The 144,179-nt window shown below is 33.6% G+C and overlaps 10 protein-coding genes and 1 non-coding gene across 13 annotated transcripts; 7 read left to right on the forward strand and 4 right to left on the reverse strand.

Annotated features, from left to right (window-relative positions):
* The first annotated feature begins 5,712 nt into the window (after positions 1-5,712).
* On the forward strand, positions 5,713-11,924 carry LOC132030610 (BTB/POZ domain-containing protein POB1-like). The gene is made up of 6 exons (XM_059420312.1): positions 5,713-6,218; positions 8,419-8,572; positions 8,799-8,940; positions 9,027-9,090; positions 10,007-10,286; positions 10,815-11,924. The coding sequence occupies exons 1-6, from the start codon at positions 6,011-6,013 to the stop codon at positions 11,629-11,631; spliced, it is 1,665 nt and encodes a 554-aa protein (XP_059276295.1). The 5' UTR covers positions 5,713-6,010; the 3' UTR covers positions 11,632-11,924.
* Positions 11,925-13,804: 1,880 nt separating this feature from the next.
* LOC132069485 (uncharacterized) lies at positions 13,805-16,290 on the forward strand. The gene is made up of 2 exons (XM_059462828.1): positions 13,805-15,118; positions 15,662-16,290. Exon 1 carries the CDS (start codon positions 14,162-14,164, stop codon positions 15,074-15,076), a length of 915 nt encoding a protein of 304 aa, XP_059318811.1. The 5' UTR covers positions 13,805-14,161; the 3' UTR covers positions 15,077-15,118; positions 15,662-16,290.
* A 7,484-nt stretch (positions 16,291-23,774) lies between these two features.
* Positions 23,775-32,644, reverse strand: LOC132030612 (ABC transporter C family member 10-like). 3 transcript variants are annotated; one of them, XM_059420314.1, is made up of 12 exons: positions 32,184-32,643; positions 29,159-31,173; positions 28,554-28,874; positions 28,394-28,480; positions 27,419-27,985; positions 27,150-27,314; positions 26,623-26,917; positions 26,228-26,442; positions 25,842-26,147; positions 25,264-25,327; positions 24,849-25,088; positions 23,775-24,141 (listed from the first exon to the last, which is right to left on the reverse strand). In XM_059420314.1, the coding sequence occupies exons 2-12, from the start codon at positions 31,163-31,165 to the stop codon at positions 24,017-24,019; spliced, it is 4,392 nt and encodes a 1,463-aa protein (XP_059276297.1). In that variant the 5' UTR covers positions 31,166-31,173; positions 32,184-32,643; the 3' UTR covers positions 23,775-24,016. The 3 variants fall into 3 exon arrangements, with proteins under 3 accessions (XP_059276297.1, XP_059276296.1, XP_059276298.1); XM_059420313.1 differs by having other exon boundaries at positions 29,159-31,182; positions 32,184-32,642; XM_059420315.1 differs by lacking the exons at positions 27,150-27,314; positions 27,419-27,985 and having other exon boundaries at positions 29,159-31,182; positions 32,184-32,644.
* Positions 32,645-37,484: 4,840 nt separating this feature from the next.
* On the reverse strand, positions 37,485-45,608 carry LOC132030613 (uncharacterized). Its single transcript, XM_059420316.1, has 8 exons — positions 45,432-45,608; positions 43,149-43,200; positions 42,726-42,849; positions 42,336-42,405; positions 40,581-40,911; positions 39,018-40,085; positions 38,734-38,883; positions 37,485-38,203 (listed from the first exon to the last, which is right to left on the reverse strand). Exons 2-8 carry the CDS (start codon positions 43,173-43,175, stop codon positions 37,769-37,771), a joined length of 2,205 nt encoding a protein of 734 aa, XP_059276299.1. The 5' UTR covers positions 43,176-43,200; positions 45,432-45,608; the 3' UTR covers positions 37,485-37,768.
* Positions 45,609-47,048: 1,440 nt separating this feature from the next.
* Positions 47,049-53,048, reverse strand: LOC132030614 (V-type proton ATPase subunit E3-like). Its single transcript, XM_059420318.1, has 6 exons — positions 52,801-53,048; positions 51,673-51,773; positions 50,639-50,801; positions 49,954-50,147; positions 49,628-49,727; positions 47,049-47,388 (listed from the first exon to the last, which is right to left on the reverse strand). Exons 1-6 carry the CDS (start codon positions 52,903-52,905, stop codon positions 47,353-47,355), a joined length of 699 nt encoding a protein of 232 aa, XP_059276301.1. The 5' UTR covers positions 52,906-53,048; the 3' UTR covers positions 47,049-47,352.
* Positions 53,049-58,472: 5,424 nt separating this feature from the next.
* On the forward strand, positions 58,473-65,735 carry LOC132030615 (hydroxyproline O-galactosyltransferase HPGT1-like). Its single transcript, XM_059420319.1, has 12 exons — positions 58,473-58,606; positions 59,368-59,431; positions 60,105-60,154; positions 60,254-60,447; positions 60,719-60,782; positions 60,900-60,972; positions 61,390-61,513; positions 62,447-62,534; positions 62,636-62,686; positions 63,687-63,758; positions 64,084-64,196; positions 65,361-65,735. Exons 1-12 carry the CDS (start codon positions 58,488-58,490, stop codon positions 65,381-65,383), a joined length of 1,035 nt encoding a protein of 344 aa, XP_059276302.1. The 5' UTR covers positions 58,473-58,487; the 3' UTR covers positions 65,384-65,735.
* Positions 65,736-71,845: 6,110 nt separating this feature from the next.
* Positions 71,846-76,981, forward strand: LOC132030616 (putative glucose-6-phosphate 1-epimerase). Its single transcript, XM_059420320.1, has 8 exons — positions 71,846-72,437; positions 73,141-73,215; positions 74,001-74,057; positions 74,156-74,319; positions 74,488-74,622; positions 75,410-75,512; positions 75,696-75,795; positions 76,548-76,981. The coding sequence occupies exons 1-8, from the start codon at positions 72,330-72,332 to the stop codon at positions 76,715-76,717; spliced, it is 912 nt and encodes a 303-aa protein (XP_059276303.1). The 5' UTR covers positions 71,846-72,329; the 3' UTR covers positions 76,718-76,981.
* Positions 76,982-77,063: 82 nt separating this feature from the next.
* TRNAM-CAU (transfer RNA methionine (anticodon CAU)) lies at positions 77,064-77,135 on the reverse strand. The gene has a single exon. It is a non-coding gene; the product is annotated as a tRNA-Met (tRNA).
* A 14,313-nt stretch (positions 77,136-91,448) lies between these two features.
* LOC132030617 (probable inactive receptor kinase At4g23740) lies at positions 91,449-96,226 on the forward strand. Its single transcript, XM_059420321.1, has 2 exons — positions 91,449-93,309; positions 95,363-96,226. Exons 1-2 carry the CDS (start codon positions 92,046-92,048, stop codon positions 96,031-96,033), a joined length of 1,935 nt encoding a protein of 644 aa, XP_059276304.1. The 5' UTR covers positions 91,449-92,045; the 3' UTR covers positions 96,034-96,226.
* Positions 96,227-104,763: 8,537 nt separating this feature from the next.
* LOC132030618 (SUMO-conjugating enzyme UBC9-like) lies at positions 104,764-110,197 on the forward strand. Its single transcript, XM_059420322.1, has 4 exons — positions 104,764-104,901; positions 107,419-107,546; positions 108,998-109,102; positions 109,815-110,197. The coding sequence occupies exons 1-4, from the start codon at positions 104,832-104,834 to the stop codon at positions 109,956-109,958; spliced, it is 447 nt and encodes a 148-aa protein (XP_059276305.1). The 5' UTR covers positions 104,764-104,831; the 3' UTR covers positions 109,959-110,197.
* A 25,368-nt stretch (positions 110,198-135,565) lies between these two features.
* LOC132030619 (ethylene-responsive transcription factor CRF1-like) lies at positions 135,566-137,346 on the forward strand. Its single transcript, XM_059420323.1, has one exon. The coding sequence runs from the start codon at positions 136,081-136,083 to the stop codon at positions 137,092-137,094; it is 1,014 nt and encodes a 337-aa protein (XP_059276306.1). The 5' UTR covers positions 135,566-136,080; the 3' UTR covers positions 137,095-137,346.
* Positions 137,347-144,179: the final 6,833 nt, after the last annotated feature.

The raw sequence follows: 144,179 nt of genomic DNA on the forward strand, positions 1-144,179 counted from the left end.
GCGGCCTCTTCTTCTTTAGTTGACTTAGTAATATTCCGAGCTATGTCTCATACTTTTGTATTCAGATTAGTAGTTCCGTGACTTAGACATTTTATGGGTTTATGGGCAGACTCAGTATTGGTAGTTCGCTTCCATACTTTTCTTTATATTAAGTGACATGTAGTATTATTCATTTTATTCGTTAATTTTCACATGATTAGCCTAGAGGGTTCGCCTTATGGGTAGAAGCTCGTCAGGTGCCCTGTTACGGCCTGAGTGTCAGATTTGGGTCGTGACATGTTTAATTTTTGTCCTCGAATTTGCTGTCTTTAATTCTAGCCCTTCAGCACTTTCAGCGCAGCATAAGTTTAGATTTCGCTGGGCAAAGCTACATTTAGCTTCAACATATGTATCACAACATCCCACAAGTTATGCCGAAAAAGGCAAAACCTTCAACACTCAATATAATCTGAAAAATACTACATAACTTATGCCGCATATTTTAATTCCTACAGAACTTGTGCCGAGCGAGATAAAAGTTCAATTTCTGAGGATAAAATGTTATGGTTATGTTGAGCGAAACAAGTCTAGATATTTTCTTTAAATGAGCAGCAGAGACAAAAATGAAAGAACACAAATATAAGGTGAAATATTAAAGACCACTGCGTTTGAAGGACAATCCGTGCAAAAACTTCTAAATAATTCGGGTCATTCGCACAAATGCCCCTTTTTCGGGGTAGTCTTTAATTTTTGTCCCTCAAATTGGTGTTCTTTAATTTTTGCCCTTCAACACTTTCAGCGCGGCATAAATTTAGATTTCACTCGACAAAGTTTACAATTAGCTTCAGCAAATATATCATAACATCCCACAAGTTATGCCGGACAAGCCAAAACTTTCAACAGTCAATATCATCTGAAAAATACTATACAACTTATGCCATATAACTTAATCCCTACAAAACTTATACCGAACGAGGCAAAAAATTAATTTTTGAAGATAAAAATATTACAGAACTTCAAGTTTGAATATTTTCATGGGAAAAGGGTCAAAAATGCCCCTCTACTTTGGGAAAAAGGCTACAAATATCCTCCATTACAAATTTGGGTCAAAAATACCCCTCCCTTCAATAAAGTTTTCAAATATACCCCTGTCTTAACGGAAATCTCCAACATAACCAGATTTTATTTTTAAACCCGACCCAACTAAATAAAAAACGCATATGGGTTACCCCTTCCTTTGCCTAGTGACTCCAGATGTAGGACTCGAGAACAAGTTGGTTGCATATGGGTTTGGGTCGGTTTAAATGGAGCGGGTTTAAAAAATGAAATCGGGTTATGTTGGAGATTTCTGTTAAGACAGGGGTATGTTTGAAAACTTTAATGACGGAAGGGATATTTTTGACCCAAATTTGCAATGGAGGATATTTTTAACCCTTTTTCCAAAATAGAGGGATATTTTTTTACCCTTTTTCCTATTTTCACTAAATGAGTAGCAGAAGCCAAAATGAAGGACCATAAATACAAATGACAAAACGTTAAAGACTAGTACGTTTGAAGGGCAATAGGTGCAAAAAATTCAAAAATAAACACATAGATATCCCCGTCCTTAGAATATCCTTACTTATCCCACTCGCCATACCAACCGACCTCATAGACATGTTAAAAAGCACACTCCATCGACACAAACAAGAAAAATGCGAAAAAAGGGAGGTGTCAATGGAAAGAACAGTCCTCTTATTTTTTGTCCTCGTACACGACAAACATTTTTCACGTAAAATTGAACTGATGAACACGCACTCACAAAAAAAAAAAAAAAAAAAAAGTAGGTTAGTAATTGAATTCACATAACAACAAACCAAGCAATTCAAACTATTCAAGAAACCACATTTCAAAAAATTGTGGTTTCACTTACTACCTGTACAAATTTTATTGCATCAATAGTAATTTTTTTTTTGTATATAAACCCATTGTTATTCCTTCATTTCTCAATTGGGTTTCTCTTAAAATTCAATTTTGTATCAATTTTGTGTGATAAATCTTTGAATTCTTTAATTTTATAACTCCATTTATGGATTCTGATTCATCAGATGGGTCAAGCGGGTCGGGTAATTCAGATTTCGAGTTTGCATTCAACGATAGCAATTTTTCGGATTGGGTTTTGAATATTCAGATTTTACATTAGTGTTTAATATCTTTTTGCCTTGGATTTTTGGTTTTCTGCTAATTTTCACAAATGAAAAAAAGCCCTATTTTTACCATGGAATTTTCTTTTTGTAGGAGAGAAGAAGAAACCAAAAATAAACCCATAGATATCCCCTCCCTTAGAATATCCTTACTTATCGCATCTCGCCATACCAACCGACCTCATAGACATGTTAAAAAGCACATTCCATCGACACAAACAAGAAAAATACGAAAAAAGGGAGGTGTCAATGGAAAGAACAGTCCTCTTATTTTTTGTCCTCGTACAAGACAAACATTTATCACGTAAAATTGAACTGATGAATACACACTCACAAAAAAAAAAAAAAAAAAAAAAAAAAAGTAATTTGTAACTGAATTCACCTAACAACAAACCAGGCAATTCAATCTATTCTAGAAACCACATTTCAAAAAATTGTGGTTTCACTTGCTACTTGTATAAAATTTATTGCATCAATTGTAAAAAAAAAAATTGTATATAAACCCATTGTTATTACTTCATTTCTCAATTGGGTTTCTCTTAAAATTCAATTTTGTATCAATGATAAATTTTTGAATTCTTTAATTTTACAACTCCATGTATGGATTCTGATTCATCAGATGGGTCAAGCGGGTCGGGTAATTCAGATTTCGGGTTTGCATTCAATGATAGCAATTTTACGGATAGGGTTTTGAATATTCAGATTCTGCATTAGTGTTTAATATCTTTTTAACTTGTATTTTTGGTTTTCTGCTAATTTTCATGAATGAAAAAAAAGCCCTATTTTTACCATAGAATTTTCTTTTTGTATCAATTTTGTGTGATAAATCTTTGAATTCTTTAATCTTATAACTCCATTTATGGATTTTGATTCATCAGATGGGTCAAGCGGGTCGGGTAATTCAGATTTCGAGTTTGCATTCAACGATAGCAATTTTTCGGATTGGGTTATGAATATTCAGATTTTGCATTAGTTTTTAATATCTTTTTGCCTTGTATTTTTGGTTTTCTTCTAATTTTCACAAATGAAAAAAAGCCCTATTTTTACCATAGAATTTTCTTTTTGTAGGAGAGAAGAAGAAACCAAAAATAAACACATAGATATCCATGCCCTTAGAATATCCTTACTTATCGCATCTCGCCATACCAACCGATCTCATAGACATGTTAAAAAACACACTCCATCGACACAAACAAGAAAAATGCAAAAAAAGGGAGGTGTCAATGGAAAGAACAGTCCTCTTATTTTTTGTCCTCGTGCAAGACAAACATTTGTCACGTAAAATTGAACTGATGAACTCACACTCACAAAAAAAAAAAAAAGTAGATTTGTAACTGAATTCACATAACAACAAACCAAGCAATTCAAACTATTCAAGAAACCACATTTCAAAAAATTGTGGTTTCACTTGCTACCTGTACAAAATTTATTGCATCAATTGTAATTTTTTTTTTTTTTGTATATAAACCCATTGTTATTCCTTCATTTCTCAATTGGGTTTTCTCTTAAAATTCAATTTTGTATCAATTTTGTGTGATAGATCTTTGAATTCTTTAATTTTACAACTCCATGTATGGATTCTGATTCATCAGATGGGTCAAGCGGGTCGGGTAATTCAGATTTCAGGTTTGCATTCAAAGATAGCAATTTTTCGGATAGGGTTTTGAATATTCAGATTCTGCATTAGTGTTTGATATCTTTTTCCCTTGGATTTTTGGTTTTCTGCTAATTTTCATGAATGAAAAAAAAAAGCCCTATTTTTACCATAGAATTTTCTTTTTGTAGGAGAGAAGAAGAAATCAAAAATAAACACATAGATATCACACACTCACACAAAAAAAAAAAAAACAAGTTAGAATATCAACAAAGCTTATCGAAACATCTCGCCATACCAACCTTCATTTCTCATCTCATAATTTTGACATGTTAAAAAACACACTCCATCGACACAAACAAGAAAAATGCAAAAAAGGTTTAATATCTTTTTGACTTGGATTTTTGTCTGCTAATGGAAAGAACCATAGAATTTTCTCTTATTTTTGTCCTCCATTTATGGATTCCGCAAGACAAACATTTGTCACGGTTTTGAAATTTTAATATCTTTTTGCCTGATTTTTGCTAATTTTCATGAACTCACACTCACAAAAAAAAAAAAAAGTAGATTTGTACAAAAAGAAAAATGCAAAAAGGGAGGTCACATAACAACAAACCAAGCAATTCAATCTATTCAAGAAATCACATTTCAAAAAATTGTGATTTCACTTGCTACCTGTACAAAATTTATTGCATCAATTGTAATTTTTTTTTGTATATAAACCCATTGTTATACCTTCATTTCTCAATTGGGTTTCTCTTAAAATTCAATTTTGTATCAATTTTGTGTGATAAATCTTTGAATTCTTTAATTTTATAACTCCATTTATGGATTCTGATTCATCAGATGGGTCAAACAGGTAGGGTAATTCTGATTTCGGGTTTGCATTCAACTATAGCAATTTTTCGGATAGGGTTTTGAATATTCAGATTCTGGTCATTCGCACAAATGCTACTATTTCGTGGTGGTCTTTAATTTTGTCCCTCAAATTTGTGTTCTTTAATTTTTTTTCCCTTCAACACTTTCAGCGCGACATAAATTTAGATTTCACTCGACAAAGCTTAGATTTAACTTCAGCAAATGTATCGTAACATCCCACAAGTTATGCTGGACAAGCCAAAACTTTCAACACTCAATATCATCTGAAAAATATTACACAACTTATGCCATATAACTTAATTCCTACAAAACTTATATTGAACGAGGCAAAAAATTAATTTTCGAATATAAAATATTACAGAACTTCAAGTCTGGTATTTTCATGGGAAAAGGGTCAAAATTACCCCTACTTTCATTAAAGTTTTCAAATATATCCCTGTCTTAACGGAAATCTCCAACATAATCTGATTTCATTTTTAAACCCACAACATTTAAACCCTGACCCAACTAAATAAAAAACGCATATAGGTTACCCACTCCTATACCTAGTGGCTCAAGATGTAGGATTCGGGAACAAGTTGGTCACATATGGGATTCGGTCAGATTTAAATAGAGCGGGTTTAAAAATGAAATCGAGTTATGTTGGAGATTTTCATTAAGACAGGAGTATATTTAAAACTTTAACAACGGAAGGAGTATTTTTGACCCAAATTTATAATGAAGGATATTTTTAATCCTTTTTTCAAAATAAAGGGGCATTTTTGACCCTTTTCTCTATTTTCATTAAATGAGCAGCAGGAGCCAAAATTAAGGACCACAAATACAAATGACAAAACATTAAAGACTAGTACGTTTGAAGGGCAATCGGTGCAAAAACTTCAAAAATAAAATCATAGATATCCCCGCCCTCAGAATATCCTTACTTATCCCATCTTGTCATTCCAACCGACCTACCGACCTCATAGACATGTTCAAAAGCACAATCCATCGACGCAAACAAAAAAAATACGAAAAAAGGGAGGTGCTAATGGAAAAAACAGCAGTCCTCTTGTTTTTTTTTTGTCCTCGTACGAGACAAATATTTGTCACGAAAAACTTAAGTACATAGAACCGATGAACACACTCACAAAAAAAAAAACAAGTAGTAATTTGTAACTGAATTCACATAACAACAAACTAAGCAATTCAATCTATTCAAGTAACCACATTTCAAAAAATTGTTGTTTCACTTGCTACCTGTACAAAATTTATTGCATCAATTTTTTTTTTTTTGTATATAAACCCATTGTTTTCCCTTCATTTCTCAATTGGGTTCCTCTTAAAATTCAATTTTGTGTGATAAATCTTTGAATTCCTTAATTTTATAACTCCATTTATGGATTCTGATTCATTAGATGGGTCAAGCAGGTCGGGTAGTTCAGATTTCGGGTTTGCATTCAACGATAGCAATTTTTCGGATAGGGTTTTGACTATTGAGATAATACCCGACCCGAAATTGAAAATTGAAATTGAAGATGTTGAAGACATTGTTTATTGGGCTAGGAAACGCAAAAGAAGAAGAGAAGAAATGAAAGAAAATAATGGTTTGTTTTTTTTGTTGTTGATTTTTTTTGTTTTTTTTGTGTGTGTGTGTGTGTGTGTGTTATGAGAAAGAAATCACGTTTTTATGAATGCTTGAATAATTTAAACCCATGGAATTTTGTTTGTCTACTATCATGTTACGTAAAAAGTTCATCTTTATTGTATTGTTTTTTTTTTTTTTTTAATGTTATGAGAAAGAAATCATGTTTTTATGAGTGCTTGATTAGGGTTTAATAATTTAAAACTATGGAATTTTGGTTTTCTGCTATCATGTTACATACAAAGATCATTTTTATTGTTTTTTTTTTTTTTTTTAATGTTATGAGTAAGAAATCATGTTTTTATGAATGCTTGATTAGGGTTTAATATTTTAAACCCATGGAATTTTGGTTTTTTGCTATCATGTTACATAAAAAGAACAGATTTTGAGTTTTAGAAATCATGAAATGGTTGTTTGTATGATGCTTGCTTAGGGTTTAATGTTTTAAAATCTTTAGAGTATTGGTTTAATGTAGATAAAAAGATCAGTTTTTTTTTTTTTAATGGTTTTTTTTCTGAATTTTAAATTAAGGTTTTGTTTACATCTTTTTAGTTTTTGGTTATTTTTTTCGTTTGTGTTGTGATAGAAGAAATCATGAAATTGTTGCTTTTTTGAATGCTTGATTAGGGTTTAATAATTTGAACTCATAGAATTTTGGTTTTTTGCTGTCATGTTACATAAAAAGATCATTTTTCCACCATAGATTTTTGCTTTTAGCTGAAGAGATATCAAGAAAGGAAAATGATTAGCTTTCTGATTCTGCATTAGTGTTTAATAAAAGCCTTGGATTTTTGGTTTTCTGCTAATTTTCATGAATGAAAAAAAAGCCCTATTTTTACCATAGAATTTTCTTTTTGTAGGAGAGAAGAAGAAACCAAGTAATAAAATGGATTGTTTTTCGACTACTATGTTAGGTTTTAACATCTTTTTGCCTTGGATTTTTGGTTTTCTGCAAATTTTCATGAATGAAAAAAAAAAACCCTATTTTTTACCATAGATTTTTGTTGTTTTAGGATATCAGAAGAAACTGAGAATTAAAATGGATTGTTTTTCGACTTATCTGTTAGGGTTTAACGTCTTTTTGCGATGGATTTTGGTTTTCTGCTAATTTTCCTCACTGGAAAAAAACTTATTTTTACCATAGATTTTGTTGCAGGAGAGAAGAATCAAAGATGTAAAATGGATTCTTTTTCGATTTCGCTTTTAGGGTTTTACTCCACTTGTTTTCCCCTTGGATTTTTGGTTTTCTGTTAATTTTCATGACTACAAAAATAAACCTACTTTTGACCATAGATTTTTTGTTGCTGGAGAGAAGAATCCAAGATTCTTTTTCGATTTCTCTCTTAGGGTTTAACACCTATTTTATTAGTAAATAGGGTTTTACATCTTTTAGTTTGGTTTCTGTTATACATATATCTGGAATTGGATTATCCCATTTGCCATTTTAACATAAAGGCGGTTTTTTCTCATGGGAATTTCTTTTCTATTAATGCATACAAAAGGTAGTTTACTAATCCAAAAGGAGTGGAAGCGATTTAAAGGATTCATATAGCTAAACTCAACTAGTTTAGAGTTGAATTATAGTTGTTGTTATGTGAAAGACAGTTTATTGATATAAGGTTTTTTCCCCCCTTGTGTCAATTGTGGTTGCATTTTCTTTACAGATATAACTGCTGCAATTTTCTTCTCCAATTTAGAATTCTCTTTTTTTTTGGTTAAAATAAAGGTAGGATTAGATTAGCATTCAAATTTGTTGTTATATGGCTGTGTTTGACGTTTAATCTAATGAGATGTAACTTGCAATGAAAAGCTTTGAATTTGGTATTGTTTGTTGGCTGTTTGAAATCGCACTTCAAGTGTACTTAAGTTTGTGGGTGATGGAAAAAAATTTCATTCTCGAACGTTTGTGGCCTATCGAAGAACAAAATGTACTTAGTCACGTAACCTCTCCCTGTTAGTCGCGTATTTGGGATTCTGCACTATTAATGACTCTACTTTTCCTATTTTTGCCTTCCGTATGCTCATCTCGTTCACTTGTCGGATGCAAAAGTGGACCCTTTCCCTGTTAGTCGCGTATTTGGGAGTTCTGCACTATTAATGACTCTACTTTTCCTATTTTTGCCTTCCGTATGCTCATCTCATTCACTTGTCAGATGCAAAAGCGGACATGGTCATGCAACGTGAGGAGCAGGCAGTAAATTGTAATGTGCTGGAAATGGAAGATGGTCTTGCTGATGATGAACAAGAAGAAGAAGAAGTTGTAGGAATGCTTGAGGAATCACCTTCCGCCATAGAGATGACCACTAACTCCCCCTGGTACGTATTCACTTCCTTATAATGGACTATTTTTTCCTGCTATTTCAAGGTTATCAGTCATTAGTGATTCTAACTCTTTCCATAAACTCCTGATTATCAAAGTATCTGGGACTAGATTCCGATATTAGCCACTCCTCTGAGTATATTATGTTCGTTGATGATAATTGCACTCTTACTTTGTAGTCTACATGATCATTGGCTATTTGTCAAGATTTTCTTAGACAAGTTTGATGCATTTTATAGGCGATGATGAAGCTTTTGAAAAACATGATTCATCTACGAACATGGACTCATCAAAATCCCTTCATGTGAGAACTTTATATATCAGTTCTCCCATTTTGGCAGTTAAGAGTCGATTCTTTTATAAGGTGAGTAGTGTCTTTAATATAATACTTTTTGCCTTAATTAGGCATTCCCTGTTGTTTTCTTTTATAACTATTTGTTTTCTTCTTAGTTGTTCTCAAATGGCATGAAAGAGTCGGAGCAAAGGCACGTAACTATACAAATTCATGCATCTGGTAAGTTCTAATTTTGACTGGTACTTTCTTGTGTGAAAGATTCAATTCATTCCTCTACATTTCTTTCCTGATTGAAAAGTGTAGTTGTACTGTTGAGTTTCAAGTTTTTCAACTACATTTCTTTCCCGATTGAGCATTGTCACACAGAATCACCACGCCCTTGTTCATACAATCTTTCCCCCCACTGTTAATACAATTGACACCTTTGGAAAAGTTTAGGTACATGCACAGAGAAGGAATAAGATGGTTAAGCAAGAATAGAGGTCTGATATCATCTTCATGAACGACTTATACATTCACGAATCACTTTTTTTTTTTGGTCAAGTTAACATTCACAAATCTCTTTGAGTGGTAATGGCTCACTTAAATTAGATAAAGATTGCGGTAATGACAATTCATAATTCCTCTCAAGGCAGGGTTGGAAAATGCAATGTTTTTCTGAGAAAAGGAGCAATGCATATTGTTAGGGTAAAAAACTTAGAATAACTAGCTTTTCCCTAGGAGATGATTTGGGTTTGTGCGAATCAGATGCATTTTAATTTACATCAAATAGAAATCATATGACCTACTACTAATGAATGAAAATTGAGATCTTCCTAAGGCTGCCAAACAACTAGATAAGTAAATATTACACAAGGAATTTCAGTAGTTATTAGCCTTAGCCCGGTACATAAATCCTATATTTTCTTTTTGATTATGAGATCTTTGACATGAAATATATTAGATACTCCCAGAGAGTCAATTTGACAAAGATTATCACGCATAGTGTTTGCAAGTTTATCAACATTCTTCATTCACTTGATGATTTAAATATTTGCAAAATCTATCGCGAAAAATCATCTGCAAATATTTTCTTCTGTTGTTGGTTGACAGTTTTCCTTTTTTAACTTTTGCCTTTCTCAACTTTATTGAGCAGAAGAAGCTGCCCTCATGGACCTGTTGAATTTTGTCTATACCAATACTTTAACAACTACAAGACCTACTTTTGTCCTTGATGTGCTGAAGACTGCTTACAAATTTGAGGTTGCATCATGCATGAGATACTGCAGCCGCTTACTGCAGAATTATCGCATGACATGTGAATCAGCATTGCTCTATTTGGATCTTCCTTTCAATATATCAATGGCTGATGAAGTTCTTCCATTAACAAATGCTGCAAAACAGTTTCTTGCTTTACGTTTCAAGGATATAACCAAGTGAGTAGCTCTATGTAGAAATATTAACTTTTACATTGTTCACTGATTTTTTATTTTTTTTTAAAAATAAATAAAATTAACTTTTACATTGTGAAGCTGGTTAAGCTTTTGATTTTCCTCAGTGTATTTCTTCATTTCATTGTCTTGATTACCACATAAGTGAATATCTAGCTGATGAAGTTATTCATTTTGTTTCATTAGTTCCAGGTTAAGAATTGACCTATAATAAAAACCTCAGCTTTAAATGCTCTAGACACTTTTCATGAGCCTCTTAACTATCTATAATACTAATAGAAGTATGAATGATTTGCATTTACATATCAGTCTTTAATTTAGTCAATTGTTACATATTGGAAAATTTTCACATTATTTTTTCTTTTAATTTGAAAGTGATCTTTTGTTTATTTGACTCACAGATAATGAATAACTTTTTCACTAACTGCTATTGGTGAGTGCAATGCACATGCATGCAAACTATTTGAGAAAAAAATTATCTTCATTTGCATTCTTTTTCCTTAAATCCTTCAGGTTCCAAAAAGAGGTATTGAATTTGCCTCTTGCGGGAATTGAGGCCGTTCTGTCCAGTGATGATCTTCAGATTGCTTCAGAGAATGCTGTCTGTGACTTTGCGTTGAAGTGGGCCCGGATGCATTACCCAAAGCCTGAGAAACGACGGGAAATATGGAAATCACATCTTTGTCACCTCATTCGATTTCCATGCATGACAAGCAGGAAGCTGAAGAAAGTCCTAATAACGTGCAATGATTTTGATTCTGGGCTTGCTTCAAAGCTTGTCTTTGAGGCTCTTTCTTATAAGGCTGAAGCACTGCATCGTCAGCGGTCAATTGCTTCAGAGGCGGGGAAGGAACTGGAATATCGTTATGTGGAGAGGGCATACAAATATAGACCTGTTAAAGCTTTCGTGTGCAAAATGCCTCGTCAGCAGTATCTTATTTACCTTATTTTGGAAAGAGATGTGTGCGCTAGCCTCTTTCCTTCTGGTAGAGTTTATTCAGAGGCTTTCCATTTGGGTGGACAGGGTTTTTTCCTGTCAGCTCATTGCAACATGGATCAACAAAGTGCATTCCATTGCTTCGGGTTGTTTCTGGGCATGCAAGAGAAAGGGTCAGTATCACTTGCAGTTGATTACAAGTTTGCAGCTCGTATCAGTCCAGGCGGCAAACACATTAGCAAATACAAGGGAAACTACACTTTCACAGGTGGCAAGATTGTTGGCTGCAGAAACCTGTTTGGTGTAGCTTGGACTACGTTTCTGGCTGAAGATAGCATATACTTCATTGACGGAACTCTCCGTCTTTGCGCCGAGCTATCTGTCAGGCAATAGAGTGTTTAGCAGCCTGTACCACAGTTCTGAAAGGTTTACATTGTAATGGTATCTTTGTGTTTTTACTTGAAGTGCACCACATATGAGCGAGAGTTTTGTGGGTTATAATGCTTTTTGTTACTTGTTGGCGTATACGCACTGTTTTAAATTAGTAAGAGTCAGGCTTGTTGAGTAGTTTCATATTTTGATCTTATAGTGACTTTGATCATGCTGATTCCAGTGGCTTTGGGATGTGTATTTAAGTACTTTCTATAAAGTTTCATCAAAGCTTTCTATTTTGGCCTGTGGATACAGATTCTGCTAGATTTTCAATGCACCACAAGCTTTAACTGCCTACTGTGTATGTACTTTGAGAATGCAAAGTAAATGTTGGTTTCCAGGTGAGCCTAGTGCAGGTACTCATTGTTCCTTGGGGTGGCAGAAGACAGCCAATGCCACCCATTCCATCAAACTGTTGGGCACTACTAACCTGTTTTACTAACCTGTTTGGCCAAGCTTTTGGTTTCCAAAAGTGTTTATTTTTTCAAACAAGTACTTATTTTAGAAAGTTGAGGCGTTTGGTCAAGCTTTTAGGAGAAAAATAAGTGTTTTTGAATAGTAACATAAGTTGTTTTTCAAAAGTTTTGAAAGTAGTTTTTTTCTAAAAGCACTTTTGGAATCTTTACCAAGCATAAGTTTATTGCTATAATATTTACAAAAATGTTTTTCAAATTGATTAGATAAACACGCTTAGTCTCCAAAAGTACTTTTCATAAAACACTTCTAAAGAACAACACTTTTTAAAATAAAGAGATCGAGGAAGCTTGGCCAAACACATTCTACAACGAGAATCATAAGGCCAGTCAACAGGGAACCAAGACATCACTGACAATATCTAGCGACGATAGTGGTGACATACGAGGATCTAACCTCCACCAACTAGAGTGTAGCTGCTCGAGGTGGTAATTTGGAAGGAACAGTGTCAAAGGAGCTTAAAATACTACTCCCTCCGTTCCATTATAAGTCACTTTAATCAAATTTTTTTGCCTTATAATAAGTGTCACCTTAGGAAATCAAGACATAAATTGATTAGTTTTTTCCAATTCTACCCTTAGACAATAAAGTAATTTCTAAGTGATGACTGAAAAAGCCACATAGTAATTTGGTATTGTTGGATTCTCAATGTCAAAAGGTTTACTTCTTGTGCATGCTCTAATCAAAGGTAAAAGTAATTTATTTTTATTATATAGGGGTAATTTGGTAAACTTCACATTGCATTATTGGTTTCTTAATATGCGTATTTTTGGGTAAGATGACACTTATTATGGGACGGAGGGAGTAATATTTTTTAGCCCGAAGCTTATATTGGTGGTTGGGAACGGGAATGGAACTCTATGAGATCGAATCTATTGTCGTCCTTCATTAGCTCGGTGGTAGAGCCCTCGGCTGTTAACTGATTGGTCGTATGTTCGAACCTATTTGGAGAGATCTGATTGATTCTGAATTCTTTAATTCAGGATAGAGGCTCGCTTTGCCCGTTAAGAGTAGGTAACCCGTTCTCTGTCTTTGTTTCTATTGCATTCTATCTCATCGTATGATTTGTTATGTTTGTTGTAGCGTGCCTTCTTTGACCCATAATATTCAAGAATGAGATACTCCGAAGCAAATGAAGAGACCATTTGGTTTAGTTGAATTGAAGTAGCTTTTTAAGCACCGAAGGCTGAAAAAATACTTTTTAAGGGTTGAAGCTGAATATTTGAATAATGGCAGGCTTTAGGTTGTGCAATGGAAGTCACAACCTAGATCATGGCCTTCTTGATCACTCATCAAACTTGTGTCCATATAAATCGTAGTTGTTCCATCTTTTTACAAAAGATTTTGTCTGCAAAAAGACAAAAGAACATGCACTAAAGTCAATGTGATAATTCCCGCATTCTATGGAAAATCTATGGTCTCTCTCTATCAAAAGACAAAGTCATCATTGCTTCACCCTAAGGTGGAATCCCTATTATTAAGCTAATGGGACCAACTTAAGCATGACTTTGAGCATCTAACCCTACTCCTTTTTTCCTCTCCTCTATTTTCAATTGATGACGTTGGAGTCTGGATCAACTTGGGAGGATCTCGACTATTTCATTAAGTATTTTTTTTGGTTTTCCATTCGATGTCTATAATTTCTATTTGGCTCCCGATTAATTTTGTTTTTTGTTTTGCACCCGATATGTAACACCTCTACTGCCCCCGACTAATCCGGTACATGTTACCTTCCAACCAGAACAAATACTTGGTGACTATGCCGACCAACACGCAATATAAAGAAATTACCTATCTTTTTTTTTTTTTTTTCCTACTAGAGTTTGAACTCTCAACGGTTTTCACCCACTTAATTGTCACACCCTTGATTATAAGTTATAACCCTACTTCTTAGTCCAACAGAGAAAAAGACTTTCCATCTCCAACCCTTCTTTCTTCCTCAGTTTAAGCCATTTTTCAAGCTCACCATCCTTCATACCGTTGGAAAGTAAAGCAAACCAAATAGTTACCGTATTCAATGAACTCCAAGAATGGATCACAATGGCCAAGGAGATCAAATTTTGTGCACAACTTGTACATACTTCTCTTATTCCTCTTCTTGAAACTCTTTCTTCTTGTTCAATGTTCTAACAACAGCCTTACAGAATCACTAGAAGTTATTCTTCATGAACATGCTTTCAAGACTTTAGTTCACCAACATACTGGATCTTTATACAATGCTAGTGTTCCTTCAAGTCTAGCAGGTATGAAACTCTCACTAGTGAGGTTAAGAAGCAAGACATTATGGGAAAAAGGTGCAAATTTTAGTGGATTTTCAATTCCTCCAAGAACTATTCCAGTACCTTATGTTAAAAGAATCCACATTGTGTACAATGATTTAGGCAACTTGTCTTCTCATTACTTCAATATATCAGGTTACAGTCTCTTAACTTCTGTTATTGGTTTCATGGTTTATGATGCACCATCACATATTAGCAACATTACAAGTCTCGCAAAGATTGATCTTAGACCAATGGGACAACCTATATCGATCGAGTTCAAGAATTTAACATTGATGAAAGGAAGAACAATAAAGTGTGCCATGTTTGATGAAAATGGAAAATTTGCACTTAATGAAATGAGGTTTCCTAACTTATGTTACACAAGAAATCATGGTCATTTCACTGTAGTGTTACCTTTAGAGAACAGGAAGAAGAGGAGAATATGGGGATTTTTGGTCATCGGATTTGTTATCGGGCTATTTGGGGTGGCATTGGTGGTTGTTGTGGGAAGGATGGTGATGGGAATTTTTAAAGCTAAGAAAACAAGTAAAATGGAAAGAGAAGCAGAGGAAGGTGTGTTTTTGGGAAATATTATGGTTGGTAGAAGTAAAATGCCTGTTGCTAATGTCACAAGAACTCATCCAGTACTTGAAGGACCATGTTTTCCATAGTTGTGTCATTTTATTGAGATTAGCTGGTTCTGTGTTTTAAAGGTTAAATCTTTACTTGTATAGTCGCATTCCCATAGGTGTTAGCACAGAATTTTCATGACCACTTTGAGAAAGTCTTTTGACTTCTAAAATACATTTCTAAAACTTAATTTGGATAGTTGTAAGATAAACCTTAGTGATTTCTACAGTAGTATATATTACACCATCTAGTGTGGTCACTTTGTTTTTAATTTGATAATTTATACAGTTATGATAGATGCTAGGCTTTCTGCAATTTCTTTTTGGTAAACTGTAAAAATTACCATAACTAACAAAACAACAAATACACCTAAAGAGCACTCAAATCCACATGCCACCTTCTAGAAAGGGTTCTTGAGAATGAGTTTTCCTATTCAACCAAAGAAGGTCAAGTCTTTCTATGGTGTCCTTTTTGATCTGTGCTATGACTATATCTGTATGTACAACTCTATTCTAAAACACTCTTAAGTTCCTAGCTCCCCAAGTATGATATATTGCACCCCCCAAAATAGCTGCAACTATCTCCTTTTTGAATTGCTCGCAATTCTTATGCTTGATCCTCTCCAGCACCAGTTTAGCTTCTCCAGGTCAGATTTGAACTTCAGCCCACTTCATCAATTCAGAACTGACTTGCCTGAACCAGCTACACTCAGTAAACAAATGTAAGGTGGTCTCTACTGTCTGTGCATCACAAAGACAGCAAGTGGCATCATCAACTGGAATATTCAAATGCAGTAACCTCTCCTTTGTAAGATACCTTCTCTGCACAGCTAACCACATAATAAACCTGTGTTTTGGCTGTGCAACTGCACTCCATATCAATTCAGCCGACCTCCATCTCCGCTGATGTCCCACAAGCTATTTATAACCTCTAGTGATGGAATATTGTCCATCTGGAGTGAGGTGATAGCTATCATGAGAGTACCATATTCTCATATCTTCCTTTAAAGAGTTCAACTTTCTCCAGTACTAACTACTGTTAAGTGCAGCCTTGTGCATCCATGCTTTTTGCAACTTCTATTCTATTCTATAAAAATTCAGTCATATTTGCTCCAATTTTAAACACTATGTGATTTCTTTTCATTTGCTTAAACCTTAATGGACATAGTTGTCCGATACGATACTTATGTTGATGAGAGAGAACATGTATCCTCTTCCTTTTTGCCTAAGCCGTGTTGGACAAAGTTATATGTCCTGTAGAATAATCAAATTGCACCCAAGTTTGGGTACCATCTTTATCGAAAAGTGTATATACATTCAATATATATTAATCCGTCGTTTGAAAGGAACATTAATCAAAAACTTCGTTCGATCAAGATAAATGATACATGGTTAAAGCGCCATCGAGACATCAAAAATTGAGAGCCCCACTTTCCTTTTCTTCGTGTCTTTCTTTTTTCCTGTGACAAATTAAAGACCAATGATGAAATCTAGAAGAACTTCAGATAATACATGAAACCATTTTTTTTTCTGATATATTAATACATGAAACCATTAGGATTATATGATTGATAATCTACAGAAGTCAATACTTGAAAATATTAGGATTAGATGATTGATAATCTACACAAGTATGAATTTCAATACTAGTGCCTGCAACATTTCGATAAATACATATCATGGTGGATAGTAAATCTAACGAACCACTTCCGGTTATATTTAACAATCACAGTTCATTTGTTCAAAGACAGAGTCGATAAAAATCTAAATGATTTAAAGTTGTTGGTAGTCCTACTCCTAGTTCTCATATGAATAATCCTAAGTCAAGAGTCCAAACAATAGTATGAGTGAACAATAATAAAATAACTAAACAATAATTATAATTTATTTCAGACAAAAAGGATCAGGTACAACAACTCTCTTTTGCGTAAAAAGAAAAGTCAATGAGTTAATGACTATTAAATGAAATTTTGGATTTTAAATATGGGTGGTTCTTGAATCTTAAAAGATCAAATTGCAAGTAGCATCATATTATTGAACCTTCGTTATGCAAAAGAGTCCGGAGCCAAAATGCCCCCAAAAAATGGATTTTGAACCAAAATACCCAACAAAAAAAATGTTACAAAAATACCTTTAGGAAAATATCGCGCTTAAAGCCAAGCCACGGCCGGAGCCGTTAACTGCTTTAGCGCAGTATTTTACTGCGCTAAAGATTTTTTTTTTTTTTTTTTGCATAGCGCAATATTTTACTGCGCTATAGCTAGCACTAAAAAAAAAAATTGGTAAACCTTTTTTTTTTGCAACACTTAGTGTGTTTTTTCATACTTTGACCAATGATTAGTCGTGTATCAAGACTCCGAAACGTCAATATTTTATATAGAACCTGATATTTTTTTCTGTGTACAATAATGTAGGCCCAATACATCAAGGATATGTAGACGTTCGGATAGTCATTTTAGGGGTTGAAAAGGTGCCCGAAGTAAGTTTTGTTTGAAAAAACTTAGTGTTTTTTCCATACTTCTACCAACGATTAGTCGTGTGTCAAGACTCCGAAACGTCAATATTTTATATAGAACCGATATTTTTTTTAAATACAATAATGTAGACCCAATACATCAAGGATACGTAGACGTTCGGATAGTCATTTTAGGGGTTGAAAAGGTGCCCGAAGTAAGTTTTGTTTGCAACACTTAGTGTGTTTTTTCATACTTTGACCAACGATTAGTCATGTGTCAAGAATCCGAAACGTCAATATTTTATATAGAACCTGATATTTTTTCTGCGTACAATAATGTAGGCTCAATACATCAAGGATACGTAGACGTTCGGATAGTCATTTTAGGGGTTGAATAGGTACCCGAAGTAAGTTTTGTTTGGAAACTTTAGGGTGTTTTATTTTTTAAGATTTTGATTTAAGCGTATTATTTTTTAATCAAGAGATAACTTTATTTTGAATATAAATCTAATTCAATTTGATAAAAAAGTATTTAAAAAATATAGGGAGAAAAGCTAGTTGTAAAGTGGTCAAACTTTAGATGGTCATAACTTTGCGCTCGGACATCCGATTTACGCGTTTTTTTTTTAACTTGCGTATTTTTTCGAGATCTATGCGGACAAACAGCCACAAGGTGGTTTGGCAGAGCCGATTTTAAAAAAGACACCTTTTATCCTATTCAATTTCAATTTTTCCCCAAATTGGCGTGAAATTTTCAGTTTTATTTACTTATAATATGATGATACGCAATAGATTTCAACGTAAAAATTCCGGAATAATGTAGCTGTGAATGTCAATTTCACTTCTGTGGTTTCAATTTTTGAAAATAAAGTTGACTAATTTTTTCGACATATAAAATTGACTAAAATAACTAACTGATCCAAACACTAAGTTTTTTCAAACAAAACTTACTTCGGGCATCGTTTCAACCCCTAAAATGACGATCCGAACGTCTACGTATCCTTGATGTATTGAGCTTACATTATTGTACGCAGAAAAAAAAATATCAGGTTCTATATAAAATATTGATGTTTCGGAGTCTTGACACACGACTAATCGTTGGTCAAAGTATGAAAAAACACACTAAGTGTTGCAAAAAAAAAAAAAGTTTACCAAATTTTTTTTTAGTGCTCGCTATAGCGCAGTATTTCTTGCGCTAAAGGTAGTTTTATAACTTTTTTTTTGTTGGGATACTTTGGTTCACTTGATTTTTTATTGAGTCATTTTGATTCCAGACTCTTATGCAAAAGGACGTGATAGCAAAGTGACCTCCAATAGGGTCAAAGCAGTGGGGCCAGTTTTGACTTTAACTAAATGAAATATTAACAAAAATATAATTATCACGCCTCAAATTTTAAGTGAGTTGGGAAAATTAACCTAGATGCGATATCGAAATTTTCTAGTTGAGGTTGAGGGCTAGCTCATCTGATAACCTAGATGCATTTGTCTCATCGTCATTCAATGCAGTGGCCACAAGAACTCAATTCATCTTTAAAGTGCACGTCCAAGACAGAACAAATATCGTTGTCTAATGCTCTAGTTCCATCCATCTTACAAACTACAGTTTGTTAGTTAATCCCATGTCTGGTCACTAAACGATACCAACTACTATAACAGTAAAATTACAAAATGGCTAGGTAGTCTTATATTGACATTCTACCTTTTCTCATTGTTCATAGTATTAATGTTATCTTCTAATTCGAAGAGCAGTTAAATTTTGCAAAGTGATCTTATATTGATGTAGTTTTAGCTTGTAGCAGTAATTGTTTAGAAGTATATAATACTCCCTCCTTTCACTTTTACTTTCTGTCACTCATACCATTTTGACCCCCCCTTAAAATAATAAAGTCTTCGCTTTAATTTACCTTGATAGCCATAGTAATTGGTACATATTTTTAATGAATTTGATAGATGAGTAATTAATACTGTGGGTAAACAGAAAAACAATTGTCTTCTCTGATATGCTAAAAGCGATAAGAAAATAAAAATCTATTTTTGCATAATCTGACAAGAAAAGTTCAACTATTAGAGTAGATATAATAAGAATGTGTATCACATGGTCTTTACTAGTTCATCATTGCCTATTTTATTGTGCATGAACTTAGTTAATATTGATAAGATATACGTATTACATAATTAATTTGTTTGTTCTTCTTGTTTTAATCCATCTACTTTTAGTTTTTATTTGTCTAATATTCTACATTTTTATATAAGAATCTAACATAACAAAACATTTTAAACATCAAGTTTGTTGAATTTTAAATAGAGTAAAATAATTATTTGTAAAGTCAAAAATATTTTTCTTAATTAATTTTGGTGTTATTTTGTCATTTTATTTGGCTGTATAGCTTCTTGGTGCTCCACCACTCTTTCAGGATTTGCTGCCAGTTTTTGACATGTATTATCAGCAAGAACAATCAGAATATCGGCTCTGTGGCATTGAAAATTACTTATCAATGATAATCATCAAGAATTATACTATATAAAATGTGAAGAAAACTTAGTGGATTCTAATCCGAGAGACTGCAATTACTTGAACAACCATCAAGAATTATACTATTATATAAAACGTGAAGAAAATTTACCACAATCATTTTCAAAGAGAGGAGATGCTGCATTTTGTAACGAAAAACTGAGAGACTGTACGGTAAGACGTCCAATTATAGTAGCATAAAATATGCTTTGCAGTGGCGAGATGTAGATAATCATCAAGAATTATACTATAGTGGGGGATTCAATTGAACCCGACTTTATATAAAACGCAAGAAAATTTACCACAATCATTTTTAAAGATAAACTTACGGTAAAATTTATTAAAATGGGGGCTCAATAAATATAATATGAAAGATATACGAACCCATAACTTTAAAATACAACGGCTCAAACTAACAATACAACGGGTACAAAGCCGAACCCACAAAGTTTAAATTCTGGATCCGCCTGTGGCGTTGAGTCTATCCGCATTGAAAGAATACATTTTTCTTGGTTTTTCGGTTCTTGGTTTTCTGAGTTTTTGCGGGGTTTTAAGTTTTGAATATTTTGGGAAGAAGGTAGATTATTTCCGTTAATTATATACTCCATTCTTTTGACAGATAATCATTTATCCCCCAATTTTGATTGGAAAAATCAAATTACCCCATAACTTTAAAAATAGATATTCTCCCCCCTAATTTTTTGCAACATCTATTTTGTCCTTAACCTTTTCAATCTTTTTTTTTTTTTTTTTTTTTTTATTACATAGGGTAGGGGAAGGGAAAATAGGGAGTGGGATTACAACGCGTATTCGAACCCTCACCAACAAGCGCGAAAATTTTAGTCAACCAATCGAGCCTACTAGATCCCTACTTAACCTTTTCAATCCTCTATCTATGTAGTATACCTTTTTATGTTATACATAGTATTTTGCCCTTAACCTTTACAATCCTCTATCTATGTGATATACCCAAAAGAGGAAGCTTCAAGTATCTTGAGTCCCTAATACTGAGACGATTTAAGAGATTGACGATGACACACATCAGACGAGCAAGGTGGACGAAACAAGGCTTGCCCTCCCGGGTGCTTTTGCGATAAGAAAGTGTCGCCTAGGGCCGAAAGGTAAGTTCTTACAAGATGGGTTAGGGACCAGCATTGTTGTACGTGCGCATTAATATCACAGTCAAAAACTCTCACTTAGAAGATTTACGTAGGGGCCGATATTTAGGACGTACGTTTAACGTGTGGTCATACTAGAGAGATGATTAGAAACAAAGTTATATGACAAGAACGGAGTGGTTTCCATACGATGACAACGAGGGAGCAAGGCCGAGATGGTTCTGTGTGTGGGAAGAGGGATTGCAGGTGCGGACGCGCTGCCAGAGGGGTGAAAGATTAACAGTAGCAAGAGTCGGAGACAGAGGTGAGACCAAAGAAGAACTCGGGGAGGCGATTAGACAGACATGGTCCAACTTCAGCTGACCGAGGACATGACCTTAGATAGGAAGATTTTGAGGTCGAGATTTGGAGGTCGAGAATTAAGGTAGACGGTTAGTAGGTAGTTGAGTTTCACAACACTTTGTGTGTGAGAGGTAGGGGGCTAGTCTCTTTATCTCCTTTTCTTAGTACTATTATCTAGGTATCACATAGATTCATACTTTTTTATGTGTATTACTATGTGTTGCTTTATTTGTCTTATATCTTGATTTTTGTTGTCTTATATATTTTTCTTGCAATCCTGCATCGACCACGTTTCTTTTGAGCCGAGAGTCTATCGAAAACAGCCTCTTTACCCCACAAAGATGGGATTACACTGGATATATTGTTGTTTGTATGTTATACACAGTATTTTAACCTAGATATTTTTTTATTTTCACACATTATGTACCTCCTTCATCTTAGGATTCTTTTTCTACACGAAAAAACTTTATGTTATCAATTACCCATTGTCAAATATTTAAACAAACGAGACCAAAATATTTTAGTGCATAAATTAGTAAACCTCATATAAAAATAGGGAAAAGGATCAAATATACTCCTAATGTATTCGATATAGAGCATTTTACCCTCTGTTTCAAAATAGTCTCGTTCTTAATCCTACCGTTAGCCAAATGACCCATAATTGCCATTACTCGCTAATAGACCCCATTTTTTAAATTAAAAAATAAAATTTTATGTTTTAAAATCAAAAAAATACCACCAACTAATAATTAATCCCCCCAACCCCTCGCAATCTATATCTATATATAATATAAAGCTAGGTATAAGGGAGGTGATGTGGTTGACCAAGGATGCTATTTATCTTTTTTCTCATTTTTTTTGGCAATTTCCTCTCCATTTCTATTCCTTATTATTGTACAAAAAATAAATATGTCAATTACTACTCCTCTATCCATTTCTTTAATGTTTATATTTAAATGTCTCAGAATTTACTATTCCACTCACTCCTATTCTTTATTATATATTAAAATGTTACTCATGAATTGGTCATGAATGTGTATTAACCCATAAGCCACTTCCTATTCATGTCGTTGCCCAGATTAAAACAATGACAAACCTATTGAATTGAAAAGACACACTGTTATTGACCGTAATAAGGTCAATCAATGTTATCCATTATGATGACAATTATGGTGAATTTATTCTCACGGTTATCATCTTTTTCCTCTATATAAAGCTCAAGTCCAATCTATTTGACTTGCATATTTTATCACATCGTAGATCATTTTCTTTTGGGTTTTGGAAATGCTTGAAGTTGCAATCTCAATTATTATTATTCATTTTCTTAATTTTATTTTTTCTATTTTTGTTGATCTTAATTAAAAATAGTGTACTTTTGAGTTGTGTTTGAAGCACTTTTTTTGGGGCTTGTATTGTAGAAAATAAAAATATCAGATGTGCCTAGTGTATTAATTTTTTTTTATGTTTTCTTTCCCTTTTTTCTCTCATTGATTTTGGTTTTCTGTGTGTGTGTGTGTGTGTGTGTGTTTTTTTTTTTGCAACACTTCAATTCCATTTTCAACAACACTTTCTGCAACTCAAATGGTACACATTAACATATAAAACAAGAACCTATTTCATTGCACTCACAATATGCCTTTACATTATATAAGATTGGTTAAGAAAACAAATTATCCAAAAAGCATACACGTCCATTTTACCAACGAAATGTCATTGTGAAAGGCCCTGTAAGATTACATAACATTGAATATAAAACTGATTTAGTCACCCACGTTGTGATAGCAGACAAAGCAATGCAACCCAATAATGAATCAGTGAAAAATCAGTCGAATTTTCAGACATTTTCTTCAAAGAATCTAAGAGGAAGTTGATGAAAATTATCGAAAATTAAAGACTTAACCTTGTGAGTTTGAAGAGGTAGTTGAATTTAAAGGTGGTTTAAAATGGCGAGGGGTTTTGGGGTTTAATTATTAATAGGAGGCATTTTTTAGGTTTAAAAAATAAATTATAATTTTAAATTGGGAAATTGGTGTCTGTTATCCAATAATGGCAAATATAGGCCTAATGGCTAATGATAGGGTTACAAACAAGACCATTTGAAAATGAAGGGTTAATTGTTCTATATCGAATACATTATGGGTAATTCTATCAATACATTTTTGCAAAATAGAACAGAAACATTTTATAGATCGAAAGTCTAAGCAATATTCTCATATTCATTACCTTCTTTATGTTTGGATAATAAGTCATTAGTGTAACATGAAAGATATTACTCCATGTTAATATAAGAAATAGAATGATAATATGATATGACAAGTAAAATGGCACTGGATAGTGTAAACTTTTTTACTATCAGCACATATAACTTAAATCATAATTATATTACATTCTTACTATGATTTATTAAACTACCCTATCTTAATTAAAAGCTAATTGTAGATTAATGTCTAGTAGGTATATGAATTGGTAACCTGAAAAATAAAATAACACGCTATATAAGCACTAATTAAATGTATACAACTTAAATCCTTATTCATGAGTTCCACATTGGCTACTCATATGGACTTAATTTGTATGTCAGCATTTTGAGAACGTGACCAATATTCATTAACAAGCTGCCCAAATAGTGAACTTTCCTTTTTCATAAGTTTCATTGGCTTATCATACTCTACCAGCTTCCCTGTAAAAAAAAAAAAAAAATGTACTTTAACATTTCATGTTAGTTCACTTGAAACCATACAACATTTTTAATGAATCTTAGTGTGTTCGATACGATATAAGTTATTTTTATGGAAAATATATCCCTGGAAAAATTTATTTAATATTTGGTTGGTGATTGAAAAATATTTTCAAAACAAATATGTTAAAGGTTAATAATAAATTTAGCAAATTAGAGTGTGTTTTATTCAAATGTTTGAGTATTAAATATTGATAATAATGTCAAATTGGTGGTTGAAACAACAATATGAGGTTAAGAGTTAAGATAGTTGTGATGAAAGATGACTTCCATCTGAAAGCGAGGGAAGTGATGGTGGAATTTTATTTTTTTTCCGACAATGAACACCAGAAAATGACTTAGTAGGTGTTTGGACATAAGAAATGTAATATTTGGAAAAGGGTTGAAAAAGGATATTTGGATGTTAAGATTGTGTTTGGTCATACATGTAACTCGAAATGAAGTAGAAGTTCTATGAGTGAAAAAAAAAAAAGTCAATTTATAACCAAACGTTTTTTTTAATAAATTTTTGAAGGAAAAAAAGGAGGAAAGAAACTCATGTCCAAACGGCATAGTTACTAGAAAACATTTTTTAAAAATAAGTAGAAAATATTTTCCGTCATACCAAACACACCCTTAATGAAATATGGAACTATTTCCTTGAATCTCACCATCACTTATAGCAAGAACCATAGTGCAGTCCATCACTGTTGGGATTCTGTGAGCCACTGTTATCACTGTGCAATCCTCAAATTCTGTCCTTATTGTTTTCTGTATTATTGAATCTGTTGCATTATCAATTGATGCAGTTGCTTCATCAAGCACTAATATTTTCCTTCTTTTTAATAATGCTCTTCCAAGACAAAATAATTGTCTTTGTCCCATGCTCCAATTTGATCCATCTTGTGCCACTGTAGTAATATTGATTGTTAGTTTCCCTATGTTGCTCGGACTCTCCAAAAATGTTTCTGCACAGTGTCAGATCCTCCAAAAATGCACTACTTTTTGAAGAGGCCGAGCAACATAGTAATTTTCATCTCATGGAGGATTCAATTTATCATCATGCTAGGATGTTTGTTTATTTACCTGAGGAGTCTAGTTTTCCTTCTTTCTGTTGAACAACGTCTCGAAGTTGACATTTGCCCAAAACCTTGCACCCATGATAACGGAAATAAGTGTTGAAACTGATTTTATAAATAAACAGTCATATGTTTGGACAAAAGTGTTGAAAGTGGTTATAAAAAGTTAATGTGTTTGGTAGAAAGTGCTGATAACACTTATGTTAGAGCAATAGAAAGTTAGAAACGCCCTTTACATGGGAAAAGGACAAACAACAGAAATGGAATGGAGGAGATTACAAGTGTATTAGGAATAAAATAGTAAAATCTTGGTCAAGCGAAAGTAATTATAAGCTGAAAAGACATAGATGAGGGTGACCAAACTTATGGGATTTGGTTTATAGGCACTTCTCTTATAAACACTTTTCATGTTTACCACACGCGTAGATAAGCCAAAAAGTACTTATGAGCTGGTACTCGTATCAGGTGAGAGCTTAATAAATTATAGGCTAATGCTTCTTGAATAATATCCAAATTTTGCAGCAAAATGAAAGATGCTATGCTGCAGAATGATTAATTTTTGACAATAGTTTTAAGAAATGTTACCTCCCATATCTCCTGATCAGTGTGCTCTGACAAGGGGTCAATATTGTATCGAACTGTCCCGCTAAAAAGCGTTGGATCTTGTGGAATGATCGATAAAGAAGATCGAAGATCATGAATCCCGATTGTTGAAATGTTTAGGCCATCTATGATGATCATTCCTTCCGTTGGCTCTACCAAGCGAAATAAGGCGCTAATAAGAGTTGTTTTCCCACTACCTGTCCTGCCAACAACTCCAATTTTATGTCCACCTTCAAATATGCAGCTAATGCCTTGTAGAACTAGTGGAGCTTTGGGTTGATATCTGACCTGGAATATACATTTCGTGTGATCTTTGTGCTGCATCGATGAATAAAGGAAGATGGATAACCAAGAATTAGGATACTAACCTTTAAATCAACAATCTCAACTTTACCAGTGGAAGGCCAAGAAGGATCAGGTCTGTTGCCTTGTATAATTTCAGCACGTTCACTAGGAATATGCATGTATTGCTCTAGCCTTTCTACTGAAATAATCGAATTTTCTAGCATGCATTGGTTTTGGACCGACGGAACTAGGACTACGTTTAAGGAAAGAGCGTATGACAGAGCCATGCCAATATATCCTGAAAATCAAATGCCAAAGTCTTAGTACAGTCATCTATAACAACCAACCTCTATAACAGCATTTTGCTATTGCAACAAAAAAATATCGGAATAAAAACTGTTATAGAGAGGTCTGATTGTATATGAACGGAACATCATTTTGTTCTAGTTTAGCTGCATAATGTAATGAATTTCATTACCTGAGTCAGAACCTTCGAAGGGAAGTAAAACCATGGCTAAGGCCGAGGACGAGAGAACTAAGGCACATAGTATCTCCAACCGTTGGATCAACCACTCGGTTGCTGAAAAGCTGTGGAAAAATGCAATTGCATTTTTATCAACAAGGCGCAAATATTCTGTGCAAAAACGATCCTCCTCCTCGAAAGCTCTGATGGTCATTGCCCCCGCGATGGCTTCAGCAAGATGGCTAGCAACCGATGACTTTGTTGTGCCATCAATTCTCATAAGTTCCTTTGCTGAAGCAAAATAGAATCTCTGTGCAGGACAATGAAACAGTGGACAAAAAAATTAAGCAGGCAGTCGATGTAATTCACTACTGAAAAAACAGGAATTAGCAACGGACAACAAAATCTGTCGCTAATCTTATGTAGCAGCAGATTAGCAATAGATTATCAAAAAATTCAGTTAGCAAGGAAGTTCGCAGCTAATTCCAGTTTTTTTGTAGTAGAAGGACTACTAATGAATCATGAATAGTTAACTTGCTCACCTGTAAAATCACTGTCATATAAATCGTCGGTATAATGACAATCAAGATTGGCCAGGTGAGAGCAGCCAATATTCCTAAGCTAAAATATGTGGTCAAGGTAGAGGCCAACGCTTGACTGAATCGAAACGACATGTCAAGATCTAAAACACTGAGGTCAGAAGACAACTGCAAAAAAAAAAAATATATATATAAGGAAAAGAAACCATGTTAGTTCCATATAAGCCTCCCAACATTGTTGTTATAGGCTAGCTTAGGTTGTCGTTTCTTACCCGACTAAGTATTCTTCCGAGTGGGGTTGAGTCGTAGAATGACATTGGTGCTCGGAATATAGACGTTAGTAGCTTAGTAAAAATAGATTTTGAAGACTTGAGGCCTAAATCAATCACTGCATAGGACCTAAGGAACAAGGTTAATGACATACCAAAACCTATGGATGAGTATAGTAAGATGAGATTAAATTTGCTGGTTTTTGAACTCTGTAAATCAGCAGCTAACAGAAGATTTTGTCCTAGCTGCCCAACCATATATATGAGGTGTGAAAATATCGCCAAAAGGAGGTATAAAAATCCGTTGCTTTGTCCAAGATATTGTTTATAAGGCTTAAGACCGGTGTATCCTGTTTCTCTTTCTTCTTGTTTGATCAACTGCTCACCAACAGGCTGCTCTTCTGCACACAATTGACGAATATTTTCTTCGGAGCTTTTGGTCCTTTCTTGTGGAGAACACTCACTTTTAGTTGCCTCGCCATGTGCATGAATGAGGTTTTGAAACTCTTCACAAGAAAGAAGCAACTGATCAAAGGAAGCTGATTGTATGATCTTCCCTTCAGACATTAGCTATCGACAAAATAAAACTCTATCAGATCCCACACTTAAACACAAACTCCTAGAATCGAAGTAGAAGTTAAGGGGTCGTTAATTTGCTGGTTAGGAAGTCAGTTATTCATGTATTAAAACCAAGATAACTAATACCATGTTTAGTAGCATGTTAGTCATGTATAAAATTCAGAACACCGGAGTACAATGTTCTATTACTAGTTTACAATCCCGCATAACTAATACATATATAAGTTATGAAGAATCTATGTATTATTTTATGCAGGGTAGAAGATGGAGTAACTAAACCCTGCATAACTAATCCTTCCATTATTAATACATGCATAACTCTAACCAGCAACCAAACTACCCCTAAGGGTCATCATGTATAGTAAGTGACATTAAGCTATTGAGAACAGAATTACTAACCAATATTGAATCAAATGTAGGAAGGAAATCTACTTGATGAGTCACAAGCAAGACTGTTTTTCCAGAAAGAGCTCCCATGACATATTCCTGATCATAATCCAAGTTAGCTATTTCAGAAAATGTTTTTGGGTCTTTGGTTAAATGAGATGAGCGTTCTTACATTAAACAGACAGGTTGAGGTATGTGCATCAATTGCACTGAATGGATCGTCCAACAGGTATATGTCTGCATCTTGATACAATGCACGTGCCAGCTGAACTCGCTGCTTCTGTCCGCCACTGAGGTTAACACCTCTTTCTCCAATAATCGTTTGGTCACCAAAAGGAAGCATTTCAAGGTCCTTCACAAGTGAACACCTTTCAAGTACTTCTTGGTATTTAAGTTGATCCATTGCGGAACCAAAAAGTATGTTCTCCCTTATTGTTCCTGTCTGAATCCATGCATTCTGAGAAACGTATGCCACCGATCCATGAACTTGAACCTGAAAATTCAGAAGCCAATGAAACAGGTTTAACATTTGCTGAGATCCAAGTATAGTCAAACCTCTCTATAACACCACCGTTTGTCCCGATATTTTTTGGCTGCTATAGTGAATGTTGTTATAGAGAACGTACAATATAACATAACATGAAAGGTCGTTTCCACATAAAATATGGCTGTTATAGTGAAATGTTATTAAAGAGGATGGCTGTTATAGAAAAGTCTGACTCTACTACCGAAAAATTTGACCATTAAAAGAGAACGAGAAGTCAACATAAAACTTACCAAGCCATCGATGTATGGAACCTCTCCGAGAATTGCAGCTAAAAGAGTTGATTTACCAGAACCAACTTCTCCACAGATAGCTAACTTTTGCCCCGATTTAACACGAAGGTTTACACTTTTCAATGCAGGATTTGGCGAACTCGCATCCCATGATACCCCATTTGACTTGATAATTATGGACTGCTCAAGTTCCTTTCCCCGGTACTTCTGCTCGATATGTCTGTTTTGCAACTCAGAAGCCTCAAGAAATTCCACAATTCGAGATAAAGAGACTTTTGCTTCTATGAATACTCCGAGAATATCAGGAACTGACCTAATAGGTTCCTGAACGATGCGTAAAGTGGCTAGGAATGTGAAGACATTAGTGGTATTCAAAGGGACTTTGAGTAAGTAGCAAGACCAGAAAGTAACTGCAGATACTATAATTGGCGTTGACCAAAACAAAATCAGGTAATAGCCTTTCTGAATCTGCAATGCCGTTAACCATCTGTATTCTTCGTCTCTTAGCTTTTCAATTGCATTCTTAAAATGTTTCTCCCAAGCGTACAACTTCAACACTTTCATACTAGTAAGTGCTTCCGTTATGGCCCTTAGCATTTTATCTTGTGTAACCATAAGCTCTGTCAAGCACTTGTGCTGTGATTTGGCGACTGGAGAATTTCCTAGCACACTTGCTACAACTAATACTAGAGCTGGCACGGTAGCCAGTCCCACAGCATAATACATTATGACTAATGCAATGCATATCTGAACGCCTGTTGTCCATATTTGATGAAACCAATATGGAAATTCACCAATCTTATAAGTATCAACGGTGGCATAGTTTATTATCTCACCAGGTGAATGAGTATTCTTAGCAGTGTTTGAAAGACGGAGTTGCTTGTCGTATATAGCTGCAGTTAGCAAAGATCTAACTTGAAGGCCGATTAGTCTAGTCCTGAAAAACCATTGCCTCTCTGCTAATGATTCTATGCATTTAGCAATAAGGATTCCCCCGGCTAACACATAACCTTCATATTTGAAAGATCCTTTCCCTTTGGCAACCTCAATGAAGGCGTAAAGAAACAAAGGCCCTATTGACACAGTCACTGTCTTAATCAATGCGAAGAATCCAGATACCATAATGGCTTTCCATTGACAGAATACTATTGCGGAAAATACAGAAGACCGAGCATATGAAGTATTTTCCTTTCTTTTATTCACTTGCTCTTTAAATAACGAGTACAGCGTTCCAGCTTGATCCTCCAGCCTCAACTCTGGAATATCCTCATCGTTAAGAGTTTTCTCCTTGCCCTTCTTCAATAAATCATTCAACCAGAAAAAGGACAATCTGCTAAAAATTCCGGCTTTGGCAAATGGAGTTGTATTCTCCTTTGATTCAACTTTTTCCAAAAGAGGTTCGCATGTGCTTAATTTCTTTTGGACTTCTGACTCAGAAATGATCATTAGAATCGCCCCTAGAAGTGGTAACATGTCCAAGACTGACTTTGTGGATACTATGTTCTCTACGATTACTTGCCATATGGATGAAATGCAAATAAATGCTGCTAGTAAGCTTGCAAGAAAAAGACACAGCTTCACCAGTGAAGAAATATGTTGTTTCTTGTTGATAGAAAATAAACTTAGCAGCAACCACATGAGCCCTTGTGACAACGGAACTAGCCATTGGAGGAGTGGCGGAATAGTTTGTTCTCTGATGACTTTGTCTGAAACTTTCCATATCCCAAAACACAAGTATGATAAAGCTAAACTGACATTGAAAATGTAGGAACAACTTGACGAGACGGAATTGCCTTGGAACTCGGAGGATGCCACGCACTTTCTTGATGAAAACTTAGTAAAAGAGAGGAAAACAAGAATCATCAGAAGTAGGATATTTGCAGAAATGACCAGAATTTGATTGGTACATGAGGATGGATCAAGGATAGTTGTAAAAATTGAACTGCAAGTTTCTCCAGCCCTCTGAGAACACTCATACTTCCCACAGAAAACCAGCCAGAGATCCATGGTTGTCCCTGATAAAACTTAAGAAAATAAAAACTAATTAAAAAGGGCATGATGGGGGTATTTTATCAGATTCTTGATGCTGTATCCACTAATAAATCGGATGTTCATAACGACAACAACTTTTACTGCTATGCCCTCAATCCCGAGCAAGTGGGCTCTGCTATATGAATCCTCACTAACCATGTCCCTCCATTTAAGCTCATTTCAGTCCCATATTATACAATTTTTCATGTTCACGATTAAGGAAATTTCCAGAGACAAACATTATTAAGAAACAGTAATTTCAGAAGTAAAATCATTTTTTGAATTCAGGATGGCAACCACCTGAAAATGCAAATCAGTATTCTTTCAAAGCTGCTGCTTTTCAGAAGATAAAGAGCATTTACTTTATAAATCAACTAAATGAATAGAGAAAGCATCTTTAAATGTACAAGGCATTTAAAAATCCAATAAAATGCAAAGATAAAGAGCATCTAACTTAATCATTTAAAGTACAACTTACAGATAAAAAGATAAAAGAGAAAGCATCTCATAAACAAGCATTTCCAAACTTCTTCCAGAACTTTTGTTTCATAGTCAACACTGATTAGTTTCAACCTTTGTTCGTCGGACGCTTCAAAATTATTGCTTCACCTGTGTCGGTTCCTCCAAAAATGCACTATTTTGGAGGATCCGACGCGCGCCCGATAACATTTTTGAAGAGTCAGAGATTGAAACTTTTCCCTACCCTCACTTTTATACACTTCACTTTATGATACCACTGAACCAAAAGCACAATCATTATTTCCTTTTTCTTTCCTTTTTTTTTCAGAAACCTACAGATTGTTTTCTATAAAAGACAGCCATTTTTAAACAGAACTCCTATGTATTTCTCCTTTTGTTCACCAGGGTCTCTGCCGCTGAGGTTGTAAGGGCAACTACTATAGTGTAATGGAATTTTATAGAACTAAGAACTTAAAAGTGAATAAAACATATCAGCAGAACTAGCTAAATGGGCAAATTAGAAGTTGGAATTTACCTTCTTGTATTTGTTGATTTCAGCTCAAAAGAACACAGTCATCTGAATAATACAAATTTGTAAGAATGAAACATGCATCTTATGGTCCTCTAACAACCTTAGCTCCTCGACATTTCCACCAGAGTATAACTACTTGTTTGCCTTGAAGTGAAAATATTTCATCTTTAATTTGTACACTATATAATAGCTCCAAGATTTAAAATTTATAAAAGTAAGCTGAGTAAACAAGATTCTCATGCATCTGAGATGCAAATATGGACTTCTGACGTGAGACTTGCACGTAACAAACAATTTTTTTAAGTTACCAACTGTGCACTTCCAGGTTTTAAGATGAAACTATATATTGTTGTGTACTTGTGTTTATTCGAATAAATTTTGAGACAATACCATGTTCGTGGAAATAACAATATACTTGTATTGTAGTGTACTTGAGTATTGTTTTGTGGAAACTGGTAGAAAAGTGTACACTTGGGAAGTTTCGTTACTATGATTGTTGCTTTTTCCCCACATTTTTTAACCACCACAAATAGCATTTTATTACTCCCTGGTCCTGTGCCACACTTTGCTTTTTTAGTTTGTTCTAAAAAAAAATGTCATTTTTCTATATTAAGAAATAATTTAACTTATGAGATAATTTACAACCACACAATTATCTTATTCTGAATCACAATTTTAAAAAAAAATCTTTTTTTAGCACTTTTTTTGCTCGTGGATGGCATAAGTTTGTCTGTTTCCACAACGGCAAGAAAATATCATTGAAATGAAAGTGACAGAGAACTCAAAATCTCTTTTTGCTTTAAGGGTGTGTTTGGTACAAAGGAAATTTATTGTTTTCCACAGAGAATGTTATCCTAAAAAACAAGTGATTTTCTAATTTATTTTTTTGTGTTTGATACGTAAACATATATAATTATCTCAAAAATATTTATACATAATTTAGACAGATTGAGGAGTGAGAGCGAAGGGGAGGGGGGCCGCAAGGTGTTTTCAAAGATTTTAACTTATCAAACACCAAAAAATTAAAAAATATTTTCCTCCATACCAAACACGTGTGTAAGTTCTCCTAAAAGCAATGGTTGTTTTATGATTTGTCAGATTAGATGCCATATGAAAGAGAGCATGTTCACTCAAATTGTTATAGCTTGGAAAATGCTTACTTTCACGAGAAAATAATTTATTTGCGCCTATGGTACACACGTGTCTGCATTTAAGCTATGGTTCACTGATACGTATTCTTAGTTTAATTTGTGAGTTGTGACTATTATATGATTAAATTATTTGATTTGATATAAACACTTCGAGTAAATATATATGATTGGATTATTTGATTTGAAGTAAATACTGACGCGAGTAAATATTTTTTCGCCCACACGGTATTGCAACAAAGTTGATAGATGGATGACATATATCTTTTACATAATTCTTTATCAATTAAACATGGTGAATTTATCACTTCATTTTGTCACTCCTGGTCCTTTTGTAGTTAATCAATTAAAGCCCTGCTTTCAGATAAAAAGATAAAAGAGAACATTTGCTTCATAGTCAACGCTGATCAGTTGAAAAAATTCCCTACTACACTTCACTGTAATATACCATTGAACCAATCGTACTTTTCTTTTCTTTTCGTCTATTCCCATAAACCAACAAATGGTTCTACAAGTGACAGCCAACAAAACTCATACTCCCTTCATCCCCATTTTATGTGAAGGTGTTACTATTTGAAAAATCAAACAATTTTTTCTTCCATTACGATTTTCTCAAACTTCTTTAAAATGTCTTGAATTATTAGTTATGCTGACTTGTGGTACTTCTCATATAATCTTGTGAATATATAAATTTTATTTTAAGAAATATAAAGAATCTAACTATAAGTGATTTCAAATAAAAAATCAAGTGCTTGCCTTATTGTTTTGTTAATTGCAGCTCCAGACCATAGTCATCTGAAACGTACACACTTTCCACTAGAGAGTAGCAAGGTTTTTGCTTACAAGTGAAAAGTAATCATCTTTGTACAACATTATATAATAGTTTCAAGGTTTAGAATTTATAAAAAAAATTGAATAAAAAAGTGTCTAAACTATGACTTTATTACGTGATACTTGCACAGGGACATGGGCAAGTTCATTTTTAAAGTTACAGAATTTCTTGAGACACTCAATACCATGTTGGGTCTTGTTTATCATTTCATAGTAGTATTATTCTTGTAGGTCCTTGTCTTTTGATTCCTAATACTATTTGTTTTTTCTTGTACTTCAATAATCAAATTGTTTTATTTTCTATAGTAGTTCACCATGCCTTTTATACTGCTTTAAATTGCTTGTTCTTGTCGCTAATAATATTTGATTGCTTCTTTTTATGTTATTTATCATTTTATCTTGCTGCTATTATTGCTTATTATTACTGTTTATTATTCATGATGCTTTTTCATCTCTCTTTGAGCCGGTCTATTTTAAATTGATCTCTTACCCGTCAAAAGGTTGAGGTAAGCTCTGCGCACACTCTACCCTCCCCAGACCCCACCCGGTGGGACTATACTGGGCATGTTGTTGTTGCTCAATACCATGTTAGGATATTCCTGTAAAACAACAACTATATACTTGTGCTATTGTTAAATTAGAGTAATGTTTTTTCTGAAAAAGAGCAGTACATTAGGGAAATTTCCTTTCTATCATTGTTTTTCTGTTTTTCCCACCCCTACAACTTGATAACGCTTTATTACCAATTTGTTCTCTTGGATGTACTCCTACGACACTTTTAATTTATTTAGAAGCTTATCATTAAGAAGAAAGTGACAGACGTTAAAGTGCAAAGATTCTTTGCTTTTAAGCATTTAATTAATCTCCCCTAAAAGCAGTGGTGGTTGCTTGATTCATCAGAGAATCAGGTATCAAAACTTACTCGCATCCCGCGTTTACCTTTTATTTATGTTTTTATCATTTTAACCATCGTTAAGTGATACATATTCTCGCTTTGATTTGGAATAAGTATGATTAAATTATGGGAAAAGGTGCAAATATACCACTCAACTTTACGATTTAGAGCAGATATACCCCTCGTTAAAAAAGTGGTGCATATATACCCATGCCGTTACAAAATGGTGCAAATCTGCTCTAAATCGTACCTTGTTATATTGGCACCATTTTGTAACGGCAGGGTTATATATGCACCACTTTTTTAACGAGGGGTATATCTGCTCTAAATCGCAAAGTTGAGGGGTATATCTGCACCTTTTCACATAATTTAATCATACTAATTCCAAATCAAAGCGAGAATACTTATCACTTAACTATGATTAAGGACAAAAACATATAAACAAGATAAACGCGGGATGCGAGTAAGTTTTGATATCTGATTCTCTGATGAATCAAACAACCACCACTGCTTTTAGGGGAGATTAATTAAATACTTAAAAGCAAAGAATTGCACTTTAACATCTGTCACTTTCTTCTTAATGATAAGCTTCTAAATAAATTAAAAGTGTCGTAGGAGTACATCCAACAGAACAAATTGGTAATAAAGCGTTATCAAGCTGTGGTGCTTGGAAAAACAGAAAAACAATGATAGAAAGGAAATTTCCCTAATGTACTGCTCTTTTTCAGAAAAAACATTACTCTAAATATTTTTGTTAATTGTTTCAGTCAGGTCATCCATGTGTATTGAAATGAAATAAACCTTAATAGAGTGGTATACGTATAAAGATTTATAAAGCCGACCAGTGGGCGTACACAGAATTTTATACAAGCAGTATCAACCTATTGTCATAATTTCAGTTAAGTTTCGGGTGGTGGTGCATCACGTCTTGTCCCAAATGAATATTTGCAAATGAATACTTTAATAGTATTTACAAAAAAGCAATAAAATTTTATGAAATGGTGTCAAATGATACCTCATTCATCATTCATAAATAACATTTTCGCGTATTCATAGTACTAGTTCGACTGACTCTATACCTACTGCATGCACACATCTCCGTTAGCTTCCTTCTTATATTGTAAGCATGACTTTCTTTCTTTGAGCTCTCATACAAGGGGAAGAAAGCTACGGTTGAAAGATCTCTGGGTTTCGAAGAGGCTAGGTTAGCCGAAAGATGGTTATTAGATAAAGGCACTGTATGAATAGTATGAACTAGTAAATTTGTCCGCGCTTCGCGCGGTCGTTTAAATTAAATTAACTCTTTAATTTTATTTTTTTGTAAATGAAAAGAAGTTCCAAAATTACTACTGATTTCCTTACTTCTATGAGAATTACATCATACTTTCCTTTCAATCTTTATCTTCATGTTTGTTTTTGTTTTTTTCTGTATAAGATGTAATATTGAATAGCTTTTCTTCAGCGCAAGTGTTTATCTACAAATCAGTTTTCTTACTTAAAGTACTGCTTCTTAAACACGTAACAATCTGAATTGACAAATACTTTCTTTACATGAACGGCAAAATTATTAGTCCATAATTTTACGTAAAGGCAGCTATTAATGGAGTACAATAAATAAGACAAAAACGTTACATCCGCTTCCACCTGTTTGATTGTTTGAGTGTTTGAGTTTTTTCACTGGGTCTGCCATGGAATACAAATTGCTCAAGCAGTAGCGGATAACAACATTTTATCTTTTGGAAAAGTAATGACTTTTCATCTTTTATCTCTCAAAGTAATGCCTTCAGAAAAACGTTTTGAAAAGTAATGACTTTTCAATCTTTCATTTTACAAAGCAACTGCTTTCCGCTTTAATTGAATAATTATGTAGGTAATTTTAGGCTTTTGAAACTAAGATAAAGAGGGAAATAATGAGGAAAAAATTAAAAAAAAAAAGGAGAAAAAAGATAAATGCATTTCTTGGCCAAAGAGAGGTGCCACATCACTCTTCTTTTGCCGAGCTTTATATTATACGTAGATCACCTAAACAAGAATCCTTGAACAACAAACAACCAGTTCAGATATTCACGAACAAAAAGTTACAGGATTTACCAAATCACATTTTTATGTTTCTGGGACATATCCCTCGTCGCGAGGCCTCCGTGTCAGGTCAGATGATGGTCAACAACAGGCAATATTAAATGGTGTCTCCGTGACTAGAGAAGACTCCAAACAACATATAGTTTGGTACTGAAGCATAATTTGATATTTTAGGCTAAACCTAAAAACCACTTGTTCAAAAATCTCACCAGTAATGTATACTGCCCTGAAAGCGATGATTTCTTAGTAACCATAATGAGAAAACAAAAACTATGACTAAGCATCATCAAAATACTGAGGAAGAAGATAATGACTTTTAGCAGAAAGCAGTACACACTACACAGAGAGAAATGAGAAATGAATCATTAGTTCATAATGTCCTGTATGTAAAACCAAAATTGTTTTCTATAGCATACAACATTTATTATGCTCAGCTTTCAGAGAATGTATTGCACTCTCCAGGTAAAAATGAACATACACTGTATAATTGTTGCTGTTCAATGTAAAGAGCTCACTTTAGAGTTTTATACAGCAAAATTGTTTCACGTCTATTCAAGAATAAATAGAAGGAAAACAGAGAATAGATAACCTACCTTACCAAAAAATAAAGTTACTCATTTCAAGTGAAAAATCTATCAACATTCTATTCTGACAGCGCCACTTTGCGATGAAATAAATTTCGGTTTTCTGTTGACTTGCTCCAAGCATTGGATGACATCTCCAACCTTAAAATCAACCCAATTTTGAATCACAAGTCCACATTCATTCCCCTTTCCGACTGCATCAACATCCTGCTTCTCCCGCTTTAGCGATGCACAACATCCTTCGTAAACAACCTCACCACTTCTAAGAAGCCTCATTGTCGATGATCTAGTGAGTCGGCCATCTATCACACGACAACCAGCTATCTTAACATCGTCTCCCTTAGCTTTGCTCCTTCCTTTAAGTTCAAATATGCTCAGTATCTGTGCCTCTCCTGCAACCTGTGTCTCAAATATCCCGGGGGCTTTTTCGACTATAGAGTTGCCAATATCCTCCAGAAGATGATAGATCACACGATGGATTCTTATCTGCAACCAATACACAATTATTATGAGCATAAGTTTCATTTCCATTTCTTTTATACTTTTAGGTTATAGCCTGTTTGGCCAAGTTTCTCCAAGACCAAAAGTGCTTTTTTTTCAAAGTTGGGGTGCTTGGCCAAGCTTTTAGGGGAAGGAAAAGTGCTTTTGAGTAGAAGCAAAAGTTTCTGAGTAGCTGATAAAAGTAGTTTCTACCCAAAAGTACTTTTTTGAAAAGCACTTTTGAGAAAATATATGTAGAAGCACTTTTTAAAAGTTCACCAAACACTAATTACCAAACACTAATTGCTGCTCAAAAAGTGTTTTTCAAATTTGATTAGCCAAACACAAATTGCTTCTTACCAAAAGTACCGTTTTGGAAAGCACTTTTGAAAAGAACTTTTCAAAGTAAACTGATTTTAGAAGCTTGGCCAAACAGGCTCTAATCCCAGCATGTACTAGGAGCATTCAAATTATTCCCATATACAGCATTCAAATGAGAAATGACAACCACATTTTGTATTAACCAGAATAAGCACCTTAACGCCAGCTTGAGTTGCTGATTGATTTATTGAACTAGGTGGAGTTCGTATGTTGAATCCAACAATAAATGCCCCACAAGCTTGTGCTAAATCCACGTCAGACTCAGAAATAGGCCCAACTCCTCCATGGACAATATTCACGAAAACCTATTAAAAGGACAATTGTCACAATTTGAAACTGAAGTTTCTCTAAAAGTATGTAGAATGCGGATGAGCACTAAAACAGAGTTGATCAATTAAATAGCATGCTGTCAATACATCTGAAACACTACTTGTCTCACCTGAGGACTATCCAAACTCTTCAATGCATCTGTGACGGCTTGGACAGTTCCTTGAACATCTGCTTTTACTACTATTGTCATTTCAACCCTCTTGGGCTTCTCTTCAACTTCTCCTTCTTCATCTTCTAAATTAGATTCTAATTCTAAAGCTCCTAATTTTTCCGCTTGCATCTTCCTAAGTCTATCTTTTTCAAATTTCTTTTTCCTCCCTTCGCTTAGCATCCTTGCCCTTTCCTCAGAGTGAACGACAATAATGTCGTCACCAGCCATTGGAAGCCCCTTGAGTCCTTCGATCTCCACAGGCATAGCTGGCTTAGCCCTATCAGTTGATTTTCCTAGCATATCCCTAATAGCCCTAATTTTCCCCCACTCGGCACCTACAACAACATGCTGACCACAGACAAGGGTTCCTGCTTTCACTATTGCAGTAGCCAACGGGCCCCGTCCTCTATCAACCCTTGCCTCCACGACATAAGCTTGGGCTGGTCCATCTACACGAGACTTCAGATCCATCAACTCAGCCTGGAGAAGCAACGCCTCCTCCAGTTTATCCAACCCAGCTTTTGTTACAGCGGAGACTTCAACAACCTGAACATCTCCACCCATCTCCTCCAGACCCAACCCTTCTGTTGCAAGCTGGATTTTCACTCTTTCGGGATTTGCTGCCGGTTTATCACACTTATTGACGGCAACAACTATCGGAACATCAGCTGCTTTTGCATGGGACATGGCTTCCAATGTTTGTGGCATAACACCGTCATCAGCAGCCACTACCAATACAACAATGTCAGTGACGGCTGCACCTCTTTGTCGCATAGCACTAAATGCTGCATGACCGGGAGTGTCGAGGAACGTGATCGATGCACCAGAAGGCATTCCAACAACAAATGCACCCAAATGCTGAGTTATGCCTCCAGCTTCCTTAGCAGCCACAGAAGTCAGACGTAAAGCATCTAAAAGGGATGTTTTACCATGATCAACATGACCCATTACTGTAACCACTGGAGGGCGTGGCAGGACTTCAGCACCTTCATTAGAATGCAGCCTCCTAACATTTACTCCAATTTCCTGCAAAGGAAACACATAAACATTTATGCTAGTCCATAGCCACTGAGAGCATCCTGCTTGGAGTGTCAGACACTCAAATTGGAAAACAAGAGTTAAAGCCTGTTTGGCCAAGCTTCTCCAAGGCCAAAAGTGCTCTTTTTTTCTAGATAAAAAAGTGTTTTTTCCAAAGTTGAGGCATTTGGCCACCCTTTTAAGACTAGAAAAAGTGTTTTTGAGTGGAAAGCGAAGCAGTTTTTGAGAAACTAAAAGAAAGTAGCTTCTCCTCAAAAGTTCTTTTTTGAAAAGTACTTTTGAAAAAATACACTTAGAAACACTTTTTAAAAGCTTAGCCAAACACTAATTGCTGCTCAAAAGTGCTTTACAAATTGATTAGTCAAACACAAACTGCTTCTCACCAAAAGCACTTTTGAAGAGAACTTTCCAAAATAAGCTGATTTTAGAAGCTTGGCCAAACAGGCACTTAAACTCAACAGAGAGAGAAAAAAAAAGTTTTACCATCGCAACAAGCTCGGCAATGTCGATGCTAAGAGGATCATATTCTGAGTCAACCTTCTCCCCCACATTTATAAGGATATCCTGCAGCACAGATATTGACTCTCCACAACGTTTGGCCAGCTCAACAATTGCCATGCCTTCGAATATCTCTACAGTTCTATCTGATAAGGAGCTAGCAGCTCTTTTTATCTTGGGAGGGACATAAGGGGCTTCAACGGGTGGTGAGGAATCCTTTGTCCTTTTCTTGAACTTCCCTTTCTTCTGTACCTTCAAACCCAAAGCATCTGGTTCTTTTTTCCAAGCCAGTGCTTCTCGACTGGCATGAAAACACCTAAAGAAAAAGAAAAAACCATATTGTCTCTGTTATGTCAACCAAAAGATTGTTAACTTATCTCTATCACGCTGCCTATGATCTTAAATTTCGTCTTGCAATGTTAAGATTTACTCTCAATGAAGAAACCGCGGAGCAGATTTGTCCTTCCTGTCTTTGGAGGGTTATAAAAGAAGTGCAATTAACTCCAAGGAAAAAGATAACAGCTCACTATTGATAACCAACTTAACCATTTTAGAAATATCATTATTCAATTCAGCCAAACTTATTACTTAGCCATGGCAAACCACTAATCTGAACAAATACACATCTCTGCACAATGTCATGTCGAACATTTATTAAACTTTAACCAAATACCCTTATTGTGTTAAGATATAATTGTACTCAAGATTTAATGTATTGTTGATCTTTACCACAAATGAGACCTCCAACTGAAAAAAAGTAGGTCAAAGATGTCGTGAATTCTCTCTCTTTTTTACTAGCTGTTGCCCGTTGTTTAAAATTATTGATAAAATCTGGCTAAACCCGTTATTCTTGCACAAAAAATTTCCACTCAATTTGATGCGTAACAGTTAACCTCCTTTGTTGCCTAAATCTTAATTTCTGCTCCTGAGTGTCATTATTCAGCAAGCTATTTCAAGACTTAACCTCTTTACTACCTTATCAAAAAAAAAAAAAAAAAAAAAAAAAAAAAAAAATGGAAAAAAAAATTAACCTCTTTACTAAAATTCTTATAATTGAACAATGCAGGTAGTTTCCACCATTTTCTTGGTAAGTCTTTGGGTACAAGAGTGCGAAAATTTTATAATCCAAGCATTTTGCTTAAAGGAAACCATAAAAGCAATATGTTTCTCAATAATGATTCCCTTCACTGAACCACATAACTGGAAACTCTATCTAGAAGTATTTGACAATTGTGTTTCACTAATGTAATTTTCCCTTGATTAGCATGTTTTGACAGTTCTTACAAGATTATATGGTGGAATAGTTATGGGTGAGTTTTCTATCTTAATCTACGAGGTTTAGGGTTCTTGGTACCCTGAAAAGCTTTTTTAGTCAAACCCCTGTGTCCTAGGAGCAAGAAGTGATTTTTCTTACTAATGTCATCAACAATCTTTTGAAAATTGTCAGCTGTAATTTGAACCTAAATTGAGATGACACATAGGTATCCATGTTGATTGAGCGACAAAGAATTTGACTTGTTTATCGTAAAAAGAAAGGAGGAACTAAACAGGGCCTTAAGGATAGCGCTAGATCGCACCGAGTCCACATGGAAAACTGGAAGTGTAAACTAATTAGAATTTATTAGTCTATTTCTATATTTCTTAGAGGACGACTTATCCTCAGAATGATGTCACTTGCTTTTATAAATGAACTAACCAGAAAAATCCCTTGGAAAGTTGAAAGTAAAGTTGTGACTTCACCTTATTGAAGTTCTGTATGTTAGGAGGTTGGTATAGTTTGACTTCCGTTGAGCTGCATTCAAGAAGCATCCTGCAGTATAAAGGAAAAAGATATATAGCCAAGAAAGTTTTAGAAACTCAGAAGCATTTCACCCAGATGTAGCACAAATAATTGGCCACAGTAAAACTAAAACTTTTGATTTTCAGAGGGGCGTGGAAAAAACACAACTTTTACAAGCAGCGGAACGAAAACTAGAATCCTTTGCCCCTCCTCGTCTACCAAGAAGTAAGTTCAGAACATAAGGATTATGGGCTCGCAACCCATCTGAGTTAGAAAATCACCAATAAACTATTAAAAAGGAAGTTGATTAAGCACAATTGTTAATATAAACAAATGAAACAAGTGCAGACCTTGTACTTGTCCGACCAAAATTGGTATTGTTCTCTGCGCCTCTTCAAGGTCAGATTTGGAAACTGATGCTGCAGTAAACCTGGATCTTATTGCCAGTGCCTTTGTAAGACTAGTGAAGGTACCCTGCAGAAACATTCCATATAAAAATCTGTATAGAACTACCTCGAAAACATACTAACTTGGCAAACTAAAGAGGGAGTCTCAACAATAGAATTAATACAATTCTCACAGGCAAGCTAATAAAATTTAAGAGAATTAAGCAGGTAAGTATTTAAACATAAAACCTTCCCGTTTATGCTAATGGAAATGTTCTAGAAGTCGATGTCCATGAAGTTCAAGCATGAAAGCTAATAGACTATTTGGAAGTTCAAAGATTAAGTGATTTGCAGTTGACCCCAACAGAAGAGGCCTAAAGAACACACCTTTTTCCCTGCCGCCCTCCACGCCATTCATGTGTATTACAACCTCCAAAACCTGTAGACAATAAAACAAAAACAAAGGTAAAACTGAAAGCCATGCTAGTTTAAAGAAAGAACGTACCAACCAACTGTGTTATCCTAAACATATTTGGTTTCGGCTGTATAATCAACTGAAACTACTCCGTTCTATTTGGGCCCAATTCATTCCAATACTACATTGCCTATATATGGTTTGTCTTTTAAGATAGCTAAGGGGTTCACTAAAAGAATAGAATAACATTAATTTGAAGCAAGAAGACCAAAACACTGAGCTAAAAGGGAAACTAAAAGTATACCCGAAATGTCAGGCAAACCCCACAAAATCCCCTGGCAAGGGGTGACTCCTATCATAAGTTTGCTTCATTATAAAAAGTTCAGATACATGTATAAAATTAAAAGGTTCACATTTTTATGAAAAAATTGCATTAAAAAGACAAACCCCACAAAATCCCCTCCCAAGGAGTGACTCTTTTCATAAGTTTGCTTCATTAAAAAGTTCAGATACATGTATAAAATTAAAAAGTTCACATTTTAATGAAAATAATTGATGAGAAGACTGATGTTAGCTGCTTTTCAGCTTCCAATATGTCAACAGGGAAAGATGGTATACAAATAATAGAGCTTTTGCTGGAATTGTATAGGTAACAATATGCTGAAAACAAGAGTACAATCAACCTCAATAGAAAGACAGTGCTATGGATAAGCAATAAAATACAGTCATGCAAATCAGCAACATGACCAAAACCCTGAGCTAACAATAGAAAATAAATGCATACCCTATACCCTGAGCTGAAAACAAAATCCATACCCTCAAATTTTATCCAAACCCATAACACCCCTCAATCAACTAAGTGTAAATCCCAAACTAGTGGGGTTTAGCTATATGAATACCCTATATCCATTCCGCCCCATTCGAGCCCATTTCATACAAAAGCAAGCACAGAATCATATATAAACTGAAAAAGTTCACATCTTTATGAGAATTTTGCATTGAAAAGATAAATTTCAGATACTTTTAAACCCTTTGACCCTAACTTATCCTACAAAAGAAAGTACAGATACATCATTCAAAGTATCAACCCTAAACTAGTGAGGTTTAGCTATATGAATACTCTATATCCATTCCGCCCCATTTGAGTCCATTTCATATAAAAGAAAGTACAGAAACATATATAAACTGAAAAAGTTCACATCTTTATGAGAATTTTGCATTGAAAAGATAAATTTCAGATACGCAAAACCCTTTGACCATAACTTATACTACGAAAGGAAGCAAAGATACATCATTCAAAGTTTCAATCCTAAACTGGTGGGGTTTAGATATATGAATAGTATATATCCATTCCGCCCCCATTCGAGTCCATTTTCATATAAAAGCAATTTCAGATACATATATAAACTGAAAAAGTTCACATCTTTAATCAAAACTTTACATTGAAGAGATAAATTTCAGGTACTTTTAAACCCTTTGCAGCTTCCAACATATCAACAGAGAAAGATGGTATACGAAAAATAGAACCTTTATAGAAATTATACAGGTGAAATTATAAACAGAAACATAAATAAACTGGAAAAAGTTCACATCTTTATGAAAACTTTGTATTGAAAAGATAAATTTCAGATATTTTTAAACCCTCTGCAGCTTCCAACATATCAAGAGACTAAGACGGTATGCGAAAAACAGAACCTTGATGGAAATTATAAACAGACAAATATTTAAACTGAAAATATTCACATCTTTAATGAAAACATTGCATTAAAAAGACAAATTTCAGATATCTTTAAACCCTTTGAAGCTTCCAACATATCAACAGACAAAAATGGTATGCTAAAAACAGAACCTTTATGGAAATTATACAGGTGAAATTATAAACAGACAATATTCACATCTTTAATGAAAACATTGCATTAAAAAGATAAATTTCAGTTATTTTTAAACCCTTTGAAGCTTCCAACATATCAACAGACAAAAATGGTATGCTAAAAACAGAACCTTTATGGAAATTATACAGCTAAAATTATAAACAGATACATATATAAACTGAAAAAGTTCACATCTTTAGTGAAAACATTGCATTAAAAAGATAAATTTCAGATACTTTTAAACCCTTTGCAGCTTCCAACACATCAAAGGAGAAAAAGGGTATGCGAAAAAGAGAAACTTTATGGAAATTAAACAGGTAAAATAACAATCTTAGTAAATACAATGAAGTAGAATACGAAGAACAAGCTTGGGTGTAATGATACCTGGTAATGGATCTGATAAAGAGGGCAGAAACTGATGTTTGTAATGAGGTGAAAAAGATATATATAAAGTGTGAAAACTTTAAGTTCTTGAAAGCACACACAAAATTTTAATGGCTTTTTTCTTTGTCCGTGGTTCGAAAGCCTAACCAGAGAGAGGGAGAAGAGGGCTCACTGGTAGAAAAGGATTTTCATTTTTTTTTTTTTAATTATTATTTTCTTTTTCTATTTTTTAGTAGGGTAGAAAATAAAGTTTTTCACACCGTCCCAAAAAAAATTAAAGAAGAATCTTTGGAAAGTTTACTAACCAAAATAAATACCCGTGTCGTTACGTTTTTGGCTCAATAATACCTTCATCTAACCAAATAGTTCAGGAACACACTTTCTACTAACGGTTGGTCCAAAACAAGAGAAAATGGGTTCAGTTTTGATCTTCAACTATTCGAAATTGGACAGTTGACCTATATTGAAAAGTTCAATGGTATTTCGAATGGTTCAGGGATATTTCTCGAAACGTACAATTTTGTAAATTTATTAATTGTTGATTAACTGTGTTATTTTAGAAATTTATTCTAGTATGTTTGCGACTGTAGTAGACTAGTATTACTATTAAGTAATGGATTTTTGTTAGCCTTTCAAGATTAATATTAACAAGAAATGCTGGGTAATGCTGCATATAATAGACACTTGTGATCCGGTCCTTTTCCGGATACCGCGCATAGCGGGAACTTACGGGCTGCCCTTGCCCTCCTGCACCTTTATAAATTTAAGAATTACAATTTGCCAAAAATTACAATAACCATTTATAATTTGCCTTAGAATTAGAAGCCTCTTAGTTACACTATAATACTGTTGTATAAATAACACCTAGCCTACTCCCTCCGTCCCATATTACTTTATCACATTACTAAAAATATATATCCCAAATTATTTGTTCATTCCTAAAACCAACATAAAATTAATTAAATCTTTCCCATCTTACCCTTAGTATTAAATGTTCTTGAAAATAATCAATATTGATTAGAATATATTTATTGGAGAGAGATAGGGGTAAAATAGTAAAATAAATCTTTTATTTTATGATTTCTTAAGGGGCGTGCAAAAGAGAAAGTGGCCAAGTAATATGAGAGGGAGGGAGTATTTTCCTTTTTGCATGACTCTCGTTTGGGAAAGATAGGAGATCGGTTGAGCTCCTACCATTAATTTTCTATTGATTATTTTTCATAACCGTAACGTCTGAATCAGCTTGCACCCACCTCGAGAGTACCTACCACCTACTTCATTGAATTTTGTTTATAACCATAATGTCAATACTGTCCACCCAGGCTTGAACAAATTGGAAAGAATTGCCTAGTATTTTTATTTCGGCAAAAATTTAAACTTGAATGATCCTTGATAGGTATTATGCAATTTGAGGAAGCAAAAGACGACCTTTTCTTTAACTATTTTCTTGAACTGGCGTGATAATAACAAAATCATTGACATCACCTTTCGTGCAGGACAACAAACCCATTAAAAATTAAGTACTAATATAAGCATAAAGCGCTGACTTAGAGATACAAATATGCCATTAATTGTTTTTCAATCAAGACAAATATGCCATTGATAAAAGTATTGAGAGAGCCATCAACTCCGAATAATTTTATTGTCTCGACCCAGCAAACTCAGGGTTCCAGCAACTTACACTTATTGTTGAACATTAACACAAAAATATAATGCATAGACTTAATGCTAAAAATGTTGAGGAAATATCCCTTTAACACGAGTCTTGTCACAATGTTCTAATAATACAAGCACAACAGGGCAGAGAAAAAGGGCAATAGTACACGAGCAAAGCCATGATAACTTATCCGCTCAGGCGCCATTTTCAGGATCCCAAGAGTCGCAAGCAAAAGGCCATATATACTCCAACGCTTCCATAGCATTAGACGGCAACTTGACCAAATAGACACTTGCGAATCTGCAAGATTCATTAACAGAAACGAAGTATTAAAATTGCCACAATTTTACGAAGTGTAATTGTTGGAAACCAATGGAACTAACATTTGAGAAATAGATGGAAGCAGTACCACTCGTCTAATGGAGACAAATAAAAGGACAGAGCTAATGTAAGGTAGGTCATGGGCTTTTTTTTTTGGGTAACGGATTAACAGTGGTGCTCGGGCCAGCTTGCAGGCATCTCGACTAATTTTACCGGGTACCTTCTACCTTCCACCAGCACAAGTACCGGATAACTACGTCACTAAGGCTTAGATAGATGGAAAGAAATAAGTAGGGCATGCTTATTACCAAATTAAAGGACAGAGCTAGAGCTAAAAGTAGCAAATTCCCTCTTGCTCTCCCCCGTACTTATTAGGACTAGAAAATGTTAACTCATCTTACTGGTAAGTCACCTTTCTTTGGTTCCTCATTTAACCCATCTTTAACTGGTCGATGTGGTTGTCTAAGCCGTAGTGGTTGTTATTGATAGAGTCCGGACCCTAAATGACCCACAAAAAGACAAAGTGAACCAAAATAACCCAAGAAAAAAAAAAACCGATACAATAGTACCCTTAACGCAGTAATTTATTGTATTAAAGGACTTAACTGTAACGGCTCAGTTAAGTCCAAATAGCGCAGTAATTCTATGCTGCTGCTTCGTTTTTTGGCTAATTACTTAGCCATAGACTAATCATGCTTCGAGACTCCAGAACTTCAATATTTTATATAGAACCCGATTTATTTCTGTACGATTAATAAGGTAGGCTCAATACATCAAAGATACGCAAAAATTCAAGTCGATTTATTTCAAACAAAAACTTCCTTCGAGCACTTTACAATCACTAAAATGACAAACCGAAGTTTTGCGTATCCTTGATGTATTGAGCCTACCTTAAAATCGCACAAAAATAAATCGGGTTTTATATAAAATATTGAAGTTCTGGAGTCTCGAAGCAAGATTAATCTATGGTTAAAGTACGAAAAAAGTGTGAAAATTTAAAAGAAAGTAATTAACCCAAAAAATGTTACCAGTCTCAAAAAAAAAAAAAAGTAATTAACCCAAAAAAAAAAAAAAAAGCAGAATAGCACAACAATTTACTGCGCTATTGGACTTAACTGAGCCGTTACAGTTAAGTCATTTAACACTGTAAATTATTGCGTTAAGGGTACTTTGGTATTAGTTTTTTTCTTGGGGTATTTTGGTTCACTTTGTCCTTCTTTTTTTTTTGGGTCATTTAAGTTCCGGACTCTTATTGATACTCAAGTTTACAGTCTTGTCTCATCAGAAACTAATAAGCAACAGCCTCTTTTTTTTTTTTTTTTTATTGATAAAGGGTATTTTGTATTGATAAGCAGCAAAACTCTCCCCCCCCCCCGGCCCCACACACCCCAAAACCCCACCTAAGTTCTGTTGCAGGAACATAAAGAAGATGACTAAAGTTTTTAAAAGTTTAAAACATATATTTTACCAGTTTCAAAAGTTTAAACTGTATTGGTAAGAGGTAGACAATGTCTACAACTGAGTTGTAGGTACTATGTAACGTCTATAACTTGGCTGGAAAAAAATTTAACCCACTAAGATGCCCATCAAAGACACAAGGAACATTTAAGATTTTTTTTTTTTTTTGATGAAATAATTGTTATCATTAGCATCAGGCATCAAGAAGATGCAAATTACAGGTAAAGTTAGAGCTACCTAGTAGCATCAAAAAGCACAAAATCGCCTTGTTAGCTTTCTACAGTCAAGACAAACTATCTTAAATACAGTAAGGAACATGTAAGATTCTGTAGCTCATTTGTTTGATTCTAAAAGTAGAAAGGATCTACTATAGAGGGCTAAAGTTAATAGATATGGACCACAAGTATATAAAATATGGGTGGAATCATGAACAAGAATTAGAACATTCGACAACATCAATAAGTAATTTTCAAAAGTACTTTTTTTTTTTTTTTTTTTTTTTGATAAGGAATAGGTATACATATATATGTAGGCACCATAGCGAGCCAAAAGCTGCTGAGACAAAACAATGGCTTTCTGAGATGCCCTACCCTTTTGGGATTTGCTGTTAGATCCTCTAAATTATAAATAGAAACAGCAATTTCCAAGACATATTTTCATAGTGGATTACCTCAAAAGAGGTTTTCACAATGCAAGGAAAAAATGCTTCCTGAAGAGGATCTGTTCTAAAGTACTAAAAGGACTGGAGAGCAGGAAGTACCTCTGGTAGCTTCTTCCGGAACACAACTTCCAATCTGGCGTCAAGCGTATTTTCACATACAATTTTCCCATCTCGAGAAGCCAAAACTACTCCTCCATAGCTGTGGCATAGAAAGAGAGAGACATTAGTAATGGTAGCTAACTAGATTCTAGGAGCTCAAGTGCTTGACTTCCTCCCAAGAGCAATGATACACTAAAGCAAGAGAAAGAAAAGAGTCCAAGTCCAACTGCACGAGTCCGCTCCATCTAATGGAACCAATTTGAGAATTAAGAGCTAGTACATTTTATAGTTTCCTATTGAAAGAAAGAACAACTGAGGTAGTGTACCAAGAAGAGGCATGAGCATTGTCCTCTGATGGAGCCGATGGAAGGTAGATCTGGTCAATTATGACCTCAGGTGCGTGAACTTGAGCCTTCTCTGCATACTCCTCCGTTGCTGCATCCAAGACCTCTTCTACTAAGGAAACATCTTCTTCCCGACAACGTATTAGGACAGAAGGCTCTTTAAGTCTGAGCAAACTCTGCAGCACAAAGAGTTGTTTTTAAGTTATGCCCAAAGAAGCAAGCAATATAAGTCCCAAAAGTCATCTAGAAATATTGAGAAAAACATAAACATGGAAGGCCAATAATATCGCGGTTAAATCATTGTAGCAACTTTGGTTCAGCACTCAAACACTTACGATGAAATGTGATAACCTTCATATTATCCCTAAAAGAATGTGAAACAGCTTAAGATTCTGAAAAATAAAACATCAACTTCCAAAGGATCCAACTTGAAGGAGAAGCAATAAAAGATTTCATTTCAGGCTCAGGCTATTTACGCCTACAGTATATCATTCACATCTAAACATTCTAATGCTCAATCAGAACACACAAGAAATTACATGATAAGTCATACGAAATTAGATCGTTGTCTTTCATGAAATAGTCTGCTCATTTTCTCAGACAGGACGAGAAAAAAGGGGAGGGAGAGACAGAAAACTCGTGCAGCTAATTGCCATCAGCAAAGTACCTGAACAATAAGATCTTGCAGAAGCTTCTTATAGGTATGGTGGTTGTGGGATTGGCTGACGTTCAAAAGCTCCTTTGATGCTTCCTCCTTCATGCAATTGACCAAGTCGTCCTGAGCTTGAAGAACCTTGATTCTAGAGGCATTGAGTTGCATGGAGTACTCACTGCAACAAATGCATTATCAATAAACTTTGAACACTCTATTTTGCCCCAAAAAATTGCAATTGGATTAGTTTAACAACAGAAAATTTTTGTGTTCACATACTAATAGCAGCAAAACAAATTTAGAGAAATCAGACTTAGGCCAAGTGGAGTCAATTAACAAATCTATCAATTAAGATCAGTTGGATCAACTATATGAATTAGCCCAGTAAAAGAAATTACTTGATATAAGCCTGGTATTATTAGAATTGGCATATGACTTTTGGCGCTTGTCAAGGCCAAGAACTCCCACAAATACAGATGTTACCACAAATTTTTTGTCCAATCAATGCCCAATAAAATGTGCAATATAGAATGTACATCCATGAAGATGCACACTTAATTTGCAGTCCAAGTGCAAACAACATGGAGCTAAACAAGCAGAAACCCAGACATACTGAAAAGATAAAAGGAAACTACGTAACTGCAAACATAGATCTTTTTTATATAGAAGTGATCAACTGCAACCATAGATCATATAGTTAAGCCACTGAATAAAGACTGATGATATCATGCAAAATGGAGGTTTAGCTATTATAGTTACAATACAAAAGCATTAAAATATCTTCTGTTCAACCTCACAATCACAATGAAACAAATCAAACCCCTTGAAAGATTCCAACTTCAAGTAAATTTTAGACACGGTTGCCCTGTACCTTTAAGATATCTTTTTTTATTTTGTAATATGTGCTTGAGAGCCTCTGAAGACCACAAATCCAGACATAACTGTGATCTTAAAACGTTACTCATACCATAGTTTAACAAACTCTCTTTTTAAATACTGGTGTCAAAGTCGAATCAAAACCACTATATAAACCAAATTGGAGAAATTACATTTTCTTGCGAACATCAACTTGTTTCTCCTTACGCTCATATTCCTGTCTGATCTTCTTCTTCTCTGCTTCCACTAGCTGCAACTTCTCAATGTTGAATTCCTAAAACAATCACAAATCCAGTGTGCTCATTAACACTCTAACAACAGAATCAGTACTGACTAAACACAGTAAACTTCCATATTGGAGCATATTTTGTATAATTATGCCTCAATTCTTCCGTGAATGCATTATTACTGTAAGAACAACAGATAAAAATAATTAATAAACTCCACGTTACTTCAAAATTTGAGCACAATTTGTATAATTATGGCTGACTTCTGGCACATTCTTACTCTAAGAACAGCAGATACACCTTGAATAAACTCAAATAACTTCAAATTTGTATTATAATTTTTATAATTAGGGCTTAGTACTTTGGAGCACACGTTATTACTCTGAGAACAAGAGATAAACTGACGACCAAACTGAAAATAACTCCATGTGTGTTTAACTTCAATATCAAGCCATGATTGTATTAGTAAGGCTTACTACTTCGACGCGCACATTATTACTCTATAACTAAAATTAAAATCAAAATTAGAGCACATTTTGAATAACTAACGCTTACTTCTTCAACGTGCACATCATTACTCTAAAACTAAATTAACTTCAACATCAAGCCATAATTACTATAAGTAAGGCTTACATTGTTACTCTATAACTAAAACTAACTTCAAAATTAGAGCATATTTTGGATAACTAACGCTTACTTCTTCGATGTGCACATTACTACTCTAAAACTAAAATTAACTTCAACATCGAGCCAGTATTTGTATTAGTTAGGCTTACATCATCACTCTATAACTAAATTAACTTCAAAATTAAAGCACATTTTGAATAAAACTAAGTTTTACTTCTTCGATGTGCACATTATTACTCTAACTAAAAATTAACTTCAAAATTTGGAGCATATTATATTAACTGAGGTTTTACTTCTTCGATATGCACAATATTAATCTAAAAACTAAAGTAACTTGAACATCAATCCATGATTTATACTAGTAAGTCTTACATCATCACTGTATAACTAAATTAACTGAAGGTGAATGAAATTCATAAGAGTGAGTAATTAGGGCATAATAAATACTTCTTCAGCGGAGACGGAAATCTCGTTAGCTTTTTCTTCGGCTTCTTGACGGATGAATCTGACCATCTGTTGGATCTGCTTTGATACATCTGTATCGTTCATCATCTTCGCTTACTTTAGATCAGAAAAGCTCTGTGGATGTGAGTGAAGGATTCTGGTTAAGACAGGCACAGAGGGAAAAAAATAGAGATAATTTGTATAGTATTTATTTGCCTTTGATGTCTTCACTTGAATCACGACTCCGATGTCTATTCGCTTATTCTGCGGACCACATAATATAAAGTCATGTCAAAATGTGATTTATAATATCACACTTTAGTCGACATGGTAAATTATGGAAAAAACCACACAAAATATCTCACTAATTTTGCCAAAACTCAACCGGCCGAAAATATATATCCAAATGTCTCACCCCCAAAATCATTATTGCAGTATATTTATATATCATGATAGTAATATAGAGAACTAAGAAAGTGTCTTCAAGACTAAAGACGTCTTCAATAATACCATCTCAATATATGGTCTTGTTGAGTGATTTGAAACAGTCCTATATGATATTATCTCAATGATTTTTTTTAAAAAAAATACGCAAAAGGGCATTTAGTAGGGTTTAATCCCACAACCTTAAGGGATTAAACTCAACACTTAACCGGTGCTCCACTCGATCTAGTTTGACTATGTGTTCCTTCAGTTAATATTAGATATATTTTAAGGATTATATACATAATATACTGAGTTTAGTCGGGTGACCATGTATTTTCGTGACCCATTTTTAATACATAGATTCTCCCCTGTATGTATAAGATGATGACACTGTAGAGGTAGTTTCTTAGGATTGTGTGTTTTTTTAGTAAATGAATATAATCCTCAATAATAAAATGTCAGTATATCATATATACCATAAGAGTTTCATAGAGGGCTGATGAGTGTTTTTGAAGAAATGTAAAAAGTCCCTTGTGATATCATTATGATATATAAAATTCAGAGTGATACTATGTTGGTATCATTAATTTTGAGAGCATTTCGGGTAAATAATGTGAGAGTATGAAAGTAAAAGGGTAAGGGCTAGTCATATTTTTTTTTTTTTTTTTGAGACAGCAACATTCTTTCCCCTAAATTATATTCGAGTCGTGAAAACAGTTACCAATAATATATCAAGATAATTGTGTACATCACACTTTTTTGGTGCGGCCCAATTTATGAGTTGCACTTGGCATTCGAATACCTATGGCATGTACTATTAACGACTTCCGTTTATTTTATCGTTATGGTTTATTCTCAAGCTTTTTTTTTTACATATGAGTTTTATATATTTTTGGTATTTTTTAAAAAACAAACATATCATTGAAATTATTGAGCCAAAAATGCACATTTTGGGGGGGAAATTGTAATATCTCTCTCTGTCCCACGTTTTTTTCTTACAATTGGAGTAGTCACCATCAAGCTTATATTATTAGCATTGAGGTTGTCTATTACTCTTGCCTTCCCAAAATAGATCCATAAACTTGGATTTGCATAAATTGACATACGGTAATACTCTCTCAACTTTCTAATTTAAGAGATATTATTTAACTTGACTCGAACGTTCAAAAATAAGTTTTGATATATATGATGTTAAAAAAGTCATAATATTTAACTAATTAAAGCTTACTTCTTCACTGCATTCTTGATAAGAAGTTTACATTAAAGGTATATTGTTTTTATTAAACAAACTAATGTAAATAAATAGGAGTATAAAATAGAACATATTGAATACTTAGTAGGCGTTTGGTCATGAAAACCAAATATTTTTCACTTGATTTGGAATTTTGAAGTTGGAGTTGAAGATGGGGTTGTGTTTGGTTATAGTTTTTCCTATCGAGTACCTTTTTCACAAATCGGCAAAATTAAGAGTATTTGATTGTTTGAAAACATGTTAAAAAATAAATTATACAACACCCTCGAACGCCCCACCCCCTAAAGCTTTAGGAGTTTTCAAATACCAAATACAACTTTATTTCAAGTTGTATTTCCAAGAATCCACCCCCTCTTTTCTTATCCCTTTCTTTTCCCCTCTCCTTAGGATCCTTTTTCTTCTTCGTCGAATTCGGCGGCAGTACCCGGCCACCGCCGGACAAACTTGATTTTTAAATAAAGTAAAATGATTTTCCTAAAAAAAAATGGTGATGTGATGGTGATGGTGCTTTTCAAAGAAAAATAAGAAAATGGTGATCAAAAGAAACATCTAATTCACAAATTATTTTTATAGCAAGAAAAAAAAAAAAGAACAAAAAACAAAAAAAATTGAAGAAGAGGAAGCGGTGGAGGAAGACGAAGAGGGTGAGGGAGGGAGTCACCGACGGGTCGATTCTTAGGTTTTTTTTTTTTTTTTAATTTAAGTTATATTTTAAAAGTTGTAAGCTTTCAATCAAAAAAAAAAAATAGTATTGAAGAGTACTTCACGCGCCCGAGGAGAGTGCATTTCACTTTTGCCACATCGGCAAAAGTTTACGATAAATACTTACTTAAATAAAGTGAAATGATTTTCTGAAAAATTCTCATGGCCAAACACCTCAATGAATATAGATTCCAATAGGGAGAAAATTGCTATAAATAATTTGTTCAGTCAATTTCAATTAATTAGACATGAAAGTGTAGCTGATTGATTAATCTTAGTAGTCTTCTCAAATGTTAACATTTATATTTAATTTTTTTTTTTTAATCTGAAGTATCACCATAAGATATGTCAATAAGTATACATGGTAATGTAATGGTTCTTAATCTAAGAATAGTGAATTCATCTTATTGTTTTCTTTTCACAATTTCTAGCTTTCTATTGCTAAAATTATATATCTATCCTACATTATATAATTTATATGTAATATATATTGTTAATGTGAACTCTTTTAAAACAACCTATACATATTACAAATTTCTGATTCAGTGAAGATTTGAATGTAAGTATGTTCATTTTGCTGTTGCAATTCCCATTAAACGAAATTATTACAAATTTTTTGAGAAGAAATAGGTGGATAAACTCAAGCATTTACACCATCCAATATAGGACATTTCTGTCACTGTTTAGACAAATCCCACATGCCTAGCTTAGGAAGTTTCCTCCACATGGTGTTTGTTCTTTAGTAGATTTTTGGCCAGAAAATTTTAATTGGGTGTATTTTTTTATTTTTTTTTAGAATTTCAAAAAGATATGCAAAAGGTATATTTAAATGTGATTTTCATTCATTTTAAGTTAACTGAGATTATCTACAATCTCAGAAATGTCGGTAGCTTAAATTTCATTTTTAAAATTCACTTTATTAGTCGCCAACATAAAACCTCAAGTTTTAGAATATTACATTTCTAATGTTTCCAATGAAACCAACGTAAATCAGCTAGTCATAAACTCACAATGGGTAAAGATAGAAATATATGAGGTAACATTGCCTACCGAAGAGTAGGAAGCTAACAACTGATCATTCATTATTATTTTTATTATTACATACTAGATGATGAAAGTCTTATAAAGACGCACGCGGATTTAAAGGTAGGCGGGGTGTTCACGAACACCCCATGAAAAATTCCACCGTATATATAGGGTAAATTTTTCGAGTTTATATAGATATATATGTTTTGAACACCCTCAACAATATGGAAAAGGATTGCTTAACGGTTTTCGAACACCCTGGATGAAAATTCTAAATCCGCCACTGCTAACACGGGCCCAACACAACAAATAGTACCACACTTTTCTTTTCAGTCTGTCTAAAAAAGAATTATATATTTTTATGTTTAGGAATCATTTAACTTAAAACTTTCCCTTTTACCTTTAATGAAATGATTTAAATCCACACAAATATCTATGGCTTGTTTTAGACCACAAGTTTCAAAGAGCTTTCCTTTTTTTTTTTTTTTTTAACTTCGTGCCTAGTCAAACTATGCCACATAAATTAGGACAGAGAGAGTACTTTTTAGTAATATAATTATGGAATTTTAATTATAGAAAGTACTATAATTCAATTAATTGAAAATATCAATAAATTATTTTACGTAGTCCGCTTCTCCCATATATGACTTTCCTGGTTTTGTTCTCCAATTGAAAGATTTGAAATACACCTTTTCCTACCGAGCTTCATGCCATCATTTCTTTCTACTCAACAACACTGAAAAGCGCTTTCATATGTTAGCATCTGTTGTAGTCTTAAAATTTTAAGTATAAACCAACTTCATCATTTTAAGAAAATATGTGTATACGTTTCTTGACCGTTTATATTTCGTCTTCTTGATGTTATTTATCATTATTTGTGTGAGACGTATTTGTTTAAAATTAGTGCATTTTTATCCATACCCAAAGGTATAATTTTAAATCTTTTGGTTTTATGACTTCTTTAGCGGTTTTTGTGTTCAATTTAAATCGTTATTTCTTTTTTCCCCGAATTTATCTTCTTTAAATTTTCTCTAAAGCGTACTTTACCATTTTTCGAACTTATTATCATTATTTAAATTGTCTCTCTTTTTTTTTTTTATTCACTATTATAGAAGAGTGGATTGAGAAGTATGTGTCTAAAATTAGTGCATTTTTATCCTTACCCAAAGGTATAAGTTTTAAATCTTTTGGTTTTATGACTTCTTTAGCGGTTTTTGTGTTCAATTTAAATCGTTATTTATTTTTTCCTGAATTTCTTTTCTTTAAATTTTCTCTAAATCCTTTACCATTTTAGAACTTATTATCATTATTTAAATGTCCTATTTTTTTTTTTTTTTGAATTGTCTCCTACTTCTTCAAATGGACCCCTCCTTAATTTTTTTTTTTTTTTTATTTACTATTATAGAAGAGTGGGTTGACGACCAAACCCACTCTTCTACAATAGTTAAACAGTTTGTGAATTTTGAAAAAAACATAAATCATTCTTCTTCAATTTCAAGTTATATGATAATGTTTGAATCGACACGAAATTTAAGAAATAAATGAATATTTTTAAACTTATGATTCTAAACATGTAATAGTAATTGTCTAGTTATAAATTTTTTAAAACTTATAATCTTAACCATGCCATAACATAAAATTAATTAATTTTAAATATACAAGTGTGTTATTTTTTTCTGGACCAGAACAACAAAGAAATAGGGTAGAGGGAATAATTAATATAGATCTAAAATGACAATTGACAATTTATTACATCATTTATCTTATGAATAACTATTTTGCAAACGACATAAAGTGAATAGTTGAGCATTCTCCTCTTCACATAGTTAATTCGAGAAGGGGGGAAAACTCAATTACCAAGAAATGTCAAAAGACGATGGGAAAAAGAAATTATTCATGTTGCATTTCTTAAAAATAAAAATAAAAAAATCACTAATTCAAATGTCACAATTTCACTTGCAACATCACTTATTCAAATTTTCTTTACTATGGTTTGTCCATTGCTCAGCGAACAATATGTGTAGAGACAAATTAGAGTGCATATTTGGCCATGATCTGAGAAATAAAATTAAAATTTTTGAAAATCTTGTGTTTTAGTACTAGCTTTTATAGAACCTTTAAGCACCTACCAAAAATTACTTTACTTTTTTTTAGCTGCAACATCTCAATCTATAATTCCCCACACTTTAAAGAAAAAAAAAAATTAAAACTAAAAATCCGAAAGTGACAATCGGATCTCAAACTGGGCAAGTGAATCAGTCTCAACTCTCCGGACTCCGAAGAAATGAATAGTCGGGGCTCCAATAACCGGCTATCATCATCCACCTCCACTTTCCGATCTCGAATTTCATTTCTAATGCTCTCTATGTTCTCTGCTATGGCTGCTCTTTATGTTGCCGGCAGGTAAGTCTAACCTCTCTCTCTTGTATACATATTACCTTTCGCTCTTCGAGAGTCAAACTATATGAAATTTGACCAACATTTTAATGTTCATCATATTAATATGAGAAAGAATTGCAAATTATATTATTTTTATTATTATAGTTTTCCAACATCTAAATTTTAAATTAATCTAATGACACGGAGGAAGCACGTCCATCACATCGTCGTTTTTGGTTTGCTTATTTAATATGTTAGAAAAATTTATTCTTGCATATTTAATATTATTTTTATTATAGTTTTAAATTAATCTAATGCAATTTAGCTTTGAAGATTAGTTACTCTTGAGAAGCGAAACGTGTCAAGTAAAATAAACGGAGGAAGCACGTCCATGCACATTTTCGTCTTTTTTTGGTTTGCTTATTAATTACTCCCACTGTTAGTGTCGTGAAAAATTTATTCTTACATATTTAATATGCTGAATTGGCCTATGCGAGCTTGGCCTCAATGGAATTAAAAAACACTCCAACTTTGAGAACGCACATCTAGATATCTCAACTCGTCCCGATTGTGTCTTGTGGACGCCTACGCTAAGGTGGTACACATTTTATAAGTTGGAGTGTTGGAGTTGTCTAGATGATCATTTTATAAGTTGGAGTGTTCAACTGACTGTGGAGGCCAAGTTTAAGTGTTTGTCTATGTATTCCGCCTTGTTTATTTGAATGATTGGTATTTAAGTGTTTTTTATGATTAACTGTGGCAACTGGTAAATGTGTAATTGGCAGGTTGTGGCTGGACTCGGAGAATAGGGTATATCTTATTCAAGAGCTTGATAGGAGAACCGGACAGGTATTTTCACTCTAATTGTAGTGTTATTCTATTCATGTGGTAGGTAAAGCTGATTCTTTTTCCCTGAATTCTCTGGTCATCTTTGTTTTAAGTAAGTTCTTGTATTGTAGAGTCGGATAGGCTCTACAAAGATCAAGGTGGATATCATGTCTGGATTAAGATAACCGACTATGAGGTAGTCGCCTTGGTTTATATATTCAATATGGTTAATTAGATTGATTATAAAGAAACTCCAAGGTTTCACATTACCATATGTTAACTAGCCCTCTGTATTGGTTGGGTGATGAGTGCATTTCCTTCATCTAAGATTCAACATCGTCACAAGTTTACTAGGCTAATCTGCTAGAAATTCGCCCAAGTTGAGGAACCCCCATAGTGCCCACCAATAAGATCAACAAAAGCCTTTATGCACTAGTTTTTGCTAGTTGTTCTAGTAACACAAAAATAAATAGAACTCAGGAAAAGGAAGAACTTCTATTGCTTACTAGTGTTGGAGAATTTCAAGATTTTTGTCAGAAAGTGTACTTTGAAAAAGGTATGTTTTTGGTCAGATAGTTTGATGAAGCTGACATTGATTCTTAATATTTATGTCGTTTCATTGGTCCTGATGAGTTGAGCCCTGAGATGCTAATGTTATATCAAAAGTTATAGGCATGCTTATCTTCCTTTTCAGGGTCGTTCGGCTATATCAGTAGATGATACATTGAAGATCATAACCTGCAGGTTAGATGATTGTGTTGGATTTCTGTTCTAATTTGAGAGATTTCTGCTCATATTGGAGTTTTATGCTGGGATTATACAGGCTGATGATTTCTTTGCCAGGGAACAACAGAAGAGGCTAGCTGCACTTCAGATGGAACTGGGTAAATCCAGTCAGGAAGGTTTTGTATCGAAGCATCTACTGGATAACTATGGGAAGGATTCAAAGAAAAAGCTTCTAGCTGTTGTAGGTGTCTCTACAAAGTTTGGCAACAAGAAAAACAGAGATGCGATTCGCAAAGCATGGATGCCTACTGGTTTGGCTTTCTTTTCCTCTCCCCTTTTTCTTGATTTCTTCTATTAGGCCTTGTGAAGCTAAAATTCAACCAACTCAACTAAGATGCTGAAGTTATATTTCAGCTCACCTTGCTGATGCAATCATTGTCTGATGAACACATTTAGACTGGATTGCTGTTGAATTCCCTAGCAATATCATTAATCTTGTCCTAATCAGAAGTATCTGCAGTATAACTGCTATCATGATGAATTAACTGATTTCATTCTAAATTTATAAGCTACTTTTGGTAGGTGCTGCTCTAAAAAAATTACAGGAGGAGAAAGGTATCGTAATACGATTCGTCATAGGAAGAAGGTAATCTACCTCGATAAATCTGAACTAAATAAAGGATACACCAGAATGCTCTTTGAGAAAGCGTTGCTAGACCTTTCTTCCAATCAGGTTACTTACTCAAATTTACACCTCATGCAGTTCAAATCGCGGAGACAGTTCAGATAGAGCCATTGATGATGAGAGCAGGCATTCCAATGACTTCATCATTCTTGTATGTGCAACTTTTACATGTCTTTTGTACAAGCTTAGTATATTGTTATCAACTAAAGATAGCTATTTATAACCATAAAATAAACGAGCTTTGAGAACTAAATTAATTGAGAGTTGTTCGTTGTTCTAACCTATCAAAATAAGATTAAATCTTCTTGGACTATTCCCATCCTTCCTCTACCACAGAAATAGTAATAAATAGAGGGTAATCAATTCCCACTTCCTTTAAAAAAAAGCCTTCTCAAATAAATTAAGGCGTATCAATAATGTTGCTATATGTTAGCACACTCATGTCATCTGAGCTTGTTTGTATGTCTTTTTATGTATATCTTACCATTGTTCTGAAAATCGGGGTAATCTAGTTCTAGTAGTATATGTGTCTACGACAGTATGTGAATATTATTTTCTTCCTGAGCAGAATGACCATGTGGAGTCTCCTCAAGAGCAATCAAAGAAGACAAAGTCATTTTTTGCTCATGCTGTTGAGCATTGGGATGCTGAGTTTTATGCCAAGGTCAACGACAATGTCTATGTTAATTTAGGTACACAGTATTAGGAACCTTCAATATGTGCATTCGCATAGCTGTTGTTCTCGGTACCCTGCGCTCTGCTCATGTCTTTCCATTTTCTATAATTTAATTTTTCCTTACATTGTGAAACTACTACGGTAGATTTGAAATGATCAAATTCTTTAGAGGCTTAAGTGCAGGAAAAAGATTGCTAAAGGGGTTTTCCAATGTATGTCAGGATTGACATGTTGAATCTGGAAATTGCAGTGAGATAAAGAACAAAAAGAAGAAGTACCTAGGTGACTTTAGATTATCATTCTTGTCAAGCCGTAGGCTTCTCAAAGAGTCGATAGGGGTGTTACATAAAATCACAAAAAATGTACAAAAGAAATGCAGTGCCGAAGTGGTGTCGTGTTACCTAAAATACTAGAAGGCGTGGTGCCTGTTTGTGGTCAACAGTCTGATTTCCCCGAGTGAGCAACAGTAGGATTGGCTATATCATGCCAAAGTGGGTCAAAGAACCAGTTGCCTCGTTTTACAGAGCTAGGACCGGAATGAATCCTAATGAATTACGATTTGGAGTGTTCAAAGAACTACCATGAATTCATTATATCAGGGTTTCTTTTGACTAAATAAAATAGTATACAATGACTTCGAATAGGAAATTATTGTATTTAATAGATTGTATCAAAATGCCAATGAGAAATCTTGTTGGATCTTCTCAGTCTCTACTCTCTAACCATCTGGCAAAACTGATTGATGATGATCCCTTGAGATACTAACTTCCTAGAGATAGAATCTGGACCGGCTATGTCTTTCACAGAAAATTGCAACTCCATAACTAATAAAACATAATATTATGACGCCATAACTAATGATGTTCTTTGCTGAGTTCTTAACCTGTTAACATTTTCTTATTTTTTTAATATATGTGGCTTATGCTTATAAGCTTTAGTTTATCCACAGATGCTGTTGGAACAGTACTTGCCAGCTATTTGGATAAGCGTCGTGCCTACATAGGGTGTATGAAATCTGGCGAAGTTTTCTCACAGCCGTGAGTTTGTCCTGTTTATTAATAATTGCTGTTTTGCTCAAAGAGTCATCTGAGTGTATTAGTTCATCATAACCTATTTTTTTTTTGTTTCTTGTTCACAGGGAACAGAAATGGTATGAACCAGAGTGGTGGAAATTTGGGGATGGAAAATCGTGAGTACTTTCATACTATTTACTGAAATCATCTAGCTGATGCAAGCGATGCTATATGTAGTGTCCACTGCTGCATGTGTTGTAGTTCTACCTCTTCTCTCTCTACTGCTAGTTGCTTGTGCGTCTTGATTGAAAATATTAATCATGCTGTATTGGATTGATATCTTCTTCCTTTTCATCTTTCTTTATTTTTTGTGTTAGCAAACTTAAAGAGTGCTAATTTCATTAGTTATGTTAATAATTGTTGGAGAAGTTGAACAAAGTTTGTGAATGGAGATTACTTAGAGATGTATAACAGCCAGCAGGAAGGGCACTATTGACCTTCTGGTTCTTTGACTTTCTTGTTATCATCATGGTTTTGGGGAATTCAATTGCTTCTTATTGTGAAGTAGCATTATTTGGTTTAAATTCCTACTGGGACGTCTAAAATGCTGATTCATAGTATTTGAAATTTCTAGCTAAAGGGGAAAGTGAAACTCTGGAGCTCATGTAACTTTGATGTTATTCTTCCCATTAGGAGAATAAGAACTACGAGATTCATAGATGTGTGAGAATTTTCTATCCCAGTATGTCTCAATGGCCAAGCTGCCTCGTAATAGTAGAAAATGAAAATTAGCAAGTACGTAGCTGTGGCATTACAGGTTCCATTATTAAGAAAATCTGGATATGGATATTAAGCATTTAGAATACTGTGCTCATGCTTGATGTCTAGGAGGCAAGATTGAGAAATTACTTCCATTTTATAATCATTTATTATCAAAATATGTATCCGTCTGGGATGCACAGCCAAGGTTGGGGAGCTTATTGACACCCCCACTCCACACACACACAACAAAACAAAAACGAAATAAAGAATAGATAGGTACTCATATTTTTCTGGGCATGGTGCTAATCTGCTGATATAGATTAGGCATGATATGTCAAGATTTGCAAGCTGATGAGTTCTGCAACTTGTTTAGATGCTAATACTTTCATCTTTTTTGTACTTTTTCACAACCAGATACTTCAGGCATGCGTCTGGTGAAATATTTGCCATATCAAAGGCGTTGGCTCAATTTATTTCTATCAACAGGTAAAATATGTGGAATTGACAATGTACTTATCAGAAGAAACGTGGATTAACAGTATCTTTCTAGTGCATGCTGAAACACTGAGGTGCCAAGAACCTTGAGCTCGGGGTTCTACTCTCGGTGAAGGGTCGTTTTTGGTTGGAACATGTGTTTACTTCTCCATAATTGTCTCCGTGTTAGATTGATTTATAGTACCTGGGACTGTAATAGTAGGTAATCTTTTTGTGCACATTAGTCCACTGAAAAAGAAAAACAAAACCATATGTTTCCATCACTTGTGATGGCAATAGTAGAATGCTTACTGTTTTGTCTTTCTGCAATTTGTAGATCAATACTTCGCACATATGCTCATGATGATGTGAGTGCTGGATCCTGGTTCATCGGCCTTGATGTGAAGCATGTTGATGAAGGGAAGTTCTGCTGTTCTTCCTGGTCTTCAGGTCTATCTCTCTCGCCGCCACAACCTCCCCCCCCCCCACCACCCAAAAAAAAAAAAAAAAAAAAACCATACACATAATAAAAGTATGGAGAAATAAAAAGAAAAGCAATTGCCTCCTTTTGCAGAAGTTATTGATTGTATAAACAAGGAGCTGTCTCCATATCAGTTGTGGATTTTTTTTCTCTCTAGGAGGTTCGGCTGGAACTGTAATTCAACTATTCAAGTATAAAATTCTTTTTTTCCTGTTAGAATTGATAGTTGGAGAGCTATTTATTTACAAATGAATTTCCTCTACAAAATTAGGTGATAGATCGGTTTGAGTAGACTAAGAATAAGGAAAAAGAAGGTTTTCACACAGGGATAGCATCTACATAATATACCATAAAACTATTCTTGTGTGAAGCTTGTATAAACTTAGTCTGAAGCTCTGGACTAAATTTTACTTGCATCCCCCTCGTTCTTCTTTCCTTCCAGAACTAATCCACTTTGAAGGGAATGGTAGAAGAGACCAATCTTGGTACTAGAAAAGGAACTCAGGGAATAGTTAATGGAGTTATTATATTAGCAGGCGTTTGGGGTTCAACAAAAGTTATATTATTAGGGGCGGAGAAAAAATAACTATTGGTGAGGCCAACCAAAGTTATCTCCTGTCCTTTATTTCACTCTCAAATCAGCAGACTTGATGGCAGTTGTTCAGTATTTAGGGAACTGTTTTGTGGTCAATTACTTTGGTTTTTCATTAGCTTAGTCATTTAGCTCTCTTGCCTGACGAGTTCAGACATATAGATATTGCTTGCTTTTATCTTGAGAGATGCTCTGTACAATTACTTCTTAGCAGAATCAGGAAATAACTTGAAAAAAGAAGGAAAAAGAACCAAGAATTTATTGCTATTTGTCACTTCACTAGGCTGCTAAGTTACTCGGACTCGCCTAAAATGTCGTCGGGTGCGTGTCGGATCCTTCAAAAGTAGTGTATTTTTGGAGCATCCGACATGGGTGCGGCAACACTTTCGAAGAGTTCGAGTAACTTAGCTAGGCTGCTTCTTGTGCTAGTGCAAGCTTTGATGAAGGAACTTTCAGCCTTAGCACTTTATGGTCCTAACGTTATGTTTCATTGTGGTAACCATCATGATACTAATGGCTCTTTTTTTTTTAATTCTGTTAGGGTCTGTATGCGCAGCAGCTTGATTGGATTGCCTCTTTTAGTACATATGGAGAATCAGTCACTGGAGAACATTCAATTTGGGAAGACCATATCATTTTTGCTGCAATTTGCTTCTGGTGCCGGGCTTGAAGTTTTTTTACTCCAATCTTGAAGGGCCCTGTGGTAGAGAGAGCGAACCCTTAGTTTAGGACACCACCGTGCCCTCGAGGAATGTACAAAGTGTTGTTGGAGTATAGGAACTGTAGTCAGAAAAGTTCTCGGTGTGATAATGTATTCATAGAGTGCACATTGTCCATTATTTTATCATGTACTATTGATATCATTTTCTGGAGATATAGAGTTCGTTGCACTATGTGGGGATGCTGAGTCACTTAAGATTTGCTTCAATAGCAATTTCAAAGTGGAAATATCTGCAGGCTAAAGTTGGTATGTGGCGAGCTTTGCACTTGAACTTTGGATCTTTTGTCTATCCTTGTATCAGGTAGGATTGTGTGATTACCTCATTTACAAGTTTAAATGGTTAGGTTAGATACGATATAATTTTATTTACTTAATTAAGCCCTATAAAGTGAACCTCCAATATATCCTAGAAACAGGAAATCAGACATCTGTAAGTCTATGGCAGTCTCTAATCCTCATTGGAGTTTTATCCATCACAATATTAGCAAAACCAAAAAGAAGGCAAAAAGCAACTCCTCGTTTATGCTTAGTTAGAAAGTAAAGACGAGTGTTTTTGGACGATAGTAAAACAGTTCAGAGAAAGAAGCAATATTAAGTGTACAAGAAATACGTATATGTGATTCGTAAAATATAAAACTAATTATATGAGACTAAAATGATCATCTCTTAGTATGTTGCTTACCTTAAAATGTAATATTGCATAGGCATTTGCTGGGGGTTTGATGAGTCGAAGTCACGCTAGAACAAGTTAGGATGAGGTTTTTGTCAATTAGCTTTCTGTATATAGGTAGTGTATTTCAATTCCTCCCTTAGTATCATGGATTCTATCATGCTGATATTCTATAACAGTCTGTTATATGTCTTCTAGCATTTGGCTTGTGCTGAATTAACTGCCATGTATTATTTTGTCGCAGTAGTAGAAAACTTGACTAGTCTGATGTTCTAATTCAGATAGTATTTTCTGCAGTGGATATCCTAATTTTCAACGTCAGGTTTTATTTCACGTGAGAATTGAGATATGTCCTCTTCTTGAACTTGAGATAATCCATGAGTTTAGAAGGTTTGGATTACTATTTTAAGGGCACGGTGGTATGTGGTTCAGATGTGGTTCACGGTTCAAAACTCGGTAGATAATGGACTTGTCCAATTCTTCTCCACTTAAATACCAAACTTTTATCTGAAGCAAGACTCGAACTCGCGACGTGTGTTTAATCCACATTTACCTTTATCCTCTTAAAATACCAGGAACTTGTGTGGTTTGAATCTGTGACGTGCCTTTAACTCAAACATGTCGCATTCTTACCACTTGACCAGATCAAGGTCCCATCAAGTTGGAATTGAATTTTCTTTTAGAGATTGGAGCATGCCATCACATCTTTATAACATGGAACATGCACATTTGAGTCATAGGGAACGGTTGCATTATTCTCAACGTGTAATTGTGCATATTCGTCAATGGTGAAAAGGTCTAATCATACATTTGAAAAAAAAAAAGAAAAGGAAAAGGTCTAAGATGTTATGGATAGGCATAATGTGAATTCTGTTTTTATTCATGTCTATTGCTCTTTTAGATCAATTCATCAATTGTGTCTTAATCCTAAATTAGTTGGTGTCTTGTATGTGTTTGTTGTATGGTATTTCCTTTATTATTTTGAGAATACAACATATTATGATTATTTCTATGTATGGTCCTTGACTTACAGTTACCTTCACACAAATTTGGGACGTAATTTTTACTTGATGTCCACATCAAATTATTCTAACTTAACGTAGTTAAATAGTAAATTAAAAAATGTATATTAATTAATTACTGTATGATTTAGTGATAAGAGTGTGTAAGCACCGGTTGGAGGTTAGTTTTCATCAATTTGGAACATGGAAAGTTGACAATTTCGTCCAACTTGTTGATTTACACCATAAAGTAAATTTACATATCGAGTGTGAGTTGGTAACAAAAATGTATAGTTAATTACTCATTATAATCGGTGAAAGTATACTAATGGAATCATTTCGATATTGGATAATTTATGTATTATGAGTACATATAACTTAAATTCTTTTCCTCCTTTATCTATCGTCCATCTGAACTTGAAATATGCAAAGCTTATGTAAGAGCAGCTTTTGTGGATCTTCTAGAGACACTCTTAAAATTCTCGATCATATTTATGATGATGGGGTAAGTGATGTCTTGTGAATCTTGTCACTTTGGCTGTACATGGCCCCATATTTTCTGTTGGGATGGCTATAGATTTTGGCACTTTCCTTCAATCCAAGCATTGACCCCATGTCTCTTTTTGTTGGTTTCTTGGTTACTTTTTGCCATAATTCATGTATAAAATCACCATTTTAAAGAAAATAAAGAATGGTTTTTTTTTTTTTTTTTTGGTTTTCAATCCGGTTACCTGCATTGGAGTCTCGATTAATCCGAATTCTCGCTACATAAGACCCATTTAAGAGGGAAGCGCTTTCTTACAGGATTTTATTTCATACCCAAAACTCGAGACCTCTGGTAAAAATGGAGGGACCTTATCCATCCCTACCACTAGCTTTGTTGATAATGAATGGGTTCAATTAGCAGTGGAAGCAAAATTTTGATCAAGCGAATCCATCAATTACTATATATACATTAAAAAAAATTAACCTTGCATATACAAACTATAATGTGATTTTCTAGAGAAGGGGGTTCGGATGAACCCCTTCCGCCTCTAGATTCAATTGAACCCAACAATTTCGATACAGAGGATAGATATATAAATAAATAAAAAATCACTAAATTTTAATAAATATTAAATCTTGAATTCATAACTTATAAAGTATAATAGGTTCAATAATAAGATTTAAATGTTGAATCTACCAAATTCGAATCCTGACTTTACAGTTATGCATGGCATCATCCCTCCAACGGAAAAAACCTTTATCCAAGTTATTATTTAAATATTGTTTTGGAGCTAAGTTTTAATAATTTAACAGTAATTTTATTCTACTTTTAAAAGGTCTGCTTTTGCTTTCGAAATATTGAGAAAAATCAAGGTCAAATATTATTATAAAGATCTGCTAAATTTGACCATTAGACTCCAATTAGGACACCTAAAGAGACGGAAGAAAAAATGAGCGACATAAACTGATAATAATTGACAAATTATTTACGTGTAACAATGATTAACACGTATTAGCGATATGATTAAATCCAATTATTGAATCCGTCGCAAAATAAGTGTCATCTTAGCCAAAAAAAATATTATCCCAAAATAAGTGTCATTTTAAGTAGCCGTTTGGCCATAAAAATTATTCACTTTTTTCCGATTTTTTTTTTCACTTTTTTTACTTTTGGGCGTTTGGCCATAAATATTCGGAATACAACTTGAAGTAGTATTCCGAAATACCAAAAATAAGAAAAACTTGTTTTTTAAAAAAATTCACTTTTTTCACTTTTTTACAACTACATTTCACCAAAAACTACAATTTCAAAAACTATGGCCAAACACAACTACAACTCCAACTCCAACTTCAAAAATTTCAAAAAAAGTGAATTTGTTTTTGGTATTTATGGCCAAACGGCACCTAAGAATTTAAGACAAAAATTGGCAAGTGTTTCCAACTATGCCCTTAGCATTAAAGAAGTAGTTCTCTTTAATGTTGCTCAATTCTAAAAAAGCATCTAATAAAGAGGGGTAGCTTAGTAAACTCCACATTTTATTTATTTATTTCTTAATGGGCGTGATATTCTTAAGATGACACTTATTTTGGGACGGAGGGAGTATATTGGTTATCTCCGCCTCCCACCCTCTTGTTCAAGGTTACTCCCTCCCGATAAAAGAGAGTGTCCACTTAGCCATTTTCACACCTTTTAAGAAAATACTAACTCCTAGTTAAAAATAGGTAATTTGACTAAACTGCCCCTAATTAAATAGATCTTAGGATTTAATCACATAACACTTAATAGGGGTAAATCTGGAAAGATAAGGTTAATTTTTTCTTGATTTGATAAATGAACACTCTTTTTGATAAAAAAAAAAAAAAAAGAGGTTAAGTGGACGCTCTTTTTAATCCGGAGGGAGTATTATATTTGAATGTTCTTAATAAATTCTAAATGAGCTTCATCAATTATCTTTAATTCGTTTTTCTTCGCTGACGCGTGCTTAAATCACGTTGGAGACACCAGCCGTCCCAGTTGTACTCGAATTTGGATATATTTGCAAGCTATTTAGCACCAAAATTTGGAGTTTTTCCCTTTTTTGTCGTTGTTTCTTTCTCACTTTTCCTTCTTTGTGGCCTCACTTGATATAAATGGACCCAGGAAAAGTTTTGGGAGCTTGCTTCATGCGGTAAATAGCTTTATGAAGTGGACAGACATATTTTGGATGAACGGTATCTAAGAAATCAGAAGATTGAGACGTATAAACCTCCTCTTCAAGAGTTTCGTGTACAAAAGAGTTTATAGACTTCTAATTACTTAAGAGTCATTTAAAAAAAAAAAAAAAAAGATACAATAGTTTTTCATTTCCCTGAGCTTAGGGATCAATTGCGGATGTAATTGGTCGATCAGTTCATTCGTGGTTAATCTGTCAATCAGCACTAGGAAATGAAATCACCTTTTATAGACAACGTTTTATCTCAAAAGTGAAACTATTTAACTCGAATCGAATTAGTCGAGCACAAAGCAAGTATCGAAGCTCGGGTGGAGAAAAAAAATGTAGTTGGATATTTTAACAACTATATCCCCATTAACTACAAGAGATTGGTACAGGAGTCAAGGATAGTGTCGGTGAAAATACAGTTACAATTGAAAAATATATGAGGAAAACAAATTATCTTGGTGGTAGCAGATATCTCATTTCTTTTTAAGGAGATTGAGTTCACGTAGAAAATCTTTACTCTGGTCGAATGATATCTTTACGACTTGTCCCCCACAGGTGATCTAAATTTTCTGTGTATCGTATAACTCAACAAACTTTGGACAAGATATTGAGTCCAAAGCTCCACCAAAAAGAACACCTACCTTTAACAGATAAACTCTATTTTCCTCACTTTTTCAAGAACTCTCCGATGTATATTTTCTACCTTCCACAAAGTTAAGGGTGACTTCTATTTATAGAAGAAGAAAGTCATCCTTGTAATAATTATATGAAAATTATGGTTTAGTGGCGTATTAAATTGATAATAATATGGAGAATATGGGTGAGTAAAAGGTTAGTGGTTACAAATGTCACAAAAAAAATAATTGCCATTATTGCTCTAATGACCATTAGCGTGAGAAAGAGTTACAAGGCATAGTTGCCACTAACTGATGTGGTTTTAAGGCCACAATGTGTCTTCTAAACGTGGGAATAGACTATAGAGATAGCACAATTAGGCACATTCAAGGCATCACTTTAATAGCACAATTAGGCACATTCAAGGCATCACTTTAATATATTAATATATATAATATTAAAATGCTCAAAAACACTTACAGATAGGCCTGTTAATCTAGACATCCTATGTTGAAAACATTCCTCCCCTCCTTGGAATTGACCCCTATCATATTAAATCTGAAAAAATTAATTATTAGATGGTCGCTAATTACGACGAAGTAAAAGAGAAGGCTACACCAGCTAGCATAATAAAGTGAATCACAAGAAATTCTTAGGATGAAAAGACACTCAAAATAGAAAATTAGGTATGAAATTAAAGACTAAATGACAAAAAGCCATAAAGATTGACGATTAAGACGAAGGATATTATGCGAGTAAATAGTGCAAATGATCATTACAAGTGAACTTCTCCCTCATATTCAAGAATTAATTCATAATCTTTATAGTGAATAAAAAGAAAGAATAGATTCATATAAAATCTCTCCAAGAAAACGAGAGTTATTATTAAATCAGTATATTGTTTTTTACTGGTGTCAGACTTAATATAAATATAATATGTTTAAAATTTTATTATTATGATCAGTGAAAATTTATATAGCTGACCTAGTTTGTTCAGATTGAGGAATTATTCTTAGAGCTGTTGTTGTTTTTATTCTTCATCATCATCATCATCATCATTATAGAGACAAAGTTTTTCTTGGAGTAATATTTTAGGTTTCTCACACAACCGACAGTTAGGTAGCAAAGGTTAAATAGCAAAAAAGTCAACATGCCAAATATTTTGACCAAAGTTGTCTTCAAAGGCCGTTAATTCAGGTAATCAACGTCTTATTAAGTTTAGCTGACAAATTCTCAGCTTACATAATACAATGTACATACATTTATGCTCCACATTTTTTTCTATCAAATATCTGACTTTTCAATAATATTTTCTTTAATAGTAGCTGCAAATAAGTCCAAAAGTCATCATAACAAAAACAGAAAAAAAAACTACTCTGCCTTGTTCTACCTTTGTACATTTTCCTATTTGAAGAAATAATATAGTTAGACAATTATTGGGGTTGCTTCATTTTGCAAAAGAAAAAAAAATCTTTTTGAGTTTTGAAGTAAAGGGGCAATTTTTTTTTCTTTGCTTTATATGGTTATTAATTTCCTCAAGAAGATAAAAAAACTGGATCTTGAATTAGTGGTGAATAGAAGTTGATAGTTAATTTTCAGGTAGTTAAGATTTTGGTACACTTTTCACGGGAAAACTGGGATTATCACAGGGAAAAAGCAACAATTTTCAACTGTCTGAAGTTATTGCAGCTCAAGTTTCTGTGGTTTTGTTTCTGTTAGAAATTTTGTGTTGTCAGTATAAAACTAAAGGCTTTATGCTGTGTTTTATCAGAGAAAAACACAAGTTTATTGATATCCAATATTTTGTGTTCTTGAAATGGATCATTCTGCAGCAGATAAGGATTTTAAAGCTGTTGAAGTTGTAAAGGATAAGAATGGAGTTGATCAAGTTTTGCTTCGAAATCGACGTGGCGCCTCTGTTCGAGTTAGTCTTCGATGTGTATTACTGTTTGTTGCACCATTTGCTTTTTATCTTGATATTTTGTTGTCGTATTTCTCTCAATATCATGCTTCAAATTCTTTTTTTTTTTTGAGCCGAGGGTCTATTGGAAACAACCTCTCTACCCCACAAAGGTAGGGGTAAGGTCTGCGTACATACTACCCTCCTCAGAGATCACTTGTGGGATTACACTGGTTATGTTGTTGTTGTTGCCTCTGTTAAAGTTAGTAACTCTTGAGATTAATCTGTGTTCATAGATTTAAAGACTCTCTATATGTTTAAGATGAGTCTGGATCATCTATCTGTTCACTTACCAGTATTATTACTATTATGCTAGCATTATCTTATGCTTCGATTTTATTACTGTTGTTGTTTCTTTTACTTTGGTTATCTTTAATATTTGTATTGTCTGTACTTTTCTTCTTCAATATTTTCATCACAGCTTTACTCTTGCAATTCTTTCAAACCATTTTCTGAAAAATGATTTTCTTGAGCCGAGGTTCTATCGGAAACTGTCTCTCTACCCCACAAAGGTAGGGGTAAGGTCTATGTACACCCCACCCTCCCCGGACCCCACTTGTAGGAATATGCTGGGTATGTTGTTGTTGTTGTATGTGTTTAAGATGAGAATTTATAAATCTGAAATCTTTGAAAAACTGATGTTTTCTGTATTGTTTTATATATCCAGGTTAGCCTCCATGGAGGACAGGTTCTATCATGGAAGACTGACCAGGGTGAAGAATTACTTTTTATAAGCAGCAAGGTACACTTCTGAAGACAATTGTATTGAAGCAATTATTCTGGTTTTCTTACTTTTGTCCTTCTTCTTAATTTGATTATGGGTGAAAAGCTTGTAAGTTGTAAGCAGGGGCGAATTCAGAATTTAGAGTTTGTGGGTTTAGTATGAGTTTGATGGTATATACATACATTTAATTCTTTTTGGGCATATATATACGTAATTCAAGCGAAAGTAATGAGTTAAGTTGAACCAACACGACCCTCGCTAGATCCGCCTCGTCTTGCAAGACTCATGTTTCCACTAATCTTGCAATGAAAAGCTTCATTTAGATCATGTGGAGGCGGCACCAAAATTAAAGTTTATGGGTTCAGGATTCTAGTTTTTTTGTGTTACTGGATTCTAAATTAATAATTCATACATATTCACTAAATTTCTTAAAGCAAATACAGCGTTTGGCCCAAAGTAACTGGGTTTGGCCGTACCCGTAGGATAGACACTGTCTCCGTCCCTGAATTCATGTTGAATCACTATACTTTCTTTGAAATTATTGTTGATGAAATGTGAGTATCATATGCTACTACAGAATTTATGCTACATGGTGATATTCTTCATCTCCATTACCCCCTTCAGACCCTCAAATTCTTGTTCCAGCATGAAGGTGGTTTTTCTAGTCCCGCTTGTTAAAAGTCGAATATAAGGAAATCTCGGAAGTAACTCGATAACTGAAGAATGAAAGGAGATAAATATGTGAGACAGAGAACTTGTTGCTACGTAGAAACTGATAGCTTGCTCTCCTTTATGTGTTTTAGGCAACTTTTAAGCCGCCAACAGCTGTGAGGGGAGGGATTCCCATTTGTTTTCCACAGGTAACATGGTACTCCAGTTGTCTTACTGTCTATATGCTTTACATTCTTCTAAAATATGACTTTTGAAATGTGACTGATGTGTACGTATACTTGTGAAGTTTGGAAACCGGGGCTCCCTCGAGCAACATGGATTTGCCAGAAATCGGATGTGGGTCATTGACGATAGCCCTCCCCCACTGCACCCTAATGATTCCAATGGAAAAACATATATCGATTTACTACTTAAATCTACTGACGATGATCTTAAAATCTGGCCTCATGGGTAAGAACTTTATCTTGGATACTCTTAAGATTCGTTCAATATAATCCATTTCTTTTCTTCATAGGCAGCACAGTTAAATTGTTGTGAAACCCAGTTATAAATGATCAAGTAGTACTGCTAGTACATTTCCAGCAAGTGATATTAGTCCTCTCTCTTCTCTTTCTCCAGTTTTGAATTCCGCCTGAGAGTGACTTTGGCTGTTGATGGATGTCTTACCCTGATATCACGCATCAGAAATATCAATTGCAAGCCTTTTAGTTTCTCCATTGCATACCATACGTATTTTGCTGTCTCAGATATCAGGTAACTATCAGAAAGAGTTTGTTACTGAAGGATTCATCTAAACAGAATGATTTGTTCCCATCTCTAGCTTCGACTGATAAAAAAATCGCTTTATAGTATTGAGGAGCATCTGCTGTCAAACGTCTTATATGAACACAGAACAAGATTAGTTGTTTACAATTTAAACCTATAGCTAGGGCCGGCAAACTGGTTAAAAATAACAAGTAACCATCCAATCCGACAAATTAGATATGGGTTGGATAACTGACTTTTTAAAAATGGATCAAATATGAATACTATCCACTAAAAGATGGATAATATGGATATCCATATCATCAATACCCATTTGTCTGCTTTTTATTTTTTATGAGTTCTTGTTTTCTAGGAATCTAAGCTTAAACCATGGATAATATGAATATCCATATTATCCGTCAGTTAACCCATTTTTTATCCGTGTTAAATATGGGAAGGTCAGATATTTTATCCATTTTTGTTTAACCCATTTTGACCCATCCATATCCGACCACACCCACCCGTTTGCCATACCTGCCTAGAGCGTACAACCCTTTGTCACTCCCACAATTTCTGGAGCACAATGCTGTAGCATACCAAAAATAAAAACAGGATGAATATATATTCACCCTTCTGATCTATTAACAACAAAAATTCGATGTTCCGGTTTATAAGCTCACTAGGTATATCGTGTTGATTCTCATTGATTAATAGATTTGTGAATTTCATGACATATCCATATAGTCTCCCTATTCAGAACTTGAAAACTAAGCTAAACTAACTGCTCTCATGACAGTGAAGTGAGAGTGGAAGGCTTGGAGACTCTTGACTACCTTGACAACTTGTGCAACAGAGACCGTTTCACAGAGCAAGGAGATGCCTTAACATTTGAATCCGAGGTAAAAAGATTACATACTAGCTGATCTTGCGGGGAGGTAAATTTTAGAGAATTCTTGTCTTGTTTGGATACTCACCTGAGGAAGCACAATGTATACTGAACTTGCATGATTAGATTGTTTATGTTTTGCATAACTGGTTAGTGAGTTTGTAACTCAGTCTTTTTCAACAACTCTTTGTGGTAGGTGGATCGAGTTTATCTTAGTTCAAATGATGTGATAGCAGTTTTCGATCACGAGAAAAAGAGGACTTTTCAGATAAGGAAGGACGGGCTTCCTGATGTTGGTGAGCTCGACTATACTTTTGCATTTATTTATGTGGAACAAAACCTAGGAAAAAAAAGTTAGCAGCACACAAGACAACTTGTCATGGTCATAAGTGAGAAGAATATCTAAAGCATGTGAACATATTCAGGGACCATCAAAACATTAGGAAGGTTGTTGTTAATTGCAAGTATTAGATGATTTTCTTTATAAGAACATTAAAGTTCATGTTGAAAAGCCGACAATTTGGTGGACAAAGTTACCTGATACCTGTGTTGGTGGGAGGTAGTAGGTACCAGTGGAATTAGTTGAGATGCACACAAGCTGGCAGACACCACGGTTACCCAAAAGAACTGAAAATGTATGAGAGGAGAAGGGATCCATTATACAGATAAAGTCCTTAGGTGGGTTTTTGAGCAACAGTACAGATTTTGTATATGTAATCCCTCTGTGAAAGGAAGTTACTAAGACTACTGATATGAACTCTAGAGCCCGTTTGGACTAGTTGAGTGAAAGCGACTGATAAGCATCAAGTACGGAATAGGCAGTTAGATATTAGGATAGAACTGTTGAAGAAGTGTTAAAACTAATAATAAGTAGAGTCTTGGCATGCCATATATTCATTCCATTTGTGACTTTTTGTTAGATTTGGGTAGTTGGTGCACCCAACCCTGTATGGTAACTTCAAAACATTGGCCATGTTCTATTTATAATCTAGTTACTGGACACATTCTGTTTGTAATCTAGTTACTGCATCTTTTCCTGTCTGGGCAGTTGTTTGGAATCCATGGGAGAAGAAATCTAAAGCCATAGCAGATTTCGGAGATGAAGAGTACAAGCATATGCTTTGTGTAGACGGAGCAGCAATCGAGAAACCAATCCCCTTGAAACCAGGTGAAGAATGGACCGGAAGGTTGGAGCTGTCTGTCACACCTACAAGTTGAAGGATCCGTGCACAACACGACCTAATTAGTGAATGTATGACCTCCTTAATATTAACAGCGAAGTCGTACACTAAGAGCCAATATCATTGTTTTTTTTATCGGTGTCAATTAGTAGTACTTAGATGATTGATTGATGTTTAAGAGTTACATGTAATGGAAGTGGGGAAAAGTCCTTTTTAATGTTTCCCCAAACTGTTGTAATGTGAATGACTTTGTTATGCAGAAATGAATCACCTGATGCTGTGTTCTCCATTATATATGTAGCCAAAAAATTGGTGTTTGTTTATGTGAAAACATGTTAAACTTTGATTAAAAAAATATTGGGCAAAGAGGAAAACAACTCAGATATCAGAGCCAGGTTTCGATCCTGGGACCTGTGGGTTATGGGCCCACCACGCTTCCGCTGCGCCACTCTGATTGCTGATGCTGGAAGGCTCAACTTAATTAATAACCTATTTTCAAATCCAGTAATTGTATTCTATTTTTATTGCTTTAAAAATTTAGATGGGAGGTGGAAGCCTCGACGATTGAATTTCACTAAAGAAAAACCGCTTATGAGTTTTAACTAATCATCCATTAATTACTTAATACCTATCCTTAGACACAAGGAATTGACTAGGATCAACTGATTACTTATTGAAATATTGAATAGAAAGTGAAAAATCATATTACAACAAATGTAAATGAGTATTCTATTGTTCTGACTTTGATTGATGACACATTAATTTTAGTTAGACTATAGTCCATTAATGTTAAAGAATGTACTACAACAGAGTGTTGTCATGCAATGCATCGACAAATACGAATAGAGTATCAAATCAAAATCCGAAAGCAGAGATGAAAGGATCATCTTGCATTCTTACTTTGACATGATCATCTATCGAATCAAGCTGATAGAAATTAGAAAAATGTCTGATCAATCTTATTTGGAGAAGTGGCCAAGAATTTTTTGTGATATTCATGATACAAGCCAACAAAAACAAGGTAATATCAAATCTAAAAACATAATAGCAAGACAATACACATGGATTCTAATTTCTAATGTCTATCTTAAACAAAGCAAAAGAATTATTGCAAACTGTTATCTTCGAATATATGAATCCGTATATTTAAGGACAAATATGGATGGTAAAGTGAAAAGAAATTACAAGTGCATTGTCCCTGTTTTTATTGGATACTCCCAAAAGGGCAGTTGACTATCTTTTTATCCTAATAATTATCCAGGATGATTTTTCTCTATCTTTTTATTTTTAAGATTTTAATAATTAATGAAATGATGCAAGTGTCCTTTGAGAATTCCACATTGACAAAGCATTTCTACCAACCAACATGAAAAACCATTGTCAATGATTTAAATCATTAGCTAGCCTACAAGATTCTCTAATTTTAAAAATGGGATATTGGCACTTATAGTCCCTTAAATATTGGTGAATTTTACTTTTGATCCTTGTGAATTTTTTGTTAAGCATATTTAACTTTTAATTAATTGATATGTGCACTTTTGATCCCTCAAACCGTGAATCTTCAAAAATTTAACTAATTATTACGTGCTAAACCATTCAATTATCGAAGTATTGTGTTAAGTTATATTGTTACTCCATATTTGAAAGTGATATAGTACTAAAAATACTTTAAATATCACATAAAAACACGTATTTTGGATAATTCAAGGTAAAATATGTATGAGAAAGAAAAGATATAATATAATGGTTGTCTAACGAGATACTATGTCAGAATAAGATCTTTAGGTGAGTCACATACGGATTGACCGCTTTCTTTTTCTTTTTTTTCCTTTTTTGTTTTTTTGTTGGTAATTTAGACTTTCCATTGAGCACCAAAAAGTGCAGAATTACAATACCTCGAATGTTTGAAATAAAATTTATGCTTTATCGAACTTATTTCATTTTGTTCAAGGCGTAGCCAAATATTATATAGATCTAAACTAACTGAGGCAGCAAAGTGCAATTATGCCATAAAACAATTTCTTTTGAGGGGTTTGCGAAAGGGGGAAGATAAAGAAATAATGACATATAATCGGTTGGTGTACCTCGAATCTTTTTTATTTTATAGCAGTTTATTAAATCTCAATTAAAAAACTTTCCTATTGAAGTGCCGGTCGTTTATAAGGTAACCAAAAAAAAAAAAAAAAGGATTATTGCTTAATAGCATCATCATCACAAAAACAATAGAAACTGGTTCATTAAATTTTCACAGCCGCGGAGTTACGATTTTGAAAAATTACTTCAAAAAATAACTCAAAGGAGATATAAGATATTATTAATGAGATTTATATCCTGATAAAGAATGGATGCTCATTTGCCATTCACGTGGAATTATATGGGCCATCACCATAATAGTATATGCCAACTTACGCGTATCTCGACTATCTCATCGGTCATATGCTATCTTCTATGAATACATGTACCGGATAGCTATGTTTATCAACCTTAGACAGATAGAAAGAAATCATCTACTAGCGTTATGTTTGAAATCTAGCCTCCTTTGATTTTTATCCTAGCCCATAACCTTAGTTCGGAGGTATAGCTAAAATCATACAGTATTTTCTTTTTCTCAATTTATATGTCATAACTTTTTTTTTTTTTTTAGTCTGTCCTGAAAAGAATGTCACACTTTCTTAATTAGAAATAATTTAACTTTAAATTCTTACTTTACCATAATGAGATGATTTATAACCTTCAAAATATTCAAGATTTATTTTTACATCAAAAATTTCAAAATCTTCTTTGCTTTTTAAAACTCCTTTTCGAGTAAGATACTTTCACACAAATTGGAATAAAAAAGTATTATTTTACATCAAAATCTCGGTATTATTGATTTTGAACCAAACGACCCGTTAGAGTGCAAAAAAACTAATTTTACCAAAAGTGCAAACACAAAACAAAAATAATACTTATACAAAAGTTCTTTTTTTGTCGTGTAATTTTCCTTTTTACCATTTCAAAGTGCCCAAAAAAATGTCCACTTACTGCAAATTGACCCCTGATGAGAATTGGACAAATGACTGGGTAATTATATAATTGGACAGAGATGTGTTTGGTTGGCAGAAGAGAGCCACAAGAGTTGTCATAATTTCCAGATTTGTGCTATTTTTAATCCCTGCAATATTTGTATGACGATGATACACCTAATAGTCCCCCCTCATCTGTACCTTTTAAAATCAGTGAATTACGACAAAACAGCACGGATTGAAAAGGTGTAACTGTCAGTTTAACTAAACTCGTAGCATGTTTGTTCATTTGGACTATGTTATTATAGAATTCAAAAGTGTGCATATCTATGTACAACAATAACACATCCAATGTAATCACACAAATGAGATCTGGAAAAGAAATTAGCTGACATTTACGTATTTATCCTCTCTTTGTGAAGATAAAAATGTTATTTCCGATATCCTCTCCGCTCAAATAAAGCATAATAAAATTAAATATGAAAAATAAAATACAATATTGAAGCAGTCATGTTGAACATAATTGAAAAGTGAACGGTAGCACCAATACATAATGCATTTACTGAAGCAAAGGAAACATTGCGTAATAATAAAATCAAAGAGCTTGATAGTATGTGAGCAATAATAACAATATTGAAAGGTGAAATTAGACAACGGTCGACTACCTACTAATCTTCTACCTTAATTCTCGACCTCCATATCCTCCTATCTAGGGTCGTGAGTGTGCATATTATTTGAAACATGTATATTCATTTTTTCATCATTTTTGGTCGTGTGATTTGTTTAAAGTGACATATGCAACCCTTATTTGCAGAAATATATCAAATTTATAAGTTTATGAGTCCTGACAAGATCCTGCTTGCGACCTAACCGCAATTCATTTATTTTAATGGTTCGTATTTTATTACTTATACTACATATTTAGTAGATTTTTTAATACATATATAACAAGATCTTAGCCAAAGCTATAAAGTTCTGTCAAATCCGTATCACATAATGTGCATCCATCTCTGCTTATTTGGAAGGTTTTTAGCCTAGTCCGTTGGTCATTTCACCTTGACGGTGAGCATCACAAAAACATTTCATATACTAACAAATAGAAATTCTAAAATTGAAAAATTGTATAGAAAATTTGTTTGGGGAAGTAACATTGATTCTCAAAAAGTGCATCTCGTAAATTGGGACTAACTTCACTTGGAAAAGGAGAAAGGAGGTCTTGACATCAAAAGTCTTAGCGAATTTAATGATGCTTTTATTGCCAAGCTTTGTTGGAGATTTATCTCGGAACCTTAGGTCTTGTGGGTCTCGGTGTTAGAAGGAAAATATGGGATCCAAATTAAGCCTCTGCCTTTGATTTTTCCTTCTTCTCGGGGTACATCCTTATGGAATCGTATGTGCAAGCTTTGGCCTTTTGTCCGTCATAATCTTTGTTGGTCAATAGCTAATGGTAAGAATTGTGTCCTTTTGGTATGACATTTGGTTGATGGATAAACCTTTAATTGAGGTTGTTGATAATTTTATTCCTGATCATATTTTACATTGGATGTTAGTGGATGTTGTTGGGCATAAAGGAGATTGGAATTTGGAGCTCATTTCTCTCTATGTTCCACAACAAATAGTGGAATTACTTGGCAATTTTCCGCCTTCTAGTGAACAACTCGAAGATGATGAATTTTTCTGGAGAAATAGTACTAGTGGTTCCTTCACAGTTGCTTCTATGTATGAGGTTCTCAACAATTCAGAGCATCTTCTTTCTGATAGAATCTAGAAGTTGATTTCGGGCTGGTCCAGGCCTGAAAAAATTTGAGTGTTCCTTTGGTTGTGTTGGCAGAGGTGGAATGCTTACAAATTTGGAGAGATATCGCAGACATCACTTCAGAGGGTACTTGCACGGCTTGTGGAGCAGAAGAGGAGTCTGTGTTGCATGTTTTGCGACATTGTATGCATGCTCGGGCTATCTGGGTTCACATTCTTGATCCAGATGACATGTCTCGGTTCTTTGCTCTTGATATTCATGGTTGACTTTCTGACAATTTAACGTCTAAATTCAAGGGACTTACAAATGATGATTGGAGAATCATCTTCGGATACACCTGCTGGAAAATTTGGATATGGCGTAATAACGCTCTTTTTCAAAATGAGTATCTTTCGGCAGACAAAAAGATAATAACCCTTGTTAGCATGATTAGAGCTTGTGCTACTTCTTGGCTTTCGTTGAAGAATATTGGGGAAGCGTCTAACAACAAGCATATAGTTCGTTCGTTTTGGGTCACGGCGTCCCAGTGGTGGGTGGGAAGCTTTGAACACGGATGGGGGCTCTTGAAAGAGTATTTTGATGGAAGCTGCAGCAAGTATTTCGTGATTTTAATAAAGAGACTTGGAGGTTTTTCGGTCAAAATTAGAGTTTGTACATCATTTAGAGCGAGCTGTGAGTCCTACCGGCCTTCGGGAAGCATGGGATAAGGGTGGCGGCGAATTGCCTTGTAAATTGATAATGCTAGTGTAGTTCAGGTGTTGCAGGCTGGAAGAACTGCGCCTCATCGGAATGTGATATTGTCAACCGCATTCGTCAACTCTTGGCTAGGAGCAGGGTGGTCTTCGTTACTCATAGTTACAGGGAGGCTAATTCGGTTGTTGATGGTTTTTTAATACCAATTTGGCGTTTAGTTAAGAATCTCGCTTTGAATGGCATTCACATGTGCCTCTTAACATTTCTTCGCGTGCTGTATGAGATGTTGTTGGGATCTCATTCCCTCATTTAGTTTCAGGCTAGTTTCTTAGTGTTTCAGTTCTCTTTAAAAAAAAACAGTCTGATTTGTATCATAATTAAGTAGAATGTTAGGTTGGTTGTAAACGAGGCAAAAAATTACCTCACATGTTCTACTTAATGTGATACTTTTATTACTTAAAAAGTTAAAACAGATTTTTATTTGATTATGATTTTTAAGAAAAAATGATAATATGAAATTTCGATTTATTCTTATTATTTGTCTACAAATATAAATATAATTTTTTTTAAATGTTTAAAGTCCAATTAATATGAAATAAATGATTTTGACTCTGAATTTCGTTATAATGATTTATATTTTGTAACAAGTCAATCATTGAGTCATTTCTGGAATTGAGTTATTCAAGTAGTAATAATTTTATTGGCCATAGATCCCTCTAGTATTTCTCTTTTTTTTTCTTTTTCCTTTTGTGAGGTAAATGCCAATACGATCATTTTCATTTGTACATCTCGTGACTTTTAACTCTATTTTTCTGTACAGATAGGTCCACTCACCATATCTATTATACTGCACTACTGAGTACTAACGGTTGGAAATATTCATCACTTTTTTCTTATTTTCTACTCAGTTTTGGTGCTTGAGCAATGTGTAAATTTCAATTCGTGTCGGAAAGTCACACATTAAGGTTAAATCATTTTCTAACAGAGGCGATTCCATACTCACGGCTCGAACATGAAACCTTTAAATTAAGATTAAAAAAATACTTACCACTCAACTGCAACATTTATTGATAATTTTTCGTCACTTTTTTTTTTCTTTGCAATAAACTGTAAATATTACCATGGAACAAAATAAACTTACACCAAAAGAGCACTTAGTAATTCTAACAACATCCCAGGAAGGGTATAGAATCATCTAAGAGCCCGTTTGGATTGGCTTATAAGTTGGTCAAACCAGCTTATAAGCCATTTTTAACTAATTTTAATATTTGGCAAAAATAAAAAACAGCTTAAATTAAGTTAAAAAGTGCTTAAAATAAGCCAAAATCAAGAAGTTGCTCAACCCTAACTTTTTTTTTTTGGGCTTAAAGTCATTTTTGTTTGACCAACAACTTTACTCTTTTATCCCTTATATTTTCTATTAATTTCAATACTACCCTTACTTCTAAAAACTCTTTAAGCACTTTTATCCAAACACGTAATTATTTATTTATAAAATAACTTTCAGTACTTAAAAATACTTTAAGCACTTATACTTAAAAGTCACTTTTTTAAGTTAACCCAAACGGGCTCTAAGCCTCCAACAAAAAAACAGCCTAATTACATCAAGTGCACCAAAACAAAAGTAAAACTTACACAAATAACTACCTTTTAACAGCTTCTAACAAGTTATAACTATAAGTTGAAGATTTACAATTCGTAGCTGCATTTGGCTGTATTTCAGTTGTATCTCGTGTTTTTGAAATACAATGAAATACAAATAAATACATGTAGGCGTTGAATTAAAAAAAGGCTATATTTATGGCAATAAAAATCTTTTCAAATTATATGGTAATTTGGATTAATGGTTCCATGATTCACGCAAACCTCATGAGGTTTCATTATAGCTAACATCTCTCTATCAAAATCATCCATTCAAAAGTTTTTTTGTTGGTTTTGTATATCTATTGTATTTCGCGTTTTTGAAATACACAAAAATACAAAATTTGGCAAAGTAAAAATAGGCCGTATTTATGAAACATATTCTCTTCTTTCATTTTAAATGAAATCAAATTAAATCAACCATATATCACGCAAACGGCTCAAGTTCCATAACAAATTTCACGTTTCTCTCTCCAAATTACTCCATTCTAAACTTTTAGAAATACTTCCAAATACAGAAAAATATACACTGGAATACAATGAAATATGGTTGATTGCTTAAGAAATATAAAATTGTAGCATGCGTATATACAATGGAATACAATGAAATGTATCAGAAACTATTTCGTAAATTAGAAATACATTGAAATATAGCGAAATATACTGAAACAGTACACTGAAATATACTGAATCAGTACATTGAAATACAACGAAATATACAGAAATATACTGAAACACCACAACCACAAACCCTGCCGAACCACCACAACAACTGGAAAAATCCTCCTCCTTCCTCCGCCGCCTTTCTTCCGATCCACCATCCTGCTTTTCGAGATTTGAGAAAAAGTCAACATAGTTCTACACAGAAAATCGTTTGTAACATAGTTTGAAATCGGATTTATAGCAACATTAACCGAGGAATTGTTGTTGCCTCTAGAACTAAATCGAGAATTGATGCCGAAATCGGTTTTCGTTTTTCCAAAAATTTCACCTTTAGGGAAGACCTTTAAGAAATATTTGAATACACATTTCTTTGATATCAAACAATCAGATCCGGGGCATTAAACTCCAATTATAGATCCAGAAACTTCTAGAAGCTTCGCAAAGCAATGGAAGAAAAGTTGATACAAATGATGGGGAATCGGCTATGACGCGGCTGGAGGCTCTACCAACCGCCGTCTTCCATTCTGGTGGTTCAACGGAAATAACTCCACTGGTGGTCTTTTTGTTAATGGACTCTGTTCACACAAAGAAAAATATAAAAGATGATGAATGATAACTGCTCCCTCTTTTTCAGATCTGAGTGTATTCTCAGATTTGGCGTCGTTCCACCACCATCGCTGCCACCTCATCATCATCAATAACGGAGAGTAACGATAGTGGTATCGACGGCTTTAGCAAACAGGGGAAGGAGAGAGGAGAAGGGTCGAAGGAGAAAAGAGGCCGCAGATAGAGAAAGAGAGGGAGAGAGGAGGCGGCAATGGGGGAAGGGAGAGAGAGAGAGAATTTTTTTTAGGTCTGGAGAAGATGATAAATTTTAAATGTGTAGTGAGAGAGAATAGAGAGGTACATGTATTTCAAAAATTACTTTGACTAGTTATGAAATGTAATTTTAGAAAAATAAAGCTACGAAAATTAAATAAAAAATAAGGTAGTTATTATTCATAAATAAGTCTTAGAGGTAGTTATGGCAAGTAAATTTTGTGACCTTGTGGACCTAGCCTCCGTACCACTAGCCTACAACAATTAGCTCTTTTTGTACGCTTCAATTGCTTCCTGTGTACGATGCTACTCCCTCGGTCCCGTTTATTTATCACATATTGACTTGACACGCTTATTAAAGAGTAAAAAATAAGATGAAAATTTTATCATATTACTCCTAATTATTGCTAATTATCTAATGATTGAAATCAATTAAAACTTACAAAAAAAAATGTGCAACCAACTAATTAAGTCGTGGGTTCCAACAATTCACATATTTCCCATAAAAAGTTAGTTTTGAAGCCAAAATTTTCATATCGGAAAAGGGTCAGAAATGCCCTTAAACTATACGAAATGAACAAAAATATCCTTAGTTCATAGTTTGGTTCAAAAATGTCCTTAAACTATACGAAATTGAACAAAAATGCCCCTATTGTTACTTTATTGGGACAAAAATGTCATTTTCCTAATAAACATATTGTTTCTTTTCTTTTTAGACACATTGTTTTTATAAAAATATTATTTAAAAAAAAAAAATTCTTATTTCTTTTCTTTTAAAATCCCTTTACCTAATAAAAAAGTGAGAGGTAATTTTTTTTTTTGGCTTCTTAATCTCATTTTATCAATTAAAATAAAATTACTGATGTATTTTTTTAACTAATAATATATATCATATATATAAGATCTAGTAACCCATCATTAATTTTCATTTTAGATAACGATAACATTCTTTTTCCTAATAAAATATTTTATTTTTATTTTTTAATCTTTTCCTAATGGAATTAGGATAAGCATTTGCCGATGTCTTGGTTTTAAAGTTAAAATGAAAAAGGGTCAACAATAACTCCATCGACAATATCTTAAAGATTTTTTTGTGATTTGAAGCAATGTAATAAATTTTCTTGTTTTATGGCATTATGATTATCGTATCTTAACTTTAAAACCAAGGATTATATCAGCATATGCTTATCCTAATTCAATTCGGAAAATATTAAGAAACAAAAATATTTTCTATTTCATTAGGAATTTTTTTTAAGTTTAACTTTTACATATTGACTATGTAACAAAGTTTCTATATTATAAGGTTATTTATACGATAATTACAACAAATCAACTATAAATAATGGAACTATTAATATGAGAAATAAGACATGAGTGAAAAAAAATACATATTTCCTTGAAAAACAAGAGAAAAACATCATAAATTGGTGTCTAATAAATTTCCATTATTCCATGTGTTCACCCATTAATGATTTTTTTCGTGTTGAGTAGTTCCAATAAGATGTAAAACGCTTCCTAATAAAAGTGATTCCGTACCAAAGATCAAACTCAAGGCTTCTGATTAAAAAATAATACTAGCATTTATCACTCCATCACAATCCCGGTAGCCGGTAGGTCATTAAGATGAGTTCCCACAAGTGAATTGAAGTAACAAAAAATTAGAAAAATGTTCTTGATTAAAACAGGGTAAACTCACTTAATTGAAAATGACACAGTTAGTTGTGTAATTGTACTACTAACTGTTGGAAATCTTATGGAAAATACTTCATCACGAACACTTGTAGGGACTTCTCTTTCTAAGCTTGAGGAAAGTACTTGATCACGAACAATCGTAGAGAATTCTTCGTAGCTTGAGGCATGCCAATGGCACTGTCCTTAAGGATATTTCACCCGGTATTGGTGTATCCCCAGGATTCAACAAGCTCTTCTAGTACAAAACTAGGAGCCAGAATCTAACAAAGATTTATCTCAAAATAAAACCAAAGACACAAAAATATGGGAGGAAGAACTTTTCTTGATGTATCTCTTTTCTACATCCTTCAACAAAGGAAGCAAAAGAAATTATATAAGCAAACCAAGCGGCGTAGGGCAACGTTCAAATTTAAGGAATATTAAAAATACGAACGTTTGAAGACTTAAAACGATCAAAAATAAAAGCCATTGAAGTCCTATTCAATATGATCATATGCCTTTGTCAAAATACTAACATATGACAACAAGAAACATTTCTCATAATAAAAGCTAAGCTATTAAGGCTAATAAAATAGTAATAAATCTTTGTACTAAAATTCATTGACCAATTGACCGACCTCATTATTTTGAGATACCAAAAAATAATATTTTTCTAACAATCCCCCATATATCTCAAAATAATAATAAAATTAAAATAAAAGTTTTCTTTGGGTTTTCACATATGAATATAATGCATCGAATCAAAGTGTCGCGTAGACTATAACCGTACCTAGACAAAATAAGATTATACTTTACGAGAATAATCGGTGAAGTTTAGAACTTCTATGAACCAAGAATTCTTTGTAAGCCCACGGTCTTATTCTATCACATTATACTTGCACAATCTTTGTCGTTATCGCGGTTTTGCGCTAAGAGGCTACGCGCGTGTCATATTCATGGAGTGCTCTAGAAATCCGTCACAATTTCGTAGAGCCACCACTCCACACTCATATGGTCCACCCATCAGTGTATTCTCGTTAAGAAGAATACACCACCTATAAAGGATATGAATGGATTAAGAGTTTATAGCTCAACCTTTTTGTACCTTGCGTATTTGCACTATATTACACACCATAGGAAGAGACGTAATTTAATAGTGCACTTTGATCAACTAATGACTTGTTATTACCCATACGAACCTAATTCAATGGGATCTCCAATCACATAGGGTTGGGTTACACATCATTGTTAATCTTCTCAAACGACAAAAGTCTCATTCCCTCGATATTTTCTTTAGTCTTGAATATGGCCAAATTCACCTCGTACTTCACACAATTATAAAAACTATCACATCTCACAACAAATAAGCTATTAAAAAATTATTTTCTCACACAACTAATGTTGTTTGGCAACCCACAATATATACATGTTGGTTTTATCCCAACCAATACTCACCAAGAAGCATGTTAACATACATCACTAGCCAACTTCAAAACCATAAACTCATATTTCATTGTGATCTACCAGCTTATTTTCATATTGATTATTACATCCCCACAAGAGGTAAACATATACTCACTAGTGGATTTTGAGATCCTCGCATCATTGTATCCTCTAGTACATCAAATATTAATTCACTATAACAACATCCATCAGTGGTTCTTTTCAAAATCATGTACCGAGAAAAGAAATAACACCATAATTTTATTTTTTTTTTTTCAAAAACATTTTGAATAACAAGACCAGGTCAAATATTATCACTTTTAAAATTCTCTCAAAATAACTCTAGTAAGATATCATGACCCCCATAATTTCAAAAATTTCAAAGTAAGGACTTTCATGCCTCATAACATCGTAACCCCCACATTTTCAAAGTATTTAAAATAGGGGAACAATACTTTCATAACCTCACAAGTAGTATTACTAATTCTCATAAAACATTTCATCTTATAAATAACAAGCTAATAATATAACTCACCCAAATAGCTATACTCACAATATGTCATCATCAATAAATATTTTTAATAAAAACAATATGAGAAAAATAAGTATCGATATTAAAAGTATTTTTTTAAAAAATAGTAAGCACATATAAATCATAATTCCAATACTTATTGTCCACAATTTGGAAACAACCTCATCATCTTCAAATAGAGAATTCACTCCAATGATAACACCAACATTTTTCAAAAGTAGTTTTAAGAAGGTTTTTATTTTTTATTTTTTTATTTTTATTGTAAGAACTTGAGTAGTTCTTGAATCACCAACATAAGTAAATCATTTTTCTTCTTCTTCAACTTGAGTGTAGAACTCAAAATTAACTTTACTTGCACAAATATGATTAGTAGTATCAAAGTCATCTAACACCCAATATCTTACATTAGCCACAAAAGATTCGCTAGAGAAATGACCACAATAAATATATCATCCGCTTAACCAAAATTATTTTTAATTAGCGGGATTATCATTCTCCAAATCCTCTCTACATTGATGAACATGATGACATAGTTTGTCACACACAAATTAATAATTATTCCCATCAAAACCTTCTTTATTAGTGTTGCAGAATCTGATCAATACCGTATCATTTGACACATGAAGTTGACTTTGTCCAAAGATCATTCTCATAAAAAAAAATATTAGGACCAAAGTAAAATTTCCGACAAAATATCTCACATTTATAGAAAAAGAAATTTGTCATAATTCAACATTTCTTCATCCAAATCATCACAAGATAATTTTAAAGCCTAAATTAAATTTATCAAATCTCTTCAATGTGCAAAGAACACAACTTATACAAACACATATCTCAAAGATAGGTCTACAAATTCTTGCACCATAATTAATCTATAAAGATAAACATCAGTTTCAAGCCAACTTTTCATAAAATTATCACAACATATAGATGCATATTATTATACATATCTTTGCACTCATCTTACCACCTCAAATATAGACTATCCACAAATATTCAATTGGCTTGGACATTATTTAAGAGCTACCTAAAATAATATAGCAACAACACAAATTCATCACAAAGCCAAAACCAATTCATTGTATTCAACATTTTGTTGACCAAAATGACTAAGACAAAATAAAAAAACATGATTAATTTCAGAGTCTACATTATCCAATATAAAAATGTTCACCACAAAATCTCAAACTTGTAGAACATCATGATAAACCCACTTATAATTTTTTCACTAGAAATCTGGCCCACAACTCAATATTAAATCTTAGAGAAGATAATCACTAAAACTATTATCCAAGCACAACTTAAAAGTCTCAAATAAAAGTATAAATTAATCATATCAAAATCATTACTACTTTACTTTTAGATCATATATTTTCCATTATACTATAATTCGAAACATACCTTAACTTAGACAGTTGTACTAAGTTATTTTCACTTAATTTTCCATAAGAACATAACATGAAATATCCTTAAGATTGTTGGAAATCTTACGAAAATCTTCATCACGAACACTTGTGAGGACTTCTCTTCTAAGCTCGAGGAAAGATTTCGATCACGAACAATCGTAGAGAATTCTTCGTAGCTTGAGGCATGCCAATGGCATTGTCCTTAAGATATTTCACCTTGTATTGGTGTATCTCAGATTCAACAAGCTCTTCTAAGACAAAACTGGTGGAAATGCGAATCTAACAAAGATTTATCTCAAAATAAAACCCAACACACAAAAAATGGGAGGAAGAACTTTTCTTGATGTATCTCTTTTCTACATCCTTCAACAGTGAAGCAAAAGAAATTATATAAGCAAACCAAACGGGCAGAGGGCAACGTTCAAATTTAAGGAATATTAAAAATCTGAACGTTTGAAGACTTAAAACGTATCAAAAATAAAAGCCATTGAAGTCCTATTCAATATGATCATATGCCTTTGTCAAAATACTAACATATGACAACAGTAAACATTTCTCATAATAAAAGCTAAGCTATTAAGGCTAATAAAATAGTAATAAATCTTTGTACTAAAATTCATTGACCAATTGACCGACCTCATTATTTTGAGATAACAAAAAATAATATTTTTCTAACACTAACCGAGTGTACTTACACTCCCATTCACGAGCCTTCTTAATTTGTGTAAATGCAGTCCAAAAATGTTTCTCTTTCCCACCAATTAATTCATCATAACACAGCTCATTTCTCCATAAACAAGAACACAAGTGAAAATTTCAAGAAAAAGTAACAAAATTTTATTATTTGTTTCTGTCTATTATTCCTGAGAGAAAGTATCTTGGTTTTGGCATTTGAAATGGAAAGTTAAACCTTAAAAGCACAAAGAACAAAAAGAAAAGCTTCTTCTACAGAAGATTCTGGCTCACAGCTTGCTTTCATTTAAAATTACACCCTTTTGACCCTAAAAAAAACTTATTTCAAACCTTGTCACCTCCGTTTTTTAATCTCATTTTTCAGAACCCCACTTACTTTTTTCAGACACCATTCTTGGGAATTTGACTCTTTTTTTTTCTCACTTTGTTTCACACTATATATACATATGCATCCTCATATTGTCTGTCAGAGTGCAGTATTTTCTGTTTTTCACTTTAAGCTTGTGCTAAGCTGCTGGTCCTTCATTTCTTTTGTATCCCCAAAAGCTTAAGTTTTTGAATTAAAGATTTGAGCTTTAGATTTCCTTAAGGGTGTTTGCAGAGTCTTTGAAATAATTGAAAAAGTTTTGAACTTTAGATTCTTGATGCACCTTTCTTCTTCCAATGTGACTGCCAAAGCTAAGTTCTTGAAGGGTTTTAAATTAAAGTTTTGAGCTTTAGATTTCCTTTTTCTTATGTGACTATAATAGATAAGCATTTGTGGGTTGAGGGTGTTGCACATTCTTGAAATATAGTTAAAAAAGCGCAGCACTTTAGATTCTTGATGCCCCTCTCTTCTTCTTTGTATATATCCAAAAGCTTAAATTTTTGTGAGGTTTTGAATTAAAGTTTTGAGCTTTAAGTTAGCTAAGCTTTTGTGAGTTGAGGGTGTTTCAGATTCTTTGAAATAGTTTGAATAATAGATTCTTGATGCTCTTTTCTTCTTCATATGTAACTACAAAAGCTAAGTTTTTGAGGGGTTGGGGGCATTCAGAGTCTTTACAATGGTTAAAGATTTGAGCTTTAGGTTCTTGAAAATGGAGGGTTGGTGGATTTTTTATCTGAGTTTCTTAGTGAGTATGTTTCTGTTTTCAGAAGGCACTGTTCTTGATAATGATAAGCAAGCATTGTTGGATTTTGTTAGCCAGTTTCCACATTTGCACCCTTTAAACTGGGATACAAATTCTTCAGTTTGCAAGAACTGGACTGGAGTGGGTTGTAATGAAGATGGTTCTAGAGTAATAGCACTTAGGTTACCTGGGGTTGGGTTTAATGGTCCAATTCCTAATAATACACTTAGCCGTTTAACTGCATTGCAGATCTTGAGCCTTAGATCTAATGGTATCAATGGTACTTTCCCTATGGATTTTAGTAACCTCAAAAACTTATCTTATCTTTACCTTCATTACAACAATTTATCAGGTCCTTTGCCTTTTGATTTCTCTGTTTGGAAAAACTTGACTAGTTTGAACTTGTCAAACAATAGATTCAATGGCACTATACCTAGTTCGATATCGGGTTTAAGTCATCTTACTTCCTTGAATCTTGCTAACAACTCACTTTCTGGTAACATTCCTGATTTGAACTTGCCCAACTTGCAGCTACTGAATTTGTCAAACAATAACCTTATAGGTGCTGTGCCAAAATCACTTCAAAGATTCCCAAAAAATGTGTTCATTGGTAATGATGTGTCTTTACTCGACTACCCCGTTTCGAATTCCTCTATTGTTGCCCTGCCTCAGCAACCAAATCCGAAATCCGATGGTAAATTGAGTGAGAGGGCTTTGCTTGGGATTATAGTAGCTAGTAGTGTAATTGGGGTTCTTGGATTTGGTTTCTTGATGGTTGTTTGTTGTTTTAGAAGAAAAAAAGAAGATGGTTTATTTCCTGGAAAGATGGAGAAGGGAGATATGTCTCCCGAAAAGGCGATTTCGAGGAGTCAAGATGCTAATAATAGATTGGTTTTCTTTGAGGGTTGTAACTATGCATTTGATTTAGAAGATTTGCTTAGAGCTTCCGCCGAGGTATTGGGGAAAGGCACGTTTGGTATGGCTTATAAAGCGATATTAGAAGATGCTACCACAGTGGTTGTGAAAAGGTTGAAGGATGTAGGTGCCGGGAAAAAGGAGTTTGAGCAGCAAATGGAGGTTGTGGGAAGTATAAAACACGAAAATGTAGTTGAGCTTCGAGCATATTACTATTCGAAAGATGAAAAGCTTACTGTCTCTGACTATTTCAGTGAGGGTAGTGTTGCTGCAATGCTCCATGGTATGATCACTTTATGCACTCTCTGAATTTCATAAGTTTTAACTTTTCAACTCTGTCATTGCTTTATGGACTTTGTTGGCAGATTCATACTGTTCTGTTGTTTGCTTTGAATTGGTAGATTAGTTAGTATTTCTGGGTAAGGATAATAGCATTTTCGGTCCCTTCGTTTATGGGTAAATTATGATTTTGATCCTTGTGATATATGGCGCTGCACATTTATGCTTCAATTTGTTAAAATGTGTGTTTTTGGTCCATTCATGCAGGAAATATGCTGCATTTAGATTTTGTTTTTAAGAAGTATATTACCCTCAAATATGGAGCAACAATACAAATTTAACATAACCCATAGGTAATTAAATGGTGAAACAGTTAATACTTCAGAAAATTTATGATTATTCACAAGCAAACGGATCAAAAGTGCACATTTCAAGTAATTGAAGGTTAAATTGAAAATTTTCTTACCCATAGGTAAGAACTCACTTACAATCAGACATGTTAGTTTAGTGAGTTGAAGAACATATAGCAACTAAAAACATCATAGAATCTAATAATCTAAAAGCCAACTAATATAATTTGTTGTGTTATGGGTAGGGCCAAGTGGGAATCCACTGAGGTATATTGTATGTTCCATATATTCTCTTTCCAGCTTAATAGTTAGTTGTACCAAAAAAAGTGGATGATCTTAACATGTGGTATAAGCATCTCTGTGGGGCAGTGACTCCATTTTTTATTTTTTATTTTTTATTTTTTCTAAGATGAGCAATATCCTATGTCTATTTTAAAATCCACAAAATATTTACTATACAAATCTTTGTCACTAGAGTCATTCAGTCATTATACTATTGATTGAATTATTTCATAGCATGCCATAATCTTTTCTGATTTCTAATCCCTTTTTATGGCAAGTCAAAACCTTTCATGATTTTGTCGAGGTCCCAGCTTCCTTTTCCCCAATTCTTTGTCCACCAGGCAAATGCACAGGATGTCAAAGTGCATGAACGGCTAAGCTTTTTGGATAATTTTGTTGTAGTTGGTTGACATCTTTCATTACCATTTTTACTAGTGGGACCTGATTTAATTAAGTAGGAAGTCTAGAATAAGGAATCCTAAGCAATTGTCAACCTTATTATGCTTAGAATCTTTTGAGAACATTACAACAAAATTCTTTATGGTTATGTTGCTTATTTACTCCCCTAATTTTGGTGTTAGAGCTAGGAGTTCTGTTGTCCTTATCCACCCAAATGGAGTGACATGGCAACTTGTAAAAAGTCAATTAGTTATCTCTTTACTGTATTTCGCTTATGTTAACCTAATGTTTAATCCAAGTGTAACTTCGGCCAAAAAAGAAAAAAGAAAATAATCTGTGTGAACAGTAGAGATGATAAGTTCTGCAATGGATGTTTTAACTTTTAAGTGCTTCACGTTTTGCTTATTCTAAGTTGAAGGATCGACCAGGAGCTTGAAGGCATTCTGATTACTCTAATATTTGGCATGTTATAGAATGATAACTACAAATTAAACAAATGCGAGAGATACAAAGGAATGAACTCCCGATCCTTTGCTTTCGTTAAAAAGGAATAGTTATCCTGTGGTATTATAGTCTAATGGAGCATGATAGTTCAGCCTATTTCTTCTAGTCTTGAATCAAAAGAGATAAAAGTGCTTTTAATCCAGTTGTTTCCTTCTTAGTTCTCATGAACCTTGTTCTTGCATGTATTTTTCCCTTGACCTTGTACAAACATGGTATGTTAGACATCTCCTCGGAGAAGCGGAGCTTAATTTGGAAAACATGGGTTCGGGATTCACGGCCCTTTTTACGTTACTGGGTTCTAAGTTAATAATTTGTACTTATTCAATGGATTTCTTCGGGGAAATAAAAGGTTTGGACCAAAGTTATTGAGTTCGCCTTGTTACTCTATTTTTTAGTTACCTCCCTTTTGTTAGGGCATTGGCATCGTTGTCATTTCTGCTATTGATCTCTATGTTGCCTGTTATCAAATATTTCTTTTGCTACTCGGCCATTGACTATAACCTATTGATATACAACTTGTAGGTAAACGAGGAGATAACAGGGTCCCTTTAGATTGGGAAACTCGACTTAGAATCTCCATTGGTGCAGCGAGAGGTCTTGCTAGGATACACACGGAGAATGGTGGCAAGCTAGTTCACGGAAACATCAAATCCTCAAACATCTTTCTGAACTCTAAACAATTCGGTTGTGTATCTGATGTTGGTCTGTCAACAATAATGAGCTCGTTAGCTCATCCAGTTGCTCGTGCTGCTGGTTTTCGTGCCCCAGAAATAACAGACACCCGGAAAGCCACTCAACCATCTGACGTGTTCAGCTTTGGTGTGTTGTTATTGGAGCTTTTGACAGGCAAATCCCCCGTCCATACAACAAATGGAGATGAGATTATACATTTGGTCCGGTGGGTCCATTCAGTGGTCCGAGAAGAGTGGACTGCTGAAGTATTCGACTTGGAACTATTGAGGTACCCGAATATAGAGGAAGAAATGGTGGAAATGTTACAGATAGCTATGTCTTGTGTAGTAAGGATGCCAGATCAACGACCAAAAATGTGCGAGGTCGTTAAAATGATCGAGAATGTTCGTGTTCGTCCTACTGGCATAGAGAATCAGCTTTCATCTGAAGGAAAAACAGAAAATTCAACACCAAGAGCAGCAGCCACACCTGTGCCTGAGACACAATCTGATTCTCAATGAGTTGCTAAAAATCATTGTCTTGCTAGCCATTTTTATCACAGTTTACCATCTTAATTCATGTTGAAAATGCTTACTTCACTCTCTCAGTGAACAATTTGAATATTTGTGTAACCTGATCCCACTTTTTTTTTTTTTTTTTTTAAGGTACTCTTAAACTTGTATTCTGATTATAAAATTTAAGTTCTCTTTCTCATTCTCAAAGTACCATCTCTTCCATGTTCTTGACCCGGTGATCACAATAACATGGTAGACGTGCGATGAATTCAAGATTTAAAATCAGTGAGCTATAAGTAGGTATAAAAGAATAAACACACTCAATCTGATATTGCAGGGCAAATGTAGAAGGTAGCTTATGAGTTCATCTGCATTTAGTAGCTTTGGTTAGGATTTTATAAATATATTGAAAAATTCATTAAAGAAGTATAAATAATTGATTTTGAACCTAGTAAAACAAATGGGTTGTGTTAGAATTCTGAATTCGAACTTATAATAATCACATCTTGAATTTGTCTATGTTGATTGACCATAGAAAAATATTTTGAAGATTTGATACTTATCAGCTATTTTCAATTGGTTAAGCCAGATGAACTCCGTGATAGTTCCAATTATACGTAAACAAACAACTAAAGCACATCATATCATCACAAGCTCAACTAATTCAAATTCAACCCCGTTTCGCTGCTCCAACTAATTTAGATTTGCGGCGCGTAAGACATATTAAGAAATGAAAAGTTCCCTACTATAATTTTTTCGTTCTTAAGCTCAAACTTGAGACTTTTACGGATAGAAAAAAATCTTATTTATCGCACCATAATCTTTCGTAATAAATCTCCTCTCTATTCAACTTTTCTTATATTTTATTTCTATAACATTTGTCCATTAGTTGGTCTCTTTCTTGCTTGCACGTCGGTCGCTCTGTCACCAGTCTGTATTCATGATGACAGTTGCCAGTAGGTCACTCGGCTTGCAGGTCTATGTCTGTAGTTCACTCCGACCTTCAGTCGGTTGTTTTGCCGGTCAGCTTCGAAGCGAACTTTAAAGAAATGTTATATAAGTAAAGTCCAGCTTCAGATCCGACGTCTAACTCCCTCATGCATGATTTGAACCACTAGCATCTACTTTTGAATCATCCGCCTCTACTCTTTGTTGTGAAGCTTATTTCGTACCAGCAAACAAAATAAGTTGTTGTAGAATTCCGAATTTGAACTTGTAATATTCAAATCTTAAACCTATCTCAGTTTGATTGATCAATAGTACTGAGATAAGAAGCCGCAGGATACTAAGCTTACTAATTAGTTATTCATAAAATCAATTTCTAGCTCCCAAGGTACGAGTAAAGTTTGTGTACACTTTTCTCTTTCTGGACCCCACTTATGAGGTTATATTAGGTATGTTGTTTTTGTTTTAAGACTTGATAATTATGAAATATTTTTAATTATTTAAGCCAGATGAGCTCTCGGATATTACACTGGGTATGTTATTGTTGTGCTCCATGGTAGTTCCAGTTATACATAAATAAATAACTAAAGCACATCATATTACAAGCTCATTTTACAACTCATTATCTTTACCATAAATAATTGATCCTTTTTATTTTATTTTGCCATATCTATCTGTCAGTTTGTGTGTATACTAAATGGTCAAGAAAAATAGACAAATAGTTCTCTCTAGGTAGATACCTGCTACTTAGTTTAATTTGGAAGAAAATTTGTTAACTTTTCACGTAAATTTCATGTATTCGATGTTTATACCAAATTAATAAATGCAAGATATCTTGTAGATACACGCCTATGCCTTAATTATGGTCAATTAATGTGTATTTTCAATTTAACTTTTACAACTATGGTTAAATAGTTTGATTTGATACAAATAATTTTTTACCGGGTACGCACTGTTGCACATAGCCTTTTAATGTTTGAGTTAATAATAGTTCAATATAGGAATCTTAAAATGTGGACATGGATTAGTACCATATACAGAAAAACTCCATCATAAGCAAATTCGTGAGTTGCAAAAACATTTTGTTCACCTGACAAGCGTAGGCAAATTTTGATTAATGAGACCTTCGTGCAACTATACCTTCCCTCTCTTATTTCACCACAATATTGTCTCCATTTTATTTTGGCATAATACATAAACAAACCCTCAAACTTGGTCACAAATAGCAAGTATGCCCTCCAATTTTGGGTGTGCATAAGTAGGCACTTCAACTTATATAAAGTTGAACACGTAAACACAAATGCTGATGTGTTTACGTGGCACATAAATTTTGGAGGTGCCATGTCCGTGCCATGTCAATATTTGTGTTTACGTGTCACGTAAACACAAATGCTGATGTGGCACTGACGTGGCACATAAATTTTGGAGGTGCCACGTCAGTGCCATGTCAACATTTGTGTTTACGTGTCCAACTTTATACAAGTTAAGGTGCCTACTTGTGCACACCCAAAATTGAAGGGCATACTTGCCAGCTGAGGCCAAGTTTGAGGGTATGTTTATTTATTATGCCTTTTATTTTTTGTTTCTATCCGGTATTTGATATTTATTTTCCGGCTCTAGCTATATCAAATCCGATTTCATTTTGCGGCTCCAACTAATTCAGATTTGCGGCGCATAAGACATATTAAGAAATGAAGCGTTCCCTACTTTAATGTTTTCATTCTTAAGCTCAAATTTGAGACTTTTAATTATTGGTAGAAAAAATATTATTTATCGTACCATAATCTTTTGTAATAAACGTTGTCTCTATTCAATTTTTCTTATATTTTATTTCTATAACATTTGTCCATTAGTTGGTCTCTTTCTTGCTTGCACGTCGATCACTCTGTCGCCAGCCTGTAATCGTAATGACGGTTGCCAGTAGGTCACGCAACTTACAGTTCTTTGTCTGTAGTTCACTCCGACCCTCAGTCGGTTGTCTTGTCGATCAGCTTCGAAGCGAACTTTAAAGAAATGTCAAAGTCCAGCTTCAAATCCAACTTCTAACACCCTCATGACCACTAGCATCTACTTTCAATCATACGCTTCTACGCTTTGTTGTTATAAGGTACTCTTAGAATTGTACTCTGATTATAAAATTTAAATTCTCTTTCTCATTCTCAAAGGACCATATTTTCCATGTTCTTGACCCGGTAATCACAAGAACATGGTGGATGTGCAACGAATTCAAGATTTAGAGTTGGTGAGTTCCGAGTAGGTGTGCATTCTTTTTATACGTGTTTATATAAGAATAAACGCACTCAATATGATATTGCAGGGCAAACGTAGAAGGTGGCTGATGGGCTCATACGCATTCAATAGCTTTGGTTTGGACATTGTAAATATGTTAAAAATTCCATTATAAACAAATATAAAGAATAGATTCGTACCAGTAAATCAAATGGGTTGTTGTAGAATTCCGAATCTGAACTTGTAATATTTAGATCTTAAATCTGTCTCAGTTCGATTGACCACTAGTAGTGAGATAAGAAGTCGCAGGATACTAAGCTCACTAATTGGTTATTCATAAAATCAATTTCTAGCTCCCAAGATAAGGGTAAAGTCTGCGAACATTTTTTTGCTTCATAGACCCCACTTGCGAGATTACACTAGATATGCCATTTTTGTTTTAAGACTTGATACTTATCAATTATTTTTAATTATTTAAGTCAGATGAGCTCTCCGGTATTAGGCTGGGTATGTTGTTGTTGTGCTCCATGGTAGTTCCAATTATACCTAATCAAACAACTAAAGCACATCATATTACAAGCTCACTGTACAACTCATTATTTTTACCAAAAATAATTGATTTCTTTTATTTTGCCATATCTGTCTGTGAGTCTGTGTGTGTATTAAATGGTCAAGAAAAAATAGACAAATAGTTCTCTCTAGGTAGATACCAGCTAGATTAGTTTAATTTGGAAGAATATTTGGTAACTTTTCACGTAAATTTTATGTATTCGATGTTTATACCAAATTAATAAATGCAAGATATCTTGCATACACACCTATATGCCTTAATTATGGTTAATTAATGTGTATTTTCAATTTAATTTTCACTACTATGGTTAAATAATGTAGTTTGATACAAACATTAGGTATAAATAGATTTTTACGGGGTATGCACAGTCGCACATAGCCGTTTAATGTTTGGGTTAATAATAGATCAATATAGGAATCTTAAAAATGTGGACATGGATTATTACCATATACAGAAGCTCCATCATAAGCAAAAACATTTTGTTCACCCAGGGGCGGCTCAAGGATCTTTATGGCCTAAAGCTAAACTTTGAGAAAAGGCCCTAAAATATTTTTTATTTTTATTTTTTGAAAATAATTGCATAAATATTTATTGAAGCCTGTATAATTAATTGTAACACCTCGTACCTTTAAACTAAGCTACGTCTATGACTCATGAATCCCAGCAACCAAAAAGGGGGAGTTTAAGTCGAAAAACTAGACTCAGTTCTGCGGGTGGCATTCGACGGCCAGAGGGACGGACCGTTGATTGATCGACGGGCGATCAATGATGCACTGTCCCTAGGAAACCTCGTTTTGCAAACTCTCTGGACTTTCTCAGACTACTGACAGTACGATCGAATCGACGGACCGTCAATGATGCAACGTCAAAAAAATAAGACTTGGACCATCAAAGCAACTCAACGGACCGTCGAATGCACCGTTAGCCTCCCGGACAACAAACAATATAAATGAGACACTTCATTCTAGAAAATCAGTTTTCATAATTCCCAAGCCCTAGCACGAAGGTTTTCTTCTCCCATCAATCCAAAACATCAAGGTAAGCCATTCTAAGCCCTTCTAAGTCAATTCTAACATGTATTCATGTAATCTAACAAGGGTTCATCATTCCTAACCTAGGGTTTTAAAGAAAACCCATCTCAAGGTTCAAAGTTCAAGCTTTTGGAATTCTATTACAAGTTTTGGAGCGTTTACAGGTGTATAGGGTTTCTATCTATGTATGGGAACATCACTGTTCTTCCCACGCCATGTTCTTCCATGATTATACGAAATTTTACCAAAACTAGGGTCTTAAACATGTTCATGATAACCCTAAGTATATGTACCATGATTCACTATGTTTGTATGATTAATTCGTTATTGTGTTCTTAATATTCCATTTTGATTAATGAGAATCTATTCGTAATCCATAAAAACTCATACTTTGCATTCCATGGGTTCTAAAATGCAAGATATGAACTTTTACATATATTTTCATGAATTTCTACATGCATCCATGTTTTATACAAGTTATACTATGTGCTTATATCCATGCTATACTACACTCATGAAATCATGTTTACAAGCCATGTTTATGAATAAAGTTTACAAGTCATGATTACAAGCCATGTTATAAAGACCATGTTATAAAGACCATTGGCCTAGATGCCAACTATATCCATGTTCATGTTTTGGGAGTAGCATAGGTTTATCGAGAAGGCTCAGATAGCCTGAAACTACGTATGCCAACGTAGGGAAGGGTTGATCCGCCCAGATTAGGACGACACCTTCAGATAGTTGAATTGATCCATTTTCATGTCATGCTTATGTCTCATACCCTAGCAAGGTGTGGGGCTGCTCTGCTAGTCGGGCCAGGTACCAGACTCCACGTACCCACGTGGTGATTTCATGTTGTCGGTTATACTACGGCTCTCCCACCAAATACAGATATGTATATATATGCACATGAAACGTTTTACTCACGTTATACATTTACTCATGTCAGATGATGCTCATGCTCATGTTCAACTTACAGTTTCAGTTCTATTATTTCATGTGCCATGTTTATTTCATTTAATTTCTTTACATACCAGTACAATTCCAGTGTTACTAATGTCCCCTTTATTTGTCTGGGGGCATGCATTTTACGATGCAGGTATTGACTTACAAGACGACGGATCTGCTCTTTAGGACGTGCTCGTATCAGCTTTCGGTGAGCCCCATCTCATTCGGGGTTTAGACATCATTTATATTACATGTTAGTTTTGCGGCAAGTATGCCGGACCTTTGTCCCGTAAACGATTAACGCGCTCGTACTCATGTCAGAGGTTTCATAGACTAGTCAGATATTCAGAGTCGTCTAGCCATTTTGGCTCATTATTATTATGTTTATTCAGACTATTCCGCATTATGATATTTTTAGACTTATGATTTATGGTCCCACGCTTTACTTAAATTATGCATATCCATAGTTTATTTCACATCAATTCATGCCCTTGTTGAGTCAGCAAGCCATGTGGTTTGCTCAGTCACCTGTAGTCAGGCATCGAGTGCTGCGTTGCGCCCAGGCCATGGTTCGGGATGTGACATTAATCTAATTGTTTTATTACTTTCAATACGATCTTTCAGACGTGCTTATGCGATGATTTAAGAGATAGAAGAAGAAAACAATGAATATATAATATTACCACTCCAAAGAATGACATAACTTTCGTACAAGAGTTAATCATGTCACAATGTATCAAATTTAAACTATGACAACCTTATAATGTGTAAAATAATCTAGGATTTATATCGAGTAGTTTTTTGTACTCCTTGAAATTTTTTCTTCATATTCGATCTTTAATACGTACTTTCTTTGCATTCAAAAGACTATTAATAGGATCCTATTTCCAAAAATAATACTCAATTGTTGAAACCATCATTAAAATAACTTTGTTTATATGGTAGTTTTGTAATACTTTTCCATTCAAAATATTTTGATTCAAAATAGGCCTTGTGTTCACCTGACAAGCGTAGGGAAATTTTGATTAATCCTTAGTGCAACTACACTTTCCCTTTTCTCATATTTCACTGCAATATTATATTGTCTCCATTTATTTTTTATTTCTATCCGGTATTTGATATTCATTTTGAGGCTCTAATTAATTTAGATTCGACTCAGTTTTGCGGCTCCAACTAATTCAAATTTCTGGTGTGTAAGACACATTAAGAAATGAAGCGTTCCCTCCTATAATTTTTTCATTCTTAAGCTCAAACTTGAAACTTTTAATTACGGATTGAAAAAAATCTAATTTGTCACACCATAATCTTTCGTAATAAATGATGTCTCTATTCAAGTTTTCTTATATTTTATTTCTATAACATTTGTCCATTAGTTGGTCTCTTTCTTGCTTGCACGTCGATCACTCTGTCACCAGCCTGTACTCGAGATGACGGTTGCCAGTAGGTCACGCAACTTGCAGGTCTTTGTCTGTAGTTCACTCCAATCCTCAGCCAGTTGTCTTGCCGATCACCTTCGAAGAGAATTTTAAAGAAATGTCATATAGGAAAGTCCAGCTTCAAATCCAACTTCTAACTCCCTCATGCATGATTTGAACCACTAGCATCTACTTTCAATCATTCACCTCTATGCCTTGTTGTTAAGCTTATTCCGTGATCCATACATCAAATGAGTTTTAAAAAAAAATCTTACTCCTTTAACCTTTGAGTATATTATCGTTTACAACATTTCACTTGATCTTCATCCTATGGCGTACTACAATTGCATAAAACCAAAAAACATTTCACTTGAAACTATTACGTAACATAATCTTGAATAAAAAATTTGCTCAAAAAAAGGAACAAAAGATTGGACATATTGGCCACATGTTAAAACTATTGGGGCGTAACTGAAAATTGGCCAACAAAGATACAAAAAGCCTTTATTATAAACAAACGTTCTTCGTTCACCATAAAAACTCTCACTTCTCAAAATTTGAAAAATTAGTTGTGTTAGAATTCTAAATTCGAATTTATAATATTCAGATCTTGAATTTATCCATGTTGATTGACCATAGAAAAATATTTTACATTTGAAAATATTTTCAAGATTGGATACTTATCAGCTATTTTCAATTGGTTAAGCCAGATGAACTCTATGGTAGTTCCAATCATACGTAAACAAACAACTAAAGCACATCATATGATACATCACAAGCTCAACTAATTTAAATTCGCGGCGCGTAAGACACATTAAGAAATGAAATGTTGCCCATTATAATTTTTTTGTTCTTAAGATCAAACTTGAGACTTTTAATTACGGATAGAAAAAAATCTTATTTATCGCACCATAATATTTCGTAATAAATGTTGTCTCTCTTCAACTTTTCTTTTATATTATTTCCATAACATTTGTCCATTAGTTGGCCTCTTTCTTGCTTGCATGTCGGTCGTCACTCTGTCGCCAGCCTGTAGTCGTGATGACGGTTGCAAGTAGGTCACTTGGCTTACAGATCGTTGTCTGTAGTTCATTCGACCCTCAGTCGGCTGTCTTGTCGGTCAGCTCCGAACCGAACTTTAAAGAAATGTCATAAAGGAAAAGTCCAGCTTCAAATCCGACATCTAACTCCCTCATGCATGATTTGAACCAAGCATCTACTCTCTGTTGTGAAGCTTATTCCTTGATCCCTACATCATGAGTTTAAAAAAATTCTTACTCCTTTTAACCTTGGAGCATATTTTTCGTTTACTACATTTCACTTGCAATTCTAGAAAATCAAATATTTGCAAAAGAAAAACAGGACGTATCCACCACATGTTGAATAAGAAAAGGAACCAAAGTGGCAAATGATCAAATCAATGGGGGCATTATCGAAACATAGCCAAGAAAGATACAAAAAGCCTTTATACTAAAACAAAGTTAGGTTGTTCATTCAACATAAAAACCCTCACACTCCTAAAAAAATCAGCAATCTTTGTAGGAGGTAAAATTCATCTTCTTTTCTCTGTTCTGATTTGTTTCTTCGTATGTAAATTCATTTTTTTATTTTAATAATATATGTAGGTGATTTTATGTTGTTTAATTTGATTGTTGTTAGAGGATGGCGTCGAAGCGAATTCTGAAAGAGCTAAAGGATCTTCAGAAAGATCCTCCTACTTCTTGCAGCGCTGGTATATCTTTCTAGAATCTTCCTTTTTTTCTTTCTAGAACCTTCCTGTTCTTAGTTTATACTTTTTTTTTTTTTGCAAAGTTAGTGGTTCTTTTGCTAAGATTTATCATTTTAGATGTTCTTCTAGATGATCGCAACTGCCATTTTTGTTTTGGTTAAATGTTTCTAGAACTATTTAGTTTAATCTTCTTTTGATATAGCTTGTGTTTCTTTATTTTTCTTGCAATGTTTGTTGATTTTTGCTTTGATTTATCATGCTAGCTGCTCACTCATATGATCGCAAATTTTTCAACCGCCAAGTTTTTTTTTTTTTTTTTTAAATGTTTCTAAAACCCTCCTGTTCTTGATCTAAACGTTCTTTTTTTCTTCATTTTCTTGCAAAGTTAGTAGATTTTTGCTTAGATTTATCTTCGTAGCTGTTCTCCTTATATGATCGCAAATTTTTCAACCGCCAAGTTTTTTTTTTTTTTTTTTTTTTTTTTTTTTTACGATTAAATGTTTCTAAAACCCTCCTGTTCTTGATTTAAACGATCTTTTTTTCTTCATTTTCTTTGCAAAGTTAATAGATTTTTGCTTAGATTTATCGTTGTAGCTGTTCTCCTATATGATCGCAACTTTTTCGACCGCCAATTATTTTTTTTCTTTTTTTTGGGTGAATTTTTTTTTTTTTACGGTTAAATGTTTCTAAAACCCTCCTGTTCTTGATTTAAACGTTTTTTTTCCTTCATTTTCTTGCAAAGTTAATAGATTTTTACTTAGATCTATCGTTTTAGATGCTCTTCTTATATGATTGCAAAATTTTCACCCGCCAAGTATTTTTTTTCCTTTTTTTTTTTTTTTGGGGGTGAAAACTTGTTTTTTCCCGGTTAAATGTTTCTAAAACCCTCCAGTTCTTGGTTTAAACCTTTTTTTTCTTCATTTTCTTGCAAAGTTGGTAGATTTTTGCTTAGATTTATCGTTTTAGATGGCTCTCCTTATATGATCACACATTTTTCAACCGCCGAGTGGCTCTTTTTCTTTTTTTGGTTGAAAAATAGTCAATTCTGTAGGATATCAAGATTTGCTAAGCTTAAGATGTGGACTTTGGGCCTAACTCATGAGGGGAGGATTGCCCAAGACCATATAAAAAGACCAATTACCCATTTTCCCACCAATGTGGGACTCCAACATGAATAAAAGCTAATCTTGATATCAGCTTTTTTTCATTTTCGAAACTCAGTGGATAATGGAAACCCCTGTACCGTTTTTCAATTGATTACCATTCTTGGTTCACCAGGATCGAACTACTGATGTGGGCCCGACCTTTGCCATTTGGATTTTGTACTAAAGCTTTGGGCCCTTGTTTACCAACATCGTCCTCAAAGGGGATGTAAATTTTGGAATTTGGACCATGCTTTTGTTTGTTGCCGATTTTCATCATAGCTTTTTTACTCTTGTATTTTTCAAACCTCCTTTTGAAAAAATGCTTTTCTTTAGCCAAGGGTCTTATCTGAAACAACCTCTTTACCCTCACAAAGGTAAGGGTATGGTCTGCGTACATCCCACCCTCCCTCCCTAGACACCACTTGTGGGATCATATTGGGATGTTGGATGTTGTTGTTGTTGCTGATTATCTTAAGATTGAGAAAATAGGTAGAGTGAATTATGATAAACAAGGATATCTTAAGATTGAGAAAATAGGTAGAGTGAATTATGATAAACAAGGACAACCTTGTGACGGTGGGGATACTCAAGGCTTGAAGTTATATGATATGGTCAGAGGGGGATCCAAGATTTTAAGTTTTTGAGTTCCTACATCGATCTCAAGCTAATATAAAACAATATTTAAACCAGAGGACTGGGTTCTGAGCTAAATTTTCTTATACGTTTAATAACTTTCTTAATTTAGAGATATGGTCTAGACAAAAGTTACTGGGTTCGCGTGAACCCATAATTATTGCACTAGATCCGCCCCTGGATATGATCTGGAACCAAAGTTTGGAGCTTGTTGTTTCAGATTTACTTTTGATGCTTTTAGTCAGTAAATTACATTGTCAAAATAAATGTATCAGTCTATAAATGTTCAAATTGATCTGAGATGTAATTTAAAAGTAAAATATGATCTTCTGGTGTTTAAATTTGTGTTTTACCCCCCAAAAATATAGTCCTTGAGCATGTGCTCTTGTTAAAAAGATCAGGAAGAGTGGGATAAGAAACATATATTTTGTTTTGGGTTGTGGAAGGCTACAAAATTTCAAGAACAAGGTTCTAAAGCTTGGAAATGACCTGCATAGGGTAGAGGTGCCTCTTCCCGAGCTTATCATCTCCATGCTCATGCTTGAGACTTGTTTACAGTCTGCATCTGGGAACTGGTATCTCTGATTCTGTGAGCTTTTATCTCTGTGCCTTTTCTTAGGCAAGCTAATGTAAATGTCGTTTTTTTAAGCCTAAATACAAAAATATTATGTGAAAAATTGTCCAAGGTCTGCATTTGGAGATTTCTGATTGTTATGCTCTTGCTTCTTATTGGTTACATCAGGTCCGGTTGGCGAAGATATGTTTCACTGGCAAGCAACACTTATGGGTCCACCTGACAGTCCCTATACCGGTGGACTGTTTCTCATTACCATTCATTTTCCACCTGATTATCCATTTAAGCCACCCAAGGTATTTTACCTACAACATGAAGTGTACAAATTTTGATAAGGCTTGATAGGTTCCTAATTTGGCATGCTGTTGCAGAATTAAGGGTGCTATCTTGGGTAACTTTGCAGTATCATTGAGTTAACAAGTATATTTGTGCTTATTAATCGTCTAATGCATGTGCAGACATTTCACTTGATCTTCATCCTATGGTGTACTACAATTGTATAAAACCAAAAAACATTTCACTTGAAACTACTTCGTAACATGTTCTTGAATAAAAATTTTGCTCAAAAAAAGTAACAAAAGAATAGGACATATTTGCCACATGTTAAAACTATTGGGACGTAACTGAAAATTGGCCAACAAAGATACAAAAAGCCTTTATTATAAACAAACGTTCTTCGTTCAACATCAAACGTTCTTAGAATTCTGAATTCGAACTTATAATATTCAGATCTTGAATTTATCTATGGTGATTGACCATAGAAAAATATTTTGGCATGCTGTTGCAGAATAAAGGGTGCTATCTTGGGTAACTTTGCAGTATCATTGAGTTAACAAGTATATTTGTGCTTATTAATCGTCTAATGCATGTGCAGACATTAAAGCTCGTTTGCCCGGTAGAGTAACTGCTTACAATTGATATGAATATCAAAAACAAAAACAGGACCCAATTGTTGGACTGATCTCGCCTGTTTGTTAAGATACTTGAATTTATTTTAGAAACTATGCAGACAGGCCTAGTTAACCTTAACTGTGGTACTGTTATTTTGGTCTTAAGAAATTCTAGCAAGTAGAGTGTGGTGATAGTCAAGAATGCTATTCATTCGATGTGTGTAGTTCTGCTATAATTTTTATTCCTGGTGGGGATTGGGATAAGGAGTGTGCCTGCGTTCCGTGCCCTGTCGGGGGAATTCTGCATATTATGCGTGTTTGAAAAGAATTTACTTGGATTCCTCAGAGGTAAGGGTTTTTGGAGCACCCCCTTCCGAAGTTACCTTAGGATTTGTTCCTAACCCAGTTGGAATTTGACAGAGAATCAGCAAATGGATAAAAGTCTCTTCATGCAATTTTTCTCTAATTCTGGACATATTATTCCCATTTTAGACATTTATGCTTTTAAAAGCAGTTGACTAAGTGCATTGGTGTAGAAGAGTCCAATTAATATGTTTAATTAATTGGCCAAGTGCATGAGTGTAGAAGTTCAATCAATCTAATCGATTGATCAACTACTCAATTCAACATTTTGGGGCATAGAAGTTAATGTGCAAAAATATATTAAGGCAGTTGAGGACAACCCATGTACTGTTTTGCTCACAAGATATATACTACAGTTACCAGTTCCAAGAAAGATATAAAGGCAGTTGAGTTGTCCTCCAGAGAATGCTGTTCTGTAATGTATTTGCATTTTTTATTTTTCTCACTCTTTTCCCTGGACAAATTTCTATGACTAATAGGAGATAAATGTGCAGGTAGCTTTTAGGACAAAGGTTTTCCACCCAAACATCAACAGCAATGGTAGCATTTGCCTTGACATTCTGAAGGAACAGTGGAGCCCAGCGCTTACAATCTCCAAGGTGAAGTTCGTTTCCTGTATCCATCCTCATACTAATTTAATATTTTGATTTTGCTTCTTAATTCTTACTAATGGCCCAGGAGTTCTGAGGTCTTCTAATACCATCCATGTTTGGATAGAGTGCTCAAGGTTATGGTCATTAGAATATTGTCAAATGTATGTTGATGGTCATTATGAGGAATTTTAACACGTATTTTTTAGTTCTTGTTCTAGGTAACGTAAGCAAACATAGGAGATTAAAGTATATTCACTTCTTAATTCTTACTAATGGCCCAGGAGTTCTGAGGTCTTCTAATACCATCCATGTTTGGATAGAGTGCTCAAGGTTATGGTCATTAGAATGTTGTCAAATGTATGTTGATGGTCATTATGAGGAATTTTAACACGTTGATTTTTTAGTTCTTGTTCTAGGTAACGTAAGTGAGTCAAACATAGGAGATTAAAGTATATTCACCTAATGCAGTCTTTCACTGTTTATATAGAACATCTTCAGTATTTTCAGATTGAAGTTATGTGGGAACCAGCATCTTAAATCTTTCCCTTTTTTAACACTAAAAATGACAGTTAGCTTCGTCCCAAATGAAACTCTTGCATCAATTGAAGCTTTTCTTTCTAATGCTTCAGCACATGGTTCCTTGTTTCATAATATATTTAAGCATAATTGGCCGATCAAGTGTGAGCTGACATGTTTATTTTGTATATGTTCCTTGCAGGTGTTGCTGTCGATCTGTTCACTGCTGACTGACCCTAATCCCGATGATCCTTTGGTGCCGGAGATTGCTCACATGTACAAGACTGACAGAAACAAGTATGAGACAACTGCTCGGAGCTGGACCCAAAAGTATGCCATGGGTTAGTTGCTGTGCCTTTGTGTCTGGAGGGTCTCCTTTCCCTCTGTGTTTTTGGGCATTATCAGTAATGTGTTAAGAAATGAGGTGCTTCTTATGCATTATCAGTTCAAGAGGAAAGGTTGTGTTGTTACCTCTTGAAACACTTAAATTCTGTCTTTTTGGTTTGTAAGATTCTAACGGCTATGTAACTCTATGGATGGGTTAAAATTAAGCTGTTTGGCACTTTGCATATGCTTTTGGTGATCTCTCATGTAGTGGTAAATACAAAGAAGTCGCAAAGTATTTTACAAATCATCTTCGGGTAAATATGGTGCATCCCAGAGGTGAATCTATAGTCTAGAGCTGGTAACTTCTTAATAAGTGTGATCTTCTTGTGTGTATATCTTAAATATTTATTTATATGCATATATATATAGTCTTAGCTACAAGCACTGCGTTTAATTGAACCTGCAAAATTTGCTCTAGACTCACCTATGGTGTAGCCATATTTAATATAGTATCAAGGTGGAAACTTCTCCGATGGTTTTCTCATGATTATAAATGCAAAGCAACTTATTTGCAAACCATGTTTCCGACCTTTTTTTTTTTTTATCACGTGTTGGCCCTATTCAGTCGATAGACTTTAATCTTCAGTCTTTGGTAATTTGATAAATAGTGAAAACATAAGAATAAACGAAATAATTCATTAGAACATAATCCAGTGAAGATGAATAATTCTCTCCACTCTCTCTTTTACCTTCTAGGATTTTGCCCTTCATTTGGGTGGTTTTTAATTTTTGTCTTTGTCTTGCTTATCTTTCGAGGTTACTGCTTTGAACCTCGGTTTAAAAAAAAAAAAAAAAAAAAAAAAAAAAAAATCGCAAGGCAGATGTTTAATTCGAAAGGTAGAATTTTCGCATTGCCTTCAAAACTTTGCCTTAAGATAGAATTTTGCAAAATTCTGCCTTGCAAATTCAATCTCTACCTTACGAAATTTTTAAAGTTTTTTGACTGAGTGGGGGTTCGAACTGGGAAGGGAGTTTTAGCGAATGGCAAAAATTAAAGACCAACCCTAGCGAAGGGCAATCCTGCAAATTGGCTTGCCTAGTGAAGTTGACTAAGTTTGATCTCTCAACCTCTTGCAGAAATGCAGGGTCCGACTGCAGCAGTTTGGCCCTTCCTAGACGCCATGCATAGCAGCAGCTTAGTGTATTGGGGTGCTCTCTTTTATTTTTTTCCAGTCAATTAATTAGATAATTATTATAGTCATTGCCGTTGTAATGACAAAATAGTCACAATCATGAAGTTTTAAATTGGCATGCTATTCTTTTCCTTAACCCAAGATAGTATTAGTTTGAGAGGGTTCTAAAGCTGAATGATCCGAATTTTCAAGCGGCAGCCCAAAGTTCTTGCAGTTTGGACCTTTCTTTGCAAAAGATCAGAAGGGCCTAAGTACAAACCCAAGATCTGTTATGGGCCAGCGCATCCCAGTGGTAAAAACTCATTTCTCCTCTACTTTCATTCTTTGCAATTTTTTGGGTGATAGGAAAAAGAAATAAATAATTAGGAGAAAAAAAATCCAAACCTTATACCATATGAACATACAAGGGTAATGTCAATGGGCGATCAAGAAGGCCCACGGCCTAGGGTGGAAATGTCTATTGTACCTGGGTTGGGTGCCTATTTAAGGTCAATTCAAGTGGTTGAGCTCACGTCATAGTTTGTGGATGCGAGGCTTGTGCTAGTAGGGATCATAACTTTATTAAATAAAAAATATATTCAGGGGCGTATATAGAAGGTAACTTATGGATTTACCCGAACCAGTAGCTTTGGAGTAGGTTGACCAAAGTGGTTGAGCTTACATCATAGTTTGTGCCAACAAGGTTAGTATGGCCCAAAACTTTTTGAAATTAAAAAAAATATACTTGGGGACGGATATAGAAGGTAACTTATGGGTTCACCCGAACGCCAGTAGCTTTGGATTAATAGTACTTAGTTCCTCTTCATTTCTATTAGTAGTACTTGTACTAGTTGCTCTTGATTTCCATTAGTAGTACTTACATCATCAACCAAACTGAATGAAATATAGAGCATTGAAGGTGTGGAAAGTGTGTGAGATATTGTAATTTATAACAAGAACTGTAGTTGAAAAGAGAAAAAATGCAGACACTCCAGGTTGCAGAATGCATTTGAAGTTTTCTGCTAAAGTAGTTTGACATTTAATGTAAGAGAGTAAACACTAGACTAAAGACTTATGAAAAATAAAAGAATTAGGTATTGCTCTACCATACTCATTTATGAGCGATATATCTTGGTATTTTTCTGAAGGGGTTCAAAAATATGAAGAAGTAAACATACGAAGAAGCGAGGGTTCAACACCTACCATATATACATAAAAAATAATTTTAACCTTCAATATATCTGTAATTTTTTGCAATATATACAAAGCTATGAGTTTAATTAATTCCAAAGCAATTATTTTTTTTATATTTCTTGAAGAATTAATAAATAAAGATTTAGTACATGTCCTCTTGTTCGTTTATTATAAGTTATTAGTTTACGGTGCTATCTGTGATATCTCGAGTATGAAAACATGACGAATTTTATAGTTAAGAGTTCTACATTCAGAAAGAAAAAGACTACTGGGAAGCTCACTCTCAATTGGGCTCAAAGCAGAAGGTAAAACTTAACATTTCGAAATAATTGCACAGTTTGTCCTTCAAATGTGTTGGTCTTTAATTTTTGTCCTTCAAATGGGCTGGTCTTTCAATTTTTGTCCTTCAAAATCGAACTTATGCTTAGCGGGGCATAAGTTCTTTAATGCGACCGCCATAAATATGAATATTATGATGCGTAATCGATGTCGCTTACAGCGCTAAGTTCGATTTTGAAGAACAAAAATTAAAGACCAGCCCATTTGAAGAGCAAAAATTAAAGGCCAGCACAAAATAGGACAAAAGTGCGAATGATCCGAGATTGTATTTGCAACACTCAAAAACTCATGATGATAAACCCAGCATTGAAGCACCGTCAACTCAAATGCAATAAATCCCTAAACCAGTTTTTTCTCCCTTATGGTCCTAGTTAAAATAATAAAATATAACACAGTTCCAATTTCATTATTGTTTTGCATTAAAGAAGAAGAACAAAAAACACTACTGATCTTAATTTGGTGGGCAGAGTTACGGAGGTATCAGGCAGTGGCGAAGCTAGAATATTTACAAAGGGATCCATTAAGCAATACTAGAACGTTGCACTTGAGATTTGACTTATAACATAAAGAATTTTTTTTTTACCCTTTCTGTCGTTAACTAAAATATTTCCTATATTAACGTGATTCAGCATTTATATATAACAAAGTAAATCTTTTTTTTAGCCTTATTTACGTAGTATAATTTTTCAACGAAGGAGATTTAGTTGAACCCTTGACATTATACAGCTCCGTCTCTGGACCAAATACTTGGTAGAATAGTCGAGAAGCGGGCAAACTGACTCGGACTTATTAAAAGCTGAGAACAGTGTTTGGAAGGAATTAAATTCAGTAATAGGTTCAATGCACTTAAAATGGAATCTTGGTTCTTACTACGTCCACATATATGTATGTTTGCCTTTTTATTTATGAACTAAAAACCATAACTATAAGATCACCATATTCAAATTTAATATTCTGCAGTAAATGTCGACTCATAGCAGAATAAACGGAGTCAAAATTCAAGAACTGAATTTAATTAAATAAATTTGATTTCTTTAATCTTTCCCATAAAAAGAAAGTGGGTTTAAAGCAAATAAAGCGCTGTTTGTATCTTCTTTTAATATTGGCTTTATGTGTATGGGGCACTGTGACCTATGTCTTTTATTGTGGAATTTTATTCAACCTTTTCCATTTATTAATTAATCCTTTTTACTATTATATATAAGGGAAAACATAGGGACTTTTGTAGTCCTCACAAGAATTTCCAATTTTTTTTAAAACTTTTTAATTAATTACTTCTAGGTCCTAATCTTATTTATTTAAGTCAACTTTTTTTTTTTTTTGTTAAGGTCTACTTTTTAAAAGCTATCGAACCTCCTACCTCATTTTTTCATGTTCTTTGGTTTTCTATTTGAGGCTCGATATCCGCATTTGTTCCAATTAATCCGGATAATTCGCATTGTATAGCGCCCATTCGGGGAAAGCGCTCACTCTAAAGATTTTTCCATATCCATGTTCGAACCCCCGATCCCTAATTAAGGAGGAGCGACCTTCATCCCATTGCGCACAAGTTAAATTATGTATTTGTCTTTAAAGTTCATTAACTTTGTATAGATTATTTATTTAGAACTGAATAACTTTAGAAAATTAGGATACATAACTTATAAATGTTAAATTCTGGCTCCGTATTTGATTTGAAGTAAATAATTTCATAAAAATGGAAGTTAAAATATTAAAGGAGTGGAATGAAAGTTTTACTTTCATATATTGAAATTATACTTATATAAAAATTAATTATGACTAACGCAATTACCCACTTGTGGGACTATAATGGGTATATGGTTGTCGTTGTTGCACACTTGTATTAACACAAATTATATTTCTTTAATTAAAATATCTATTTTTATATCTTGAGTTTGGGCTCCGGCGTCACATAACTAGTTTAGTTAAATAAACAAAGAGAAGATACCCTTTCTGAAAATGAAAATACTGTTTTTTCAGCATAAAATAAGGCACGTGCAAGCCCTATTCAAGAACAAAAGAAAATTAATTAAAAATTTGTAGTTTAATCCAGGCAAAGTATAGTCGTGCACACGAGTGGTGGAGCATATCATGCTTCTAGATATTATTAGTCCTAATTAAACCCCTCTAGTTTAATCACTATTAATGCTACTAAACTCCTCCAGTTTATTCCTTAATAATGTACTTAGATATTGTCTCTATTATAACTGAAAGAGCTTTAAGAATCACAACCTGACAATCCACCCAATGTAGATCAGTTGTTTTAAATTAAGTAGATGAAAAATACAATAATACATACACATACAGATGTAGCCTATAAATAACGAATTCAATTGAACTTAAATTCATCACAATATTTCTGTAAATATTAAATTATGAACTCATATTCTATAAATATTTAAAATATATATTGGGTCTCTATGATAATTATGCACTGATATCTTCAAAAGTACAATATGTTCAATTTTAATATAGATCGAAAAGTTGAAACCATCAAATTTAATTACTACTTTCTGAATTCGCCAACATATAGCTGAATTTATGCTAGTTGAGTTTGCACATGGATGCTTAGCCATTGCTGACTTGGAATTCTTTGATTCTTCATTTTTAAAATCTTAATGCATAATAATTCCCTAATCATTCTTAAGCTGGTCTACTCTTTCATTAATCATTTGCTTCTAAAATCTTAAGTTAAACGACTTGCCTTTTAGGTACCTCGATTGTACTATAAGTTGTCCTTTTGATTAAGAATAGGTGCTGGCATATTTATTTTTTCCCCTTTTTAATTTACTTTTGAGTTGTCCACTTTTCTAATCATTTTAGACAAATAGTAGTGATGAGTAGTCATACTTTTCTTTTATTTATATTATTTATAATTAATAAGAGAGAAGACCAAAAGAATTTTTGTATTTTGTAAGAAGCAAAAGTGCACTTTAAGCTAACAAAACGAATTTAGATAGAATTAATGTTACAAAAAACTATAGTCAACACCTAGTTTGATATGAGTTCCATAATGGAACAAAAATAAAATATTAAAATATGTACTAAAAAACACCTATATATATATATATATATCTAGCAATATAGGCATACATTCCAAGCGTGTTTCAGTATCTTCATGTCCCCTACCTAAACCTCTATTCCACATTTTAAATTTACATTTATATTAGTCAAATTACAGATGCATAAATAATAAATAAATATATTTTGTTTGGGTAAAAAAGAAGTAATAGTGCCTCACTAATTCACGACAAAATATAACAAGCTTCAAGTGACTAGGAAGCAGTAGGGTGCCAAAACAAAGTCAATTGAATCTAGTCTTTTCTGAAAAAATAGAAAAGAAATCAACTTTTTTAAGGAAGAGTAAAATATTACAGTAGTTAAGCTAATAGTTATAACGGATACAAAAGTATGTTGCCTCCACTTTTTTGTTATAAAGAAAAGGAAAGGAAATTAAAAGAATTAATTATCATTTAGATAATTAATGTTTTTCTTTTACAACAAATGCATAGGGACGAGGAAGTTTCTCTTTTTGTACTGTATAGGGGAAATAAACATGATCACTTATCATGCATTGCTGTACAACGAATTATTAGCAAATGTACAGAGTGTTTGGTTAAATTATAAGCTAGTCAAATTAGATTATATATATATTTTTTGATTTATTTGTGTGTTTGGTTATTTTGTATTATGATTTTATCGCTTATAAGTAATTTTAGTTCGGCCAATATTTTTATGAGTCCATCCCTAATATTTTTTGTAATTTACGAAATACTCTTCATCAAGCATAACTTTTAATTTTCTCTCTATTTTATTTATGTCATTCAGTTTCCTTTTTTATGTAAAAAAAACTTTTAAATTTATGTTTTTGTGTAAATACCTTTAAGGATATTTCAGTCATTTTAACAAAAAATAGAGTTTATAAGCAGATCTTTACCAAACACATTAATTGCGTTTTATCAGTTTTAGCACTTCTATTCAAACACGTAGTTGTTTATTTATACGACAACTAAAAGTTTATTTTCATTACTTGACGGTTATCAACAACTTTTGATCAGCTAATCTGAAATTGACTCTAAACTCTAAGCAGTCTTGGTTGTAATTGTTTAACGGAAAAAGAAAATCTAAGGAAGAGTGGACTTAAAAAAGAAGAAGGGTCATGCTTCATGCTTTCGTATACCAACTAGACTACATTTAAAAATACAGATTCCTCAATTAGATTAGCTTTCTTACATTTTTTGCTACTAATATGTAACTAAAAACTCTGGAACATAACGTTGTTGCATGCTTAAGTAAGATGTTGAACTATTCACTTTTCTATATAATATTGTCATTGGAAAAAAAAATGTATGGATGTTCCTTCATAGAGACAATATGCAAAATAATTTCGTCGGAACAAACAATCAGAAACAAAATGAGGCATAAAATTGTTAAAATTTACTGTACAATGTAAGAGATAATTTATTCTTTCTCTGCTATTATGTTATGAAAAAAGGAAAAGGCAGAAGATTCCACAAAGAATCTCGACAAATACAGCTCTATCCGACACTCAGCCACTCTTAGTCCGGTTTAAAGCCTCACTTCCCCCCTCGATTCTTCTAATTTTCTCTATCAGGATCCTTCCACCCCTACTTCGTTTCTATTTTTTTTTTGCTTAACATCAAAGGAGATGATATGTTAAAACGGGTTTTAGCTTGAAAATTATTGGAGAACAGAACTGTTGGTTGAGGCCTCATCACTTTCATAAATCAGTCTCTCTTGAGTTAGTATTTCTGAATAGAACGTATCCAACAATAGTCTTTAAGTTTGAGGAGAACAACCTCTTCTTTTGCTGATGATACATCATACAATATGCTCGCGCGATTTCAAATTTGAACTCTAAATATGAAGAAAAAAAAAATCCTAATAATAAGCTTTTTTTCTTTAATAATCTTTATAATGACATTATTTAATCTGATCAACACCAAACCGGAAAAAAAAAAAAAAAAAAAACTCGATCTAATTAAAGAGTTCTGCCGAATATATTCACTATTCAATAACCACTACTATTCCATCTCTACGACAGTAAATAAATGTAAGGAAAAAAAAAGTAGAAAAAAGTTTCTGACTTCTCAAATTTCACGAATTAGACACGTGGATGTACAAGTGTCATCTATTTAACGGAGTAGCATAAACGGTGCCGGTAACGGAAATATTCAAATGGATGGTGGACATGTGTCAGTGTGTGGGACCAGGTGGGTCCATTGAGTCCAAATTAAAATCAGGTCCATTAAATTGTTTTGGACTTCAAGACATAGCCCGTACGGTCCGGTTGTTTTCCCCATGAGCCTTCCTCACCTAAGTTTTACCAATTATTAATTACTCCCAACTTTGCAAGTACACAGATTCTACTTCCACTTGCATTGCTGCATTTACTGTTAGTATCACACTACTATCACTTCTTTCATTAAATGCTTTTCCTCTTTGTACATTGTTATATGGAAGAAATGTTCAGTGAAAAGTCATAATCTTGAGATAAATAAATATTTGTATAAAATGAATAGGAAAAAAAAAATCAATAAATGCACAAAACATTCCATGCCATTAGGGTCTGGACCGGAGAAGGTTGCATCCCAAAAGATTGTGATATAGATACCCTATGTAAAAATTCAAATTAAAGAATCTTTAACTAGAGCAGAGCATAAACCGAAAAAGTTCAAATTTGTTGACATAGATCCCTTTTCCACATAATTCTCGAATCATTATGATCGATCTTTGTCCATGTCACATTACGTACACGGACTTGTATCATTACATTTACGAGCAAATTTTAGCTATAATTTATGTCACACTTATATATAATTCGATGTGATGACTCTGCAACTTAAATGTGACTTATAACCACTAGATTAGCCCCTTAGAAATTCTATTACTACTTCTCGTTCTACTTTCTTGACTTCCAAAAGATTATTGTAGGAAATATATATGTATCCTTTTTACATTTAAAACAACATAATCATATCTGTATTGATGAACATAGGATTGTGAAATCCAAACGACATAATCATCTTTATATGGAGTATACATGTAGCAAGACATTGTTTTGCATAAAGATGACAATAATGCAAATTGTTTACAAGAAATGAGTTTGGTTTACTAAAATTATATTAAAAGCCAAAAATGAAAAATAACTTCTTCCCGAGTATTCTAACTTAACCTGACATTATTTTGACAGTCCAATAATTACGACTATAAGACAAAGCCGTGTATATTCTTAACAAGTTCATGCTTTGCAACAAATATTACAACTCCTTATAGTACGTGTCACAAGACTTTTTGTCCAGATACTGAGTATCAAAGGATGATACACGACGTAGTCCTTCATTTTTTCAAGAGAAATACTTTTTCCGTGAATAAAATTACAGCATACCAGAACAAATCCAGTGAGTTTTTTCACATAGGATAAACCAAAATAGAAGTGTTACTATTCAAGTACAAACACGACTACTATATTCCTTGATTGATAACTCTAAATCGCTACTTCCCGAAAGAGAAAGGTTAAATTTGTTAGTAGGTCGAAGGATCGCAGTTGATTTGTTATGAATATGAATAAGAATAAGAAACAAGTAACGAAATCGGGATAATGACAATGCGGAAAACAATAAAATAAGTCTGGGCCGTATGAGCTCGGAGGAAATCCTTTGTTGAATATCACTCCAGTTGAAACTTCGCCTTGAAGAACTTTTATAAATTCGGTACAAAAAGAATAAAAAAAGAACAATTATGCTTATAATTGAATATTTAGACCGTGTATATGATGTAAAGAGATGGTCCTATTACATTGAGCTTAAGCTACTTTTATAGGCGATAATTACTAACATTGAGTGAAATTGTTATCACCCGTAATATAAAACAGCAATCGGTATACTAGTTTCTCGTTTATTAATCAAAACCGAGTAACGAAATGATCAAACGAAATGTAGAAGAAGTAGAAAAATATTCCGAGCCCATGAAGTTCTTTGTGTCCTTATGAGTTATAATGCCCTCACTATTGCCAAAGGATCTGGGTTACTTCCTCCCAGGATAGAACGGAAGAACGTTGCTGTAATAGCGGCAATACAAACCACAGAACTCAACTAACGGAGCAAATCACAGGATACTTACAGTAGTTTGGAGAAATGATGCGATGAAGTAAAGAAATTTCAATGCAGGGAGTTTGAAAGAAAATTTTCGTTTGTCTATTAAAATGAGGCGAAGCCTCGAGTTTATAGTTAGGATTTTGAACGGAAATGTACCGTTCGAATGTATGGCACTGTTCGAGAAAACTTGCATTTTCCAAAAAATGGCGATTGGGAATTTTTTAAAAAATTAAATCAAATTTTCCGCGAAAATGATATTTAAATAATATCCGAAATGAAGATTAAATTATGAATTTGAAAAAATAAATTTGGTCCAAAAAAGATTATCAATCAAATCATCTCGACCGGGCGAAGCCTAGTTCGAGCGACATGACAAGACGAGGGAGATCTCTTTTAACCCTTTATGAGCTAGAGGATGTGTTTTGATATATAAACACACAACTCTCCCTTTCCACTACCAATGTGGTACAAGGTGCTCTTCTAAAAGGAACTTTGCTCAAATTTTCCCTCCATTTCTCATTCATACCAACTTATCTTTAGAGTTTGAGCTTAAAAATCCCAACATAAATCGTGCTCAATAATGAGCAATAATAACCAATAAAGGTCACTTAAATGTAGAAGTGTAACGTCCAGCCCTAAATTCGGACCGGTCGCGTAACGTCTAATATTCATAAATGACCCGTATCAATTGCTTCGTAACACTCATTGTGGATCTACATGAAATCCTTCCCTCCAGACTCAATCAATCATCACGCCATTGTTCAATCTTGCCTGCCACGTCTCTCTCTTCCTCCGTGCCACATGTAACGCTAACATTAATACCTTTACCAAAAAGAAAAAGTAAATAAGAAATACATTGTTAGTAGTGCTACATAATTCAGTTGGACTCTTTCTATAGTCTTGTGCAATCCTGGCCTTTTGAGCTAACTTCTGAAATTGAGTTAGGTTCGAACTAAGATCCATGTCTTAATTATCATGATATTGATTTTAGACATATCCCGATTCTTGATTTACCTTACATTGTGCCCCATATTTTGTTGTTTATGCCTCTGTTGGTAGGTCTGGGCATGTGAGCAAGGAGGTGTTAGTAGTCCTGCATCATTTGTCATATACAATTGGACTTTTTATAAGATCTTGGACAATAATTATACCTTATGATTGAGCTATTTTTGGGGATTGAGTTAAGCTGACCCAATATCCATTTCCTTAACAAACCTTCTTATATAACGAAATGGGTCGAGTATCATCACCACTAACAGGTGTGGTGAATGATTGAGATTTCTCCACTAAATATTTAACTAACTTTCTCTGGTTCGAGCCCTAAAATGGAAGAATCTTTGATAGGGAGTATGTTACCCATTAGGTGGACCTACCCACACGAAACGATTAATTAAAGCCGAAATTAAGAGATTAAAATGCCAGCATCATCATCATATTCTTGCCCTATTCTCAACTATATATAGTTTCAGAGACGGAACTAGAATTTTGAGTTTGCGGGTTCTGCGTTATAGAAAAAATAGCTTATTAAATTGTGGATAAAATATTTCTATGTATTTAAGTGAATTCTTATACGCAAGTATATGATTCGCGCTAAAACTATTGAATTTTGCCAAACCCGTGAGAAAATTTGTAGCTCAGCCCTGTTAATAGTCTATATAGCTAGCAGTGTTTATGGAAGTCGAACAGCAGTAAAATGTAGTACGTAGTGCTTGAGAAGTAGCCTGCCCGAAGGAAAAAAACATATTGTATTTATGTGAATTGAGGAACACACACATACACACACGCAATGACGGAGCTAAATTTATAGAAGCATACACGTACTGACGTACACGCATGCAAAAAATAACGTTAAGAGTATATGATATGAGAGGCCTAAGTTATACTTAATGAATTCATGAAAATCGAGGGGCATCACGTGACTTCACTATTTCAGTCCCATACTTCAAAAACTTTATTATATTAACACGTTCTTTGCTAAGTACATGCAAGAACTAGAGGAAATTAGACTAATACGAGTTGCGATAGAGGGATAATTAAATATTTTTTTTATCTTTAGTTAGTGATTTTGGGTTCGAACCTTTAATGGGGGACTTCCGGCGAATTCAAGTTTTATTGAAATCCAGTCCAAATACACAAAAGCGGATGAAAATAAAAAATAAAAAAAAAATAAAAAAAATAAAAAGATCGCTAGGAATTTTAACACCATCACAAAAGCCATCAACTTGTGAAGATCTTATTTATATATAGACACTAAGTTAAGGATTTTCTGTTTATGGGTTTTAGATCACGGTTATTTTTATTTATTGAGTTCTTGGTAGATTTTTGTACGTATTAAATAAATCTTTGAGTACAAATATAAGATTTGAGTTAATGAGTTCTGTTGAACCCCCTGCTACAACTATGATAACGTGTGCTCCTAGTATCAAAATTGAAAAAAATTACTTAAAACTTTTCCCCATTCAAATATTTCAACAAATCTGAAAGGTACAAATAACATTAAACAGTTCATACTTACATGCAACCATATCACAATCATCACCGAGCGATGTGATGGAGTTTTGGGCATCCATTCATATTTTACCAGATGTCTCGAGTTCTGCATTGTGGAATGAAGAACCCTCTGATGGGAGGATTTTCATCTCCTAAGTTGGCCTTCCCATGCAAATATATGGTTAGTCGAGCCAGTGAACTTCTCATACGTATCAAATTGTTAAACAGAAAAAGAAAAAAAAAAGTATATGGAGCTCCAAAGCTTTTCGAGTAGTTTAATTATGTGATAGAAGAAACTATACTGTTTATGCTGGAGAATTAAAGCGCTATTAGAGATCAACATTGTTGCTAGCAGGAAAAGGGTAAAAATGAAAAACTAATTATTATGTCAAAGTAATTTGGTAGTTGTAGTGGTCCTTGCTATACTATATACTGTTACTACTAACTTCTAATAAGAAATTAATAAAAGTAGGTATCTAAATTCAAAGTAAGTCGAAAGATCCAAGTTTTGTCTTCTAATTAGTTAGGTCCCTGCATAGAATTATTTTCAACTTTGACTAATTATTGTAATTTTGGCCTGTTTGTCTGTCGAACTATAATCTAGAAAAATGAATTTTTCTTTCCTAAAATTTGGAATGAGCAAGCCAATAATGGTCGTTATATTCTCTACTATAACTATACTAAATCTGTCTTATTTCCTGTCCTTTTGTAAACGTACTCTAAAAGGACAATTATCTTCTTTTTCCCCTCTTCAATTTAATTAAAACCAAATTAAACGAATATTCCTAGTCGAACGATTTGTTTTAATGTTATGAAAAATGTACGTAGTTTCAATTTTCCTATTTGATTTAATGTAAGTATATATCGAAAGACACTCTTGTCCCTTTTCATACGACACCCTGTCGAACACGTAATTAAGTAAAAAAAGTCTTTGATAATAGTTTAATCTTTTAGATGAATTTGTATCACACTTCAATATTATATCAGAGTAAATAGAGATTCTTTATCCAAGTCCCATAATTACGTGTTATCAATAATATTTTCACGTTCTCGGCCCATGAAAACTTATCTGGTTGGCACCCGAAGGTCGTGTTCGAGACATAATAAAGCAAATAATTGTATGCTCTCTAACTTCATATGAGTGCTCTCATACTTCAACACACAAATATTACTATTTTCGGAGTTAATATTTTGTTATTTTTTATTATTGACTATGATTTTAAGAATATTGTTGTACAGATTTTTATTGGTAAAAGTTGCGCTACAATATTCATAGGCAGATGCAGCATCGTGGTACAAGTTTATCTGAGCACATTATTTTTGATCGAGTTGATCGTGGAGCATCATGTTTTGTTAAAATCCACCAAAATTGCAATAAAAAATAGCACGTCTAAATTCATAATTTTAACAATATGCTGAATTCATTGTTAAGAGTCCTAAAAAGTTGGAATAATGTGAATTTTGAATCTGATTCAATGTATAAGTTCACACAGAATGAACTTTTAAATGCCGTAATCTAAGTGTTCCCAACCATGTCTTTGTTTTTTTTTTTTTTCTTTTTTCTTTTTCTTTTCTCTTCTTCCCAACCATGGGGTTCAAAATTCAATTATGCATAGCATAAATCAAGGTACTAATCTGGAACTTGATGCATTATTTTGACTTCTTAGAACCCAATTAGAAACATCTATAATTCTGTCTCCAATTAAAAATTATTAATAATTGAATTGTTTTTCTTCATTTTTCGTGGCTCAAAGGAACTATCCCTTGCTAGTACTCCACTTGCTATCTTGGGGCTGATGAATTTTGTTTGTTGTTTTGTTTTCTACCATCACCACTTGCAAATAAATTAATAATTAGAAATTTCGTCGTATTTTGAGAATCCAAACAATAATCATCAATATTATTGGAAAATTTAAAAAACAAACTCTTTTCAAGAGTTGAGGAATCAAAAACAAACACCAATGTAAATTTTAACGAGAAACTTTCTGAAGAGATTATTTTGTCGATTCTAATGTTTCTTAAGTGTTTGTCTTTTATCTATGGTCTCATGCACGTTGAAAATTTTGTTTAGTCCAAGAAAAAGAAAGCAACAACTAGCTCTTATTTTGTCTTTGGTAATCCATATAACACTTCTTTTTCAATTAGACCATTGGATCTTATAATTAAAATTGATAAAAATAAAAAAAAAGTAAGCATTTTTTCAATAACTTCTTTCAAGTCTTTTCACACAGACGCACACATTTTATGATTCAAATGCTTCGCTTTCTTTTTTGAGTTTTCCCAAAATATTCTTCACTTTTCTTAAATCAAAAGCTTTAATGTATTTTTTTATACATGCACAAAGTGTTATTTTACTCTTTTTGACTAATACAACTTTGTCCTCTATTAGATTCTTATACTACTTATTTGAATAAGTTCACTTCACATATTTTCTAACAAAGTACTGCAAAAATCACATTTCTAAAACTAAGTAACTCAATAATTTCTTTCTGGAGTTTAAGTTATACACACTGTCAATATATATGGACTTTTTTGGGTTTCCCACTCGGTGCTCAATATCAGCATCGGGACCCAACTAAATTCGAATAAGCGATGGAAAGACATTCTACATTGAGGGTAAAGCGCTTCTTATAGACAAAAGGCGACTCCATACCCAGGGTGTCCAGACCTTTGGCTAAGGATGGAGTACTTACCACTTCACCACTACCCTCGTTGGTGTCAATATATATAAGGAACTTCTACACCATATATTTAGTCATATTTATCAGTTGTAGCAGGTAACTTGTATTATTTTCAAGATTATAGATCTCACATTTTAAGGAGACTTACGTGTAAATATTTGAAGTGACCTGATAATGTAGAAAAATTCATACACAGACAATGTATGTAACTTAAACTCAGTCTTCTAACCCCTAGATATTAATGATATGTGTGCCCTTTGTACTTGTTATTAATTTACTAATCATCTTAAGTACGTGATTAACTACTAAGTGTTTCTCAATAACGTCCTTAATTGTTGGTTGTCTCCAGCATAAGTCTTATGGCGCCAACCAGCCACCGACCCACCCTTCACGACTCCCAACCCAAGTAAAACAGAAAACAAAAATCAAATTCCTTAAGCATGGTTTAGTTGCTAAAAAATATATGCCATTTTATGCCTAAAACAACTTTTTAAGTCATACACATAGTTAGTGTGAAGATTTTTTGCACCCTCGCACGATCTCCTTTACATATTAGCACGTAATATATCATATTTTCTAAGATTACAAATCTCATATTCTAAGTAGACTGACATGTAAATATCTTTCGAGTGACCTGTGATAGTGCTAAAATTTTCTTGCACAAACAATGTATATAGCTTAAATTCATAATTTAATTCAAAGTGACAAAGCACTGATATGGCGAGGGACGTGCGAGTCATTGATAACTTTTACCTTTCAGCCATTTGTATGTTTTGATTTGTAATTTACATGTATTTCAATTACTTTAATATGACAAAAAAGTTAATTTTGTGAGTTTACAGTATTAAAGTTAGGAAAGCTAAGTGACCATATATAACATTAACCCCCTGTAATTTAGGATCAAAGGAAAAGGTTCTGAAACCTAATATTTCATCATTGAAATGAAACTTTTTCTGATATATATAGTATCACTATGTTCTTGGTATTAATGTTGTTTTAATGCCGCCTCTTAAAACAAGCAGCTAAGCCAAAATAAATTTGTTTTCCGGTGAAATTAGATTTAACCAAAAAATCAGTCAGAAATTTCTTTTTATAGGGTTTGAAGACAAGTGGGCCGTATCCAATCTCCGGTAACTCTTTTACGAGCTCGGTTCAGAGTGGTGAAATGTGTAAATAAAGCTTTAACAAGAGATAAACATCCAAGAGAGTGAGTAATAATCCTCTAGTTGAGAAAAAATAGATAAACTTGTATATGTATTGCCTTTGACAGAGAAAAAGACAGAGTTACAATGGTAAGAACAAGATGATGCCTTCATTCTACCCTAAGCGTCCCTTATATAAGCCTAGATGATGGCTTCCTTCTACCCGAAGCTTCCCCTAAACAAGCCAAGGCCAGATTTTTCAACCCCTAAAGTATGGGTGATGTGACCTCTCTATGGCTCCAACGTTCGTATGTACAGTAGCGCTCTGATAGAGGTTGACGGATGTGACCCGAGTTGGTGGGAGTGGAGGCCAGTTGTGTAGATCCTCCGATCCTTCCTAGCATCCGGTCACATGACCTAACTCCGGGTGCACTTTTCGCCCAATACAAAATTCATAGTTTGGGAATATTGCTAATAATAGGGCTGAAGACAATGATATAATCCAACTGCCTTTATTGTTCTTATGAATATGAGAGGACAAATTAGCAATAAAGTTTGTAGCAAACTTGTATCAGTGTGTACTTTGTTCTCTTCCTTTTGGTTAGATTCCTTTGTTCAACGAGTTTGAATTAATTTTGCACTCTAATAAAACAAGAGGAGTCAAGTTGAATTTCACTGCAGTCTTTTCTTGAATCAAGTAGTCAAGCGGGAGTAATAGTTTAGTCTATACATTGTCTATAATTATGAGCATTGATCATCCATGCTCTTTGCTTAACGACAACATGGTCAAACTTGTGTAAAATACGACTTACATCTATTTTTAAGTTTAAAAGTGATGTGAACATGTTTGGATTAGCTGATTAAAAGTAATTGATAAGTCTATCAAGTGTGAAGTAATATGCTATAGCTAATTTTGTAAATAAGTGATCATGTGTTTGGATAAAAGAGTTAAAATTGATAAGAAGCAATTAATGTATTTAGTAAAAATGTGTATGTTAATATTCTTAAAGCTATTTATTAATTAAAACAACATATATTCTAAAGTATACTTTACATAAAAAGGATGAACGATGGAAATTAAATAGAATAAAATTAAAAGTTATTTTATAAATAAAAAGGATGCACGGTGGAAATAAACTCAGAATATGCTCGGTCGAACCAAAAATAATTATGTAAAATCATATGTTGGAGGTACCGTGACCAACTTATAACTTTTGACTGACTTTGACTTATAAGCAAGTTTACTATTTACCAAACACATAGATAAGACAACATTTTTTATAAATTATTTTGACTAGCTTATAATCTTAGTCAAATGCCCTCATACATTCTTTTACTCCCATATAATTTGTTAGTCGCGTTCTTAATAATGAGCTAGAAAAATTGTAACAGTAAAATCTAATAAGAATATTTCCCCCCACTTTGAGATATAAAAACAAATAATAAACACTAAGCACTAAGTGATAATAAAAGATCCAAAAACTAAATAAAGGACAAACGGCAATTTAATAATTATGAGTTCTTTTGGATATTTTGTTGAGACAAAACATCAAATGATTCAAATACACCCAAGATCACATCATCTAATCCGTTCGTAGCTTAATGGGGTATTGCCAGGCAAACACAAAGGTGCCTTTTGTTTGATTGTATTAAAACAATTAATTTCAGAATAAAATTCCGTATGAGATAATACAATATTCGGTTAATTTTAAAATAATTGTTACATAACTATTGCAGCATTTGGTTATCGATATTAAATAATATTTGCATTAAATTATGCATGCATCAATATTTTTTATATATATATATTAGAAGAACAAAATTACTTGAAAGGGAATAACTTAACAAAGACGTGTTAACCCCTATCTAATTCCTACATAAACTAAGTTTTAAGGAAGAAAAAGACTTTAATCAACTTTTTCATATATGTTAGAGGAATTTTGTTTGCTTCTAACTATTCTCATATTACTAATTTTGGGTTTGATTATGACTTTTTGTATGAATATGGCCCAAATCAAGTGGAATTTGGAACCTAGCAATGAGTTGACAATAACATTCTCTCACAACCAATCATTTTAAATACTAGGAATTTAATTTGAATATCTAACACAGTTTTGTTTCAACCGGCCGCTCAAAAACATTCTTAAGTACCTTACAAAGTTTCAACTTGTATCTTTTTTTTTTTTTTTTCCCTACCAGATGTCTAGTCTTCGTATATAAGGCTCGATTAAATTCGTATTCGTGCCAGAAAGTCTCATATTAGAGTAAACCGCTCCCTACTAAAGGCGATTGTAGTTTTAGTTAAAGATAAAGAAGTACTTATCACTTCACCAGTAAATCTCTCAGTAGTTAGTCCATTGTTTTCAATGTAAGGTCAAATGCAAATTAAAGCTAGTGTTCAAAGAACTAAGTAATTATTTGGCTGTTTCTAGTATTGATAAGACACCTAGTTAGTTAAAAACCTCGTAAAATTGTTGTACAAGTCAAAAGACGAATTTTGGATTTTAATTTGATGAATTTGACATTTAACTTCTTAGCATTAAATCATTAAAATTATCTATTCAAACTCCTAATATGTGTCGAAATTTTAGTGCATTTTCACATATAAAGTATGCTCGATATTGAAAGTACTTACCGAAGGGCTAGATTGGGCCCCGTACAAGCTAGTTGTGTTTACAAAGGTAAGTAAGTGAGAGGACAAAAGGATCATTTTAACAAAAACAATAATAATAAGATTGTTGATTAAATATGTATTTGTTATGTGCTTCAAACACCAATGATCAAATTATCGTTTTTTTTTCTACCAACTTATGTGAGATCAATCTTACTAATTTCGATTATTTTACACAATTACGTACGTTAAAACTAACTGCCGGTATCCTGATAACTTGGTTAATTAATAGTGATTTGACAGTTAAAAAAAAAAAAAGTGAATTCAATAGGAAGCTGTTAAAACTTCGAAGTATATATAATGTTAAAGACAACTCCAACAGTACAAGAATTTCGATTTTTACTACGAAAGTGGAAAATTCACTTAATCTTACTGGCTACTGCTATTACTACTAATTGTCCGGCATGGTGGCAGTGATTATCAATGATTAGCCGCTCTTAAGAAATTTTAATTCTATAATTTGATTTTAAAAGCAAAGATGATCAAATGAAACAAATGGGAGACGGCTGTGTTTGTTTGATGTGGTGTTTAGGAATGTTTGGAGTTGTTGGAAATTAAGTAATCCAATAACCTTGGACCGGTTAAGTATTAGGCGCGAGGCTACAATATTAGGTACGAGTTCGGATATTTATATTAACTTTTGCTTAGACTCTATATTTGTATTAGAAAATTCATTAACTGCGTACTCATAAATATAGATTATGAACCAATACTTAAAACAAACTGGGGTTCGGGCAGCAAAGTTACGTTGGGCTCTATAAACTTCAACTCGATTTCGGTCATAAGCATCAGTACCAAGCGAACTACAATATTGGGAACATATGTCGATGAATTCATTAGCTTTTGCTTAGAACATGTAATTATATTGCAAAATCCATTGATTAGGCATAAATATTTAATTGTGAATCCAGTAACTAAAGCGAGCTAAAGAATTTGTTTAGGCCATAAACTTCAAATCCCGGCTTTACCTCTGTTAAGTACTCCCTAGTAATCTCAGACAACTTAGTTCCCAAGTTACTGCTACTTCACCCTCGTACTTACTAATTCGTCCATTTGTTCTTGTTCCTATTTCCTGTTTCCTAGTTTGAACTATGTAGGCATCAATTTGTTCATATATATTTTTTTTCCTTCATATGATTCTCTCTCAAGACATTAATAGCATAAACCCCACAAGGCCATAACTCTCCCATATCAGCGGCAGATACAACAACAGATTCGTGTTCGGTTGACATCACTATTTTGTTTTTGAATTCTATATTTAAATGCGAAAAACAAGGGTCCATAGGAAGAGTCACATATGCATTTCATAACTCAATTCTCCCAATTCAGAACTACAACATCTAAATTTTAAACTGCCAATGTCTACGAATTAACACTTCTATATATAAATTTTGAAAGGGAAAAATGTTCAAATTTGTTTCTTTACTATAAGGAATTGCTTAATTTTATCCTCCATTTCACCAATGGTCCATTCATACTCTGGTAGTTAGCAAATCGTTATATACTTGTCCTTGTCATTAACGGGATCAACTGTACGACAACACTATACTATACATGTCCATATTTTTCGAGAAAACGATCCAAATTTACCCATCAAATTTTACTGTAATTTAAAATTGCTCTTTGATTGGAGCTCTGTTAAGAAGTTAAGGGCAATAACGATACCATTTCCTAGCGGCAGTAAATATATGCTTAAAGTTTAATAGTATTATTCAATTTCGAATAATGCAAAAGCAAATTTACCGAATTTCCATTTAAGAGTAATATAATTATATTAAGTTTTGTATATTTTAATATTACAAACAACAAAAAAAAAAGTACTACTGGTAATTTTACTACACGTTGCACCCAGTGACTAAAGCAAGATCCCCTTAGTCCGTTTCGTTTGGATTGAAACTGTTTGTTTCGATGGTCAAGAATCCAACTGTACAAACTGGATAAGTTTTGAGTGTGTTATTACTGATCAACCTTATCATTTTTCTTTTTCTTTTAAAAAAAATCTTGGAACGTGAATTTCTGTTTTTTTTACACTACAAGAAAGTATAGAAATCGCAACAAATTTTTTTATATTTGGCAATAATTTAGTTTTATTGTTGGCAAATAATTTTTTTGTTGCCAAATAATTTAATTTTGTTGCCATAGTAGTGATTATTGTTGCAAAAAGTACTTTTGGCAACAAAATAAAAAGTTGTTGCACGTTGTTGCAATAACAACAGTTGGGAAAAGTTCATGCAACAAATTTTTTTTTTTTTGTCAAAAGTACTTTTTGCAACAATAATTAATCTATGGCAAAAAAAAAAAATTGTTGCCAAATATAATTTTTCTTGTAGTGAATTAGTTTCATATCTAGTGTTCGGTATCCATATTGGAGTCAGACTAAATTCATATTACGCGTTGTAGGGTTCATTTTGGAGGCAGCGCTCCTAACAGAATTTTTTTCATTCCAAAGATTCGAACCCGAAACCTCTGATTAAGGTTGGAGGACCCCAACCATTTTTAGTGAAGTTGTTTGAGTGTCTGTGTAGCTTTTCTTACACTATCAGTTATGAATATATACAGATAAACTTTATTAAATTACAAGATTCGTGATCTTAAAAATAAAATAGTTTACTCACTGTAATACATATATATTACCTGATTGCATAATATTTTCTTACGCTGACCCTATGCGTAACTTAAACTCAAAAAAGAAAATTGAATAGTGTAGTCATTCTCAAGTTCATTAACCATATCACTTCTTGATTATGAAAAAACTAAATATAAGTTTCTCTTTCACAATAAAGAACCAAATACCTTGAAAATCAGCATATCTTTTTTAATATTGCTAAAGTTAACTTTTTAAAAATCTTTTTTAACATTATTCATAGTAAAAAAATCACAAGAAAAAAGAAAAGAATTGAGAGGCCACGCGTAATGAAAAGACTGATTCTAGGTGAAGTTGGTGACGATTGGGGAAACAGAAACTACTAAAATTTTGGAAAGAAAAGTGGAAAGGAACAGAGTCACAGTAAAAAAAAGGATATACTTATTAAGATTAAAAAGCGAGTTTTTGGCATTTTGCACCCTTAACGTATGTCCTTTTGCGATTTACTATCTATTTATTTAATGATTTGGCTACCCTATCTCTGTATTTCTTTGCAAAATGATAAAACCGTTCTTTTTTCATTTTTTCTTGAGGGTAAAATAGGAAAGATAGTAATTAATATCTCCCTAACTTTATTTTTCGTTTAAATTCTTAAGATTCAAAAAAAAAAAAAAAAAAAAAGAAGTATATAATGTTGCGGTTATTAAAATTCAACTAAAATTAATCAAAAACGTTCTTTACTTGAAGTCCAATGTTTTTTCATCTACGAAAATGACATTATGTCAATTAGAAAAAAAAAAAAATTAGGGGAAGAAGAAGAAAAGTGGGTTCGGCCATGGCACTCAAAAGCTTTTATCTCATCTTTTTTGTGCAACATTATATTTTTTTACCAAACAATATTTTATGTGGTTCAAGATTTTCGATTTGGGAAAAAATTTATGTGATTTCATCATCATCTTAAATGAAACACTACCACGCGCCAAACACATTGAAAGTACTCGTTTTTCCAAAAAAGAGAGAGAGGATGGATTTCTTTTGTTAGAATTAATGGATTATATTCGTGGAGAGAAAAGAGAATCAAAAGGGTGTGGCTCACTATAGGAGCCAACTCCATTTTTTTCCGATCAAATATGAACCTTGGCCAGAATATTCAACTCTCAAAGATTTTGGGATATATTAATTATTTTTCCTATTTTACCCTTGGAAAAATTGAAAAAAGGAGTGATTTTATCATTTTGCAAAGAAATAAAGAGATTAGGGTGCAAGTTATTAAAAAAAATATGATAGGGTGCAAATCGCAAAAGAAGACATATGTTAAGGGTGCAAAATGCCAAGCACTCTTAAAAAGCAGCACTTTATTTAAAATTTGGCCGAAAAACGAGGTTGCCTTCCCACGTTGTTCCTAGCTGTAATTAAGGTGGTTAAAAATTTAATTAAATAAGTTTGAGGCAAGTCAAGTGGTAAAAGATTAACTTTTTCTGTTACATAGGCCTGGAGTCATTAGGCGCCAAACACTGAACAAGAGAGATTATTAACAAATGTACTAAGGAGAAATTGTCTAATCCAGCAATTTAATAAAGAACGAATTTTTTTTAAGGTTTGTGGAATTTTTTTAAGGTTTGTGAAAGTATTAGACATTTGTATGACTATAAATGATCTCACTAAGTAGGCGTTTGGCCATCAAAATTGAAACCATGGTTTGAAACCATGGTTTGAAACACCGGTTTTGAAAACCATCCAAATCATCTAAAAAAGCTTGGTTTGGGTTTAAAACCATGGTTTCAACTTTTTTAAATACAAAATTTAATCCATAAGTTAATGTTTTGTAAAAAAAAAACCCATAAGTTGGTAAATATTTTTAACAATTACCCCATCAATCATTTACCAATCTCATTAACTACCACCAACCTTTATTTATGTCTACCAATCTTTAATTTATGTGAAAAGATTATATTAAATAGTAGTTATATTACTATTCATGTTAAATTTTCGATTTTATTGAAGTAAAGTTTGATTAATTGATGTTGCATTTTTTTAGAAAAGCCTTCTAGTAGTGTACTAATTTTGTTATAAACTATGATTTACTCATTTGGTAAAATTGTATAAGAATTGAGAATGTTTTGATAGTTTTCACAATTTGTGGGATTTTTATGTCTATCAGAGAAAATACAACTTAAAATATTCAAATTGTATGTCCAAACATGATTTCAAATCATGTCCAAACGGGGCCTAAGTATACTTAGAATTTTAGAATTACATTATTTCTAATTATATAAAAAAATAACATTACTTTTTGAGATAAAAAAGAAAAGCTTTCCACGAAAATTGAGACATAAGGACAATTCCATATCACAACATGTTATAATTGGTAAAATACCTACTTGCACTGTGTGTTTGCATTCAATCATTAATTTTAACCTTATAAATGATACTACAAATTAATGAAAGAGTATATGTCACTAATCATAATCAATGATGAAATTTATATATAACAGACATATGTTACATTTTCAAATTTTGGTGTAAATAACGAGTAATAGCTTTTATGTGATACCTCGCCGTCCATTTTTACTTGTCATATATTTTCTTCACACAAGGAATAATAAAAATAATAGTAACAATTTTATTATATCAACCGTAATTATTACTCCCTCCGTCTATAATAAGTATCACCTTAGTGAAAAAACACGCATATTAAGAAACCAATAATATAATATAAAGTTTACTAAATTACCTCTATAAAAAATAAATTGTTTTCCTCTTGATTAGAGCATGCACAAGTAGTAATACTTTTGACATTGAGAATCCAACAATACCAAGTTACTATGTCACTTTTCCAATCATCATTATGTTATTTTAACTTGTCAGTTTTTATCTAAAGGTAGAGTTGGAATAAACTAATCAATTTATGTTTTGGTGTCTTAGGATGACACTTATAATGGGATAAATTTTTTTGGCTAAGGTGACACTTATTATGGACGAAGGAGAGTACTAAGTTACCTATTAATTGAAACCAATCAACCATACTTTAAAAGTTATGCAATCACTAACAATTCATTGAAATTTTCAACTCAATAATTAATAGTAAAAATAAAATAGGTATGAAATGATAATTACCTTTTGATTTTTCAAACTTGATAAGTAAAATGAACATTTATTTTTAGTACTTAGGGCGAGTAAAAATAGACGGGAGTAAAATTTAAACCTCAACGTAATTAAGATGAGAGGTTAAACTTAAAATTACTTCTTAGTCAAAGATAGAGTGACGTGATAGTACTTAAGCCATTTGACTGACTAAATTAACAGAACCGTCTGGTCCGGTATCACGTGACATGTATCACAGTTTTCAAGACTCACTTGCCCCTCCCATTGATGAGTCAGCCCCTTTTCACCCCCATATCGATACCGTTAATTCACGGCGTTAGTGGGGCCTTTATCCACGTGTCAACATCATCTTTTTTCGAAAATGCGGCGGCCTGTAAAATATCTACGCTTCTGGTATCTTTAAACTTCCAGTTAAACCCGACCGTTAGTTTCATTTTATTCTGATTAATTTTATGAAATAATGTTCAAAATAACAGTTAGAAGTTTTTTTTTTTCCGTGAGTTTGTTATCTGAACTATCAATTGTTTGCGCTTTTTATCTGAAATACCACCAACTAATTATTAGAGAACACATTGAGTAGTATCTGATGATGCGTGGTGTACACTTTTTTCTATTTAAGCATGGTACCAAACGATACTCCAGGCAGATAATTAAAGAATTTAATTCGAAAAAATCAAAAAATGAAAAGATAATGGTTAAAACACACATGAATTATCATTGTTTTTCGAGTTTCCTACTGAACTATCAGGTGCTTGCTTTTCCTACGTGAACTATCATCAACTATTTATTAAAACTCATATCGAAATTAATGAGTCAGCTACCACTTGGACTAAATTTTATGGGCAAATTAAGCTGTCACGCTCCTTTTGGCAATTGTACTCAGACATTTGGTCTAGTCAGATTCGAGCTGCTCTTTTGATAAATATTGGTGATAGTTTAATTAGGAAACACAAACACCTGATTAGTTCTGATAGAAAACTATACTTAGGTGTGTTTTTACCATTATCTCTGATTTAATTTAACTTTGTTTAACTTTTTTAATTAATTTGTATGGAAAAAAAGATGAATAAATAATGGGTTTCTACTGTTTCGACTAAGCGTATCCTATATAATAGGATTTCCAGTTGTTTCGGTCTCCACTACAACTCTCTCTACTACACTCTGTTCAAAATCGTACTGTCCTTTCAGCTTTCTCCAAAATTTTCATAAGAAAATCACTCTATAAACACCTACAAAATTCTAGTTTCATCACAACTTTTACTCCATTTAGCAAAGCTGATTCTTTTTCCTTTACAACTGTTCTGTGTCTCTGTTTTTCTGAAAATTTTTTCTGGGTTTGCAGCACTGACGTAACCCATTTTTTTTTCTTTCTCACTGTACTGTTCTTTAAGAGAGTAATATTCTGTTATTCTTATCACATAAAAAAGATTTGAACCTCTTTATCTTCTTTTTTCTGGATTTCCTTTTTTGGCTCTTAAAACGGGTGGTTTCCAACATAATCACTTGTTGAAGATTTTTGTTTTACCAAAAACTGTTACAAAAAGCTTGTTGCCTTAGTAGTCTTTATTCCAAGAATCTTTTTTACCTCACCCCCTCTTTCTTACTTTCGCTTTCAATGCGAATCTGAAAAAAATCACACATAAAAATGGACCAAGACCAACAAACCATGTTGTCTAGTAAACCCATCAAATATACTGAACACAAAAAACAAATCACTATGGTTAAATCATCAGCTCCGGCTAGTTTCACCGGCCGGAAAAGAAACTCCGACGTAAATTCCGGTGGACCTAGAGTTGTACGTATAACTGTTACTGATGCTGATGCTACTGATAGTTCAAGCGATGAAAGAGAAGAAGAAGGGTTTTTTAACCGTCAAAGAGTAAAAAAATTTGTTACCGAAGTAAAAATAGAACAACAAAACGGTAAAAACAGCAACACTAACGGAAGTGTAACGGAAATTGTTGTTCCAAAGAGGAAGAAGAAGAAGAACGCTAGAGTAACTGCGGTAACGGCAGCGAGTAAAACTGTTAAAAAGTTCAGAGGTGTAAGGCAAAGGCCGTGGGGAAAATGGGCGGCTGAGATTAGAGATCCATTGAGACGTGTACGGTTATGGTTAGGTACTTATAATACAGCTGAAGAAGCAGCTATGGTTTATGACCACGCGGCTATCCAGTTACGTGGACCTGACGCGCTTACAAATTTTGCTGCTCCAGTGAAAACAAGTTGTTCCGGTAGTTACAACTCCGGTGAAGAGAGTAGTCATCAACGGTCACCAAAATCTGTTTTACGTTGTGCTGCTTCCACGTCATTTGATGAGTCACAACAGAATAATGAAGAAGCTGAAGCTGAGTCATTACCCATTTTACCCTCCGTTAAGGATGTTGATTTCAGGGATGAAAATGACACTTCCATGTCGGAAAACTTTTGTGATTTTTCATCATCCTTTGAGAGTTTTTTCGGACCCGATGATTTGTTTCCTATACCCGACTTGTTTGAACCGACAACTTTACCTGATAACATGTTCACTTGTTGTAATGACATGTTTATCGGGTCAAGTAATACTGATTTCGGTTTCGGGTCTTCTTCATCTTGGCCCGAAGATGATTACTTTCAGGATTTTGGAGATGTATTCGGGTCTGACCCGCTTGTGGCACTTTGAAGTTCAGGTTGAGTGAATGGTTCAAGTTATCGTATTTAAGTTTTTTAAATTTCGTTTTTAAGTTTATATAAGTTTTGTCTAAATTTGTTGATTAATGTTTAGTTTTAAATGGTGAGTGATTAGTGAGTAATTATGGAGTACTGATATAACAGTAATTATGGAGTAGTAGTAAGTAATATGTAATGTAACAGCTCCGTCACAGTAACGGTGATGATGGATGAGATTTTGCGGTACAGTGTTGTTTTTGTGTTTCGTGCCTCTCTTTTGTTTATTTTCTTTTTATTATGGCTTGTTTATTGCTATACAAATGATACGTTAATAACAATACAACCACTTGACTAATTATTAGCAGGCTATTAAAGTTTCACTAATTTGCTAATTATTGGATGGATTAAATTTATATGTCATCAATAAACTAGTAATAAGGTAGTGCAAACATTGAATAAGACTGAAGATTTTTGTCTAGTGAGCAACGGGGGTTGTCTGATAAAGGCACGTGTACGAACACGTGACTTGAGTAGCAAATAGGAATTAGGTGAAAGAATGAAATGGCATGAATGCTTTAGCCTGCATTCTCACATGCTTAACCTGAACACATTCTCAATGCTTCAGTTTTAGTCTTGTGTAGCATCATTTTTTGTTCCCACCCATTATTCGATACCTGCATTAGTATTCCGACTACTCTGAATTTAGGCCGCATAAGCTTCATTAAAAGAAATAAAATTTCTACTAAAAAAGTTCTCTATTCCCAGGATTAAATATGAAATCTCTAGTTAAGGATAGAGAAGTCTATCCATTCCACCACAAACTTTGATGGTGTCGTAATTTAGAAATCTTTTTAAAACGTACTTTAACATGTTATAACACCTATTATGAATGATCACGTATAGTTATCTTTTAGTTGACTTGAACTAAGTATAAGTTAAACTCATCACCATTTTATGCTAAACCATGGAGTAGTACCAATTCAAGTGCTTCTTCTCTTTTCTAGATAATTTTTTAAACGAGTTCTTAATTACATCACCAAACCTATACTATTTTTGGAAAGGTGAATTTGAAAAATCAGTTAAAAAATTAACAGTTAAAATTAAGCAATGCTCATTTCATGTGGACTCAAATAACAAATGTATGCACTTTTTACCTAATTATGTCTCCAAAGAAGAATGAAAAAAAAAAGGTCTATACTTTTGGTACCACCACCATATAATAGAGGACGATAAGAGAGCTTTGGTTTTGGTTTTTCCACGTTGCATGTCCTTGCTCATCCAAATCCAAGTATCACATAGCATTTGTACTTATTGACTTTATATCATGATTAACCAATTAATTCTGATTATTGACATATTGCGGTAGTATGTTTGAAATTTAGTATATATAGCTCGAGGTGATAAATTTTTCAACAATCGCTTCTATACATCCACCCCAAGCGGATAAACTCATGAATATTGGAAAGCAAAGATAAAACGACTGAAACTCTACGCTTACATTCTAGATAGGTAACGTAAAAATACGGATTTGCAAAACTAAATAATAACTATTAATTCAAACCTGTGTCGTTTCTTTCTGTACATTCTAGATATTTGTTTAGATTTTTATGGTATTATTATATGATTTTCTTAAAAAAATATTTTTAGTGCAATTAGGACAAGCATTTTGAATTGCATTTAATCATCTTAAGCAAATTGCAAGAAAGCGGGACAAATAGGTCATATGTCTACATTAGATTATTAATTGTAGTATATCCTTTTAGCATAATGTTTATAGATATATAAATACTAGTAGTCCACACGAATTTAGTCCTTTCCCAGAACATCCTTTATAATTAAAAAAACGGCAACAGTGAGTTGCAAAAGGACTTAACTAACTGAATGCCTCATATTAGTACCAATTATTCTATTAGTTAGTCTTCATTTGAACACCATACGATAGTATAACTTTAGGATTTGTTTGGATTAGCTGATTAAATATAGTTGATAAGTATCAGAAATAAATAGTTTACGTCTGTGATCAGCTTATAAGTTTACCTCGTTGTCCTAGCTAGTTTGGTAAGTGCTTTTAGTTCTTTAGTTTATTTTCTAAGATTGTCACTGCATTATTTCTCTTCAGAATATACACTTATAACATCTGAAGAACGAATGGATAATTTGTAGAAAAAAGAAATTAATCACTTGTCGTATTGATATGACATGTGGTCAGTAAGACAGAAATTCAGTTAGAGAACGCAAAATAATGTAGGAATATAGGAAAATAAGGCAATAATTGTAGGGGTTGACGACATGTTTGTTTGGGACAGAGGAGATCTCCATTTAAATCATCGAAAAATTTGATTTGTTTTTTTTTCAGGTGATGATTTCATTGGGACCCTTTTCTCGTGGTTATGTCCTTTTCCCCAAATTAGCAACTTTTACAAAAATAAATTGATTCACCCAATAACTCGTGGCAGCTATCTTGTGGTTTCTAACTTCTTCTTATGATGATTTTTCCAAGTCAAGACTAACAAAACTTGTATACCAACACAAGAGTTTATTAACAAATTTTCAAGAATGATTATATATATTATTTAAATGCAATCGTAAGTTCTTTTTGATCTTGGACGCGATACATCAGAAATATGATGTACCCTTATGAACGTTATTAATGCATTTGGATGTAGAGGCCGGGTAAGGCGTCTCCATGCAATTCAAATATAGAATAGAGGTGTAAGATGATTATTCCATCTTCTCCTCTTCTTCGCCCCCTTTTTTATTCACACTAATACAACCACACACCATAATCAATATGACACTTAAGGACCCGTTTGGCCATAAGAATTTTTCACTTTTTTCCGAAAAACGTTATCATTTTATTAGAAAATCAACGTTGGCCATAAAAATTTCAAATACAACTTGAAATTGTATTTGAAATTTGAAAAACACATAAAAACATGATTTTGCTTTTTTCACTTTCAGTATATTCAAACAACCAAATGTTCTACCAAAAATTATAGAAAAAGGAGTTTTATATAAATGATAAAGGATTTTTATATAAATGATTTAAGTACAACATCAAGCCAGTTTGGATCTTGAACGTAATATAGTATTAGAAATCTGAAGTACCACCACGAATGTTATTGTGCGTCTGCATGCAATGGGGTAAACATCTTCTTTTTCGTGCCAACATGCTATTCATACATAGAACAGAATGTAAGATGATTATCAGAATATAAGACGATTATTCTGTCTTCTCCTTTTCCTCGTTCCCTTTCCATTCACAACAATAGGATTACAATTATCAATATAACACTTAAAAATAGTCATACATTAAGCTTAACAAATTTTCAAGAAGTGATTAAAGGAGTCTCATGTAAATGATTTAAGTGAAATGGCGAGCTCGTTTTGATATTAAACGCAATATATCAAAAATCTAAAAGTATCACTACGAGCATTATTATGCGTTTGCATGACATCTTCTTTTCATGCCAACATGCTATTCGTACATAGAGGACAAGTACAAGTATATAAGATGATTATTCCGTCTTCTCTTTTCCCGATCTCCTTTATATTCATGACAATCAATAAACTATTCCTTTTTCAAAAAATAAAAATCAACACAGAAGGGAGATATAAGATGATTATTCCGTCTTCTCCGTTTCGCGATTCGCTCTCTACTTGTTTTCTTTCTCTTGGTGGTGAGTGGGCAACAGTGATAAAAAAAGAGTCTACAAGAATTTCAATGACAGTTAACTTGTTCTGTAAAATCAATATCAAACTCAACATGGTAAGTGGTCCTATGATGAGCTGTGATTGATTCAGATATGACAAAATTTTGGACAATCAACTAGGCCTCTCTCTGTTATAGTACTGCAACACCCAAACAGAGCCTTCTGCATCACAAAATCATAGCTTTAATTTTCTTACAGAATTATAACATGCTGCCCACATATTTCAGACAAAATCCAAGAATTTCATTAATTACACATTTTAGAATATTGTTTTTTTCCCTCATATATCCTCTCATGACCAACAAATTGACAGCAAATCCAACTTTCTATATTGGACCCCTTTCAAGAACTTAACACAACAAAAATATCACTTTCATTTTCTCCTGATTTCTGCCTGGAGAAATCAGCCTTTTCAGATTATTATCTTTCTTAAGTATTTGTGAAAATTTATAGTACATGTTATTTTCAAGAAATGGAACATGTGAATGAGGGGTCCAATTCAAGTTGTTCGTGAATGGAGCAATTTTTCATTCCCATATAAAGCAAAAATAAGAAAAAATATAAACCAACTTTTGCATGAAGAAAAGTAAGCTTCCACTATGATCTGGTTGAGGTGATTTTCGTTTAACAACATTTATACATTCTAAATTTCTACGACTGACTCTTTTCTGACCCCTTTGAACATTTTTTCTTAATCTATTAAAGAGGCCTCTCTAGCTAACTGATGAAAAGTGGTAGATGTCCAATAACGACCACTCCTGGCTACGACTCACCGACCATATAGTTCTATATGTATAGAGAAATTCCTTAGATATACAAACAGAATAAATGCTCAGAGCTCTTCATATATGAACACACCATCAGTCTTGAACTATAGTTCGTTTCTCGTTCAATACTATATTTTCATGTAGACTCAAGCGATCAACACTGTGAAAATTAACTTTGTATTTGATGTGAGTCTGTTCGCTTCGACTAGACAATATCGTCCAAAAAGAAAAAGAGGAAAAGGGAATTCTGATATTTTTCGAATAAAGGGGATATATATTTTTTGTTGGTCTACAATGTTTATAAATTATATTTTGAAAAGAACCAAAAAGGATAGGAAGGGACCTACAACAAGTAGGATCTTCTGAGCTTTCTAGCCCTAGCTCCAATTTGCCTCATAAAGACACCAATTGGCTGGCAAAAGTCATTTTCTTTAGAAATTCTAGTATCTTTGTTTTGGGTCCCTGAAAATCTTGTCGAATAACAAGTGAATTTTCCCTCGAAGCACTACTTGCATTCCCTCCAAATTTCCATGACCTTCACTACTTTATGACTTTGTTTCTTGTCTTTTGATGCTATTTCAATTTGAATACGCTGGTTAAACAATTGTTAAGGTCACAAAGAAAAGTATATGATATAAGGCTCTTTTACTCTACATTTGCTCAACATTCTGTGTGTATCAAAAGCTTTCATATAGTATTCCTTTGAGTCCCAATATAATATATGTGGCATACTTTCGTGTTTAAAAAGAGATACCTAAAAAATATATGTTTACCTTTAATGAGATGATTTATAACCACACAAATTTATGCGCCTTGTTTTATTAGGTCATAAGTTTCAAAAATCTTCTTTGTAAAAATTTCGTGTCTAGTCAAACACTATCATAAAACATGGAATGGCCAGAAAGAGTATGTATCTAGTTTTCTTATCAAGTTTAAACGCGGAATCTTACTTTATTTCCACACTCAATAATCTCCGCCTCAAATTAATTACCATATGACAAATAATCACCAGATTCATGAGCTTATCTGGAGATTCATCATGTACCATTCACATAAATCCCAATATGTATGACAATCAAAGCTTAAACACATATTTCTTATGCTTGCAGAAAATGGAATGAACAATTCCTTTGCTTTTTTTAAAAAAAAAAAATCTTGAGGAAAGTGTCTTAAAATTTGAATAGAAGGGGTTTGAATAGTGTGCCATTTGCGCATTTTTGTGACTCTTTCTCGTGCTCTCTCTATACTGCTTAAAAAGTAAGCATGAGCTACATTTACGCCAAAGGTATGCTTTTGGCTTCATCCACGCTTCAAAATATGACTTCCTTTTTCTTACTTTTTGACAAGTATTGATATTTTCGAAACATTTCTTATTTCACTAGAAACGTCTCCCTCATCTACAACAATAACAAATAGATATTGGTATCCCGACTTCCAGCTTTCTTACAAGTTGATCTTTTATTCTAATCTGGTAATATCTTATAATTGTGTAATGTTAGAGTTTGGAATAATAATAACTAGTCCTGCTTTGATTCGATGACATAAGTAGAACTTTTGCTTAAACGGTGTCCATTTATTATCACAACTTGTCTTATATTTTGATCGGTGGCTTACAAATTCTCTCGGAAAGTAAGGTAACCCATTTTGCTATTCGAACTCTTAATATAAAAAGGGCAAAGGTGCAAATATACCTCTCAACTTTGCGATTTAGAGCGGATATACCCCTCGTTATAAAAGTAGTGTATATATACCTCTGCCGTTACAAAATAGTGCAAATATATCCATGCCGTTAGTGCAAATATATCCTTTTCGCTAATGGGAGTTTTTTTTAAAAATCATTTAGGTTATTTTTGAATTAAAAAAAATGCCACGTGACTTTAAAAAAAAGTCTACCTATTTTTTTTTTTTTTTTGATAGACATATTTTTCTAAAGCCATGGTAATTTTTTTCTGGTGTGTCAGGTATGGTTCATTTTAAAAAATATCTCCGTGACTTTAAAAAAATAAGTCTACCCATTTTTTTAAAATGAACCAAATTTGACCCATCAGGAAAAAAATTACTATATGGCTTCAGAAAAGTATGTCTACTCAAAAAAAAAAATGGGTAAACTTTTTTTTAAAGTAATGTGACATTTTTGTTAATTAAAAAATAACCTAAGTGATTTTAAAAAAAAACTCCGTCAGCGAAAAGGGTATATTTGCACCATTTTGTAAAAGCAGGGATATATTTACACCATTTTATAGCAGTATCAGTATATATACATCAAATTTTATAACGAGGAGGATATCTACTCTAAATCACAAAGTTGAGAGATATATTTACACCTTTGCCCATATAAAAAGGTATTAAGAGTGATTGAGGAACCGATTGTTTGATTGGAAAAAAAGTAGAACAAAGTAATCAGAGAGAAATTGTTGGTTGCCAGTTGATTATAGAGGCAAATAAAGGAAAGGAGAGTAGCACTAATTTCTTTTATTCTTCAAATTAAAGGGAACAACGTGGAACTTGTTTTTTCAAAAGGTTGGATTATTCTTCAAAATAAAAAACTTAGGCACGTGGTTACCAAGACGAGACGAAAAGTTTAGTTGATGAATATCTGTTATGAGTTTGAAAAAACA

The sequence above is a fragment of the Lycium ferocissimum genome, chromosome 9 (genome assembly GCF_029784015.1).
Source record: "Lycium ferocissimum isolate CSIRO_LF1 chromosome 9, AGI_CSIRO_Lferr_CH_V1, whole genome shotgun sequence".
NCBI classification, from domain to species: domain Eukaryota; kingdom Viridiplantae; phylum Streptophyta; class Magnoliopsida; order Solanales; family Solanaceae; genus Lycium; species Lycium ferocissimum.

Bases quoted from the DNA above. Each gene is read 5' to 3' on its own strand.
- LOC132030614 (XM_059420318.1), bottom strand. From the start codon at position 52,905: ATGATGAACGATACAGATGTATCAAAGCAGATCCAACAGATGGTCAGA. The intron at 50,148-50,638 runs GTACTTTGCTGA...TTTGTGCTGCAG, and splicing joins TGCAAGATCTTATTGTTCAG to AGTTTGCTCAGACTTAAAGA. The intron at 49,728-49,953 runs GTACACTACCTC...TCTATGCCACAG, and splicing joins AATGCTCATGCCTCTTCTTG to CTATGGAGGAGTAGTTTTGG.
- LOC132030612 (XM_059420314.1), bottom strand. From the start codon at position 31,165: ATGGATCTCTGGCTGGTTTTCTGTGGGAAGTATGAGTGTTCTCAGAGG. The intron at 27,315-27,418 runs GTAAGAAACGAC...TTTTTTTTGCAG, and splicing joins TCGGAAGAATACTTAGTCGG to TTGTCTTCTGACCTCAGTGT. The intron at 24,142-24,848 runs GTGAGATTCAAG...TTTTTTTTACAG, and splicing joins GGTTCTTGCTATAAGTGATG to GGAAGCTGGTAGAGTATGAT.
- LOC132030615 (XM_059420319.1), top strand. From the start codon at position 58,488: ATGAATAGTCGGGGCTCCAATAACCGGCTATCATCATCCACCTCCACT. The intron at 62,687-63,686 runs GTGAGTACTTTC...TTTCACAACCAG, and splicing joins AAATTTGGGGATGGAAAATC to ATACTTCAGGCATGCGTCTG. The intron at 64,197-65,360 runs GTCTATCTCTCT...TAATTCTGTTAG, and splicing joins CTGTTCTTCCTGGTCTTCAG to GGTCTGTATGCGCAGCAGCT.
- LOC132030619 (XM_059420323.1), top strand. From the start codon at position 136,081: ATGGACCAAGACCAACAAACCATGTTGTCTAGTAAACCCATCAAATAT.
- LOC132030616 (XM_059420320.1), top strand. From the start codon at position 72,330: ATGGATCATTCTGCAGCAGATAAGGATTTTAAAGCTGTTGAAGTTGTA. The intron at 74,058-74,155 runs GTAACATGGTAC...ATACTTGTGAAG, and splicing joins TTCCCATTTGTTTTCCACAG to TTTGGAAACCGGGGCTCCCT. The intron at 74,623-75,409 runs GTAACTATCAGA...CTCTCATGACAG, and splicing joins TTTGCTGTCTCAGATATCAG to TGAAGTGAGAGTGGAAGGCT.
- LOC132030618 (XM_059420322.1), top strand. From the start codon at position 104,832: ATGGCGTCGAAGCGAATTCTGAAAGAGCTAAAGGATCTTCAGAAAGAT. The intron at 104,902-107,418 runs GTATATCTTTCT...TGGTTACATCAG, and splicing joins TCCTACTTCTTGCAGCGCTG to GTCCGGTTGGCGAAGATATG. The intron at 107,547-108,997 runs GTATTTTACCTA...ATAAATGTGCAG, and splicing joins ATCCATTTAAGCCACCCAAG to GTAGCTTTTAGGACAAAGGT.
- LOC132030617 (XM_059420321.1), top strand. From the start codon at position 92,046: ATGGTTAAAGATTTGAGCTTTAGGTTCTTGAAAATGGAGGGTTGGTGG. The intron at 93,310-95,362 runs GTATGATCACTT...TACAACTTGTAG, and splicing joins TGTTGCTGCAATGCTCCATG to GTAAACGAGGAGATAACAGG.
- LOC132030610 (XM_059420312.1), top strand. From the start codon at position 6,011: ATGGATTCTGATTCATTAGATGGGTCAAGCAGGTCGGGTAGTTCAGAT. The intron at 9,091-10,006 runs GTAAGTTCTAAT...TTTATTGAGCAG, and splicing joins TATACAAATTCATGCATCTG to AAGAAGCTGCCCTCATGGAC. The intron at 10,287-10,814 runs GTGAGTAGCTCT...TAAATCCTTCAG, and splicing joins CGTTTCAAGGATATAACCAA to GTTCCAAAAAGAGGTATTGA.
- LOC132069485 (XM_059462828.1), top strand. From the start codon at position 14,162: ATGAACTCCAAGAATGGATCACAATGGCCAAGGAGATCAAATTTTGTG.
- LOC132030613 (XM_059420316.1), bottom strand. From the start codon at position 43,175: ATGGCGTGGAGGGCGGCAGGGAAAAAG. The intron at 42,850-43,148 runs GTGTGTTCTTTA...ATGTTTCTGCAG, and splicing joins GGAGGGCGGCAGGGAAAAAG to GGTACCTTCACTAGTCTTAC. The intron at 40,912-42,335 runs GTGAAGTCACAA...CTTTTTCTTTAG, and splicing joins ACATACAGAACTTCAATAAG to GTGTTTTCATGCCAGTCGAG.